General features: G+C 40.6%; 7 protein-coding genes across 11 annotated transcripts in view; 3 read left to right on the forward strand and 4 right to left on the reverse strand.

Annotated features, from left to right (window-relative positions):
- LOC124116633 overlaps positions 1-3,234 on the forward strand; it is a 5,090-nt gene extending 1,856 nt beyond the window's left edge. The window contains exon 2 of the mRNA XM_046478045.2: positions 1,262-3,234. Coding sequence (XP_046334001.2) covers positions 1,262-2,904 — 1,643 coding nt within the window. The 3' untranslated portion in view covers positions 2,905-3,234. The remainder of the gene's footprint in view (positions 1-1,261) is intronic.
- A 5,332-nt stretch (positions 3,235-8,566) lies between these two features.
- On the forward strand, positions 8,567-10,333 carry LOC124116634. Its single transcript, XM_046478046.2, has 2 exons — positions 8,567-8,864; positions 9,408-10,333. Exon 2 carries the CDS (start codon positions 9,429-9,431, stop codon positions 9,816-9,818), a length of 390 nt encoding a protein of 129 aa, XP_046334002.1. The 5' UTR covers positions 8,567-8,864; positions 9,408-9,428; the 3' UTR covers positions 9,819-10,333.
- Positions 10,334-17,922: 7,589 nt separating this feature from the next.
- On the reverse strand, positions 17,923-19,679 carry LOC124116635. The gene is made up of 2 exons (XM_046478047.2): positions 19,389-19,679; positions 17,923-18,843 (listed from the first exon to the last, which is right to left on the reverse strand). The coding sequence occupies exon 2, from the start codon at positions 18,820-18,822 to the stop codon at positions 18,433-18,435; it is 390 nt and encodes a 129-aa protein (XP_046334003.1). The 5' UTR covers positions 18,823-18,843; positions 19,389-19,679; the 3' UTR covers positions 17,923-18,432.
- Positions 19,680-25,052: 5,373 nt separating this feature from the next.
- LOC124116653 (neogenin-like) lies at positions 25,053-49,531 on the reverse strand. The gene is made up of 18 exons (XM_046478086.2): positions 49,455-49,531; positions 46,147-46,269; positions 45,280-45,432; positions 43,860-44,009; positions 42,122-42,301; positions 40,233-40,426; positions 37,387-37,537; positions 36,871-37,068; positions 35,937-36,026; positions 34,355-34,663; positions 32,233-32,334; positions 31,564-31,761; positions 31,123-31,230; positions 30,498-30,695; positions 29,466-29,801; positions 28,501-28,611; positions 27,487-27,693; positions 25,053-26,196 (listed from the first exon to the last, which is right to left on the reverse strand). The coding sequence occupies exons 2-18, from the start codon at positions 46,244-46,246 to the stop codon at positions 26,039-26,041; spliced, it is 2,943 nt and encodes a 980-aa protein (XP_046334042.2). The 5' UTR covers positions 46,247-46,269; positions 49,455-49,531; the 3' UTR covers positions 25,053-26,038.
- Positions 49,532-55,102: 5,571 nt separating this feature from the next.
- Positions 55,103-105,667, reverse strand: LOC125371954. 5 transcript variants are annotated; one of them, XM_048380662.1, is made up of 10 exons: positions 105,530-105,667; positions 90,604-90,670; positions 83,577-83,702; positions 81,943-82,086; positions 72,993-73,142; positions 63,366-63,533; positions 60,957-61,091; positions 60,243-60,386; positions 59,321-59,467; positions 55,103-58,907 (listed from the first exon to the last, which is right to left on the reverse strand). In XM_048380662.1, the coding sequence occupies exons 2-10, from the start codon at positions 90,668-90,670 to the stop codon at positions 58,777-58,779; spliced, it is 1,212 nt and encodes a 403-aa protein (XP_048236619.1). In that variant the 5' UTR covers positions 105,530-105,667; the 3' UTR covers positions 55,103-58,776. The 5 variants fall into 5 exon arrangements, 4 of the variants coding, with proteins under 4 accessions (XP_048236619.1, XP_048236622.1, XP_048236618.1 ...); XM_048380665.1 differs by lacking the exon at positions 63,366-63,533; XR_007217918.1 differs by lacking the exons at positions 55,103-58,907; positions 59,321-59,467; positions 60,243-60,386; positions 60,957-61,091; positions 63,366-63,533 and adding exons at positions 65,934-66,679; positions 67,040-67,910.
- A 27,233-nt stretch (positions 105,668-132,900) lies between these two features.
- LOC124116654 lies at positions 132,901-139,374 on the forward strand. Its single transcript, XM_048380733.1, has 5 exons — positions 132,901-133,240; positions 135,062-135,207; positions 137,001-137,172; positions 137,939-138,061; positions 138,770-139,374. Exons 1-5 carry the CDS (start codon positions 133,021-133,023, stop codon positions 139,201-139,203), a joined length of 1,095 nt encoding a protein of 364 aa, XP_048236690.1. The 5' UTR covers positions 132,901-133,020; the 3' UTR covers positions 139,204-139,374.
- A 2,108-nt stretch (positions 139,375-141,482) lies between these two features.
- Positions 141,483-144,179, reverse strand: part of LOC124116636 (TIP41-like protein) — a 12,435-nt gene continuing 9,738 nt past the window's right edge. The window contains exon 8 of the mRNA XM_046478048.2: positions 141,483-143,871. Coding sequence (XP_046334004.1) covers positions 143,737-143,871 — 135 coding nt within the window. The 3' untranslated portion in view covers positions 141,483-143,736. The remainder of the gene's footprint in view (positions 143,872-144,179) is intronic.

The raw sequence follows: 144,179 nt of genomic DNA on the forward strand, positions 1-144,179 counted from the left end.
AAAATATTAAACAACTGCGGACTCGGTGAAATATTTGACAACCCGTTAATGTGTTCTTCCTGGCTAGCCTTAAAAGTTGAAGAAATATTGAAAGACCACTTCCTGCTGAACTGGCACAGTTCCATTTCTGATAGCTCTAAAGGTATGTACTATAAAGCGTTAAAAGAAAATATCCCCTTTGAGAAATATCTTTATCTGCCTAAAACGTTAATCACCCAATCTTAAAATTTAGAACGACAAACCATAATTTACCAATAAAATGGACGCTAGTCTGATATCCGGCCAAGAGTTCTCCTGCGGTTGGCGACGAGTTTCATTAACTATTTAGATATGAAGCCCATCTTCAGTGGCGGTCTATGTATACAAGCCTATATAAAGATCTCTCCGAATCGCCTAATGTGTATAAATTGAAAAAAAATGTCTATCCATCCTTAGAGTAAAAGATGTGAAAAAATTGTCCAATTCATCAATACCATCTTTAGAAATGTTGAAGCCGGTAAAAAACGTGTATGAGATTCTTGTCAATTTGTACTGACACATTTCATTGTTACCTTTGATCCCTATATGTATTTGCACAATACTCCTGTCATATTATTATTAGTATTAGTATTATTATTAGTAGTATTATTAGTATTATTATTATAATATGATGATGATTAATTTATATTATAATTTATCTCATGTAGCACCGTTGGTGGGTTTCTCTGAGAGATAAACTGAACTTGGCCCCGTTCCTCAAAGCGATCTTAGCACAACGATGATCGTAAACCTATGTTAAAGCTAGTATGGGACTTACGATCACCTTAGTGCTAAGATCGCTTTGAGGAACGGGGCCCCGAACTGATAGAGATGGACGAAACAGTCTATAAATTAGTATGCTGGGTAAACACCACTCACATGTTTGAATAGCTGGATCCATTTACGACAAACACACGAGCATTCGTGACCACTCATGTTATTCCGGGACTGACCGATGGTTACGGAAATGGACGCGGGTAGCTGAAGGCAAACGAGCATCTGTGACCACTCGTATCATTCCGACGCAAGGAGCGAGTGGGGACGAATGGGCACTATTCGTGACCAACTCGTGTTATTCCGAGACAAGCCGAATAGTTACGGTTAGGGGCGAGTGGTGACGAATGGAAGGGGCACGATGTTATGACGTCAGTGGCATTGTTATGTCATTATGACGTCATACCGATGAAAGTGTTTGAAAACGGTGAGCGTCATACAAAAGTCCAAACTTGATGCCTACTTTCAGGTATGGACACCCCTACCGCCAAGGACAAGCATATACAAGCAGTCCTCCGCTCTATCCTCAACCATGAAGACAGCACCAGTCTCAGGAACTCAATAGACAAGTGTTCCCCGGGAGCTCTGCAAACATGGCGGGATAGTAGTGACCTTGACCTTCTCCACCACGCTATACTGACCAACAACGTGGTGGCAGTAGGTACGTTATTCTCCAGGGGGCTGTTCAAGACGCCACACGAACCTAACCGTCACCCCTACCTCCACCTCGCGTGTCACCTTGGATACAGGTCTCTCGTCATCATGCTGCTTCAGGAGAGAGCAGACGACAACAAGCCAGCACTATTTGACTTTCCAGGAGTCAAAGGTCAAAATGTGAAAGGTGTAGACACAGATAGTGATAAGAAAAAAATGACGCCCCTAGACGTGGCGGCAGAGGCATGCCATCTCACGTGTGTGAAAGCCATTTTGGATTTCTGTCCGACAGGAAGTAAGCCAACCAACAAACAAAAATCCGAGAGTTATACAGATCTTGCCTGTAAACTGGACTCTCCCAGTGCCCTTCGCTTACTTCTGTGCGAGAACCCCTCTCAAGCCGATCTGCAAAAAGCAGTCGCCCTTGCCCTGAAGATGGCGCGACCCGAATGCCTGGACGCATTGCTTCGTTATGACATCGATCAAAAGGTTGTGTTTGGCGGGATGAATTTCTTTCATGTACTGTTCACATATAGCTATTCATTTGACAAGTCATGGTACGAATCTCTCGTGACAGTGACGTCAGTATTGTTGCGTCATGGGCACGCGATCCACGCGTTTTATCCCTCCAGGACATTTCCTCTGTACAGCTTGCTGAGTCGCACCCACTTCCATGACCTCGAACGATCAGCACCCTATCGAATCGCTTGTCTGCTGCTACTATTAAATGCTGGAGCGGATCCTAATTTTGATGAAATGAAAGTAGAGGAGCTTGTCAATGAAAATGAGTATGAAACTGCCTTTGGTAGAAAGGCCTACTCATCTGCGCTTCACAGTCTGTTTGACACTATGTCTGCGTACGTTACTGACGACTGTGACTCGGACACCGTCTGCATGTTTATGTATAAAAGTACAGACATCCTCCTGAATCACGGGGCAGACGTGAACTACGTTGGGAAGACTGGGAAGGAGCGTTACGGCTCCAGTCTCCACGCCCTGGCGGACACAAGCAGACATCTTGGCATCCACAAGCAGACGCTGCTTCTGCTCCTACGGCATGGCGCCGATCCGAACATACACGCGGACTGCTTGCCGTTGAGTTACTTCTGTGAAGTTCTTTATGGTGACGTCACGACCTTGACCGAAGACATGACCGTTCAGGAACTAGGCGACTACAGACGACTGGGGCCGTTACTGAAAGGGATGACTCTGACATCTCTACAGGAAACTGAGAAATATATCAGACAGCTAAAAGATGACACAGAGATGAATTCTCGTGGGAGCTCCTGTTTGGGCGTGGTGCTGGAGGAGGTAGAGACTTATACAAGGAATGTATGGAGCCTGAAGAGGCTCTGTATGCAAATAATATGGGCTAACGCTGGCAGGAAGTTCAAAAACGTAGGTTGTCTCCCCTTGCCATTAGTTTTGAAAACTGAAATACTCGCGGAGATGATGTGAATGTAATTAACATGTGTTTTCATGTAATATGACCCATTTTAAGAGTTCTGTTTACACCTGACTTCCTGAAGGTTGGTAGTATCGTGGTCAGTCACGGTCTGTCGGGTTTTAGACTTAACACGACCATGACGAAATTAGCAACCTGCCGGGGTGTATTCCCCTACAAGAGGTGCGGTATTGCCACGTATATACAATATACGTGTTGCAGGGGTAGTTCATGATGAAAAATGAGAAGCTGCGGTTGTGTTTGTTGAGGTGACATTTATTCCATGATTTATCAATCACTTCCTGACCACCCTTCAATAAAATGGACCAACCGCTTGAACTCTTGACCCAAGTTTGTGCTACAACTAATGAAGATATATACAACTACTTGAAATGAAAAAGATAAAACTATATTCCTAAAAACTATATATATACAATATCATGTTACATACGTCAGGATAACAACTGTTACACGGCAACAATGTCACAATTCTCTCACCTTTCATGAGTGAGTTATGGTTTATAGTCACATCGGCAATATTTCAGCCATATCGTGACTCACCTTTCATGGCGATGCATGGGTGACACAATCATGCCAACATGCTTCCGGAAAGCACTTAGTGCGAATACCTTCCGTCGGGGCACCGGGAATAATTCTTTGAGTATCATGAACTGAGTTCATGAGCTGTTCCTAATCATGCACTCATCACGAGATCCCTTTTTTTCATAAGTATATTGTATATACACAATTTAATTACACATATACAATGTGGAAATAAGAAGTTTGAACAAAAGTATATCTTGCAACTTGGTTTGTTTGTTGTTTAACGCTACACTCAGCAATATTCCAGCTGTATGACGGCGGTCTATTATTAATCGAGTCTGGACCAGACAATCCAGTGATTGACACCATAAGCATCGACCTACGCATATGGGATACGATATGACATGCATCAACCAAATCACCTAGCCTGACAACCCATTCCCGTTAGTCGCCTCTTACGACAAGGGGGCACGGGTGGCCCAGTCGTCTAAGGCGCCGCGATTCGCTGTGCAGAGTTGCGTCCCTTGCGCACGCCAGAAACCTATGATTGTGGGTTCGAATCCCGGTTCGCCCCGATTATGTTTCTAGGTTTGTCAGCACCATACCCGTGCTCGTGGGTTTCACCGAAGTGGTTAACGTCTGAGACCTGCATCACTTCGGGCTTTCCTCCCACATTAAGCTGACACGCCGCGATATGACTGGAATACTGTTAAAAGCGGCGTTAATCCAAATTCACTCACTCACTCACTCTTACGACAATCATGGGTTGCTGAAGATCAATTCTAATCCGGGTGTTCACGGGTTTGCTACTTGGTGCCCTCTACATTGCCACATATATTAAAATGAACATTGACTGTACGAACCACTTTCTTTGTTTGTTGTTTAACGCCGCACTCAACATCATGACGGCGATCTTAAAAAAACCGAATCAGGATCGGACAATCTAGTGATTGATACGCAAAATGGAATCTGTTTCGGGGGATTATCTAGACTGGTTATTCTCTTGCACGGAAACAAGCACCTGCTGATGTTCACAGGACGTACAGAAACAAACACCTGCTGATGTTAACAGGACGTACAGAAACAAGCACCTGCTGGTACGTGTTAACAGGACGTACAGAAACAAGCACCTGCTGATGTTAACATGACGTACAGAAACAATCACCTGCTGGTACGTGTTAACAGGACGTACAGAAACAAGCACCTGCTGGTGTTAACAGGACGTACAGAAACAAGCACCTGCTGATGTTAACAGGACGTACAGAAACAAACACCTGCTGATGTTAACAGGACGTACAGAAACAAGCACCTGCTGATGTTAACAGGGCGTACAGAAACAAGCACCTGCTGATGTTAACAGGACGTACAGAAACAAACACCTGCTGATGTTAACAGGACGTACAGAAACAAGCACCTGCTGATGTTAACAGGGCGTACAGAAACAAGCACCTGCTGATGTTAACAGGACGTACAGAAACAAGCACCTGCTGATGTTAACAGGACGTACAGAAACAAACACCTGCCGATGTTAACAGGACGTACAGAAACAAGCACCTGCTGATGTTAACAGGACGTACAGAAACAAGCACCTGCTGATGTTAACAGGACGTACAGAAACAAACACCTGCTGATGTTAACAGGATGTACAGAAACAAGCAACTGCTGATGTTAATAGGACGTACAGACAGAAACAAACACCTGCTGATGTTAACAGGGCGTGCAGAAACAAACACCTGCTGATGTTAACAGGGCGTACAGAAACAAACACCTGCTGATGTTAACAGGACGTACAGAAACAAACACCTGCTGATGTTAACAGGACGTACAGAAACAAACACATGCTGATGTTAACAGGGCAAACAGAAACAAACACCTGCTGATGTTAACAGGACGTACAGGAACAAACACCTGCTGATGTTAACAGGACGTACAGAAACAAACACCTGCTGATGTTTACAAGACGTACAGAAACAAACACCTGCTGATGTTTACAGGACGTAAAGAAACAAACACCTTCTGATATTAACAGGACGTACAGAAACTAACACCTGCTGATGTTTATAGGACGTACAGAAACAAACACCTGCTGATGTTAACAGGGCGTACAGAAACAAACACCTGCTGATGTTAACAAGACATACAGAAACAAATGCCTGCTGATGTTAACAAGACATACAGAAACAAACACCTGCTGATGTTAACAAGACATACAGAAACAAGCACCTGCTGATGTTAACAAGACGTACAGAAACAAACACCTGCTGATGTTAACAAGACGTACAGAAACAAGCACCTGCTGATGTTAACAAGACGTACAGAAACAAGCACCTGCTGATGTTAACAAGACGTACAGAAACAAACACCTGCTGATGTTAACAAGGCGTACAGAAACAAGCACCTGCTGATGTTAACAAGACGTACAGAAACAAATGCCTGCTCGTGTTGGCAAGACATACAGAACAAGCATCTACCAATGTTAACATGACGTATAGAAACAAACGCCTGTTCATGCGTATTACATTACATTGTATATAAACAAGCACCCATAGCTGCTGATGCATACATCACATGGCGTACGGAAACAAATACCAAAATACTAACTGCAAGAAATAGCTTACAGCACATATACAATATCTATATGATAAAAAAAACGATTGGCACTTTGTCTTCAGGCAATCATCTGGCACAGCACGTTATATGACCCAGAATCTGTAGATATAATCTCAATACAGGCGCGGGCAAATATCAAGATGGATTCCCGTATCAGCCTAGATCAAACAGCGGGCGTGTTGTCACGTAGCCTCAGTGTTGACGTTACGCTGACGTAAGCTGTTGTTGATTCTCAGCTAATGACGTCACGCCACAGATTAACGCTGAGCACTAAGTGAGCGGTAATCACCTCCGCCACTAGGCCCTGCAAGGAATCCTGGCCTCCCAGTAACAAACCCCTTGTCCAAGTGTAGCGTCATACGTACCATATGGTAGACCTCGTGTCCGCCGGCGCAGCCACGAGATAAACCCGGAATATCAAAGCGACACAGTCACCTTTCTTGATTACTCCCTGCGCACAATACGTTTTTGTTGCGGTTGCTATTATCAAAATACAATGCAGTTCGTCAGCAATATAGACTGGGAGTTCTATAACACCGGAAACACGATGAACTGTGTTCTTATGGTGTTACCACGCCACATTTCTCAAAGAATATCAAGGACATACTTAGATTAAATTGGTCATATTAAATAGATGTCTCACCATATTTAAAACACTCTATTGTTAAACGATACATTATTTTTCAAAGGACAATTGTAGGTGTTATTCCAATGATTTCAAATTTTGTCGGAAAACATGTAGGCAGCGAGACTCCAATATCCGCATCCTGTAATCTGATGACGTGTAATAGGTGACATTGGCTGTGCGGCCACAAATGACAGATCGTTGTGAAAATAACCTTTTAAATCTTTCCAAATATTTCAAAGCCTGAGAATATAATACATCATGTTACCTATAACGATGTTCATATCAAATATTTAGATAAATCCTTTGAAGAGAAAAACTATTTTAAAAAACCAGAAGCATTAATGTACTTGTTCAGGGCTCTATATTTCCTATTACCCCCGTCAGCATGTACTAAAATCGTAAAAGCGCTTGATAAAATACTCGTTTAGGGGCCCATGAAAAAGCAAAGGGCCTTGTATCATGCATTATATAACGATCAACTCGCGACGGAGCTTCGCGCACGTGTATCATGATCATCAGAGTATTTCTCGTGCAGCCCGCAGAGCAACTCACACAGTATAAATAGAGACTACAAAGCGTTCTGGTCTATTTTTCAATATTTGCATAAAAGAATATTTTGTGTCAAAATCTAAAAGTAGGGAGGTATTTTAAGTTTGAGAAAATAGGGATGTGTTTTATATTAGAGGGCATATGAGCAACTGTCGGCTCGTATGTTCTTATAGCATTGAGATAATGTGATGTCGTCTTTTCCAAATATTTTTGTTAAAAACATAAAATCTACTACTGCTCCGTTATTCTATATATACAATGGATAATATCGACTCTGCAATCTGTCAATAATAAAAAATAATAACTCACAAACGTATTGCGTAAATTATGCAAATTAAATAACCTTAAACCAATTAATTTTGAGTTCCTTGTGTATAACTACAACACTGTGTGTAATTATACCCAGTGTTATTTTTTCAACTTACGTACGAGTATATCTTTACAGATGTTTTCCTTATTGGCAAATCACTGGGAAAACTGTTATCATAAATGTAATACTAGTCAACGATACCGAGAATCTATATACACACATGCTTGTTTGCTTGTTGTTTAACGCCGCAGTCAGCAATATTCCGGCTATATGACGTCTGTCTGTAAATAATCGAGTCTGGCCTAGACAATCCAGTGATTGATATCATGAGCATCGATCCACGCAATTGGGATACGATGACATGCATCAACCAAGTCAGCGGGCCTGACCACCCGACCCCGTTAGTCAAACCTAGGATACCTTATTTTATCTGATGTAGAGACAACAACTGCGTCACACACATTTCCACATTATCTATCCCAACCACGGACCTACTATATTCCCTCGATTAAAAGCCCGGGCTATCATTATTTTCAGTTTGTACTTTATAATCAGACCTAGTCCATGTAAGAGGTCTCCTTCTAGCGGCCCCATCTTCATTCCCATTGTGTATCTGGTCGGAGAGACGTATACAGAAATATGTTCAAACTGACTTATTTGATATTCAAATGTAATTGTGAGAAATCATTAGCTGTACATTTTGGTCTTATAGAGGTAATGCGTGTTTTATTGACACAAGAATAAACATATTTCACAGAACTGACTGCTCTTATTGCATGGTAAATGTATATAATCAAATTACTGTGATCAAGTTAGTGTGGTGGTGCTGGATTTAGATCGTGTGACCTATATAGTCCTTACTGTGTGGATTTTATTATTCTGCCACACGAGTATGTACATCGAAACTATGAACAAGGAATTTGGATAAATTTAAATTGATTTTCTCCAAATACACACAAGAAAAACTCCATTATAGTCAGAAAGACTATTTTAAATGAGCTTTGCATGCTGTTGTGAAGTCGGCAGTGAACTGGAGTTACCTCCCCTGTGTGATTTCACAATCGCAGGCAAGTCGGTGCTTTCTGTGTATGGTTCAATAGTGAGTTGTCAGGTAGGGTGTTGTTGGCGAGTTGTGCAAGGACACCCGTATATATACACCCAGGGGCCTACATCCCCATACAGGACCCGGGGGACAGGATGTGAGACCACACAGTCGGAGATCGGGATAAACAGGAGGACGCTGACAGTCGTCTGGACAAGAAAGCCATCTTACTTTCACTTTCACTTTGAGAGTGACTGGATGATTTAGTCTAAATAGCTTCAATATATCACTGGTGAGTACTTCTGTATTTACGACATGCATCATTCTTGATTGGGGAATATTGTATTTTATGAGCATTTATATGTGTTATATTACAATATCAGGGATACTGAGATAGTTGAAAACACTATTTACCAGTTCACTCATTAACGGGGGTGGTAGTGAACCTCATTTGTTCCTCTCATTAATTCATTAATTCCATTCATCTTATATAAATTTTGGAAGTCGCAAGAACAGTGATCTTGTTTTATGACTGATTGAAAGTAAGTGGTGGTTAATTTATAGAACTGATCTGGTACTCGTGAAATGTGTCTGATTTTGGTGAGAAACTAAATTAGAAAACTTTCTCCCTCCGCGTCAGACTTCTGACGAGACTCCTTCCACCATGGACACAAAGAATATGACTCCATGCTTCGAGCAATGAAGGGAAGATTTCCACTGAATCGTTTTTAATAGGATATAATTGAAACTAGTCCAGACCGTTTAATCCTTGAAAGCATGGGTTTATATCTGTGCAGTCGTAGTCTAAACTAATAATATTTTATTTTCCTTCCAGAAACCGTCCACCAAACTCAACATGTCTGAGGCCATTACGTTGACATCCATATCTGTAGGAGAAGCTCTCCGTATGTGCAAGACAACCACTGACATTGACGTCATCATAGAGTTGTCTAAACATGACAACCCTCAAGTCCGCCAGAGGGCGCTAAAGGAGATGTGTCCTTGCCGCGTTAAGAAGGACCTTGACGACTTCTGGCGCCGGGTGCTGCAGATGATTGACGACGAGGCAGACAATGTGCGCATGCAGGTTCTACACACGCTTTGTGACGGCTCCCCACAGCACATGGAGTTTTCCGTGGCGGAAGCCCTGGAGGTGTTTAACCATGACAGCAACAAGGTGATCAGGAGAAAGGCTCACAAGGCCCTGACGTCATACCGAATGAGAGGCAAGTGGAACATCATGTGATCGGGGAACAGGGAATCAGCATAGGGACAACTATGAAGGTTTCTGTTCCTGGCAGTAGCCATTCTACAGGCTCTGCCTGTCAGCAACACGGACACAGAAGTGATGTTGTGAACAGTCGGGATGAGCAGGGGAGTCAGAACTGCCTAGTTGTATATGTGACACTTGGTGGTTGTGTACTGTATGGCCGTCGTCCTCCTGCTTGTGGACAACTTTAGTCCTTCATCATTGTTATCCTTCCAGGACATTGACTGTATGCCTTGTTGATGAAGTAAACTGCTGAAGCTGACCTAACTTCGACTATGACACAATTTCATCCACAAACATTTGTGAAAAAACGTCATCGAAATGTGAAAACAAATTTGTCATGGATGACGGCCATGCTTCATTTGTCATTATCTCAAATTTACTCAAGCTTGATTTACGACTGACGTTATGTGATATAGAGTCATGACTGTATAAATGTACTGATGATATATTTTGTCATTTGTTTTATATAAACGTTCATTTGTCTGATACAAGGTTATTATTTCTCCATTTGATGCATCCATTACTTGTCATGGCAGACAGGAGAAGGGAAGGATCCTTGTCCCTATTTTTGTGTCAAGTGTCCGCACCACACAAGAAACGTTGATTATCGAAATTACCTTTCCCCAACACACACTGCCAAATCCTTTAATAGATCTAGTGGTGGTTATTGTAAGGCTGTGTGAAGGTCACGGGATTGGCTCTGTGGCTTGAACAGTTGATGGCAATTGTTGATTGAATCGGCCTATTTACGATTTCTATATGTTCCGTGTTTGACATAATTGCTCTATAGGTATATCGTCATTTGTTAATGTCACCGATAACCTATAGATTTTAATGCAAGCTCGGAGGTTCACACGAAAGTTTAACCAGCGCTTTTAAATCGTTCACACTTCAATGAACCCATCCAAACTTAAAATTTCATACTTTGTAGTTTACTGGTCTCGCCGAATAATATCGTAACAATGTTTGGTTGAATTTGAAGTCCTCTGGTTTCGCCGAAGAACATTGCAACAATGTTATTTTGTCGGTATTTGCCGGCTCTCGGTCACATACGTTTCCCCACTTATACTGAGTTACACATAGAAAAATAGTTCTTTGAATATATACAACATAATCTAGACATATGTCAACATAATTTAATTCTCTGAACAAATTTACAAACAATATTTTGGATAAATCAAATCTTAAAAATAGGATACAGGAAAGTGAACAAAAATATAAACATGACCTCGATGCACCGAGGCGAGGTCAACCTTCAAGCGCGGATTTATATATGACGTCACATAAGTTTTTAAAGAGGTGCTTTCCGAGTCGAACGGGAGCATGAGGATGACATTTATACTTACTGCTGTTGAAAATGAAGTTTATGGAGCAGGTATGGAAAACACCCCGACGCGTGAACCCTCTCATGGTACAAGCAAATTGGGAATATCACCGATTTGTGAATGTGTTACTTGTGTTTGGATAGTCGCAAACTAATTCGGACGATGTGGAATGGATTGGTGGGGATTGAACGGACGTTTACAACGTCAGGGTGTGTTATATTTGGAGTTTGGGATTTGTCGTGTGTGCTGTAATACTTTGCTTAGCAGGTGTTTCTTGTCACCTGAGATGGACCTACTGTATAACCTGTTGCCAGCTTCTTTTCTGTGCCCCGTCATTCCTCATGTGCCGCCGCTGCTCGGCCTAGAATGCACGGAGAAAGTCGGCCAACTCAGAATACGGATATTTTCTCGTGTCCGATAAAACAGGTAGGCAAGTGTTTTGGCAAAGATAAAGAAACGCGGGCTCCGTCCGTTACGTTTCGTTTCCGGAGCATAACTCAGAAACCGTTCAATATTTTTTCATGACACTTTTCAGGTCAGGTACATGCTGAACTGGTGCCTTTTGCAATTTAGAAATTTAAGAATTTTTTATTTTTTACGTTTTCATGGCAACAAGATGGACTTAAGTTTTTACAATTTCCATGACAAGTTCCTCCTCGGTTAACAAAGGTTAGGATTTGTTTAGATTTATTTATGTCAAAAATTCTGCATCAGGGGCGGGGGATTATTTAAGTTTCTTTCCTTACCTTTTTATGTTTCGTGGTTTCTCAAAATTCTAGATTTTTTTCCCGAAACGATAATGAATCGGGTTTTAGTTTGGGATTGATCAGGAGCAGTCGCTTTGATCTGTGTCAGCGGCCACATCTGAGCAGGGTACGACATTGTTTTCATCGGTGCTAGATTCCTGTCTTTTTCGAAAACAAGGCATCAAAGTCAATATCGCCCAATAAATCAATTTCGTTCACCACAGTAATTTTACAGAGTTCATTTTCTTCATTTCTCGTTATTAGATCTAGTATTGAAAGATAGCCATTCCATATCCAAATCACCGTCATTTTGTTTCATCTAGCATCTAGACGACATTAAACACCAGAACCAAAGCATTTATTTATTTTTAAGTCAGAAGGTTTTAAGGCAAAAATACTAAATTAATTATATTCCTGATAAATGCAGGGATTAAAAAGAAAATAGAAAAAACGAGTTGATTGTAAACACCGATCGAGAATTCGGGGAAACCCCGGAAAGTAGTTCCGGCAAAAGTTCACACGATCAATTTTACAAAACAATAGTTCACACCGTGTGAACCTTTCTGTCCGTTCACAGGAGTGTGAACTCCAAATATCAGATCACGTAACTACCCATTCAGCCAATCATCTTTAAAGAAACGTCTGTAAACTTGAAAGTATGAAATTATTGATAAAATTATGGAGAAAAAAAGCTCTCAGCGGATGTCACTGATTTACAAATAGCAACGCCACAGAACAAAACATATAGGATGACGTCACAAACATAAAACGTGACGCAAATGACGTCACATAGCAGGAGACGGGCTGCTATCTATTCTACATTCTATAGTTACAGTGGCCCGCAGATTTCTGATCACATGCGGGCATTTTTACGATAACTGTATCCATTTCAGCTATAATACATGTTTTAACGTTCACATTTGGTGCATTCCATTGTTAACATGTGTGTTTACATTAAGCGTTGTATCGGAAACATAGTAGTGGTCCTGTCATTAATACGGTTGTAAGCGTTAAGTTTTCATTTTGACATGACATGTGCGATAAAGATACCCAAAAGTGTCAACTTTTCGGCATAATAAATAATGTATGGTGTCATAAGTGGCCGAGTCTGTCTTACAGACCGTGATACAAATATATCAAATACAGCCCATGCAAGTCTATAATGTTTGGCAAGTCTAGATTTCTGCAGCATTATGAAGATAGTCTCTGGGCTCCTTTTGTATTATATTTTTATTAAGATAATTTACAACTGGTTCTTTTCTGTACGATATGTTCATTTCAGAGACTAGATGTTAGTCTATAAGTGGCCGTATACGGTGTCACATTAGGTTAGCAGAACAATAGCAGATCCACGTCGCCCCAATATCATATTTTTCTGCTTACCTAATATGACACTGTCTGCGGCAACTAAAGACACCCTAACTAATATCATTATGCCTCAAAGTGAGATTGACCAATCAGTGAGCAGAACTTCTGACCCCACGTGGGCCCGTATACCGTCAGTAAAATCCAAGATGGTTGTTACAGACCTATGACAGCGTATACCGTTAGTAACATCCATCTTGGATTTTCCAATACCCGCTTCACATATTTCACAAGAACATAGCAATATACTAGATACTAGTCCGTCGTTAGGAATTAGCGGACTGCTATCAAGTTAAAGTGGCCCGCCGATTTCTGATAACACGAGGGCATTTTTATGATAATTCTATCCATTTCAGCTATAATACTTGTTTAACCATCCACATTAAGTGCATGCCGCTGTTAAGTGAGTGAGTGAGTTTGGTTTAACGCCGCTTTTAACAGTATTCCAGTTATATCACGGCGCGTCAGCTTAATGTGAGAGTAAAGCCCCAAGTGATGCAGGTCTCAGACGTTTACCACTTCGGTGAAACCCACGAGCACGGGTATGGTGCTGACAAACCTAGAAACATAATCGGGGCGAACCAGGATTCGAACCCACAATCATAGGTTTCTGGCGTGCCCAAGGGACGCAACTCTGCACAGCGAATCGTGGCGCCTTAGACGACTGGGCCACCCGTGCCCCAGCCACTGTTAAGGTTTGTGTTTACATTAAAGTGTTGTATCGGAAACATGTACTGGTCCTGTCGGTTCTACAATGAGTGTAAAGTTTTCGGCCTAATAAATTCGTTGTGGTTTCTTAAGTGGCCGTATACGGTGTCATAGGTTAGCAGAAGCATAGCATATAACCTAATATGACACCGTATACGGCCACTAAAGACACCATAACTAATGATATGAAGTTGGTATTTCGTGATAAAGGACATATTTCCGTCTTCCGCAATGTCATAGAGATACGTGAGTGCTCGTGAGTACACATAAGAGGCGCAGTCTTATCAGAGGCGTTATCATTTCCACGTAACGAGCAACAAAGGACATGACGACGCAGACTGTATATCCCTGTGTAGTCATGATATCATGGTCCAATACAACATCACGATTTAAAGTCCCGTTGTACACCATAATAGAGCTCACAGAATATACATTTATTGCATTAAATATGATTTCTGTTATCATAATCGTGCGTGTGGACATTTACGCGACTGTCACCAAAACTACAACTATTTCCAATGATGTAATTAGAGACGTATTCGCTCTATGTAACATATGATTTATAAGTAGATTGACGTTCATAAGTAAGTCTATGATGAACTGTTGAAACATTCGTAAGTCTATGTTGGCCTGTTACGACATTCCTAAGTATATGTTGGCCTTTTACGACATTCGTAAGTCTATGTTGGCCTTTTACGACATTCATAAGTCTATGTTGGCCTGTTACGACATTCGTAAGTATATGTTGGCCTTTTACGACATTCGTAAGTATATGTTGGCCTTTTACGACATTCATAAGTCTATGTTGGCCTGTTACGTCATTCGTAAGTCTATGTTGGCCTGTTACGACATTCGTAAGTATATGTTGGCCTTTTACGACATTCGTAAGTCTATGTCGGCCTGTTACGACATTCGTAAGTCTATGTTGACCTATTACGACATTCATAAGTCTATGTTGGCCTGTTACGACATTCATCAGTCAAAGTTACAAGAAGTTTATTGTACAAAAGGCCTCCGGCCCATATACAGTAACAGAGAGTTACGCATGTAGATACAATCATAAATGTTACACATTGGGATATACACATTGTTTGATTACTTCATTTCTTTTGGCTAATGCATACTTAATATATTGAGAAAGATTTAATATATTAGATTCGTTCTTTGTCGTCAGCATAACTACAAAGGCGTTTATCGGTGACATTGCTATTAATTAATCTTTTATATATTTCTTTCGAAGATCATTGTAAAATGGACAGACAAAAACAAAATGATTTAATTTTCTATCTCTAGATCAAATAATGGACAAATTCTTTTCAGTTTTTCAATGGACAGTTTTCTTCCTTCATTTACAAATAGGTCTAGTAAACCAAGTCGATATTTAATTAAATGTTTTCTTCCCATGTTATCTAAATGTAGAAGCATGTTATAATCTACTTTGGGAGACGTTGTTCATGCATATGAAGGATTTTAAACCAGTATTTTAAACATCTAATCTGAGAGTTAATATATAATGGGTTTCCTACCACATTCACCATAAACCATACAATTTGGTGTTGAAGATCCGACACAAAGAAACTTTTTACACGCTAATCAGTGAACCTAAACTGTCATAACATTGAAATCCCCATACTTCAGAACCATACAATAAAATTGGTTGCATCTGGATATCAAATACTATATTGACTAACTGACCATCGAATGACCATCTCTCTTTCAACGCTATTGGAGCTCCTTTTCTAAAGATCACAATTTTAGGTGTTTTTTTTCCAAATTAACTTATAATTTCCATTCTTTCGTGTATGTACTTAAAATATTTAATTGCCTAGGTAGACCAACAACAGTATCTGACACTAAAATGACATCGTCTGCGAAAAGTAGCATTAATATTTCTATCAAATCTGGAAACATTTTGATACCATGTTTACCATTGGCAACTATTTCGTAATATAATTCAATAATGAAAAATGAAATAAGATCGGGCTCAAAATACAGCCTTGTCTTACAATCACCAGCTTTTCGTAGACATGTCCACAGCTTAAAGCGATTAACAGAATCAAAAGCCTTTTAGAAATCTACAAATGCTGCATACAATTTATGCTTACGTCGTGACAAGGTTTTTGAATAAGTGCATAAAGTGTAAATATATGATCTGAGGTAGAATAACTTTAATAATAACTTTAGAATAAGCCAGCTTTCCCAAAATGCTCATTAATGAAATACCTCTATAGTTATCTGGGTCACTCCTGTCCCCCTTTTTATGCAGTGGGATTATTATAGAATATGACTTATTGCTAGGGAAAACTCCATTTTCAAATAACTTATTGAAACATTTGAAAAGAAAAGGCATAACTTCAAATTTAGAACACTTCAACATTTCGATAACTACATCACCAGGACCAGCTGTTTTCTCCTTTTTAGGTGATTTATCGCATCTATAATTTCGTTTTCAGCAGTGGGTGAATCTAGCATAACTTCATCAACATCCGTGCAGCATTCACTAAAAATAATTTGAAAAAACCTTCTTAAAATGACTAAGCTACTACGATTTTATTATGTTATCTGTAGCAGAAGATCTATTCTTGAGAGATCGTATTTGTTTCCAGAACGCATGAGGGATATTAAAATATTTTTTCAGTTTGTCTTGTCTATGTCTACGCATATCAAATTTGTATTTCCGACAGCAATTTTTATATTTATTCCAATTTTCGCAATATTTCTTTCTGTCAAGACCAGTACGAGTAGTTCTAAATCTTCGTAGCGCTTAACGGGCGTTACGTCTTGCAATTCTACATCTAGTATTAAAAGTTTTATTTTTATCCATGATCAGTTTTAATTCTTTTCTCATACAAGATGTTGAAGTTAACATAATTTCCACAAAGTCATCAATATTATTATCAAGTTTATCGAGAAGTAACTGTTTAAAATATGCTATACTTTCTTGTAGCTTGTTCGAAAATTCGTCATTCCATATTAGTTTCTTCTCCGTGAAACCCTCATTTGTTATACAGCTGTATGTTTGTTTCATATGAGGGAACTCGTAACTTAATTCCAAAAGTAACTGATCAGAATCTAGACGATCGCCAATATTCAACATGTTAATATAATGAAATAAATCGGGGGAACATATAAAAATATCATTATCGCTCGCACCTTGGTTTCCACAATATGTAAATTCTCCAAGGGTATCCCATACACTCTCCCATTGACAATGAACAAGTGAAATGTATACAACATATCTAGAAGTATCTGACCAAATTGATTAGTAACGTGTCATGGGATTTCCGATCTCCAACACATACGTTTTCACCTTCTGGACTTTTACTATGAACAAAAGCGTTTTGTAGATAGTATTGGTTTGTTGACCAGCACGAGCATTTATATCTCCCCAGACTACACTGATAGAATCTTTAAGCTGCGACTGATTATATAACAAAAACTCTATAAGATGATCAATACTACAGTTAGAGACCACATGGTTATAATACGGCGAGCCAGCTGGTGGAATATACATATATAGCAAGTTTACATATTTATCAATTGCAAGTAACACTTTTGATATGTTCAAGAACAGGAGATTATCAACATCTGATTTAATTAACTTACAAAAGTTACTTACGGATTGATGGAAACATACACAAATACCACCTGACAGCCTGCCGTAATTAGATAACTTTATCGCTGGACTATAATAAATATCATAACCAACTAACCAGTTATTATCAAAGCTACAGTAGACAAAAGTTTCCACAAGACATGTTATTTTATTGTTGTAACTTGTAAGTATGATATAAAATTAGCATGATCAATTTTGTTTCGAAGTTTATTAATATTCCATCTTAGAAGGGCTAAGACAAGTTTGGAAACTAATTTATACACTGCCCCGGACTTCAGTATTATATAGCTGCACCAAATAAAGACACAACAACCTAGTATCAGACAAATGCACATTTATATAAAACAAATGACAAAATATATCATCAGTACATCCATACAGTCATGACATAATGTCAGTGGTAAATCAAGCTGAGTAAATTTGGCAGCATAATCTGAATGACAAATGAAGCATGGCTATCACCCATGACACATGTCAAATTAGATTTCACATTTCGGTGACGTTTGTCTGTGGATGAAACTGTGTCATAGTCGAAGTTATGTCAGCTTCAGCAGTTTGCTTCATCAACAAGGCATACAGTCAATGTCCTGGAAGGATAACAATGATGAAGGACTAAAGTTGTCCACAAGCAGGAGGACGACGGCCATACAGTACAAAACCACCAAGTGTCACATATACAACTAGGCAGTTCTGACTTCCCTGCTCATCCCGACTGTTCACAACATCACTTCTGTGTCCGTGTTGCTGACAAGCAGAGCCTGTAGAATGGCTACTGCCAGGAACAGAAACCTTCATAGTTGTCCCTATGCTGATTCCCTGTTCCCCGATCACATGATGTTCCACTTGCCTCTCATTCGGTATGACGTCAGGGCCTTGTGAGCCTTTCTCCTGATCACCTTGTTGCTGTCATGGTTAAACACCTCCAGGGCTTCCGCCACGGAAAACTCCATGTGCTGTGGGGAGCCGTCACAAAGCGTGTGTAGAACCTGCATGCGCACATTGTCTGCCTCGTCGTCAATCATCTGCAGCACCCGACGCCAGAAGTCGTCAAGGTCCTTCTTAACGCGGCAAGGACACATCTCCTTTAGCGCCCTCTGGCGGACTTGAGGGTTGTCATGTTTAGACAACTCTATGATGACGTCAATGTCAGTGGTTGTCTTGCACATACGGAGAGCTTCTCCTACAGATATGGATGTCAACGTAATGGCCTCAGACATGTTGAGTTTGGTGGACGGTTTCTGGAAGGAAAATAAATATTATTAGTTTAGGCTACGACTACATAAACCCATGCTTTCACGGATTAAACGGTCTGGACTAGTTTCCATTATATCCTATTTAAAACGATTCAGTGGAAATCTTCCCTTCATTGCTCGAAGCATGGGGTCATATTCTTTGTGTCCATGGTGGAAGGAGTCTCGTCAGAAGTCTAATGCGGAGGGGGAAAGTTTTCTAATTTAGTTTCTTACCAAAAACTGATTTTCAGTCACATTTCACGAGGACTACATCGATTCTATAAATCAACCAACATTTGCTTTTAATCAGTCAGTCAAGATTACTGACCTTGCGACTTCCAAAAATTATCGAATGGAATTAAGGAATTCCTAGAGAAAAAAACAAATGTGGTGCACAACCACCCCCATGAATGAGTGAACTGGTAAATAGTGTTTTCAACTATCCCTGATATTGTTATTTAACATATATAAATGTTTATAAAATACATGTCATCACGGAACAATATTCCCCAATCAAGAACGATGCATGTCGTAAATACAGAAGTACTCACCAGTGATATATTGAAGCTATTTAGACTAAATCATCCAGTCACTCTCAAAGTGAAAGTGAAAGTAAGATGGCTTTCTTGACCAGACGACTGTCAGCGTCCTCCTGTTTATCCCTATCTCCGACTGTGTGGTCTCACATCCTGTCCCCCAGGTCCTGTATGGTGATGTAGGCCCCTGGGTGTATATATACGGGTGTCCTTGCACAACTCGCCAACAACACACTACCTGACAACTCCCTATATTGAACCATACACAGTAAGCTCCGACTTGCCTGCGATTGTGAAATCACATAGGGGAGGTAACTCCAATTCACTGCCGACTTCACAACAGCAAGCATAGCTCAGTTTGAAAAAAAGCCATTCAGAGTACTCTTGAGTTTTTCTTGCGTGTATTTGAAGAATTTCATTTTCAATTTATCTAAATTACCTTGTCCATAGTTTCGATGTACATACTCGAGTGGCAGAATATTTAAATCCACACAGAAGGGACAATGTTCCCGTTTTTTTGGTCACACGATCTAAATCCAGCACCACCACACTATCTAGATTAGAGACAGGTACTTATTTATTATTGGGGAAAGGAGAGGGGTGTGTTGGGTGAGAAAAGGTGGCATATTTCTTGAAAAAATGACATTGCGAAAGAGGGAAGGTCACGGAAATTCATGACAACAAGATTGGGGAGAGAGGATGAAAAAATGAAACGGTTCCATTTTTTTCAAATAAAAAGGTTATAAATTGGAACATCTTTTAGGGACCGGTCATCAGTTATCGGGAAGAATGGAGTATGGAAGATGGGTCATGAAAATATTGTTACCCCCCCTGTTTTATAGATGACCAGCTACTTCCAGTAATTAGATAATATACATTTAACGTACAATAAGAATAGTCATGCCTGCGAAATATGTTTATTCTTGTGTCAATAAAACACGTATTACCTCTATAAAACACGACCTCTACGGCTAATGATTTCTCACAATTATATCTGAATACCAAATAAGTCAGTTTGAACATATTTCTGTATACGTCTCTCCACCCAGATACACAATGGGAATGAAGATAGCGCCGCTAGGAGACGGCCTCTTACATGGACCAGGTCTGTTGATAAAGTACAAACTGAAAGTAATGACAGCCCGGGCTTTTAATTGAGGGAATATGGTAGGTCCGTGGTTGGGATAGATAATGTGGAAATGTGTGTGACGCAGTTGTTGTGTCTACATCAGACTAATACAAGGCCATACTTGTATCCTAGGTACATATACCAGTCAGTGTATATGACGGCGGTCTGTAAATAATCAAGTCTGGACCAGACAATCCAGTGAATGACATCATGAGCATCGATCAACACAATTGGGATACAATGACATGCATCAGCTAAGTCAGCGAGCCTGACCACCCGATCCCTCTAGTCACCTTTTACAAGCAGAGTCGCCTTTTACAGCAAGCATGGGTTGCTAAAGACCTATTCTAACCCAGATCTTTACGGGTCTTATGTCAGAGAAGATGAAAACACAGCGTTGGGTATTTCAGTGAAACCCAAGAGGTGTCCATACTAAGGGAGGCAACTCTTCACATCATCCTTAAAAGGACGTTATCTCTTTGGCATCGATCCTTTTATCACTAAATTACACATATCTAGAAATAATCGGGGAGAGGAGGTTCTCTTAACCAGACTTCGTCTTGGGCATTGTGGTCTTGGAGCTTATCAAATGTTATTAATAAGGCCGTTTCTACACATTGTACAGTGTGTAATCAGCTTGACAATGTAGCTCATTTTTTATTGCATTGCCAAAAGTATGTTAATCAGCGTAAGGCAATGGTGGAGGCACTAACAGTTCTCAATATTGACTTCTCATTGTCTGGTATTTTCTGTTCTAGGAAAATTGTTCACCATGATGTTCAGAATGTCATTCTCGCTTATATTAAAGCGTGTGGCAGTTTTGATACTTTATAAGATATCCAGGTACTTAGCAAACCTTTATTATGGGCAAGGTGTAAATGGGCCTAGTTGCCCCAACACCTATAAAACATTTTACTAATCAATCAATTGGTGCATCGTGCACCACTGCCACTAAAAAAAAGTAGCTATGAAATTAAAAAAATATATGTCATTACAACAGACAAACGTATGCAGTATTAGTAGATATGTTTATTGATTTATTTAGTACAAAACAATAGAAAATATCAACAAATAACCAAAGTATGTGTAAATCATGTATGAATATCGTGAGATTTTAGCAATTGGTATGTATAAAATTATATCAAACACCAAATTTATTTATTTATCAAATAGTTTCACAACCACTTCTTATAACCAGTGTGCCATCATCGTTTGTTGGGGAATCATTTTGAGGGTAAAGTTTGCATGATTATTGGCAACAAAATTAAGAAAAGGAATGTTCTTTCCTGTCATGCTTTGTGGCCAAGTTGATTTCCTGCTGAAGATAGAGGCTGAGAACATCAAAGTAACTATTGTATCAAGCCTAAGCCCCCATGAACTCTTATCATACCACACTGGTTTCAACAGGAGATATGGCAGGGGTGATATCAAGGGATATCTCCTAGAAGATATATCACTACAGTGAAATTGCATGACAATTCATAGCAGACCCAGTGAAGTCATTGTTAACCTTGATGTCCCAATCAAATGGCATCACTAATCTCTCTGCCACGTAAAAGACTGCTTATTACTGTTTTCACACTGAAAAGGTGGGAAGAATGATTTTGGATGATTAATAGAATCTCACCCTGATGTCTTTTGACATAACATATATCAACACCAGTCAACAAATGTTTAAAACTCCTCTGCAAGTTTTTTTGACTTGTGTTAATATGTTTGATATGAAGAGACATTCGGGTGTAATTATCTATATACATGCTTTATTCTTTCCTAAACAATGGTACAACCACAAACCCTGTCTGAAGCAACCTTTTCTTAGAAAGGAATTCATAAAAGTATAATAAAGCTGATTAACTGTGAAAAATGAAAATTAATTTGTTCACTGCACTTCATTCCATTTTGCTAGATACACCTACATAACAACGCGTTACACACGGCACACGGCACACGGCACTATAGAGAACTGAAAGGTAGAACATGTCTGTATGGATGAAGCATAAATGTAACTTGTCCAGCATGTTTACCCTTATAACTTCACTGTCTTGATAATAAATTAACATTATTATTATTATTATTATTATTATTATCAAATTAACATTATTTCCACTGGCTTCATATTAAATTAACATTATTTCTACTGTCTTCATGAAAGAATAGCATTTGCCTCACATAAACATAACATTATTTCCACTGTCTTCACATTAAATTAACATTATTTCCACTATCTTCATGTAAGATTAGCATTTGCCTCACATAAACATAACATTATTTCCACTGTCTTCACATTAAATTAACATTATTTCCACTGTCTTCATGTAAGAATAGCATGAACCTTACAGTGAACCTTTGTCATATACAGCTGGAAATTGGTTAACAAGATTCCTCACTGGTTTGAAAAAACAACAGTTGATCAATTACTTATCCAATGAATGAAAGCTTCATTCCTCCTGTTTTCTTCATGTAAAAAACAAAACAAGGAATAGCAGAAATTCTGTTTTGATATTGTCCTGTACTCAACACAAACACTAAGAAACATTGCAACAGTAGCAGGCCTAAAAACCTTGTCTGTATATCAGACTGTTTTGGAACAAGTATAAGCTATTCCTTATCCCCAACATGTGCACTAAAATGATAAATAAAAGTTCAGATCTGTTAATTAATATCACATCAACATTCCTGAAATGTAATTGTGAAACATTTCTTTAAGTATTGTGTTTATCGTATTTGTCAGTCTCATTCCAATCAAACCAGTTACTGTCTGATTCCTCTCTGCTCAAGATGTGAAGCCACCTTCATAGACGGTCAGGTCAGGTGAACACGAAGCTTACTTAGACCACCCAATCAAACATAAGGATCCATGGGTGCTTGTGCTGTTCACATGTCAGTGTTTTGTCTTTCGTCATTTCTCTATCACCTTGAACATTTATTCTTGAAGATGCGAGGTAGAATAGGTCTTCAGCAACCCATGCTTGCCGTAAAAGTTGACTGCATGTCGTATGAGACGACTAACCGGATTGGGTGGTCAGGCTCTCTGACTTGGTTGATGCGTGTCGACTGGGTCACCAGAAATGGGCTTCACCCATTGTACCCATGTTGGGAATCGAACCCGGGTCTTCGGCGTGACGAGCGAATGCTTTAACCACTAGGCTACCCGACCGCCCCTCTCACATCATCAAGCTGGGAGCCATCATGTCGGAGTAACGGGTCTGATTTGAATGAGATTGGGTATTTGATTTGTCAGTTCTCATTACCACATACAGATACATGCATTATATAGAATACAAACATAACTAATGCACAACGTCTAACACAGCTGCAAGCAGTTTCAAAATGATAAACTTATTTTGGCAATCTGAGATATTTAGATGTTTCACCTGACAAATGTGTAGTCCACACAGTGTGTGTGTTCACAGTGACAGCCATGCTACAAGTCAGGGACACCGGTTTATCCCCAAGCCAAGAAAACTCCTCTACTTCTATCCTATTCCTCTGTGTAAGGACTCTTTTACGTGTACCCTGACACGACCTTTGCTGAAAACACACAGCGTAACAGCAGTTACCTACACAGAATTATTGATCCGGCAATGTAGTAAGCTTTAACCATATGATAAGATAGAAGTCATTAATGGCAACTGTCTCCATCCCTACTCCCCATGTAGCATTGATTAACTTTCATTCAACTTCTGAAAACTCAAATACTCATGACAAAATAATTGTGCTAAAAATATTTATCAAAACCAAATATTCACAACAGCATTAGCACATTTGATTGGATCAGAATAGATTTTGATTCGGTTGGAATCGACCAAAAATGAATCGATTTCTTATTTTGATTTATCTCATTTTAAAATCAATTAGTCAATTCAATAAAAACCTCTCCAAAAACTTTGATAAATAAAAAAAATAATTCATTTACTACTTCAGTTATTTTTTTGGACAAGTTTCATGGACAAATAACTGAAATATAGTCACATTATGCCAATATTGCTATGTCGAACATTTCACCACCAAGCACATAGAATAGTTACACAAACAACAACAACATCCTTGTATGTGTCTTTTAAAGACACCATGGAATTACACCACACACAACCACATATCATCATGTAGCACATCTTCCTGAGGCAAGGGAGTTACTTGACTTTAAAAGTCCAGTTTCCACCCTTGCCAAACTAGGCTGGAATTATGAAGTAATATTTTGGCAATGCATAGTCCAATCAAAACCGCATAACGAAATCAACTTTCGGTTCGTAAACTGCTGTGCAGATTTCAGTCAATTACAGGACATGCAAAGCATGTGTACAGAATATTATCTTATTCGTTCATGTTTTTGATCAAGGTGATTATGTGATTTGATGCACTTCGCGAAGTAAGACCTGTCTTATTACAATACAGATCTTGATTATTGATCAGATTATCTTCACTTGGCTCCGCCGTTTTGTTTAAAGCAAATGCAAGTGATATGAGAGCTGGAATCTGATTGGTCAATGGGAGGAACATAGAAAGGATAACTCATAATAGCCACTGGTGGCGCTAAGATCGGGTCCAGATATTCCAGCTAGGACAGAAATAGGACTTTTACAGTCAGTTAACTCCCTTGCCTCAGGAAGATGCATATATCATTGTATATAATCAGCATATAAACGCAGTTAAGTAATACATGAACACAGGTAAGTACTCGTAAAATAATGGAATGTAACATAAACCATATAAAAATAACTTTCTATGTCACCACCTTTAAAAGCTATATATCCTGATAAGTAGAGATATACAGATTATTATTATGATGTTAATACCCATATATATACCCTTGACAATGAGTCAACAATAATAGGTTTAACTCAGGTGGATACCACCCTGCTCTGTGCACCCACTGGAGTCCATACATTAATTATAGACAACGTGTTCCCCCGCTCTTGGCGGTAACACAAACAGTTGATGAATGACAGTTTTGTGTAGTGGCAGATATATAAATATATTGGCAGAAATGTCATTACAATTGTTTTGAATCACTGTATATTTTATACTGAAGATGTTTATCTTGTTTGGTTGTCATTTCAGAAGTATGCTATGCATATTTTTTCTTTAATTGATGTCACCTAACTTTTTTACAAACTGATTTATTCAACACACAGCTACCTGGTTGCTTTGTGCTGACATTACATGTTTGAAAATTACCTACCTTCGTTATTCAGTCATGCTAATACTTACAGGGGATGTTTGCACAACTTAAATTAACCAATACCATCTTTTTATCATACACAATGTTAACAGGACATTTTGGCATTATTCAACAATATGACTAAAATACATAACAAATATAATTGACCAATAAACCTAACAGTACAATTTAAGCATACAAGAGTTATGTCCCCTGATACATATGATTTGATGCAAAAACATTTAGTTGGAATGTCAACATAAAACTTTTATCCTAACAAAAGTGACAGCAAATCTTTACAGATTGACACAGTCTTGCCATCCTGAGATGTTTCGGTTGGTTAAGGATTAAGACGCATGATGCAGATGGTGGTAACTAGAGCAGGCCGTCCCCCATGGTGCAGTCCGTGCGCATCTTCCCATCGCTGCACACGCACACATACCTGGCGTCATCAGTCTCCATGGTGACACAGGTAGTACCCCGGGGACAGGGGCTATTCCTGCAAGGGTTTGTGGGACGCGAACATCCTGGTTCTGAATAGACAAAGAGATACAGTCACAATGGATAAGCATTACAACACATAACTTTTTGTTTTTAACAAACATGAAATACTAATATCCCCCGCCAATACAACATATCCAGTTGTGTGCAAGCCAAGAAATATTGTAAGGTTTTTAAGATCTGCTCCGGAAACGAGCACTACCTCCATTTTCAGTCTAAGTCAAAGTTGTTGCTATGGAAACTCGAAAAAAAATAAAATAATTAAATCCCAAACTATCAAAAGGCACTAGTCTACCAATAGACCTATCTATGTGCCAAATTTGATTCATAAATATTGAATGGTTTTCAAGATCAGCTCCGATCTGATCTGATGTGACATAAATTTACAGCAGGAAGACTACTATGAATCCAAAGTTCTTATTTGATTGGCAATGATAGAAACATCATCCAATAAAATGATAAAACAGAAAGGACTGTTTTGGGTTATCCAAGCAATTCAGTTATACTAGACGTTAAATGTCTAAATATATCACACATTATTGAACCCAGATAACTTATAATTAGTCACTTGGTTGCAAACACAGGTCAGCACTTGTATGTTAGCTGGTTAAACATGGCATATTGTTTTCCTTTTTGCCTCATCCAAGCCAAAATGAACCCACACATTCAACCTTTTATCCTTTCCTGCAATAACGATGAATGTTAGCATTCCATTTACACATGACTACAATATAGCGAAGAAAATTAGAGTGATCTCCCCTTAACAAGTCCTCAAGTCCTCAATAAAGGACTCAATTTTCAATTTGTTTTATTCAATATGTATAAGCCACAGGCCTTTGTGTACAGAACATAATAATACAGACAAGCTGTTAAACATTGGATAATATGTTTCTTTCAACATGAGCTTTAAAAATGTATTTAGCTGAATTAACTTCAAGTCTTGCTGAAGCCCCATACCAGGTCAAAGCCTGACCATTACTGACAAGATCAGGGGTAGAATAGGTCTTCAGCAACCCATGTTTGCCGTAAAAGGCGACTATGCTTGTCGTAACAGGCGACTAACAGGATCAGGTGGTCAGGCTCGCTGACTTGGTTGATGCATGTCATCATATCCAAATGGTGTGGATCGATGCTCATGATATCAATCACTGGATTGTCTGGTCCAGACTTACAGACCGCCGTCATCTAGCTGGAATATTGCTGAGTGCAGCTTTAAACAACAAACCAAACCATTTCTGGTAATACAGTTCCACTATTGTCGACATGTCACATAATGTCAACTTCTATCTGTACATATTCTTGACAGGATGTTACCGTCTCACCTGTGCATGCCGCATCAGAGACAGTGTAGACGACGACCTTTGACATCTGACCGAAGCCCTTCCTGTTCTGTGCCTGCACCTTCACGTAGTATCGCGTGTCGGGGGTCAGGTCCTTGATGACAACAGAGAGTCGGTCTCCCCCTACCTCCTCCATCACCCAGTCCCCCGTCTCTGCATCCTCTGTTGCTGTGTAGAACACCAGGTACCCTGCAGCAGCACAGTTACCATGGAAACACAATATTTAAACAACAGGGTATCATGTAGAACACCAGGTACTCCGCAGCAGCATAGTTGCCATGGTTACATAACATGAAACCTATGGGGCATTAAGTAGAACATCAGGTACCCTGCAGCAGAACAGTTGCTATGGTTACATAACATATAAACTATGGGGTATCATGTAGAACACCAGGTACCCTGCAGCAGCACAGTTACCATGGTAACAACATATAAACTATAGGGCATCATGTAGAACACAAGGTACCTTGCAGCTGCACATTGCCATGGTTACACAATATTTAAACAAAGTGGTGCAAAGTTATATTCTAATGACCTGTACGTTACGCCATGACCGAGTTATCTCCCTTTGTATTCCATACAATATCACTTCCGGTTTCTTTTGACGCCGAGGTATGTTGGTATCTTTGCATCCGTTACATTGTATGCTGAGTATGTATGCAGATCTTATGAGAGTTTTATGTAATTGTGTGACACTGTGGGGAAGTAAGGTTTGGGTAACTGTTGAGAGAGGGTGGCGGATTACAGAGGATTGAACCGATTGTGTGTCTGTGTGTAAGTTCTCATCAGCTGGGTCCATTGACTACAGTGCAGACTTACATAAGTCAAATAAATGTACAGATTGTTTCATCCTGTGTTCCCAGGTGTAATTTCTACAATGGCATCAAGTAGAAAGACCAGGTACCCTGCAGTATTACAGTTACCATGGAAACACATCATTTAACTTTAATGATAGAACACCAGGCAGCATCAATACTTGCGGTACAGCTGACCTACCTGTGATTAAACCATTCGTCTTGGCTGGAGGCTGCCAGGTGACGATTACAGTGCCGTGGTTGTTGTCGGAGACCGCTGTCATGGTAACGTCCTCCGGTGGACCACCAGGTACTACAACAGGATGTAAACATTGTCATGCGACGGTACAGACTGAGATTCCATATATATACCCACCGCCAAAAGAAACATGAACCATAGTAACATATAGAAAAATATGTACTTTAATGACAAAACTAACAATCAGTCATGTGTTACCACATGTGTTTATTCTTATTACCAAAATATTTATCTGCTAACCTAATATGACATCCTAATTTTTTATGCCGAAAAGTTTACGCTCCCTGGTATCCATGTCAAGTCAAAATGAAAACTTGACACTTTTAACCCTACATTGATAAGGGTCAAAGGGAGACTACTCTTCAAACCTTAGAGGCCAAACCTTGTTTAAAGTTTTAACTTTAATCTTTATCAAAGTCACGAACATGATCTAAAAACACATGAATGTCTTTGCACATCACAATTAATGATAGTAAAACACAAAACAATGCCAAATAACAAATTTCAGTACCAGAATTTCCATGTGAAATATGTGAGGTGGGTGTTGGAAAATCCAAGATGGCTATTACTGACGGTATACGGTCTCATATTAGGTCAGTATCCACCATCTTGGATTTTCACTGACGGTATACGGGCTCATGTTGGGTCTGTAATTCTGCTCTCTGATTGGTCAATCTCACTTTGAGGCATAATAAAAAGCTGTATTCTTTCAGTACTTTTCAGTAATTTAGCTTTAAATTGCTCCATCTTATGACCATGGAAAGTGTTATATTGTTATTGTCTGTGATCGACATTCCAATCTGGCGTAGTAGAGGAGTTGGCTCCCTCAACAAAGCACTACAGAATAAGCACACTTGAACTGACACACAATAGCTAACAGATCCTAGGGCAATATATGACGCAACTACCTGCTTCTTTTGTCTTGACTGCCAGCGTCATGCTCCAGGGGCTGCTGACGCCATATCGTATTGACATGACCGACATCTCATACTCCGTGTTGGCCTCCAGACCCATGATCACCACGAACGGGTCGTGAACAGTCAGGTTCTTAAAGTGGGCGTCCAGTGATGGCTTCACACTCTTATACCGAGCTATGTACACGACGTCCTTGTCTTTCGTTCCCTTCTTGTGTGTGTCTTTCCAGGTGAGAAGTGCTGATTCAGCAGTAATCTTCCGCGCCTTCAGACCTACTGGAGGCAATTTATTGTCTACGTCTCTTGTCTCTGGCGAGCAGATCACATCCCCTATAACAGACATAATTGGACATAAAACCTGCAAAGATCCTGGTAAGAACTGGGGCGGTATTCATAAACATTCTTAGAGTGCTAAAGAGGTCTTAAGTCTGAGAAAGTTCTTAGTAATACCAAAAGTTACTCTTAAATCTAAGAATTTTCTTAAGTCATATTCATAAAAACTTTTAGCACAAAGAGTACTCCTAAAGTTAAGAGTACTCAAGAGGGCTTTTAATAACCTAAGAATTTTCTTAGCGAGTTAAGAGTATTCTTAAGAAAATTCTAAGAATGTTTATGAATACCGCGCCCTGGTCTTCAGCAACCCATGCTTGTCATAAAAGGCGACTAACATAGATCAGAGGGTCACTCTTACTGACTTGGTTGAAGCATGTCATCATATCCCAATTGCGTAGATCGATGCTAATGGTGTCAATCACTAGATTGTCTGGACCAGACTTGATTATTTACAGACTGACGTCACATAGTTTGAATATTGCAGAGTGTGACATTAAACAACAAACAACAAACTAAAACTTACATTTCATCAGTCTACTCAATCACCGTGTACTATTATCATAAGACATCTATTCACCCCTAGACACCCACCATGTGATGCACTTATGACACTGTATGAGGAAGCATATGGTTAGTATCTAGCAATAATCCCAGCACTGTTGGGACATAATAATATGGTATGGTCTGAATTACCGGTGCCTGATGTCCTGATCATGGTCGAGCGTGACAGGGGTCCATACCCTTCCTTGTTGCGAGCCTGCATCTTGAAGAAATACTTGGTGCAGGGTGTGAGGTCAGCGATGGTGGTGGACAGTGTGTGACCCACCATGCCCTCCAACACCCACTCCCGCTCCGGCTTCGTATCGTCCGTGGAGTAGTAGATGAGGTAGCCTGCAATGGTGCAACATTACGTGAGACAACATCTACAATATCCTTTGCAGAGTTGTTTCCCTTAGTATCACCAGGATCCGCTGCTCAAGTGTTTGAATCCCAGATTTGCCGTTCCAATGAATGCTTTTTGCTTTCACCACAGTACAATACATCAATGACACATCACTTTGTTTTCCTCCGTTAAGTGACATAACATCTAGCGGACTTCATGACAACTGAAAACTCTTGAAAGCAGCATCTAAGGAATCATTATTTAAAATGTTGCAGCTGGATGTTTATACTGCAACTTTCCATTGAAATTAATGGTGTGTTTCCAAATACATGATTTTACTATTACAGTAAGCTGATAATACTTATATCAAACAGTTTGTATCAGTAAGAATATTACGCTGCAAGGTCTTGCACAACCCCTTGTAACCAAGTTTACCTGTGATGATGCCGTTAGGTATGATTGGAGGCTGCCAGCTGATCAGAGCGGTGTCCCCTTTGTCATCTCCTGCTGTCACGGTGACGTCTGCTGGCGCCGTACCCGGAGCTGGAGACAAAACAGACAACTGGAGTACAATCTATGGAATGGATGCGGATAATATTTGAACATTCATCAGTGAAAACATCCACCCTTTGACAATGAACAGTAAATGATATTAACGCGACTTCTCGGAAAAACAAAAAAGGCTCTCTTAGCCTTGCAACCTGTAAGTCAGGTCATGCTTATGCCTTTTTAACACCTGATCTCATCACTGAGTTTAGTTATCCATTGATTTAATTTTCAGTGCTAATTTGCCTTTTAAGCCCAAAGGGAATCAGTTTCGTCAGTTAATCAAGACTTGATAGATATTTTCATGAACCAAAATTTGTCACTTTTTACCTGCTGCTGAGGTGGTGAAAGCAACAATGTTTGAGAATGGTCCATAACCCTTCCTGTTTCGAGCCTGCACCTTGAAGTAATACGTCTGCTCCGGCTTGACGCTGTTCAAGCGGGTGGACAGATCCTCGCCACCCACCTGCATGGCCGTCCATTCGTCATTGTCCCGTGTTTTATTCGTGGTGTACAGAACGGCATACCCTGGGATGATCATATGAAGCATGTGTTAACAGTTTGGATCTAATATTACATGGTGACGTATTTTCTGACTCAGGGGGGTGTTAGTATCCCCAGTAATGTTAAATGTAGATTTTTACTGATCATCTCACTTTATGCATTTGTAATAAGAATTGTTATCATGGTGACATGCAACGGAAGTGTCATAAACGGTTGTGATTTCGTTTGTCTGCCATTCCGTTCTGGTTCATACTTTTTTTTTATGTAACCAGTGCTGTCCGTGTGCGTGTGTTGACAAACTGCCATGCCTTGCCTATGACTATGAGGATGAACAAACTGCCATTAAATGGTCTGAATAACTGCCGAGGACTTTTTCGTCTTCTTTTCAGGAAGTAACTGTGTGGTTTCCTTTCATAACAAAGGCAAAAATAACATCCTACTACATTCTGGTAATGCTTTACAAACTAGACAGTAGTCCGAGGTAGATGGACAAACCTGTGATGACGCCATTAGCCCTTGTCGGGGGTTGCCAGTTGATAGCGATGGAGTCCGGTCTGTCGCTAAGAACAGTCAGGTCCGTGGGTGGCGTGGTGGGTGCTGCAACAGAATTTAGCCTCCACAGGAAATATATATTGCTTGGGTGAAACTGATCAATATCTCCTAAGGGAAATTGCTACAAAGGAATTGCAGACCATTGTGATGTCATCAGTTACCATGATGTCATAGTCACATGACAGCACTAATCTCTCTGCTACTGAAGCTGTACTATGTAAACTGGTTGTTATGGTTTACAAACAGAAAATGTTGGGAGAGTCATTTTGGATGATGAACAAGATCTTCCTGAGCCTTGTGATATCAAATATATTAACACTCATCGATGAGAGTTTATGGGGCAAGCCTCAGAGTTGACATTAAAGACACTCGGGTGAGATTCTCAATGCAGCCGGGGTCACAGGTGGCCCAGTCATCCTTTGGGCATGCCAGAAACCTATGATTGTGGGTTCAAATCCTGGTTCGCCACGATTATGTTTCTAGGTTTGTCAGCACCATACCCGTGCTCGTGGGTTTCACTGAAGTGGTAAACGTCTAAGACCTGCATCACTTTGGGCTTTCCTCCCACATTAAGCTGACACGCAGCGATATAACTGGAATACTGTTAAAAGCGGCGTTAAACCGAACTCACTCACTCACTCAATACAGCCAACAACTGACAACGGTGTACCGAGCAGACAGAGACAAGCATGGCAAGGACTCTAGCACAAGATACAATCTCATTAAAAATCAGATCTTATAGTTCTCGCTACCGCTACACAAAGAAAGGGAAAGTCACAATCGAAATTGGTTTTCTTATCCTGCAACCTTGAAAACATTAACACGGGGTATTCCAAACAACACTTACCGGCTGTACGTCTATCTCTCACTTCAATGGGATACAGATTTGAAACGGAGGAGACCTTCCATCTCCCCATGGGAAGTACGGCCATACAACATCATCCATCTATTTGACATTCCAGAATCAGGTCAGTTTTCAAATTTTGAGTCAATATTTTTCAAAGCGTTTCCGGGATTGTCACCAGTTTGTAACAAGTGTCGTAAAGTTCGAGAAAGTTGCTTTCTGATTGGCTAACGTTGACTTCTTGTTAGTCATTTCATTGGTCAGTCAATGATTGCGAAAGGTCGTTCTGACCCATAATGGGATGTCCTCAGATCTTTGTTTAGCGGCAGCGAGAACTTAGATCTGTTTTTTTATGAGATTGCTGCTTTGCAGGCTATTCTTGTTTTCTCTGTTATCAGGTCCAGTTATGAAGGGACTTTAATGTTTAGTTTTTAGCGAGAACTAAGATCTGATTTTAATGAGACTGGATCAAGAAAGTTACTTCATGTCAGGGATCTATCTACATCTGTTCAGAGGCAGATATTCAGCCTCATGTCTGAAGCAAATGTCAGCAACAATTCCCGAATTGGAATAGCAAATGTCCCCCCTATTGTGAATCATTACCTTGTAGAGTTGACTTTCGATTAGAACAGGACCAATATAGAGGGAGTGACATTTATGCTCAGTTTAACATTACTGCATTGAATGCCATGTTAACATGGGTAAACTAACTCTGAATTTTTAAAAAATGAGGCCAATGACAGATTGGAATCCAAGATTCCCTGCATGAATCCTCACGTGTGCGTGCCATGTCCTGGTATTTAGTGTTGGTAAACTACAGTCCTGGAAGCTTAATACAAGCTACATGTATTTACTTCGTACAGAAATCGTTCTCTTTTTTAGCATGTTTGCAGTGGCTGGAGATCATACCTATTGCATTTAATCAATTATTATCTAAAAGTTGTCCTTTGATATTTGTAGTTGTATATTCTTATTTGTCTATGCCATCAAAGAGTAAACAAAAATAGCTTGGCAATGTTTATATTTCATTTTCTGATAATGACTCCATAAATAATGAAATATTTAAAATATTTTGCCTATGAGCTACACCTACAGTGAGTGAGTATTGTTTTATGCCACTTAGCAATATTCCAGCAATATCACGGTGAGGAACACCTACACCTACACCTACACCTACACCTACAGCTACAGCTACACCTACACCTACACCTACAGCCATACCTGATGCGTGAGTCCTGACCAGAGACGACATGCTCCATGTGGAGTATTCTCTTCCGTCCATGACCCGAACTGACACCTCGTAGTCCGTGAAGGGCTGGAGGCCATGTATCTGTACGCTGGTGTGCGAGGTGTTCATGTACTGGTACTCATCCTGCTTGTGACTGTAGCGCACCTTATACAAGTAGTTGTCGGGAAGCTGTACCCCGGCCTTCTGGTTGACGTCGCTCCACGCCACAACGATGGAGGACTCGGACTGGGCACTGCCCTGCAGCCCCACTGGTGGAGTGAGTACGCTGTTACGGCTCCATGCTAGAGTGAACACAGTGACAGTGAGATATGCATTGTGAGTGAGTGAGTGAGTGAGTGAGTGAGTGAGTGAGTGAGTGAGTGAGGCAATTAGTATAAGATGGGTGAGTCAATAGTATGGCTGCATCATCAACTTAGTTTGTACATATTTTATTCACACAAAAAAGGTTTCACTTCATCAACTGAAGACATTTGTACATATCTATGGAAAATATAATTTATTATTCATTTTCATGACAAACCAGGATGCTTAGCAAAGGACAACGAGATCATATTTAAACATAATTAAAATTTGGTTCTAAAACATCAGTATGTGTTTTCGTGAGACCAACCTTTCCATGATTAAATGTAACAAATTTTCAATCTACTTTTCACTGGTTCATATTAATTGTAATTATTTCACTATTGTGCCATTATTAACATCCAACACAATGAAAGGCTGCAATTTATGAGATACAGTTTTCCCAGGTCTATGACACAATTCTGCCTTATTTACATATATGTGTGTAACGTGTAAATGTTCATAAATGTCTGGCGCTCCTAGGGAGAAAAGGGTCCAGCATTTTGAGAGCTCATATTTCATTAGCTTTCATCTCAGATTGGTTGTAGTCCCGAAAAAACATACCGGCGTTTAGAAATCCAATGGATCATTATGGCGAGGGATATGAATCTTAGATTTATCCAGCATTGAAACATAACTTGAAGATTTAAAACTGAGTATGATAAACACAGATACTTCAGTAAGTGTTACCATGGTTACAGCACTGTTAGAAGGCAGTCTAGAAAAAATCAGATCTTAGTTCTCGCTACTGCTAAACAAAGATCTGAGGACATCCCATTACAGGTCACGTCAGACCGACCTTGCGTGAACTTTGACCGACCAATGGAATGACCAATCAGAAGGCAGCTTTCTCGTGCTTTACGGCACTAATTTCAAATTGGCGACTACGCTTCAAAACATTTTGACAAATTCTCAATTACAAATTTGAAACCTGAACAAAAGGACATTCTGGAATGGCTTATAGATGGTCTAGATTGTATGGATTCAGTCGTTAAACCCGTAACTATCTTTCGGAATACCCCGTGTAAAAGTTTTCGAGGTTGCATGATTAGAAATCACATTCCGACTGTCACTTTCATGATCTGGTAAGCGACGCTCTGATTGGTCGGATGAAAGGTTTGTTCTGATGTGACGACTAATGGGATGTTTTCAGATTTTTGTTTAGGGGTAGCGAGAACTAAGGTCTGATTTTAATGAGACTGTAATGAGACCCACTTTTGAGTGTCTTGACTGCATCATAGAGAGGCTGTCCCACTCCAATCTTGTTGAAGCCCACCAGTTTCACCACATACTCCGTGTTTGGTTCTGAGGAGGACAAAGATGGCTGACATTAGAATATTTTATTATATTATATATTTATATACCGCATCTATCCAGGTACTAGTATCTGCTCAAATGTTATATTTGTACCCCGACCAGTGGATCCATTTGCATTCAAATTATCATTAACTCCCTGGGGAGTATACAACCCAGGCTGCCTAGTGCAGAGTTTACAGTTTCACATACTTGTATTTTTACATTTAAAAATGTTCTCTTTACAAGGTTTTTGCAGTGCCAAGAAACTACATACATCGAGCACAAGGTTGATCACGGATGAAGGTAGGGATGGGACGAGTCCAAATTTACTACCGGGTACCCAACCCCTATTAACCAACCCTACCCGGGTACCTACTGAAGGTCTCAAGAGTTCGGAACAAAGTGTCTGATTGGGAAATGTTTTACCACAGCCCTGGCCAAAACTATTTAAACGATCTGATCATCACTGAAGATATACAGTGAAGTTGACTGAAGTTGAAGCTTCATCTTTACTCAAACATATACAAGTCAAAGGAGTCTGTGCATCGACAGAAAGAATTGCGAACATTAGCGACTTGTAGTGTAACCACTGAGCTATTGTGAGTTTTTGTCATTAAACAATATATCACATGACTAACCTCGGATCCGTTTAGTAAAGTGGGTACCCGGGTCCTACTCAGAACCCTGTGACCCGAGTACTCGAGTTACCCGTCCCAACCCTAGTTAAAGGGCTACCAGTTTCAATTTGTTCTATGTTCTGAATATTGCTTTTGGTTTTGATCGAATCCATAAACCTGAAAGATTACAAAAATGTCATCAAAATGGCTGCATGAGCCCAGAAGGTGCTGTTCACCTAGTTGATGCATGGTGTACGACATCTGGTGCTTGTCCACCACTGTGCTGTGTGTGTCCGGGATGCCCTTCCCGTAGCTGAGGATGTAGCCGTCGACGAGGTCACTGGCCGGAGGCGGAGCCCAGTCCACCACCACGCTGTTGCTGCTCGGCCTCAGACGCAGATGAGTAGGCCGGGACGGAGCACTGTAGACTTTGTCTGAAATGGATACAAAAACTCAAACTAACTGGAAATAAATAAAACTTCAAATTTTCTAATAATACTACCAGGTACCCATGAATTGCTGGGTGATCAGAGACTCATCTTAAACAAAGACACGTGCCTAAGGAGACAACACATGTGCTACATGTGCTTCAGTGTGGGCCCTAGAAACTCTCAGGAGTCAAGCTGCCGAACGCGGTGACTCATCCAACAATTCTCCGAGACCGACGCTGCTTAACTTATGCACAGGATCACGTGTCACCAGACTTTCGCCTACATCCCCCTGCACTGACATGACATGCAGTGTAAACATACTGTGTGTCCTGATGGTGTCCGAGGGAGGGCTGGCCTGGCTGATGCCGATCTCGTTCTCGGCCCGAACCTGGAACATGTACGATGTCCCTGGCTGCAGATTCTGTACAGTGTACGAGTTCTGTGTGATTTCCTTTGATGCCGTCACCCAGACCTGAACAGTCAACAATATGGCTAAAAAAATAAACAAAGCTTCAACCATGACAACACAAACAAAAATCAAATAATAAACAAATCTACAACCATGACAACACAAACAAACACCAATAAGATACACTGTACACTGATAAATGAAATCTTAACTGAAAATGTACATAATATTTCATAAGAGTATATATAAGACAGCTAAGCGACCAATTGCTAAGAACAATGAAGAACAAAGTGTGGTTAATTTCACGATAATACATTGTTCTATCATGACGTCATGCGCTTGCAAATTGGACAATGTTATTTTTGAGAGGGAAGTGTCCAGTGAGTTGTTCCCCATTGATGTTGTTGGTCCCTGTAAGTGTACATGAGATGTGAAAGTTGTATTGTATCACCTGTAGCATGTGAACAAAAGCTGTAAGTCTCAAGACTTAGGACTTCATCGTAACCCACAGGACAGATATCTATAATTCCTTGTTATTTTCTATTGGGCTAAAAAACAATAATAGTCTTGGTTCTCAGGCACTGCCCGCATCATCATAAAGTTGGCCGCACGTTTCCTTTTTATTTCCATTTTTTTTTAAAACAAAAAATCCTTTAATATTCCAAGTCCAACAGAGAAGTCAAATGCTGTATTCCAGTATTTTACTCATCAAGGACTACATTTTATATGTAGGGAGGCCCTTTCCCAGGTTGATTGTACACAACAGTTTATTTGGTTACATGCTAGTTTGAACAAACAAAAGCAACAAAAAACACACCAACCGCCTGCACTACATATTCAAAGCCATTGCCTGAGAACCAATTCTTTTATTTGTATAAGCCCTAGCAGGCAGAGCCTGAAGTACCATCACAGAGAGGCTCTAGGCACACAATCAGTGACTTCCAGTGTTACAAGGGGCACCGTAATTCACACACCAGAAACCTATGATCGTTGGTTCAAATCCTAGTTCACAAAGATCATGTTTCTAGGTTTGTCAGCACCATACCCGTGCTCGTTGGTTTTCACCAAAGTGGAAAACATCTAAGACCTGTATCACTTCAGGCTTTCCTCCCACATTAAGGACCCCTGAAGATCCGGGGTAGAATAGGTCTTCAGCAACCTATGCTTGCCTTAATAGGCGACTTTTCTTGTCGTAAAAGGCGACTAAAGGGATCAGGTGGTCTGGCTCGTTGACTTTGTTGATGCGTGTCATGGTATCCCAATTGCGTGGATCGATGCTCATGATGTCAATCCCTGGGTTGTCTGGTCCAGACTCGATTATTTACAGACCGCCGTCATATAGCTGGAATATTGCTAAGTGCTGCGTAAAACAACAAACAATCAACAATCCCTCATTAAGCTGACACGCCGTGACATAACTGGAATACTGTTCAAAGCAGCATTTAACCCAACTCACTCCAGTGTCACAACATTTCTATAATGCATTGAGACACACTGATAACCGATATGCAACCATAGATGTTATGAATGATCAAGTTATTAAAAAGTATTTCAAAATGACCCAAATATTCTGCCCAACAGATGACATATAAGTTTGTCAGCTTCTAAACTTTAACATTTGTTGGGCACAGGTAGCCATGTCATCTAAGGTGACACAGTTCGCTGTGCAGACATCTAACATAATTGTCATACTTTGACTCACACAAAGTCATATTTGGTGTTGCTTGACTATTATATTTCTAAATATTGTTTGGCGACCAAAATGGCAGGACTGTAGGGAAGGTACAAACTGATTCATCCATTGGTTCCCCAGTACAAAATATCTGGCAGCATGCCAAATAGCTACAAGATATTAGAACATATTATTCCTGATACAATAATAGTTTCAGAAACAAATTCTCACGATAGTTGCATCAAAATTTGTTTTAGTCATATTGATATTTTTAACTGAATCACAAATAGATCTGGGAGAAAAATGTGTGTTATGCTGAATTCCGGCGTGTTTTAGGACACAAATACACACAATATTGTCACAGTGATGTTTTGGCATAGAATTAATTGTTAACTCCTGTTTGTTCATCTGAAGATACAATGTAGTTCTTCACTATGCACAGTATACAAATTAACAAGTTGTCCCTAAACTAGTACCCAAGAATGGGGTGAGGTGAAATTGGGTTTACGTCGCGTCCAAGATTATTGCACTCATATAGCGACGTGCATGTATGTGTATGTGTTTGTGTAGCTGCTTGTACTAGTCCGGACTGATGCCGATTTATAGTGCTAGCTCACTCAGATACTATGCCGCAGTTTAACATGAATACCCCACTCAGACACAGTATACTGACTCCGAGCCGACTCAGTCCTTGTTTTAGCCCCTTAATGCCGAGCGCCAGACAGGGTAACAACAAGTACCATCTTTTAACGTCTTTTGGTATGACGCGGCCGGGGATCGAACCCCGGACCTTCCACTCTCCGGGCGGACGCTCTACCATTAGACCACGGAGGCGGTCCCCAAGAATGGGGGCTCCATGTGATACTTAGGTGTGCACTCTGTACAAGAAAACAAGAGTATGTTTCAAGGGTTGTCAGCACCATACCCGTCATCTTGGGTTCCACTGTAAACATCACTTCACTTCGCTGGCTTTTCTCACCCAATAAACTGGACTGTACATGTACACCGTGAAATAACTGAAATACTGTTCAAAGCTCAAACTCAACTCACTCACTCACTCACCTGCAGGATGAGGTCTGTACTTACATGCTTCTGGCCAGTGATGCTGAAGTACTCGATGATGTAGCCGAGGAGTTTGTCCTGCTGGGCCCGGGGTCCGGGCTGCCACGTCATCTTCACACTGGTGTCTGTGACGTCAGACTCCATCACCTGCGGCTGTGACGGCGGCTCCGGCAGCCTCAGACTGAACACAGACTCCGTGGAGTCATTCAGTGTTGCCTCTAAACAACAGAAACATGTGTCAATGAACTGCTACTTAAAAAGTTGGGGTGTTTTTAGTAGGAACTCGTATTAATGAACACTTTTAATGGCTTGAAATGTTCCATATCGAAAAAATCTAATGTCATATTTAAAGTCAAATTATCACCGATCTTCAGAGGTGTTGCCCCGAATCAGGCTAAGAGTTCCACGGCAAATGATTTGTCATTATCATTATCATTATGATCATATATCCAACAAATAAATCCTACAAATGATGGTCAAGTATCAATCTGGCCCAAATGAAACCCTTTTACACAGCAGTCATGTTCAGTAATATCACATTTATGTATATTTGTGCTTAAGGAGTAAAGTACAGTTTATAAGGGCGACATGCAATCATGTAGTGCATTGGAACATGATCTCCGTGATGTTCCCCCTTCTACCTAAGTTCCAACTGATCATTTGGCACTTATCCACGTTACATCATGTGGAATATATCACCCCCATAAGTTCGTCACTAAATTTCGGTCATTCCAACCATATTGTAAGTTCCCATCAGCTTTCCTGTCGACCAGGACCTGGGTCATCAACAGGCTACCCGGTCACAGGTGGTTGCCTGTCATATTAAAAGCACCATCTACCCGGTTGCCGGCATGTGCTCTAGTCATGCTGTCCATCCGTCCAGCCAGGCTACCCTGGCAACCAGAGACAAGTAGTCGGGGTCTGAGATCCCTGCTTATGCAGTCTGGCGGGAAACAACGCAATGAGAATCCCCCTGCCAAACGTTTTAGATTTTTTAATAATAAATTGTTTCTGAACCTTATTATATTTTTTTGTTACCCTGCACTCAGCAATATTCCAGCTATATGACGGTTGTCTGTAAATAATCGAGTCTGGAACAGACAATCCAGTGTTTGACATCATGAGCATCGATTCACGCAATTGGGATACCATGACACGCATCAACAAAGTCAGCAAGCATGACCACCCGATCCTGTTAGTCGCCTGCTATGACAAGCATGGGTTGCTGATAACCTATAAAATAAGTGAATCTTTAGAGTACTCCATTAGGATAAATACCCCGGATCCATTTACCACTATAGTGTGATTTTAAGCCAGAATCAAATGACACAAAGATAAAAAATAATATGAAATATGACAATAAGTTAGATGACAATGGTGACGTCACTTCCGAAACACAGCTATGGTGGATAACAGCTCCAGGGTTTTGATCAAAGTAGAATGTTATTTATCATCCAAAACTGGCTCCCACAGGAGATATGGCTTGGGTAAGATCAAGCGATATCTATACTGTAGATATCGCTGCAATGAAATTGCATCACAATGCTTTGCAGACCATTGTGACGTCATTGGTTACCATGACGTCACAATCAAATGACATCGCTAATGGCTCTGCTACTGAAGCTGTTAGCAGTATAGTTTTTACACTTAAGACACTGCTTATTACTTTCTACAAACTGAAAAAGTTGGAAGAATGATGTTGGATGATAAATAAAATCTCACCCTCGTGTCTTTTAATATCAAATATATCAACACTCGTTGATAAAAGTGGAAAAAAATCTTCGGCAAGCCTCAGAGTTTTCCCACTTTTATGAACTCATGTTGATATATTTGATATCAAAAGACACGAGGGTGAGATTCTCTATATAGTGCACAGGACAATGGAGGTTGACCGGATGCAGGACATCACCTACCTGATATGGGCAAGCCATTAGATTTGGAGCCAAACTTGTTTGTTGGTAAGCATTTCTTCATCACCATTTTCACATTCTGACACTCCGATCTGTCCCCTTTCTTCAAGGTCAAGGACCTTGTCTTGACCTGTGTCAAGGAGTCACACTCGGACCATGGACCTTTCTTGTACCTACAGTCCACTGGACGTAATGAAAACATGGGGACAGTTGTTAACATTGCCACTAAGAACAAGTAAATGTTCGTCCAGTTACAGAGATAAACAAAATTTCAAAACAGAGAGAACATTAATGCATTGATATTAGTGAGATTTTAACAATCACAGTTTTACAAGACAAGTAAGATCAGAATCAACCATCCTCAACAATCAAGGGTATGATATCTTTGTTCCATTATCAGAATATGATGAATACCCTTGACACCTAACTTACTTTTGAGTTTGGTTCAGATGAAAAACTGCTAAATATAGCCAACAAAACAAATTACACTGTACTTTCACATTTGTGACAAGTGGTGATATCACCAGAACAACAATTTCCGACATGGGTACCATGTGTGAGGCCATTTCTGGCTCTCTCCGCTGTGATATTGTTGGAATATTGCCAAAAACGGCAAGGAACCAAACTCACTCACTCACTTACACTGAGGGCTTGACGCTGCCATTTTGAACTCACAAGAGTCATATTGATTGGTTAAGGATTTAAAGCTCATAAGTCTAAGCAGTTCTGTTGGTGATAAGAGTTGGACATGGTGACCTCTAGGGCTGGGACGGGTAACTGGGGTACTCGGGTCGGGTGGGTACTGAGTAGGACCCGGGTAGTCCTGTGGGACTGTCACGTGATATATTGTTTAATGACAAAAAATATCTAAAACTCTATGGTTACAATACAAGTCACTAATGTTCCCATTTCTTTCTGACAATGCACCCATTCCTTCTGACTTTTATATGTTTGAATAATGATTAAACTCCATGCAGTAAACTTGCATGACCAGATCATTTTACACATGTATCTAAATACATTTTGCCAGGGCTACGGTCAAACTTTTCCAAATCGGACAGTTTGTACCTATCTCTAAATATCTACAACGGGTACACGGGCAGGGTCGAGTAATAGGGTGGAGGGTACCCGGGTAGTAAATTTGGACTCGTCCCAGCCCTAGTGACCTCACTTCCGAAATAAAGTTCTCATGGCAAATAGACCAAGGGTGTTTATCATAAAACAGATATAATACAGTGGGAATTCCAGGAAGGAATAGGTGTCATGCCAATAAACCACTTTTTAGTGCTTCAGTAAAATCAGTGGGATTATGCAACATTGTTTTCATTTTTTTATTCCCATGTCAACATGTTCAGGGTGGTATACTGAATGAAATGAGACAAAACACATCTTACAATGGTGCTGATGTAGCCGCCATAAAATTTCCGAGTCCCGTGATGGGATTCGAACCACAGACCTTCTGATCCGAGGTCAGACACCTTGTCCACATGACCAAAGAGATTAACCCCGTCAGCAAGCTGATAAGGTAAGGATGTCATCTGTGGGATGACTCCACGTCCTGCTACACTGACATTAGAGTTACCCCCCTTGTCACTGAACAAATTTGAGGAAATCAACAAATCAGACATGACACACTGAATGGAAAATGCCACGAGAAAGAAAAAAGCAACTCAGTTTCTTAGTAATGAATACCTGGAGCTAATTCTGCCCTGAAAGCAGAGAGCCAACAGGAAACACTAACCATTCTTTTTGGAGGGTGTTTTACATTGACGAAACTTCCTTTTCTCTGTTGGGCAAGTTTCTGGCTGTCCAGCCCGGAGTTTGAACAACTTCACTCTGGTGTTGTCTGCCTTGTTGCAGGACCCCCAGCCCGCAAACCGGTACTTGCACTCTACACACAAACATACACGCACAGTTACACAGTGAAACCTCAGGAACTCTAACATACAATACAAATGCTGTGTTAGCCAAGGCAAGGGAGTTAACTGACCAAAAAGGTCCAGTTTCCACCCTTGCAGAATTATGAAATCGACATCTGGTTCAAAATCTGTCGTGCAAATTCAGTCGATTGCATAATTTCCAAAGAATGGGAACAGACAACATAGCATCAGCAGGTATTTTCCAAATCTTTTCATGTTTTTTTTAATCAAGGTGTGCTTACATGATTTGATGCTCTTCTCAAAGTAAGAACCGTTGCTTATACAATATAAATCTTGACTATCGATCAGATCATTTTCAATGGGCAACGTCATTTTATTTGAAGCAAACGTAAGTGATATGAGAGGTGGAATCTGATTGGTCAATAGGAGGGACACAACTAGTAATAGCCACTGGTCGGCACTACCATCGAGCCCAGAAATTCCAGCCTAGTTCGGCAAGGGTGGAAACTGCACTTATACAGGAAGGGCATGCAGTGTGTTTGCATCACACCATAGTGTCAGTATCGTGCTGACGATGAACTTCCTGTCTGGACATCAAGCAACTTATCCTTCTACAATACATTGAGAAAATGGAGTTCAAAGTAACATCGTGAACATGATAAGTAACTGTAGTTGAAAACAGTTGATGCTAGTACCTAGCAAGTGATCAAAAACTGGGTAGGACATGATTAGTTAGCTATTATCATATATTCAGGAGCTATTATTATATATACACCGGTTATCATTATATGTACACAAGCTATTATTATACCCCGCCATGAAGTGGAAGGGCGAAATAGGAATAGGTGCTGTCCATCAATCCTTCTGTCACGTTTCGTTTCCAGAGCAGAACTCAAAAACCATGAGAGATATCTGAACCAAACTTGGCATATAGATAGGTGTAGTGGAGAACTGGTGCCTATTGATAGTTTGGGATTTTTGAAAAAAGACTTTTCAAGTTTCCATAGCAATGACTTGGACGTATTATATATACACAGAGATTAACAAAAACATAAAACATTGGTACCAAAACATTGCATTGACAGAATAAAGGGGCTGAACTCCATGTCTACTCTGTCTTATTGTTACCATGGTTACTACACTTTCAAAACTGCCACTATAATGTACTAACTGTAGTCATACAACAGTATCATTGTATCAGAAAAACAGATAAAAATTCCTGTTACCATGGATACTCGCAATCAGTTCATCCCCAGAAACAAATGCATACGTATTACTCACTCATGGAATTACAGGATTCTGTTATGTTCTTGGTCTGGGGACAGCTATCTCCACCTTTCTTGAGAGCCAGCGTCTTGACCTGAGTGTTGGTGGCAAGGTCACACACTCCAACATGGCCCTTCTTGTAATACTTGCAGTTCGGATACTTCTCAACTAGCAACAGTAGAATTAGATGTCATACAATATTATACTGTGGTTCATTTCCCAAATGCAATTAGTCAAACAAAACATCCCTCAATAACATCTCATCATCAAAGTGACTTTCTGCTGAAACATTTCACACATGTATTTGATATGTTGCAAACTGAATCACACATGTAACCAATATGTTGCAAACTGAGTCACACATGTAACTAATATGTTGCAAACTGTATCACACATGTAACTAATATGTTGCAAACTGTATCACCAGTGATCACACATGTAACTAACATTAATTAATCAGTGACTAAATGGTTTGTTTTTTACACTGCATGACGATAGTAACTCTTACCTGTGACAGCATGAATCTAGGAACTGAATCTAAAATGCACCCTCGTATTAAATGCTTTATATATTCTAAGAACGACAACTCTGCATTTGCAGCAATGGTTACTTTCAACTGCAAATATTGTCTCTTAACATGATTAATCTGCATGTTTTCTTTAGGTAAACAATTCTTATTATGTACTAATAAAGAAAGTAAACAGTTATGCTGCCAAACAAGCAGCTTCGGGGCTAAACATACCAAACTGCCATTTAACAGATGTTTGAGGTCTTTGGAGGACAATAAATATCAGATGGAGGATTGTTGCAGTGTCTGTTTGAAGATACAAGTAGCTCCAACTTCTTATTCTCAGAAGGATGTGTACATACTACAAGAATTACCTGTGAGTGGCAAGTTTCTGTTCTTCTTTCTCCCGACGACCTGGTCACTGTTGCCTAGCAGCACCATCAGTACAGCTATCAGGCTGACAGCCTGCATCATGGACGCTTGGTACGGCAATGTTTCTGAAACAATCACTCTGTATGTAGCTTGTGAAACACAATGTTTCTGAAACAATCACTCTGTATGTAGCTTGTGAAACACAATGTTTCTGAAACAATCACTCTGTATGTAGCTTGTGAAACACAATGTTTCTGAAACAATCACTCTGTATGTAGCTTGTGAAACACAAAGTTTCTGAAACAATCACACAGTATATAGCTTGTGAAACAATGTTTCTGAAACAATCACTCTGTATATAGCTTTTGAAACAATCACTCTGTATATAGCTTGTGAAACAATCACTCTGTTTATAGCTTGTGAAACACTTCGTTCTGAAACAATTACTTTGTGTATAGCTTGTGAAACACAATGTTTCTGAAACAATCACTCTGTATGTAGCTTGTGAAACACAAAGTTTCTGAAACAATCACACAGTATATAGCTTGTGAAACAATGTTTCTGAAACAATCACTCTGTATATAGCTTGTGAAACAATCACTCTGTATATAGCTTGTGAAACAATCACTCTGTTTATAGCTTGTGAAACACATCGTTCTGAAACAATTATTTGTGTATAGCTTGTGAAACACAATGTTTCTGAAACAATCACTCTGTATGTAGCTTGTGAAACACAAAGTTTCTGAAACAATCACACAGTATATAGCTTGTGAAACAATGTTTCTGAAACAATCACTCTGTATATAGCTTGTGAAACAATCACTCTGTATATAGCTTGTGAAACAATCACTCTGTTTATAGCTTGTGAAACACATCGTTCTGAAACAATTACTTTGTGTATAGCTTGTGAAACACAATGTTTCTGAAACAATCACTCTGTATATAGCTTGTGAAACAATCACTCTGTTTATAGCTTGTGAAACACATCATTCTGAAACAATCACTCTGTATATAGCTTGTGAAACAATCACTCTGTATATAGCTTGTGAAACAATCACTCTGTTTATAGCTTGTGAAACACATCGTTCTGAAACAATTACTTTGTGTATAGCTTGTGAAACACAATGTTTCTGAAACAATCACTCTGTATGTAGCTTGTGAAACAATCACTCTGTTTATAGCTTGTGAAACACATCGTTCTGAAACAATTACTTTGTGTATAGCTTGTGAAACACAATGTTTCTGAAACAATCACTCTGTATATAGCTTGTGAAACAATCACTCTGTTTATAGCTTGTAAAACGCGACGTTTCTGAAACAATCACACAGTATAGAGCTTGTAAAATGCAATGTTTCTGAAACAATCATTCTACATATAGCTCGTAAAACAAGGAAACTAGTCATGTTAATCAGTGGTCAGGTACAGGCAATCCAAACATTCAATCAAACTATTCAAGTTCAGTATTCTGGCAAATGTTTCATCACAATGTAAGAGTAAGACTAAAAACAGTGTGTTCTTTATTTTCAATACAGTGATCCCTCGCTACAACGCTACTGCTGGAGTCCAAATAATTGATGAGCATTATAGACAATGAGCGGTTTCTGTCGAGCCAGAATGGAACAACAAATAGATATGTATACAAATTACAAGTTAAAAAGATAGGATCTTATTTTGTAACTGACTTCATCTAAACAGACTTGTCACTAATAAACGACATCATTAAAATAAATCAACATCCAGGAAAACCTATTACCTGCTGTCTGGTGATTTAAACTTTATGTACAACACAGGACAGTTCTAACAAAAAACACTTGCCTTCCATGGACTCCCTTCTCAAAGATTACCATCAACCAAAATCACAAAAAAATCCTCATCTTATTCTTTTAGTAAAATTTTATGATTAATCCAAGGACTTGCTGGTTAGCCCTGGGTCTTAAATTGGGGTTCACACGTTTTGATGCCCTCATCTGTTTCATTTCTTTAACTTGGTTACATTTACCCACTACCCTGCTAGCAGTTGAAATGAAAGCTTTCAGGTATATCTATTGGTTTTTTGTTTGCTAAGGTTCACAAGACCATGACCATGACCATGTTTCCCCTTTCGCTACCCCCATCGTGATCTCCCATCTCACAGTAACTGTCCTAATCTAAGGCTTTCTCCTCATTGTCCAAGGCCCTCACATTGCTGCAACACTGACTTACAGGTAGTTGTTGGTTCCTTATGTATTGAATGGTATTCTTTTATCTAGTGATCAGCACCAATTATTTGCCGTTACACACTGTACACTGTTATGGATTTCCTCAAATTTCCTTGTATTAAGCATGTTAAGACATGAGTGAATGAGTGAGTTGTGTTTGACACCGCTTTTAACAGTATTCAAGTTATATCAAGCATGTAAGCTAAATGTGGGAGGAAAGCCCGAAGTAATGCAGGTCTTGGACGTTTACCACTGGTGGAACCCACGAGCACGGGTATGGTGCTGACAAACCTAGAAACATAATCAGGGCGAACCGGGATTCAAATCCACAATCACAGCGAATTGCAATGCCTTAGACGACTGGGTTACCCATGCCCCCGGTATTTATACATGAAATGAGTTGAAATAGCTAACAACCCTTACTCCAAACTAACACCAAAGATCAGTAAAGTGGTAGTGTACTCTAACAATCATGAAGGAGTGTTTGATCAGGGGTACCTAACCCAAATGATCGCAATGGGGTACTTGATGGGAAAGGGGATCCATGGGCTAAGGATAGAGTTGGGGTAACAACCCTAATCCTAATATAACTAACAACTAATGATCAAAGAGCCCCTGAAATTAGCTATGCAAGAAGGGGTCGTTAAAACTAAGAACCTGACTGTCATGCAAGATCAGTGAAGCCACGGCCACAGCTGGCAAACACACAAATAAATGCTACATAGCTGCGCCCGGTATATAGCAGTCATGCCATGTGTTTTCTGAAGTTATCTTTAAACATCTTTCCACGTGGGGAACAGAAAAGACAGATTCATTAAATGCATCTATATTTTAGCTTATGATTATGAAATAGTTAATAAGTCTTTTGTTTGCACTTTATAAAACTTAATATTTTTTATCAATAACACATGACACTGCCACTTTTTGTTTGGTTTAGAAAATTGAGATATTGTCACGTTTGCCATTTTTTTCATCATTATCCAATTTAACACAAACACAGAAAACGTTCTTTTAATCTTGGCGATAGGATAAATGGTGGATCATTCAATTGCGAAAGCTTCAATCCATATTGTGCAAATGTTGGACTAGATCACTGCTAATTTCTACGCACCTGGGTTATCTGACCATCTCAAGAGTTTGTTTACACTTCCGACTTCCGCATTACACAAGGGAAACAACTTTGTTCTTCACACATCAATACTTACCGCTAAAAAAGGGTTTGGACCATTCGCGCGATGCCATTACGTGTAAACATCCCGAAGCATCATACAACCGGGCTATAAAACACGATTACAAACGATTCGGGCGTCTAAGATTCTTTTGAAGATGAATGTAATGTTTAGAAAACGTGTTTGAGGAGAGAAACACTTTCAGGGGGAATATACAAATATATTCTCTTTCTGTTCCCCCTTGCCAGCAGCAACGACGTTTCAATGTTGATGTTATAGAGAATAACCTTCAAGGAACTACAAAGTAACTGTACCGAAAGAAATAATATTCAACATTATTTCACAGCTTTATATTTAAAAACTGTACCAAAAGTCACCGATTTTTGGGAAAACATCTAGTTAGTACTTGTACATAAAAAGTAATTCCTCTGTTGATAAATTATTAACGTTCATCTGCGTCTTGCTTCTATTGCTGTGAAATATTTTGAGTGTATTAAGATGTAATTATTTTTAAAAGGGGCGTGGCATTAACCAGACCCACTGCAATTCGTTAATATGCACTGAGAGTAGTCTAGTGGTTAAAGCGTTCGCTCGTCACGCCGAATACCCGGGCTCGATTCTCTATATGTGAAGCCCATTTTTGGTGTAACCCGCCGTCATAGTGCTGGAATATTGCTAAAAGCGGCGTAAAACCATACTCATTCACTGAGAGGAGAGGCAGAATGCCATGTATGTTCACATATAGAACTGGCTGACGCGTTGGGTTTTATATAACATTTAGAGGTATTTAATCAATAAATAGGGGGCACGGGTGGCACGGGTGGCCCGCGATTCGCTGTACAGAGTTGTGTCCCTTGGGCACACCAGAAACCTATGATTGTGGGTTCGAATCCCGGTTCGCCCCGATTATGTTTCGAGGTTTGCCAGCACCATACCCGTGCTCGTGGGTTTCACCGAGGTTGTAAACGTCTGATGCCTGCATCACTCCGGGCATCTTCCCGAGGCAAGAGAGTTAACTGACTTTAAAAGTCCAGTTTCCACCCTTGCCGAACTAGGCTGGAAATACTGGGTTCGATCGTAGCGCCACCAGTGGCTATTACCAGTTATGTCCCGTCTAAGCCTCGCCTATGGACCAATCAGATTCCACCTCTCGTATTACTTGCGTTTGCTTCACACAAAATGGTGGCGCCCGGTCAGGACGATCTGATCGATAATCAAGATATATATTGTGATAAAACGTGTCTTACATCGCGAAATGCATTAAATCACCTGAGCACCTTGATAAAAAAACTTGAAAAGATTTGGAAAATATCTGCTGATAACGAGTTGGCGGTGCACATGCTTTGCAAATCCTGCAATCGACCGAAATCTGCACGACAGTTAACGAACCGGATTTCTATTTCGGTGCGCGATTTTGATTGGACTATGCATAGACTCGTTAGTCCAGCCAAAATATAACTCCATAATACCAGCCTAGTTCGGCAAGAGTGGAAACTGGACTTTATAGTCAGTTAACTCTCTTGCCCCGGGAAGATGCACTCCGGGCTTTCCTCCCACATTAAGCTGACACGCCGTGATGTAACTGGAATACTGTTAAAAGCGGCGTAAAACCACACTCACTCACTCACTAATCAATAAATATATGAACAACCTCAAATTTAAATTTAAATTTGATTTGGTTTAATTATTATGCTCATCCTCTCACAGTTATAATAACTGGACAATACTTGAAATCTTGTCGGTGATTTCGTTCATATGATTTGAAATTTTTTAAAAAACCATTGTCACTGGAAACATTAACTCGTCTCCCGAAACGACGCCTGACAGAATAGGTCTGAAGAAGCAAACACGCTCGTCGGAAAATCACACGGGTCTTTGGAATGTGTAACCGTCGTTGTTGCATGTGTGTCATTGTATCCCGACATTGTTGCCTGAGCTATCAACCACTCGTTGACCCGGTGTGCACTGCTATATTTGCATGCCAGTGTATATTTCTCCATTCTTATCGTCTGGTGGGTAAACAACCTCCACTCATTTTCAATTGTCTTTTTCTTGTGGGCCTTGGATTTGTTTTGAAAGAGATAATTTGTTCCGAAATGCAGTTTTATTTAACAGTATGAAAAAATAAATAAAAACGCCTTAAACAAAAATGTCAACAACAAATGCTAGGTTTTCATTCTTTCATATATCTGTAGCATCTTTTTCAGAATTTTCAGGCAGGTTTTCGTGCACGGTACTCTACTATTGATCATGTTAACTTTAGAGGCATTAAGTACAAAATATCTCTACAAGCCTAAAGGAAGTGTTTGTTGTGCTTTCATTGATTTTAGAACGGCTTTTGACTATGACAGAATCCAATACGTAAAGGAAGGGTGTTACGGCAAAATGTATACTTTGTTCAAAACTATATATTCATCGGCTCAAGATGACGTAAAAGTTAATTTCTGTAAAACGTCTTTTTCGATGCATCATGTGGGTTAAGGCGAAGGCTGTGGTTTTAGTCCTGTTTCTTATTTTTGTGATCAATAAGCTTGTGTAAGAGATGTGCGCTGCTTGTGACCATGGTATATTTGTCACACGCAATATGAAAGATTTCATTACTTTTATTTGCCGATAATATTATTCTTTTCTCGTACACTGCACGTGGCTTACACGAAACAATTATATTTTTTAAGCACACGCGTATAGTTCGGAAAGTCATTACAAAAATATTTTATTTATTAAGATTTACAAGTATTAAGAAATAGAGGGAAATTATCCCAGTCTGAATCATGGACTGTCATCGACAATGTAAAGACAGTTACTTGTTTTCATCAATTGACGGGGTCATGGGTGGCCTAGTCGTCTAAGCGATTCGCTGTGCAGAGTTGCGTCCCTTGGGCATGCCAGAAACCTATGATCGTGGGTTCGAATCCCAGTTCGCCCCGATTATGTTTCTAGGTTTGTCAGCACCATACCCGTGCTCGTGGGTTTCACCGAAGTGGTGAACGTCCGAGACCTGTATCACTTCGGGCTTTCTTCCCACATTAAGCTGACATATAACTGGATGTAACTGGAATCCTTTTAAAAGCGGCGTTAAACCCAACTCACTCACTCATCATTTTACTTGGAGCTATGTTTTCCATGACCCGAAGCATGGGATTCTTCCTATGCAGGCAGGCAAGGCAGTGGGCCCCGTTTTCCAGTTGTCGATATAAACAGATACATTGATTTCCCTAATGCTTGTAAAACCTTTCACAGTAAAATCTTTCTAATATTGATGTATCCACTTAAAGTGTGGAAGTTCAATATTAGGATTAAATTGAAAAAGTACAAGCATTCTATTTTGAACCTTTTCTAGGAGTGGGTAAGTTGCAACTAACAAAGTTATTCTTGCTGAAACTGGCCTTCATTTTGTATGTTGCAAGTACGAGTCACTAAATACTGGATTAAGATTTTGAGAATGAATGTTTGTTGTTAATCCTGCCAGGGTTATGTTTTGCTTAAATTTTCACCGCTTTTAGCAATATTCTAGCAATATCACGTCGGGGGACACCAGAAATGGGCTTCACACATTGTACCCATGTGGGGAATCGAACACGGCCTTCGGCATGACGAGCGAACGCCTTAACCACTAGGCTACCCCACTGCCGAGTCTTCAGATGGAAATGTAAAGTTAAATGATTGTGCATGTAAGTGTTATTCTGCGTGTTTCACACTCATTCAAATCAGATCTAGCGAAAAATAAGATCTAATTTTAAAGAGATTGTGTATCTGGTTATACCCAGATGTCTGAGATAAGAACATGTCCTGATTTAGAAGTGGTAGAAGGGATATCTATTTCCCCAAAACGTACTAAAATTTGTAATCTTCGACTTTTGTAGTACACTGCAAGTATAAACTCTATTTTACAACCTGAACCTATACATTACTGAACCAGAGACAAAAAGCAATGCGTAAATTTCGAATATCTCTCTTCGCAACTTTGAAGTAAACATAATTCGTAAGAAGCCTTATGTGGATACGGGGACCTTCACACAGTAAAGAGGGGCGGTGGGGTGGCCTAGACTAACATTTAGTCTCTGAAATCTTATATTACACAATATCCTTCTTGACTCTAAAAATAATAAAAATTCCCTATGCTGATTTCAGAATAGAATGAGCTAGCTTGAGCTGGCTAGACTTGCTTTTGTATGCATTTCTAGATTATTATTTTTTCATAAAATAAATATATTCCACGGTCATGGTGCAGGACTAGGGTGGCCTAGTGGTTAAGGCTGTGACACGCTGGGCATGGGGCACAGACATAATGTATCTTCCAAATGTCTCACGTGTCGTGTGGCATGAATAACGAAATAAACTTTACTGATTGATGATTTGTCCTCTTCTCGTGCAATCTTTCCAGGTCTACACCGTTTTCATCTTATATCTCTTCAGCTAACATTGGGGGTAAGTAACATGGTAATCAAACCGTCCATCTACTGTGAAGATCCCGGGTAGAATAAGTCTTCAGCAACCCATGTTTGCCGTAACAGACGACTATGCTTGTCGTAAGGGGCGACTAAGGGGATCGGGTGGTCAAGCTCGCTGACTTGGTTGATGCATGTCATCGTATCCCAATTGCGTAGATCGATGCTCATGATATCAATCACTGAATTGTCTGATCCGATTACTTACAGACCGCCGTCATATAGCTGGAACATTGAGGAGTGCAGCCTTAAACAACAGACAAACATGGCCCATCAGTTTGAACGACTTGCCCCTTTTTCGCGAAAAAATATACAAACATGTACTTGTATTCCTGAAGAGAATGTAAATCATAAATGTATTCCCAATCTACTGTTTGTCATTTTCCATACGGATTTATATTTCCTGCCTATCCCGTGAACGACCTGACCTCAAGTTGTGGGAAAATATGTACAGCTGTAGTATGCAAGCTAATGCCAAGGGAGTCCTTCCCGGGACCTTCCTCTCAACCCTCTGCCCTCATCTTCATGAGGACATCATGCACTCACACAGTTTCTTGTTACTCTGGTCGGCTTCTGCTTTCAGGATGGTGTCTATTAAAAACATGTGTAGTGCATCCTGGTGCATCACAGTTCCAGAACACAGACATATTCTTCTCATATCATTCACGCCAGTGTGTATGTCTGTACCACTCAGCCCTCAGTGCCTAAGACCCACCACCAGTGTTCCAGACAGCTGGCCATAAACATGATATTACTAATGTAAAATGGTTATCTGCTGGGCAAAATGGCTATTATCACCACAAAATGATTGAAATAACAGAAAAGCAGGTAAAATATAAACTCACATATAATGACTGGCATGTAAAATGGTTATTATCACCATGATGAAACGGAGAAGCAGGTAAAATATCATGTAAAATGGTTATTATCACCATGATGAAACGGAGAAGCAGGTAAAATATCAACTCATTAAGTTTTATCATTAGTGGCATGTAAAATGGTTATCTGCTGGTCAAAATGGCTATTATCACCACAAAATGATTGAAATAACAGAAAAGCAGGTAAAATACCAACTCATTATTACTGGCACTTCATTCTTTGACAAAAGAACTGTAAATTCTCCAAAAAAACACCAGACACACTTTAACTATAACACTTTATTTTAAATGTAAACATTATTTTCCAATTAAAACTAATAATTAAAAACCCTAGGGTACACTCTAAAAGGAACAATCTATTATGAAATTTATCACTGTACAAAGTACTCTGACGACATATCTATAAATATAGATAATGCTATATGTGTCTGTAAAACAGAAAATTGAGCTACAAAATAAGAACCAATGGAAGAAAAGTTGTATAATATTCTAAATTTTTATATATTGTATAAATATATACTTTAAAACCTTTGACTGATTTATGATTGTCTTTTTGTGGTTACATGTTGAAATTGCATGTTATTGACTGACACAAAATCTGAAAGGATGTCCTTGAACAGTTGTTACAGTTGGTGTATAATACTCCATAATGCTTGTGGTAAATTGGTGAACATGGAGATATACATTTATAACATGGTGTACAGTGAAGACTTCACTTTTCTGACCTCTGGTAACAACAGATGTTCTTCTCACTGCCACATGCAATGTGCTACACTGGAAGTGGCAATGGCAAAGAACAGGGGCTAAAATATCCGTTTACACTTCACACCCACTCATGACAACTTTCAGTGACAAGACATTATACCTTATTTGGAAGTCACAACCAACATTTGGTGGTAAATGTTACTTAATTTAACAGGTCCTAACTGTTTCAAAGTTAAATTATAGAGTTGAATTAATTATAACCTCTGACATACTTTAACCCCTGAATGATCTTGAAAGGAGTCTCTGCAGATTGAACAAAGGCCAATACGCTACTGTCATGTTTGAGAACATAATAAACACACATATATACCGTGTATGTCTTTGCAGAAATTCATCTTAAAGTAGATAAAACATATTCAGTAAAACAAATCTGATCAGTACTAAAAGGAAATTATTCAACAAGAATTAAAACAAGATCCCTTTTATGCCTAGTATATGTTTGTATTTACTAGAGGTGTGACATAGTTTGATCAACTAGACCAATTCACCCATGAAAAGGCATTTACCTACAACAAATAAGCACCATAAATTTACACAAACAAGAAATATTCCAAATAATTTCCAACTTAAATTCATGATCAGAATCGTTGTATTTCATGATGAACATTAAACATTTCAAACAGTATCGGCAGCTCGAATAAAGTAACATGTCACGTAAGTATAAAACTGAGCGAAGCTAATCAACAAGCACAGTCCTGCTTCATAATGAGAGTCTAAAGACACTTGACAATCCTCAAAACGTGGCACCTACACAAACAGACAAATCAAAATACTGATATAAACAGTATAAATACAGTGACAGAGGTACAAATCCCTCACTACAAGATCATCTAACAAAGGTATTTATGGAAATTGTCTTGTCCAAAAGAAATTCAACTTTATCAATAAGCACATAAAATACAAGGATAAAACCATGCTGGTGCAAATGTTTCATAACTAATACAATATGGCAACTGGGTTAAGACATATTACACTCTTGGGGGAAGTTAAAAGTACGCAAAATACACAAAAGGTGTGCCACAAACTTCTCCATAATTCCCTAGTTTCTTTCTTTATCATACATGTTGAGGTGAAAATTATCCTTGCTGTAAAAGTAAACAACTTGATTCCTCGCGAAGATGATGATTGGTTTGTTTTTATTTTGTTTATTTGTTGTTCAACGCCGCACTCAGCAATATTCGGCGATGAGTGAAGAAGAGTGCTATCTGGTTTTCAATGTTCGCTGTTGGTTGAAAAACAAAAAGAAAACTACCCAGTCAGATTACAAAGGCAAAATCTGGCTCAGGAAGATAGCAATCATTGACATAATATATCACATATGCCATAAAAAACTGTATAGGGTACTTTTAACAGAAAGCCTTTCAAGAGAAGACTGATACTTGGAGGAGCATAATTGCCATGTATATTTGGAAAACAACCTGGAAGAGATCATCATTCAAATAGATCACACTATGTATATATACTCTAAACATGCAATCTTGATTTATTCCATAGGTCAACATTGTCATTTATTATTAAGGTGCATGTTAATGTACACATATTATTATGACAGTGGCTAAATGGATGAAATGTTTAACAAGAGAATAGAAACATTTCGATAAATGTTCAACAATGAAACAGCTGAAAGAAAAGCAGAATATCTCAATACAAACAGGTTGTATAACAACAGAACATCCATATCTAAACTAGAAATGAATACACTTGATCTAAAAGTACAACTAATATTGTATAAAGTACAACTAATCATGTATAAGTGACATCGGAAGCAGCAGCTGACAGATATAATGCTGTTATGGGCAAAGCACCAGGCTGAAACCATTATGGATGACTAGAATACATTCATTTAATAAAAAAAAAAATCTTGAACGAAGCAATGAGGACAAGGCCCTAGTCAAAACAATTCAATTAACATTTCAACCATGATGGGCAGGAGACATTTAATGTTTCTGCAAAGTATGCCATCATGTAGACTACCATAACACAGGAAATGGTTGCCAGTTGCCAGTGGTTTTGATTGAGGGTCGGTGGGGACAAAAAACCCTCATAATTGACTTTTTATGGCCTAATAATACCAAGTCATTATAAGGTGAAACAATGATTGGTTTGTCATCCAATGATGAAAATGAACCCTTTAATGTGGAAGAAGAAACCACTTCACAAATTGAAATATTATAGTGAGTGAGTTGGGTTTAACGCCGTTTTTAACAGTATTCCAGTTATATCACAGCGTGTCAGCTTAATGTGGGAGGAAAGCCAGAAGTGATGCAGGTCTAGAACGTTTACCACCTTGGTGAATACCACGAGCACAGGTATGGTGCTGACAAACCTCGAAACATGATCGGGGCGAACCGGGATTCGAACCCACAATCATAGGTTTCTGGCGTGCCCAAGGGACGCAACTCTGCACAGCGAATCATGGTGCCTTAGACGACTGGGCCACCCGTGCCCCCTGAAATATTATTAGCAACTCCTGTACAAAGTAACGGCTGGCCTAAAATGTTATATGAGATGATAACATATACTCACAAGTTAGACAGTGACAGCAACTATATTGAATAAAACTATTTTGAATACAAACATTGGCTTCTAACATCTCTATTAAGCAAAAATAGCACATTTCAATGACTGAAAGCTATTGCCAATTGTGACCTTAATTGTTATTGCTTATTTAGTGCTAATTATATGCTGTTCCCAAAGTAGATACAGAATGAGGTAAATTCTTTGGCTAACAAGTTTTCTTGTACGTTTGTTCTGACTGTATTTCAGTAAGCTCCTATAGTTTCAGAGTTCATTGGTTGAAACTCTTTCTGTTTACATGTCATCCATGAAGTACAGTATAAACTCCTAGACTGGAAAGCATATTTGCATGTAGAAGTACATGCATAATGATATTGATAAGGGAAATAAAAGATATTATCTTTTTAACACATATTAAGTGAAAGATTTTCTACTAACAAGATGAGTCTTGACAATAAACAAAGATTCTTTTATCACATAACTAGGTAAATATTTGTTTTTTTTAAGCCCTTGCACTAAGATTATGCAGATGAAGAGGAATGCAAAGGTGAAAGCCTATTGGTTGAGCAGCTATAGCAAAGCTGAGCATTCAAAGGGAGATAATACAGTCAAGTCTTTGGCAAATGTCCAGGCCACTGGGGCTTGTACAAAGTGGCTCAACTGCAAGCCTTAGTTTTCACAGCCTTCCTTTCACATTCAGTTCCACCCTGGATTAGCTCCCTTGCTTTCGTCATCACACCATTCATACAGGGAAGGTATTCTCCCCATTTTCCAAAGAAGCATCGCTCTGGAACAAAAATCAATATTCGATATATTTTCAAGAGGTTAGGAAAGTACAGAGGGATATTTATAACTATGTTACTGACTTGGAGAGAAAAGTTCTGTCAGTTAATTTTTAAGTATTCCTCATTTATTAAAATATTTTCATAAGCTGATCTCTTAGGTGTACAAATGTAGCGAGCGAGTGAGTGAGTGAGTGTTGGCTTTAGCGCTGCTTTGAACAGTATTTCAGTACATCATAACGTGTACAAACGTAAAAGAAAATGCAGAATGGAAAATACAGGGCCCTGTTCCACGAGCACAGGTATCAATCTTAGCACTAAGATGATCGAAACTCACACATTTCAACATATACTTCCAACAGTTGTAGCTCTGAGATTGCTTTGTGGGACAGGGCCTAACCCTGATCTCAAGACCTACCTTTCCCATTAGGCCGGCTACAGGATTTAGTCATCGCGATCTCAGGTTTACACACGTTCAAGTCGCCTTTTTTCAGTTTTTTCACACGGGTCCTCTTGTTGGTGGAAGTATCGCACTCACTCCATTCTCCTATATCATACTGGCATTCTACAACAGGAAAACCAATATTGACCACTCACAGAAAAATATTATTCAAACATGGTCCGATATCAAGTGAATCTCACTTACAATAATTACACTGAATAATAACTTCATTGTAGAATTAAGAAATCCTGTAGAAATCCTATTTTTATGAGCAAAGTCAAAGAAACCATAATTTTCCCTCCAAAATCAAAGAGTCCCAACATTTTTAAAAATAGCACAGGATTTACCTTAGATATGGGGGAAATTCCCTTAGTGTTTCTGTTCAAGTTACTCTTAGGACTAACTAAAAGTTGCTCTTAATATGTTTTTTAACCTTTAAACCCCCAACGATTGCTTATGTTTTTGTGTCAGGGATGAAACCATGAATGTTTTCCCTATTTGATCCACTAGTTAGTCACCTATGGTCGTCGCCGTCTTTGTAAAGCTATTCGAGATAAGCTAGAACATCCGACTGGATATCGTGTTTTCACAACAAGGCATGTTTTTTTTCTCCCTGCAGTGTTTTATAGTAAAATAAACAACTCCCACTCGTTGTTTATTTCTTAAATCAGTGTTTTAAGTGTTTATTTCTTAAATAAACATCTGTACCGACATATATAGGTACACAAGAGTTGTTTCACTATCATATTAGTTAAACGTTTCTTGCATAATTGCATGCAAGCACATAACATGAATTGGGTTATGGTGTTTTATTTATTTTACATATATCTGCAACTTATCAGGAGCTCTGCAAACACATATCAATATGGCTTTAATCATCTCTGTCGTTTGCACTTACTTCGCTTGCCTTTTTTACATTTCTTAGTGATCTGTCGCTTTTTTGAACAGAACATATTATCTCCCTTGATTAAAGTATCCATTCTTGTCATAAGATGTGTTGTTGGATCACAGGCAGACCAACCTCCTTTGCGGAACTTGCATGCTGAAAAAGTGAGGTGAGGTGAGCTGAAATGGGGTCTAATATCGCGTTCAAGATTATTTCACCAAAATTGCATGCATGTGTGTGTACATGTCTCTCTTCTTGTACTAGCCCAGACTAATGCCGGATTTATAGTGCTAGCCCACTGAGATAACATGCCACAGTTTAACATGAATATCCTACTCTGACACAGTATATTGACTTCAATCCGACCAGTCCTTATAGTATTCCTTTAATGTCAAGCGCCAGGCAGGGTAACAACAAGTACCATCTTTTAATGTCTTTTGCTATGACGCGGACAGGGATTGAACCACCGACCTTCTGCTCTCCAGACAGACACTCTATCCACTTCGCCAAGAAGATCGTCACCGAGTGAGTGAGTGAGTACACAGCAGTATCAAAATAGGAAACACCAACCAGATGCGTTTATTTTGTATCATTTCAGGACTTGAACATGGGTATTTGGCCTAAGTTTGCACTTAAGCTACACCCTTTCATTTTTCCAAACTTCCATACCTTCAAGAATTGCAAAAAGACCACATAAAATCACCTAAGTTGCTGAAGTTTACTTACGTTTCCTACACTTGCGTTTCAATTCTTTTGTCGGAGCACATTTGTCTGGGTCCCCCTGGACTAGATTCATTGTGCGGGTCATCGTGTTGGTTCGTAGGTCACACTGCTGCCAATCAGCAAACTCATACTTACATTCTGAAAAGAAAAAACAACAAAAAACACTGATTGCTAAACTCGCGTGGAGGCAAGAGATTATGTATAGATTAGTTTGTATGTATACTTGTTTGGGTTTGTTTGTAGTTAACGCCAGTTAGTAATATACCAGCTAAATGACGAGTCTGTAAATAATAGAGTCTGGACCAGACAATCCAGTGACTGATATGAGGATTGATCTACACAATTAGGATATTATGTCATGCATCAACCAAGTCAGCGAGCCAGACCACCCGATCCTGTAAGTCGCTTCTTCAACAAGCACAGTCGCCTATTACGGCAAGCATGGGTTGCTGAAGACTTACTCTGCCCCGGATCTACACTGTTGAAGTCACCTTGAAAGACGTGTGTAGTCGTAGCATCTTACTCCACTTTCCACAGCAGTTGTTTTGGAAGTTTGAATTTTACAGCATACCTGTTTGTGCTATTGTACTATTCACATTAAACAGTTTCCATTTAGTTTTCAAGTGGAAACTATGTAAGGGAAACTTGTAAAAAACATAATGGTGCCTGATAAACTAGGGGAGACAACTCTATTTTATCATGGCATTCTAAATTTTGCGCACTCAGAACCAGTATATTGGAAAACTGAGAGCAGCGCCACATAACTTTACAATGACATGCAAATTAACCCAACAAGTCATCATGCTCACAGCTGGAATATAGCATTATCTCCGGTCAATACGATTTGTTGTTTGTTTGTTTGTTGTTTAACGCCACACTCAGCAATATTCCAGCTATATGACGACTGTAAATAATCAAATCTAGACCAGACAATCCAGTGATTGATATCATGAGCATCGATCCATGCATTTTGGACATAATAACATGCATCATCCATGTCAGCGAGCCTGACCACCCGATCCCGTTAGTTGCCTCTTATGACAAGCATAGTCGCCATTACAACTAGTATGGGTTGCTGAAGACCTATTGTAGCCTAGATCTTAGTCAATATGAAAATCAACTGCTTACATCATAGCTTAACATTCATTCTATCATATGTTTATCAACTTACATCAAGGGCACGGCTCACTGAGGAGACCATGGACACAATATTCATGAATTCCAGTTATCTACCGGTGATGGGTGTGAGTGTGTTGTATAGGACATTCCAACCAAACGTGGAGAAGACTCAATCTGATTGGCTGACAGACAGATGCCTGTCATGGCACTCCCTCATAGTGTTTGGAAGAAACTTTCTCCCAATCTTTTAGAATATTGGTCTACTTCAACTCTGTAGGCTGAGGACATATTCCATCATTATTCAAACTGAGGACCTTTCTAATATTGGTTGTATAATGTCGTAACATGTAAGACAAAGGTGCTCATATGAGTGAGTGAGTGAGTGAGTGAGTGAGTGAGTGAGTGAGTATGTGAGTGAGTGAGTGAGTGAGTATGTGAGTGAGTGAGTGAGTGAGTGAGTGAGTATGTGAGTGAGTGAGTGAGTGAGTGAGTGAGTATGTGAGTGAGTGAGTGAGTGAGTGAGTGAGTGAGTGAGTATGTGAGTGAGTGAGTGAGCGAGTGAGTGAGTGAGTGAGTGAGTATGTGAGTGAGTGAGTGAGTGAGTGAGTGAGTGAGTTGGGATAATGCCACTTTCAACAGCATTTCAGTTATATCACACAATGTTAGCTTAATGTGGGAGGAAAGCCCAAAGTGATGCAATTCTCACTTTGGTGAGCACAGGAATGGTGCCGACAAACCTAGAAACATAATCGGAGTGAACTGGAATTTAAACCCACAATTGTAGGTTTCAGGAGTGTGAATTGCGGTGGCCCTAGACTAACATCTAGTCTCTGAAATGAACATATTTCACAGAAAAATAACAGTTGTTAAATTATCTTAATAAAAATATAATAAAAAGAAGCCCAGAGACTTTCTTCATTTTCAGATACTGAGTGAGTGAGTGAGTATGGTTTAACGCCGCTTTTAGCAATATTCCAGCAATATCTCAGCGGGGGACACCAGAAATGGGCTTCACACACTGTACCCATGTCGGGAATCGAACCCCGGTCTTCGGCGTGACGATCAAACGCTCTAACCACTAACGCTCTAACCGCTACCCGACCGCCCCTTCAGATACTGCAGTAATCTAGACTCACAATGTGTGTAATTCAGGCTCCGCCTGTTTAATATTCACAAACAGACCACTGATCCCTATTTTGTCTTTGACTGGGGTTCAGGGGATCTAGTCTTTGACTGGGGTTCAGGGGATCTAGTCTCCCCCGGGAAGGTGTGTAGTATTCCCATATTACTTACTCGTGTGTATTCTAGCAGCAGACAAAGCCGCTCTACGACGACACTGTCTGGTCACCTTTTTGATTGGATCACATGCATCTCGGTCGCCTCGTTTAAGGGTCATCGTGCGCTGCATCTTGTTAGTAACTGGATCACACTGGCTCCATGGGCCCCGGTTATACTTACAGGCTGCAATCAAGCAATAGTACACACAAAGGGATAAGCACACGCATGTGTAAGTGCCGGGAGGGAAGCATTAGTTCACCCGTAAATCCTGAAGAGAGTGGGGAATCAGTGGGGTTTAATATTATTAAGTCTTGTTATCCATCATTGATTATCAACCGTTTCTTCCAACCAATCAATCAATTATACTCGAAATGGTTCATTTTGTTCTAAATTGTATGCGCGCTCGCACGCACATCTCTTTAATACAAACACTTTCTTATTAGTGAGTGAGTTGGGTTTAACGCCGCTTTTAACAGTATTCCAGTTATATCACGGCGTGTCAGCTTAATGTGGGAGGAAAGCCCGAAGTGATGTAGGTCTCACACGTTTACCACTTCGGTGAAAGCCACGAGCACGGGTATGGTGCTGACAAACCTCGAAACATAATTCTTATTAGCTGTAGTGAAAACATAGCATCTTGTTTTTTGTAACATATACTACTCAAAAGAAGTTAAGAATCGGTTTTCAAGTTATGGCTAAGAATAAAATGGGAATGCCATCGGAACAGATACAAAAACAAAATGTCTCCCCCACTTTGGGAGGGACAGAGGGAGGGAGGAGGAGACATAATTAAGGATAACATTGAGGACAAAGGAGATTCAGTCATTCCCTGCCGCAATCACTGAGTGATAAGTTCCTTTTTCTCAAGTGTGGATAAGTGGTGGGAGGTGAAATGGGGTTTAATGTCGCGTCCAAGATTATTGCACTCATATAGCAACATGCATGCACATGTGTGTGTGCTTGTACTAGTCTGGACTGATGCCGATTTATAGTGCTAGCTCACCGAGATACTATGCCGCAGTTTAACATGAATACCCTACTCAGACATAGTATACCGATTCCGAGCTGACGAGTCCTTGTTTAGCCCCTTAATGCTGAGCACCAGACAGGGTAACAAGTACCATCTTTTTACCGTATTTTGGTAGGATGCGGCCAGGGATCAAACCCTAGACCTTCCGCTCTCCCACTAGACCACAGAGTCGGTCTCGTGTGGATAGTCTAACATATATGTGACCTGTGACCTGTGACCTGTGAATAGGACCACTTGCCACCACAACATAAAGTTATGTATTAGGAAAAATACAAATAATTCTATACAGGAAACCTCTTAATTTCATGAGTTGAAAAGGGGATGAGTACAGGTGTCTACAGCTGAGGGTGGTGAGAATGGGCTGTTTTACTGAATAATAACATGCTCTGAGGTCAGTAAAAACTGAAATTGTTCTGATGGTGATGATAGATATAACAGTAGCATTCATCACTGTTCCTGTGTGGACTGAGTCACCTGCATGTGTGACACTAAGGCTGACAGGTGCCCCTTACCCTTTGCCCCTGGGGGACAGGATGAGTGGGCCAAGGCTGATGGGAGGGTGAAGGAAAACTTTCATGAGGCCATCTGTCAAAGTTTGTAGAGGACTGTGCCATGCCCTACTTCATTTATTGTGGAATATTTATGTGGTCAGATAGTTAAGTATGTCAGTTTATCCCCAGAAGAAGAGGAATACACCTTTTTATGTCCTAGTCAGCAATACTACAGTCATATCACAGCTGCAATATGTAGAGTATACAAAACCTTCCTCAAGCATGGTGATATGGGACTTATTCCACTCCAGAGTCTCCACAAAGACCCTATTTGGAACATTCAATATAGAAACAAAAGAATTTGTACTTCTAAGTAAAATTACATCTGACTTTTTTGGGGTGAAACACTTGGATATGTGTAACAGGCCTATGAAAACTGGGACTCCTCATGCAGATTTTTTTTATGAGTCAAGAGGACAATTCCATGAATCTTCAAGAGAAAATACTTTGATTGCAAAATATTTAATGAAAGTGTATGTTTTGCCTCTATACACCATCTCATTTAACAATAAAGAATTTCATTCAACATTTTTATTCACAGAAGATAAGACAAATACATTAGAACACCATACAGTTACAATATAATATCATTCAGTTTTTGTAAAATCAATTAGCTGTGCAGTGTTACCCAATACTGTCATAACAACCACTAGGATGGTCCCATTGCAGCTGTTTATGATTGTAATGTCAATCAGTCAGTCACTGAAGGGAGAGACACAGAGTTCATATCTGCCATTGTCTATGATGACTGGCAGCGGACTCACAACCTGGTCATGTGTCAACAGTCATGCACCAGAAAGGAGTCTGACAGTAAATACAGAACCTGACCCTTCACTGCCAGTTCAAACAGACCCCAGAAATCATTAGTGAGTGAGTGAGTTGTGTTTAACGCCGCCTTTAACAGTATTCCAGTCATATCACGGCGTGTCAGCTTAATGTGGGAGGAAAGCCCGAAGTGATGCAGGTCTCAGACGTTTACCACTTCGGTGAAACCCACGAGCACGGGTATGGTGCTGACAAACCTAGAAACATGATAGGGGCGAACCCACAATCATAGGTTTCTGGCGCGTCCAAGGGACACAACTCTGCACAGCGAATTGCGGCGCCTTAGACGACTGGGCCACCCGTTATCCCCCAGAAATCATTAAAACCACCATATATTTCCAGTCTGATATCATTACCTTCGGATTTAGGAAATAGATACCAAACCAGATTAAAGAACCTAGCCATGACATACGCCAAACATAGAATTTATATTGAGATAACTGGATAATCATAGCACTGGTCTTCACATTCTGATGTGCTTTAGCGGAGATACAGACAGACCAGTGGCAATGCTAGCTGACAATGACTGAGATATATTTGTACATTCTTCCTCCATGTAATTTATGACATTACTGGCCAATATTGAGGCTGAGAATGCATGATTTGGCCATGCTTACATAGCTTTGACATGTTTATTTGTTTGTTAACTTCTATCAAACCACTTTTACAGAATTCTGGTATCAACTTGTCACAGTGACCTTTTAAAGCTCTCAATGCTACTGTCGAACCCATTTGACAGAGAGTGTCACTAGCCAGCCGCTACCCATTCGACAGGTTTTGACTCCCCAAATAAAACTTGCAATAACTATTTACTAAGTGGGCTTTACATATCATCTAAACTATGTATGGTATACATAAATGCTCATCTTTCTAAATATCAAAACTGAGTATTTTATGTACCTCCAAAAGAAAATTCCGCAAGTCAAAAAAGTATGAGTCATATTTCTCGGAACACAACAACCTATAACGGCCATTGTTGACTTGGGGCACTTCATTTCCACTTTGGGAAAACGGGTTGCATTTAGTGCCACTTAAAACACACAAAGTCCCCAAGCCTCTAGTATTATTATTAGACGTTATATGCACTTCTTGCTTAATACCGCAAGTGAGCCGACCCCCTTAATCCCAAGCGCCACGTAGGATAACAACAAGAACCCTCTTTTAACATATTTTGCTATGATGCCGCCATCGATTGAAGCGACATTTGGCTCTCTGTGCAGATGCTGTGTCCACTAGGCCAAGAGGTGTTCTGTTAAAAGCAGAGGCTGACCCCCCCAAAAAATGTTGTGAAAAGTTGTAGGATAAATGGTACAAATACAGGTACGTTTCATCAGGTTCAGGTGTATGAACTTAAGATGGTGTCCCACTTTAGCCTTTACCGCCAGTGCCACCAGGAACTACTCCCACTGGTGGAAGTGGCAACAGGGGCTTCTGTTGACACTTTATTGGCCCTTTTGAAGAGAGAGGTAAGATAATTCATGATTCCATTACTTTGTCCCATAGTGGTATCATAGAAAGTTTCAGAAGACACAGTACTGACTGCAGGCTGTTTTGAAGGGATCTTTCTTTGTTTATTGATACCGCGTCTATCAGGCAAAGTGTGAGTTGGGGTCTTTGAAAACCGTCCACTTATCACCTGCTTGGGTGATATGGTTGTAGACATGGCATTTATGAAGGGTGAATCTTTGGCATGAGTATATTGCCGAGTATGCTGAGTTCGGGAGTGTTTTGGCTTGGGATGTATTGAGGATGCTGACAGAATGGTTTTGTCAGTTGTATGAGTGGATGGTCTGTGAGAGGGCAGCAAAACAGGTTCAACCGACACTGTTGACTGGAAAGAAGGATCCAGAAATTGAGCAGGTTGGTCTATAGACTGATCCGTCAAATGTTTTCGTTTTCGCAATTTTTTATCTCTTTTTTTATTTTGTTTATCTTTTGGGAGTTTATGTTTCCGAACAGTTTTATCCCTCGGCATTGTTCTCAGGTTATGTTCTGATGAATCGGCAGCATTTGAAGGGCTAAGAGACGAACTGAAGAGGCTGGATTGAAGCTTCGGGTGAATAGTGGGCCCTCTGAGAGTTGCCATTGTACTTGGTCCCCTAGCTTTATGATTTACATGTCTTGAACGCCTGCGCTTAGTTCTCCGTGTGGATCCTGTGGTAAGCAGGAAAGTTGTCCGTCACCATTTATCTTAATCCATGATGCATAGCAACAATTGACATAAATATTATAATTATTTAATCAAATTTTACTCAAAACAATTTCTTTGTATTTTTGCAGATGTGTGGCAAGTGATGAGCAAGCATGATTGCAGTGCAATGGTAAACATCGTAGAATAAATCAAACTGCTTAATGTAATTTGGGACAGTCTGCTATTTGAGTATGTGCAGCATGCATACCTTAACATGCTTGTGAGCTCACATAGTGGCTAATATGTCCTCTTCCAGTTGGACTGGCCTCACTTTCCATGTGTATACATAAAACATCAACACCTGAGAAAACCGGTCTCCATTATCCGTCAAAACAGATTCCATTGGGCATAAAAGGCAAAATAGAGGTGAGCATTATATGAATGGATCATTGAAAATAGGCAATGACAGCAGGAGTTTGGGAAAAATGGTAAGCAGGTGTTGCCCTACCAGTAGCACCAACCACTCACACAATTTGCATAAACATGTGAGTGTTTGTTGCCTGACGCCACACAGCAGTATTTCTGCCATGTAACGGCGGCCTGTAAAGAATTTCCAGAAATTCCAGTGACACGATAGCGTATTTACTGATTTTGTTGAAACTAACAACAATGTATTACTTTTGAATTTTGTCTGCTGTGTACAAGTGTAGCCCTTCTGGGCATAAGGAAGATGTAGTTAAAACCAAACAATGTCGGATTCCAAGACTATGAACATTACAGTGAGTGAGTGAGCTGGGTTTAACGCTGCTTTTAACAGTATTCCAGTTATATCGCAGCGTGTCAGCTTTTAAGGTGGGAGGAAAGCCCAAAGCACTGCAGGTCTCAGACATTTACCATTTTGGTGAAACCCAAATTTTGCTAGAAACATAATCGGCCCGAACAGGGATCTGAACCCACAATCATAGGTTTCTGGTGTGCCCAAGGGACGCAACTCTGCATAGTGAATAGTGGCATCTTAGACGACTGGGCCATCAGTGCCCCCAGGAACATCACAAATCAAGTCGCTGAAAGAACGGATCTAACCACCTTTACAGATAGTGTCAAGTAGAACCCTATCATAGCCAGTAGGAACAGGTGCCCTATACCCAATGCTTGTCACGAGCTCCATCTTCTGAGGTTTAAATGGTAATAATTCAGACCTAGCTGACTGTGTGTCATCACATTGTTTTATGTTGACCTGATCAAATCTGCAGCAAATATTCATAAAACATCCCAAATGGAATAATAAAATTACCGTAAGTTAAATTCTCAATTGTGACTCGGTCAAGGTGACTTGTATTTCACTGAGAACAGGACCAATAAAAAGCAAGTGGTTTAAGTAAACATTATTGCACTGAATACACAATGTTAAGACATCTCTTAAATCAACTTTTTCTAAAATACCTTAAAACAAACAATATTCCCCAGTTTTCCTGCTGAGGGCACTATGTTTTGAGTAAATAAAACCCTGCATCAGCCACTGGCAATGTGGCAATGTGGCAATGCTGATGTATGATAAATGGGTGGCATGGGTTCTTGCATCAATGGTCTTGTGTGACAGAGGTGGAATGGGGTCCTGGATCTGTGGTCTTGTGTGACAGAGAGGTGGAATGGGGTCTTGGATCTGTGGTCTTGTGTGACAGAGAGGTGGAATGGGGTCTTGGATCTGTGGTCTTGTGTGACAGAGAGGTGGAATGGGGTCTTGGATCTGTGGTCTTGTGTGACAGAGGAGGAATGGGGTCTTGGATCTGTGGTCTTGTGTGAGAGGTGGAATGGGGTCTTGTGTGACAGAGGAGGAATGGGGTCTTGGATCTGTGGTCTTGTGTGACAGAGGTGGAATGGGGTCTTGGATCTGTGTTCTTGTGTGACAGAGGTGGAATGGGGTCTTGTGTGACAAAGCTGGAATGGGGTCTTGGATCTGTGGTCTTGTGTGACAGAGAGATGGAATTGGGTCTTGGATCTGTGGTCTTGTATGGCAGAGATATGGAATGGGGTCTTGCATCTGTGGTCTTGTATGACAGAGGAGGAATGGGCTCTTGTATGACAGAGGAGGAATGGGGTCTTGGATCTGTGGTCTTGAATGACAGAGGAAGAATTGGCTCTTGTATGACAGAGGAGGAATGGGGTCTTGGATCTGTGGTCTTGTATGACAGAGAGGAATGGGGTCTTGGGTCTGTGGTCTTGTGTGACAGAGGTGTGGAATGGGGTCTTGGATCTGTGGTCTTGTATGTCAGAGAGCAAGAATGGGGTCTTGGATCTGTGGTCTTGTATGACAGAGGTGGAATGGGGTCATGGATCTGTGGTCTTGTATGACAGAGAGGTGGAATGGGGTCTTGGATCTGTGGTCTTGTATGACAGAGAGGTGGAATGGGGTCATGGATCTGTAGTCTTGTGTGACAGAGGTGGAACGGGGTCTGTCTTGGATCTGTAGTCTTGTGTGACAGAGGTGGAACGGGGTCTGTCTTGGATCTGTGGTCTTGTGTGACAGAGATGTGGAATGGGGTCTTGGATATGTGGTCTTGTATGACAGAGAGCAAGAATGGGGTCTTGGATCTGTGGTCTTGTATGACAGAGGTGGAATGGGGTCATGGATCTGTGGTCTTGTATGACAGAGAGGTGGAATGGGGTCTTGGATCTGTGTTCTTGTATGACAGAGAGGTGAAATGGGTTCTTGGATCTGTGGTCTTGTGTGACAGAGAGGTGGAATTGGGTCTAGGATCTGTGGTCTTGTGTGACAGAGAGGTGGAATGGGGTCATGGGTCTCTGGTCCTGTATGACAGAGGTAGAATGGGGTCTTGGATCTGTGGTCTTGTATGACAGGGGAGGAATTGGGTCCTGGATCTGTGGTCTTGTATGACAGAGAGGAGGAATGGGGTCTTGGATCTGTGGTTTTGTATTACAGAGAGGTGGAATGGGGTCTAGGATCTGTGGTCTTGTGTGACAAAGGTTGAATGAGGTCCTGGATCTGTGGTCCTGTATGACAGTGAGGAGGAATGGGGTCTAGGATCTGTGGTTTTGTATGACAAAGAGGAGGAATGGGGTCTTGGATCTGTGGTCTTGTATGACAGAGAGGAGGAATGGGGTCTTGGATCTGTGGTCTTGTATGACAGGGGAGGTATGGGATCCTGGATCTGTGGTCTTGTATGACAAAGAGGTGGAATGGGGTCTTGGATCTGTGATCTTGTATGACAGGGGTGGAATGGGGTTTTGGATCTGTGGTCTTGTATGACAGGGGAGGAATGGGGTCCTGGATCTGTGGTCTTGTATGACAGAGAGGTGGAATGGGGTCTTGGATCTGTGGTCTTGTGTGACAGAGGTGGAATGGGGTCATGGATCTGTGGTCTTGTATGACAGAGAGGTGGAATGGGGCCTTGGATCTGTGGTCTTGTGTGACAGAGAGATGGAATGGGATGTTGGATCTGTGGTCTTGTATGACAGAGAGGTGGAATGGGGTCTTGGATCTGTGGTCATGTACGACAGAGAGGTGGAATGGGGTCTTGGATCTGTGGTCTTGTATGATAGAGAGGTGGAATGGGGCCTTGGATCTGTGGTCTTGTGTGACAGAGAGATGGAATGGGATGTTGGATATGTGGTCTTGTATGACAGAGAGGTGGAATGGGGTCTTGGATCTGTGGTCATGTATGACAGAGAGGTGGAATGGGGTCTTGGATCTGTGGTCTTGTATGACAGAGGGGTGGAGTGGGGTCTTGGATCTGTGGTTTTGTATTACAGAGAGGTGGATTTGGGTCTAGGATCTGTGGTCTTGTGTGACAAAGGTGGAATGAGGTCCTGGATCTGTGGTCTTACATGACAGTGAGGAGGAATGGGGTCTAGGATCTGTGGTTTTGTATGACAAAGAGGAGGAATGGGGTCTTGGATCTGTGGCCTTGTATGACAGAGAGGTGGAATGGGGTCTTGGATCTGTGGTCTTGTATGACAGGGGAGGTATGGGATCCTGGATCTGTGGTCTTGTATGACAAGGAGGTGCAATGGGGTCTTGGATCTGTGGTCTTGTATGACAGGGGAGGAATGGGGTCCTGGATCTGTGGTCTTGTATGACAGAGAGGAGGAATGGGGTCTTGGATCTGTGGTCTTGTATGACAGAGAGGAGGAAAGGGGTCTTGGATCTGTGGTCTTGTATGACAGGGGAGGTATGGGATCCTGGATCTGTGGTCTTGTATGACAAGGAGGTTCAATGGGGTCTTGGATCTGTGATCTTGTATGACAGGGGTGGAATGGGGTTTTGGATCTGTGGTCTTGTATGACAGGGGAGGAATGGGGTCCTGGATCTGTGGTCTTGTATGACAGAGAGGTGGAATGGGGTCTTGGATCTGTGGTCTTGTGTGACAGAGGTGGAATGGGGTCATGGATCTGTGGTCTTGTATGACAGAGAGGTGGAATGGGGCCTTGGATCTGTGGTCTTGTGTGACAGAGAGATGGAATGGGATGTTGGATCTGTGGTCTTGTATGACAGAGAGGTGGAATGGGGTCTTGGATCTGTGGTCATGTATGACAGAGAGGTGGAATGGGGTCTTGGATCTGTGGTCTTGTTTGAGAGGAGGAATGGGATGTTGGATCTGTGGTCTTGTTTGAGAGGAGGAATGGGATGTTGGATCTGTGGTCTTGTTTGAGAGGAGGAATGGGGTCTTGGATCTGTGGTCTTGTTTGAGAGGAGTAATGGGATGTTGGATGTGATGGTGACATAAGAGGGACCTTGGGTTCATGGGTTATGAAGATCAAACAATGTTCTAAGAGTTCGGGATTAGGGTACTGAAGATATGAAATAGGGTCTAATGGATTTCATTAAATCAGAAATTTTATGCAATTTTTGAACATACGAATCATCTATCATGTAATGTCTGTCCAAAAAATCAAAGCATCCCTATTTTTAGAAAACGATTGACAATTGTTGAACTTCACAACAAAAAGTGACATCAGACACTATGATCATTGGCCTTCGTACAATGTCATCAATTTGCAAATTCCATAGCACTCATGCATATATGCATTGGCAGCAGCACAAGCAGCATTTGTTAGTAGCAAATTAACTGATCAAAGTGACATACCTTTTTTCCTCGACTTCCCTTTCCTGCATCGCCTCAACCGGGTTTTGTTCGGTGGACACTGGTCGCTGCCCTGGGTGAGGGTTAGCGTGCGAGTCATCTTCTTCGTCGCGGGATCACACTCACTCCAGTTTCCTTTCTGGTACTTGCAAGCTAACAAAGAAAAGAGTGAGTGTGTCAATTAAAGTTGCTTAACATCGCTTGAAATACAGCCATGATGTCACTCTGTTGTTTTAACTGTAGAGTATTTGTGACAAAATAAATTTTTACACATCTATTTCTGCAATCAAATTTTAAGCTTATGCATTAATGTACGGTCAACAATGATCAAATTGCACAAAATGCATTGCAGAACGAATATGCAGGCTAGCTGACATGCAGCACGGATATCGAAGCACAACGATTCTCATGTATTACGAATGTACTGCATTAAATGTCAATGCAGCATATTTGTGCTGTATTGATTTTCAGTTATTTTTACTTTCAGGCTGTATTTAAGATCTGCTATGCATTATGTGTTATTTTGATGCTGCGTTTTAAATCAGATAACACACTTGTAAGTGGACATTCGTTACAAATAATGCACGCGCCAGTGTCATCCGTAACAGTCATTACAGCTTTCAAAGAAGGCTGCCTTTAAATATTTAAATCTTAGCCAGACAAACCAGTTGTTAAAGTCTTTTGTTTTACCACCTGTCCTCATCAATGAATTTGATATTATATTTGAACATCACACTGACAACAGATATCAGATATCAGTTTGTTTGTTTGCTGTTTAACTCCTCACTCAGCAGTATGCCAGCTATATGACTGCGGTCTGTAAATAAGCGAGTCTGGACTAGACAATACAGTGATTGATATCATGAGCATCGATCCACGCAATTGGAATACGATGACATACATCAACCAAGTCAGCAGGCCTGACCACCTTGACATCCCGTTAGTCGCCTTTTACAGCAAGAATGGGTTGCTGAAGACCTATTCTACCCAGATATCCGTGGCAGGGATTGAAACTGAAATTGAATCCAGATAGCTTCACATGAATAATTTAATTTAATTTAATAAGAAAATGGAAATGTATTCTAGGTAGGCAGACATTTTTAACACTGTAGCTGTTTGGCCTGATGAGTTTGGTTTAAGTGGGGTCTATGTGTCAAACTCAATCTTTATTGTCTGTTATTTTGATATACTGAAAACCTTTGAAAACGCACAGTGGAATGTGAGTTAGTGACTCTTGATATAACAAGTGATTGGAAGCTTATGTCCAGGTATGACAACGAGAATGAGGATTCAAACCCAGACAACACAACTGCAATGTTCCATCCCTTCAGGCCTTATTACCACGTACTAACGTCACAGTATATATTTAAAATTGAAGTTTGTGGATGAGCATAAAGGGTTGTGAACTACTAGAATCCCACTTTCCGGGACTTGAACCTGGTTCTCTTCACACCACGTGACACAAACTAAACCCTCTCCCTCTGCCCCACTATTTGAGAAACAACAAATCACCAGATGGCTCCCACTATCCCACTATTTCAGCAACAACAAATCACCATCTGACTCCCACTATCCCACTATTTTAGAAACAACAAATCACCATCTGACTCCCACTATCCCACTATTTCAGAAACAATCACCATCTGACTCCCACTATCCCACTATTTTAGAAACAACAAATCACCAGATGACTCCCACTATTTCAGAAACAACAAATAACCATCTGACTCCCACTATCCCACTATTTTAGAAACAACAAATCACCAGATGGCTCCCACTATCCCACTATTTGAGAAACAACAAATAACCATCTGACTCCCACTATCCCACTATTTGAGAAACATCAAATCACCGGATGACTCGCACTATCCCACTATTTCAGAAACAACAAATAACCATCTGACTCCCACTATCCCACTATTTTAGAAACAACAAATCACCAGATGACTCGCACTATCCCAATATTTTAGAAACAACAAATAACCATCTGACTCCCACTATCCCACTATTTGAGAAACAACAAATGACCAGATGACTGGCAGTATCCCACTATTTGAGAAACAACAAATAACCATCTGACTCCCACTATCCCACTATTTGAGAAACAACAAATCACCAGATGACTGGCAGTATCCCACTAGTTCAGAAACAACAAATAACCATCTGACTCCCACTATCGCACTATTTGAGAAACAACAAATAACCATCTGACTCCCACTATCCCAATATTTTAGAAACAACAAATCACCAGATGACTCCCACTATCCCACTATTTGAGAAACAACAAACCACCGGATGACTCCCACTATCCCACTATTTGAGAAACAACAAATAACCATCTGACTCCCACTATCCCAATATTTTAGAAACAACAAATAACCAGATGACTCCCACTATCCCACTATTTGAGAAACAACAAACCACCAGATGACTCCCACTATCCCACTATTTGAGAAACAACAAACCACCGGATGACTACCACTATTTGAGAAACAACAAACCACCGGATGACTACCACTATCCCACTATTTGAGAAACAACAAATCACCATCTGACTCCCACTATCCCACTATTTGAGAAACAACAAATCACCAGATGACTCCCACTTTACCACTATTTGAGAAACAACAAACCACCGGATGACTACCACTATCCCACTATTTGAGAAACAACAAACCACCGGATGACTACCACTATCCCACTATTTGAGAAACAACAAACCACCGGATGACTACCACTATTTGAGAAACAACAAATCACCAGATGACTCCCACTTTACCACTATTTGAGAAACAACAAACCACCGGATGACTACCACTATCCCACTATTTGAGAAACAACAAACCACCGGATGACTTCCACTATCCCACTATTTGAGAAACAACAAACCACCGGATGACTCCCACTGCCCCACTATTTGTTGATAGCCTGTTGATAGATGATTTTGTTTGGGTTTTTTTGTTTAACGCCACACTGAGGAATATTACAGTTATATGACAGCGGTCTGTAAATATGTGAGTCTGGAACAGACAATCCAGTGATTGACATCATGAGCATCGATCCAAGCAATTGGGATGAGATGACATGCATCAACCAAGTCAGCGAGCCTGACCACCTGATCCCGTTAGTCAGCTCTTTCGACAAGCACAGTCCCCTTTTATGGCAAGCATGGGTTGCTGAAGATCTATTCTACCCCGGATCTTCACGGGTCGTTGGAAGACACAACTCTAATTGTCTGATGCTTTTTATTTGGCTCATACAAAACAGGTAGAGCTTTTCAACAACTGTCATGATGTGATTTGGTTACCATGAAACCCTGTACGTACAGGCTGTTTGGATTATCAGGAAAGACTCATTCTAGGCTGTTAGTTACAACATGAATGGCAAGAGTGCATCCCACAAAACCAAAGAAATGCATGCCGGTATGCTTTCTGTTAAAATAGAGAGCTACTGTTTAGTTTTAAATATTGAGATAGCTACGAGATAAATTGCAAAAAACAATAAAGAATAAAGTGTGGTTTATTTCACGAAAAAACATTCGTCCCTCATTGTTTATTCTCCCAGTGGTTAATTTCTTAAATAATAGTATCCCATGAGACAACAAAAGCATCATCACACAAACATTGCAGGTAGTTAACCTCAACACGCGTTGTTACGAGATCTCCACAATCTCATTAAAATCAGATTTTAGTTCTTGCTATCGCTAATCAAAGATCTGAGGACATCCCATTAGGGCCTTTCATCCGACCAATCAAAGTGTCGCTTACCAGATCATGGAAGTGACAGTCGGAATGTGTTTTCTAGTCATGCAACCTCCAAAACATTAATACGGGGTATTCCAAACGACAGTTACGGCCCGTACAACTGATTCCATCAAAATCTCTCGCTTCCATGGGAGAAACATTTGATAGGAAGAGGTGTCCCACAGTACATGGGAAGCACTGCCATACGATCTCAACCCTATATTAGACATTCAGGAATGTTTGTTTGTTTGTTCAGTTTTCAAAATTTTAATCGAGAACAGTGTCAACATATTTTTCAAGCATAGTCTGAAATGGATGTCGCCAGGTTGAAACGAGTGCCATAAAGCTGGAGAAAGCTGCTTTCTAATTGGCTGGTACCCACTTCTTGTTAGTCATTTCAGTGGTCAGTCAACGTTCGTGAAAGGTTGTTCTGACGTGAACCATAATGGGATGTTCTCAGATCTTTGTTTAGCGACAGCGAGAACTTAGATCTGATTTTAATGAGATTGATATGTCCAAGGCTTGCACTTCAATAAATCAACACTAAACCCTGTATCTGCTACCATGGATCTTGCTATTTCAAATTACACACCATTTCTTTTAAAAAAAATGGTTTTCATTGATTTATTACCCACCCTTGTTTTTCATTAGCCAATATGATTTGCTGCTCTACTAAGTGTAACGAACTAATCAGAATGCAAGTAACACACCAGCCTCCATGTTATTTTGGCGATATCAACAACATGGCAGCCAGTGCCACTGATTATAATATTTTGCGATAGATATAAGATATTATAGCTAAAATGGATAGAATTATCATTAAAACGCCCGTATGTTATCAGAAATGAGCGGGCCACTGTAACTTGATAATGCCCTCATATTGCTTGACGACAGGCCATTATCACGCCCGTCGTTAGGTGATGTCATGGGATAGGGAAAGGAGACGTTACGTTCAATAGTGACGTCATCTGGTTTGTTCTATGATGTTTCCATATTTATAAAAGTGGGTCAGTGAAATTCGTGTTGATTGCAGTAAATGTTTCAAAACCCATATTTTTGTTTATTTCTATTTTATAACAAATGCTATCCATTTTAGCTATAATAATGGTAACGCTATTTTTCAGGGCATTCGAGAAGCCCTCGATCTTTTCAACTGCCCTCCTTTGTCGGGCAGTTAACGGAAGACCTCAGGCTTCTGAAAATGATAATGCCCTGAAAAATAGTGTTACCCTTACAGTAAAACTGTTTGACAAACAAAAGAAATCCCCCAAAAGTCTGTTTGATGGAACAGATGTCTTCCTGTCCACCTCGCTTACCTATTTCCTTATCGCAGCGTTTGATTGACCGGTTTTATGTTAATGAAAATTAAGGGCGTGTAATCTCTGATCGCAACAACCACGGGAAAGGATCCAGGCGTTAGTGTAGGTATTTACTGAAATCGTGCCCGAGGATATAGAGAATGGTGTTGTCAAAGCGGACTAGCACAATGGGATGTACCAATATATAGATTCATCGTTTACTGGTGTAGGTATACTTAATTGTGTTTAGGTGTGTGTTGATCATGTTGATGTGTGTAGGTGTGTTTATATATGTGTAGGTATGTTTAGAGGTGAGGTGAGGCGAAATGGGGTTTAACGTCGCGTCCAAGATAGCGACGTGTGTGTGTGTGTGTGTGTGTGTGTGTGTGTGTGTGTGTGTGTGTGTGTGTGTGTGTGTGTGTGTGTGTGTGTGTGTGTGTGTGTGTGTGTGTGTGTGTGTGTGTGTGTGTGTGTGCTTGTACTAGTCCGGACTGATGCCGATTTATAGTGCTAGCTCACTCAGATACCATGCCGCAGTTTAACATGAATACCCCACTCAGACACAGTATACTGACTCCGAGCTGACCAGTCCTTGTTTTAGCCCCTTAATGCCGAGCGCCAGACAGGGTAACAACAAGTACCATCTTTTAACGTCTTTTGGTATGACGCGGTCGGGGATCGAACCCTGGACCTCCCGCTCTCCGGGCGGACGCTCTACCACTAGACCACAGAGGTCCAGGTATATTTAGATGGGCATGGGTGCGTTTATGTGATTAGTTATGTTTAGATGTGTGTAGGTGTGTTAATATGTGTGTAGGTGTTATTAGATGTGTGTTTATATATGTGTAGGTGTGCTTAGATGTGTGTAGGTGTGTTTAGGTGTGTGTAGGTGTGTTTATATATGTGTAGGTATGTTCAGATGTGTGTGGGTGCATTTATGTGATTAGTTATGTTTAGATGTGTGTAGGTGTGTTTAGATGTGTGTAGGTGTGTTTATATATGTGTAGGTATGTTTAGATGTGTGTAGGTGTGTTTAGATGTGTGTAGGTGTTTATATATGTGTAGGTATGTTTAGATGTGTGTGGGTGCGTTTATGTGATTAGTTATGTTTAGATGTGTGGAGGTGTGTTTAGATGTGTGTAGGTGTGTTAATATGTGTGTAGGTGTTTATATATGTGTAGGTATGTTTAGATGTGTGTGGGTGCGTTTATGTGATTTGTTATGTTTAGATGTGTGTAGGTGTGTTAATATGTGTGTAGGTGTGTTAATATGTGTGTAGGTGTTTATATGTGCGTAAATCTATTTGATTGTGTTTAGGTATGTGATACCAGTACATCACAAATTATAACAAACAGTAAGTGCAGAATATTTTTTATTGCAGCAGAGAAGAAAAAGTACTGGCAGACAATTACCTAATCATAAAATACTGATTACCAGGGATATTCAATGCAGGAACATACTGTATTCTATGCTGATGGTTCTATTCCAATTTTTCCATATATTGAAAAAAACAAAAATATAATTTTTTTTACCCAAACACGTTGAAAAATCTTGCTTCAGAAATATTCAGAGCATATTTTTACACTGATTAACAAATTACAAATAATTTCAAAATACATTCAATCAATAAACTAGCAGGTCACAGTTGCAGCCCATGTCTGTTATGTGTCACCGCCCTAAACAGTGTCTTCGAGACACATGTACAGAAACAAATAACTGTCCAAAATAACATTCCTTAACTGAAATACCTAAACCTAACTAATGACCAAAACAAGGGGTTCCCTTTTTTTCTAAATGACAGAATGACGACTATAAAAAGCCAAAAGAAGAGCATGAAAGTAAAGGCACCATGGTTTTATCATTTTCACATGCCTATCCCCACCTCGCGCAACGAATCCTGACTGTCAGCTTTGTTGTCACCCTGTCCGCCATGTTTGCTGTGGCCGCCCTGTCCGCCATGTTTGCTGTGGCCGCCCTGTCCGCCATGTTTTCTGTGGCCACCCTGTCCGCCCTGTTTTCTGTGGCCGCCCTGTCCGCCCTGTTTTCTGTGGCCGCCCTGTCCGCCCTGTTTTCTGTGCCCGCCCTGTCTGCCATGTTTGCTTTTGCCCCCGTGTCCGCCATGCTTGCTGTGGCCCCCATGTCCGCCATGCTTGCTGTGGCCCCCTTGTCCGCCATGCTTGCTGTGTCCATGTTTCCCATGTTTCTTGCATTTCTTTATTTGTGATTTTTCAGGCTCACAGATGTCTTTGTTCCCCGAGGTCAAGTGCTTAACCTTGGTTTTTGTTCCAGTTGTAGGGTCACATTCGCCAAATTCTCCCTTTGAGTATCTGCATTTCCCTATAATAATGATAATCATATCACAATTTGGAAATCAAACATTGATGATTCAACTTCATGGATACAATCTAAAACGTATAATGATCACAAGGTGAGCAACAAATTCACTGAAGTATTTCAGAAACATGAGTAGCAACCCATTAATACTTAAAAAGATTGCAATTTTGCTGTTCAGTTTTTTTGCTCAAAATACCCCCCCCCCCAAAAAAAAAAACAACCCAAAAAAACAAACCAATCATATAATAGATGTTACAAAAACAGGACATGATTCTGATGCATACATAACTCATTTTCCGCAGGCAAGGGTATTAACTGACTGTGAAAGTCCAGTTTCCACCCTTGCCGAACAAGGCTAGAATTTCCAGGCTCAATCGTAGCGCCACCAGTGGCTATTATGAGTTATGTCCCTCCTTTTGACCAATCAGATTCCAAACTCTCATATCACTTGCATTTTCTTCAAACAAAATGGCGGCACCCAGTCAAATCACTTTGATTAAACAAGAGCACCTTGATTAAAAACAGGAAAAGATTTGCAAAATATCTGTCAACGACCCAGTTGGTGGTACACATGCTTTGCAAATCCTGCAGTTGACCGGAATCTGCACCTTGAAATCCTTGTTGCCTAATAACCGGATGTCTAGTTTTTTATGAGATTTTGATTGGACCATACATATACTCGTTAGTCAAAATGTAACTCCGGAATTCCAGCCTACATCGGCAAGGGTAGAAACTGGACTTTTATAGTCAGTTAACGCAATTGCTTGGGAAATTGCTTCGTAAAAATTTACCACAGATTCTCAGACAACATGCCCCGACTTTGTCATGGAACTAAAAATAGATCAAATGACCCTCACCTTTGCATGGATAAGTGTCGACCAGTTTCTCTTCACACTTGACACCTTTGTGAGCCTTTTTGAGAGAAATGACTCGACTGCGAGTGTATGTTGTTTCATCACAAGGCCCATAGGCAGTTTTATAATCATAACGACATCCTGGAACTAAAGGTTTGGGTTTTTGTGCAGCAATGCTATCTTTTAACTTGCAAAAGTGAAATGTCAACCAACCCAAACAGAAACTGTGAAAATAATGCATATTGAATGTGTACTTTCTGTACACTGTACAGACAGGTTGCAATAAACATTCCAAAACAAAAGTTGGTAACTTATAGTATTCATTTCATCACATAGATCGATAATAATTGGTAACAACCCATCAACAAATATATTTTGGTATGTCGGTAAAGAAATATTTCAAAATAAATTTCGAACATAAATTTTGATGAATTGTCTTGCAGCCATTTGACTTCACCTTTAGAATTGGCTATCATCTGACACATTCTAGTTGGGTTGGTGTCATGTTCCACATATATGATGATGAACAACAAAGGCTTAGCAACTTTTTCTTGGTTTCCAGATTCATCCAATCAAATGACAGAATAATGCAAAAGTGCGAGCAATGATATTAACAAAAAGCGTAACTTTAAGGGACACATCAACAGACCAAGAAAAAATCGGGCTTTGTAACGCAAAAGCAGCAAACAGCTTAGCGACAAGATTGCATGCAATGCAGTCTGACCTTTTTTGCATTTGCGCGTTATAGTCTTTACGGGTGCGCATCGCGCACTGCCAGTCTTGAGGTTCATGGTGCGGGTTTGCAGACTGGTCGCTTCATTACATTCACTCCAGTCATTTTTCTCGTACTTGCATTTCTCTCCTGCAACTGCAATGTGCAACATTTGCCTATTGTAGCAATCCAGGACAATGAAGGGGTGGAGGGGGACTCCAGGTGAGGTGAGGTGAAATTGGGTTTATCGTCCCGTCCAAGCCAAGATTATTGCACTTATATAGCGACGTGCATGCATGTGTGTGTGTGTGTGTGTGTGGCTGCTTGTACTAGACCAGACTGATGCGGATTTATAGTGCTAGCTCAATCAGATACCATGCCGCAATTTAACATGAATACCCCACTCGGACACAGTATACTGACTCCGAGCCGACCAGTACTTGTTTTAGCCCCTTAATGCCGAGCGCCAGACAGGGTAACAACAAGTACCATCTTTTAACGTCTTTTGGTATGACGCGGCTGGGAATCAAACTCGGGACCTTCCGCTCTCCAGGCGGACGCTCTACCACTAGACCACGGGGGGACTCCAGGATTAGATCTTGTCGATGATGCCTTACTGGTGGATAGTTTTGAGATAAAAATTCCATTTTAGTTCAATGGATCGGCGTTTAGCCATGCTCTGATCTGACTCAGGGTCCGTTTTCAGCTGTTGTATGAACTGATAGTGTAGGTCTCTAGTTGAGTGTCCCACAGAGTTGAAATGTTTGGCGCCGGGTTTGTCCCTTTGGTGGTTGATGTCGGCCAAGTGTTCTTGGAGTCTGATGCAGAAGTGTTGTTTTGTTTCTCCTACGTATTGTTTCACTCTGATGAGAGCCGTCCAGCCCGAAACTAGTCACCAATACCAGAGATTACACTTGGGTTCTTATTCTAGCAATCCCTTTGACACTAACAATGTGAGTGAAAGGGTTGAGTTCAAAGCCTCATTGAACAGTAATCAAGCATGTCATGGCGCCGTGTCACTTTAACGTGAGAGGAAAACCCACAGTGACTAAGGCTGTAAACTTTCACTTGGTGAAACTAATGAGAACAAGCATGGCGCCGACTTGCAAGGATAATAAATTGGTAAAATGATTGACCAGCACATCTTGGCTTTTATGGAGATGGCATGTTCCTCACCACATTTAACTTCAGCGCCCTGAATCATTGGCCCACCCATGCGCTGGGATGGCAGAGACACATAGCTTGAACACAATGGTGAAAATGGCAGTAAATTATGCATTCGGACACAACGAGTTGATTGTCTTTTGTCAGGAATGATGAAACATAAAAAAGTAGTATTTTCAGAGACTATAAACTTTCAAATATTTTCACAAGGCATGTTGTTAAGTCTTCGCATATACCAGTGCAGTGGGTTTTATTCCTTCTTTCTGAACTTTTGGAAAGAGTTTATTACACATTTCATAAAGTAGTTTTCACAAGGCTCTTGTTAGGCTACAACTCTCGCAACTTGCATGTTAAAGCAAGTCTTCTTGCACGACTCCATTACTCCTACAAAACTTCATTGCTCATAAAAAAAAACACACCTGGAAAACCAAAGTTATGCTGCTTATAGTTATTGAAAATCACAGCCAGATTGAAATACCTACCACAGATTCTGGTCTTGACCTTTTTCTGAGGACACGTCTTGTCTGATCCTTCCTTTATGATCTTGGTCGCGGTCTGTTTGCCGTTTTCACATTCGGACCATTTATCCTGCCTGTTATACTTGCATTCTACAACAGAACAACGCATCATTCTACAACAACAGAACAACGCATCATTCTCCAACAACAGAACAACGCATCATTCTACAACAACAGAGCAACGCATCATATTCAACAACAGAGCAACGCATCATTCTACTTCAACAGAGCAACGCATCATATTCAACAACAGAGCAACGCATCATTCAGATTCAGGATAAGGTTTGGACACAAAAGCTACAAAATCAGATGGCCCATATACAGTAAAAGGCAGCACATGAGTGAGTGAGTTGGGTGTAACGCTACTTTGTAACTTTGTAACTTTGTAACAGTGTAACCATATGGTTCTAGATCATTCTTGTCATTAAACAATATATCACGTGACTAACCACGGGTCCAGGTCGTCCTGTGGGTACTCGGGTCCGTCTCAGTACCCAACCAACACGAGTACCCAAGTTACCCGTCCCAGCCCAAGCATAAGCTTTAGCAATTTTGAAATTACTCCCATGAAAGCAAGCATCTTATGTTAATTTCATAAAAAGGAATAATGCTAAGGCACTGTTGCTTACCAAGGTCCGCCCTAAGACGGTGAGCTGAATGTTACACCTGGTAAAATCTTTAGCCATTAAGTAAGAAAAGTGTGGGTGTTGCGGCTGTTTCCTATATATGTCACTGTTATCTTTCAGGTGTTTCCTATATATCACCGTCATATTTCCAGGGTTTGGTATGTGTCTTTGTCATATTTCAACTGTTTCGTATATATCATCGTCATATTCCACCTCTTCCTATATTTCATTGTCATATTTCCACTGTTTCCTATATATCATTATTATGTTTCCACTGTTCCCTCTATATCATCATCATATTCCACCTCTTCCTATATTTCATTGTCATATTTCAACTGTTTCGTATATATCATTGTCATATTTCAACTGTTTCGTATATATCATTGTCATATTTCAACCGTTTCGTATATTATCATATTTCAACTGTTTCGTATATATCATTGTCATTTATCATCCAAAACTGGCTCCCACAGGAGATATCACTTGGGTGAGATCAAGTGATATCTACATTGTCGATATCGCTGCAATGAAATAGCATCACAATTCTTTGCAGACCATTGTGACATCATTGGTTACCATGATGTCACAATCAAAGGGCATCCATCACTAATGGCTCTGCTACAGAAGCTGTTAGCAGTACTTTTTACACTTAAGACACTGCTTATTACTATCTACAAAATGAAAAAGTTGGAAGAATGATGTTGGATGATATATACGCAAAACAACAATCATTTTTACTTGCCTTTCGCGGCAATCCATCGGTCTGTCCACTAGAGTAAATGCCCTTTGTCAAAGGGAAGCTATTCTAACCCCAGTCTCCATGCGAAAAAAAATATCCGACACTACCCAAAAGTGCTACTGCACAACCCTGGTTATGGTTATCATTATTTTGAAGATGTATAGTAAAACCTGCAATTAAAATAACACGATATCAGAATATATTATTCGTAGTAAAACTGCAGTTTAAGATACTGGGTTTTTTTCCCGTCATATTATTGGTTATATTTTAACGTAATCACCGGTAGATTGGGAGAAAATATGTATACAGCTGATTGCAATTTCCGCCTTAGTATACGAGACAGTACACATATAATTTTTATCCCTGCATATGAAACAATGCCTAGCATAACAATAAATACAATCAAAATGGTAAATAATCATGTCTAGTGGAATGATATAGTACTAAACACAATTTTGTTCAGTGTATGTGTGACTTCATGTTTACACTGACAGCCAAACATCAGACATCTGTCATGAAGTAGTTCCAAAAAAGGAGAGGTGACAAGAGCGTATGTATACTTACATTGTTCTACAGTGACATCTTTTGTAGTTTGTTTACAACAAATATATTCAAATAATATATCATTATTATATGAGAACGGTCTGTTAAGATCTACCACGGAAAGTCAGTCACAATGACAATGCATTGCAATACATTTACATTAAAAACTCAAAATGGCCGACACGATCAATGGGAGAGAAATTCTGTCACTAGGATGAGTCGAAGCGAGGATATTTCAATGAACAGTTCTTCGTTTTGTTCACTAGGATGGGTCGTAGCAAAGATATTTGTATCTGTCTGCCTGCAGTCGAAACCCTGACAGTTTCAATGAGCATTTCTTCATTTCGTGTACTAGGATGAGTTGAAGTGAGGATATTTCAATGAGCAGTTCTTCATTACGTGTACTAGGATGGGTCGTAGTGAGGATATTTCGATAAGCAGTTCTTCATTTATAATAGGATGAGTCGAAGCGAGGATATTTCAACGAGCAGTTCTTCATTTCGTGTACTAGGATGGGTCGTAGCGAGGATATTTCGATGAGTGTGCAGACAGATCAACTCGACACCACGATAGTTTCGATGTGACATTTCATGCAGTCGAACTCTGCAGACTTTTCTTAATCTAAGCTAAAAAGCTGGGTTTAAGATTAAAGGGTCAGAAACAACGCTTCTGTATGTAGGGTTTTCCAGGGGTTTTCCAGGGGTTTTCCCAGGAGTATGGAAATAGTCCATCAGTGTGTACATCACTTCAAGAATACAGTCTCGTGAAAAACGTATGAACGTCAAATTGTGTCGTACATCTGTTTAGGAATGTTAGTTTTACGATCATGTGACTGGCCTCTGGTCCTATGGAAAACTGTATTTAGCGTAAACTTCACATTAAAAAATTATTAATATATAAACCTCTATAGTTAATCTGTCATGGCACGACAGATTAGCTATACTAATATGAGAGAATTGGGTGTTCTTTAACTTCTTTTGAGTAATAAATATATCAGTCAAGGCAAACAGCTGTGAAATGAAGGGAGTAATTGTTCATATTTTGGGGGAAGAAGGAGAACTGGCCCATCCTAGTATCTCCCTTTTTCATCTACAATGTGTTCTATGGGCGGTCTCGCCAATTTAACTTCACTAGACCATATCGGCCCAGTTTTATTAAAACCATGACCCAACTTCACTTAGAAGCAAATACAAGGCTGACAGATTTGTAGAACAGCAGGTTTCCATGCTGGGATAGGCAACATGCAGAGAACATAACTAGTCTCTGATTCATGCTGTAGTGGATGTTTATGTAAGAGAGGAAGAATTGGTTAGAAAATGTGTAGTCCAAGATTTTCACCTAGAATTGGTCTTCAGCAACCCACGCTTGTTGAAGTGAGTGAGTTAAATTTTAAGTCACATCAGCAATATTTCAGCGATATCGTGACTATCAATTGTTAAACATAATACATATATTGAAACTTATATAAAAACCTGTCAACAAAGGACAGTAAAATAACTAGATTTATCACAGAAAAAGATATAAAACTAGTACGGAATTATAAAAGAGAATAGCACTATACATAACGATACAAGATAAAAACGGGCTATAGATTGCCAGCAACTGAAGGTAGACCACCATACTGGGGACATGCATGTTGTGAAAAGCATGTTGTAATAGGCCACTAACGGGATCTTATAACATACTAACGGACATAGCTAACTCACTTTGTGGTCCTGGGTGTACTCTTTTAACGACAATGTTTATGTTTAATCTGTTAATCTCTGAGCTGCTACCGTGTCTTCAATCAGCCTATGAAAATATCCGCAGCCACACGTGGCTGTTCAAAGCGGCAATTGACAAACAATTGACAGCAAGTGATAAACTGGGTTGAGAACTGACACCTTGTCCCAAATTAGCATTAGAAGTTGGCACTAAGCCAAACTGCCCAATGGTAAAGGTATCATAAGGACTAGTAGAAATTTTCCATTTTTAAGGGTTTTGCTATATGTTATCATTCTAAGGACTAGTGGATGAAAACTGTTAGTTTCTAACCCTGCAAATATACACCCACAATTAACTACCGGTATAGCAAAACAGGTATCAGGCATTGATATATAGCTGAGCGACCCACAGAAGAGAGCACATATACAAGGCACACTGCTGTTATTTATCGAGTAACTGAATGTGGATACGTGAGTTGATCTAAGATGTCTGACAGTTGAAATGCTTATAAAAAATTATGGTTAAATTGACATAAAGTAATTGGTCCCTTTGAGTTTGTTATAACTGTAGTTTACTATATAAAGATCATCTTCCCGAGGCAAGTGAGTTAACTGACTATAAAAGTCCAGTTTCCACCCTTGCCGAACTAGGCTGGTATTATGGAGTTACATTTTGGCTGGACTAACGGGTCTATGCATAGTCCAATCAAAATCGCGCACCGAAATCGAAATCTGGTTCATAAACTGTCGTGCAGAGTTCGATCGGATTTGCAAAGCATATGCATCACCAATTCGTTGTCAGCAGATATTTTCCATATCCTTTCATGTTTTTAATCAAAGTGCTCACGTGATTTGATGCATTTCGCGATGTAAGACACGTTTTCTCACAATATAGATCTTGATTATTGGTAAGATCGTCCTGACTGGGTGCCACCTTTTTGTGTGAAGCAAACGCAAGTGATACGAGAGGTGGAATCTGATTGGTCCATAGGTGAGGCTTAGAAGGGACATAATTGGTAATAGCCACTGGTGGCGCAACGATCGAGCCCAGTAATTGCAGCCTAGTTCGACAAGGGTGGAAACTGGACTTTTAAAGTCAGTTAACTCCCTTGCCTCGGGAAGATGTATCAAGATAGTACCCAGCTCTCACAATTACTATAGTCTGCAATGTCAGACACTAATCCAAAGCCTGAGTCGAGGAAACTTCAGTTCGGTTTAGTAATCTTTGCAAATAATAGACTGTACTATAACATTAAAATGAACACAAAATTACGAAAAAAGAAACATGTTCAGGCCAGTGGACTCAGACTGTTACTACAATGACAATGCTGATCATAATGTGATATGTTCACGAAAGTCATGTGATGTCATGGCCCAGTTGTCTTAGGCACCACATTTTGCTGTGCAGCATTGCATCCCTGAGGCATAACGGGAACCTATGATCATGATGATAGTGGGTTAAAATCCCATATTTGACGTAAGTATGTCCCTCCCACATCAAGGTGACACACATGATGCGTGGCTCACTAGTACCCCTGACCCGCCTAGTGTCAGTAGTTTCAAATTAAACAAGCATGAAATATTCACATCCCCCCCCAATATGACATGTCTGGTGTGTGCAATGCATTAGCTCCTGTGAACTATGTTCACTGGGGCTTTTTGTAAAGAAATATAGTACGTTTTTCAAGATCTGCTCCGGAAACGAGGACTACCTCCATTTTCAGTCTAAATCAAAGTCGGTGCCAAGGAAACTAAAAAAATATTGTTTTTAAACATGCCAAACTATCAAAAGGCACCAGTTCACCACTAGACCTATCTATGTGCCCAGTATGACGAAGAAATATGGTACGGTTTTCAAGTTCTGCTCCGGAAACGAGGACTACTGCCATTTTCAGTCTTAATCAAAGTCGTTGCCAAGGAAACTCGAAAAATAACTTTTTTTTAAATCCCAAACTATCAAAAGGCACCAGTTCACCACTAGATCTATCTATGTGCCAAGTTTGGTGAAGAAATACGGCACGTTTTTCAAGATCTGCTCCGGAAACGAGGACTACCTCCATTTTCAGTCTAAATCAAAGTCGGTGCCATGGAAACTAAAAAAATATTGTTTTTAAACATGCCAAACTATCAAAAGGCACCAGTTCACCACTAGACCTATCTATGTGCCCAGTATGACGAAGAAATATGGTACGGTTTTCAAGTTCTGCTCCGGAAACGAGGACTACTGCCATTTTCAGTCTTAATCAAAGTCGTTGCCATGGAAACTCGAAAAATAACTTTTTTTTAAATCCCAAACTATCAAAAGGCACCAGTTCATCACTAGATCTATCTATGTGCCAAGTTTGGTGAAGAAATATGGTACGGTTTTCAAGATCTGCTCCGGAAACGAGGACTACCTCCATTTTCAGTCTAAATCAAAGTCGGTGCCAAGGAAACTAAAAAAATATTGTTTTTAAACATGCCAAACTATCAAAAGGCACCAGTTCACCACTAGACCTATCTATGTGCCCAGTATGACGAAGAAATATGGTACGGTTTTCAAGTTCTGCTCCGGAAACGAGGACTACTGCCATTTTCAGTCTTAAACAAAGTCGTTGCCAAGGAAACTCGAAAAAATAACTTTTTTTTAAATCCCAAACTATCAAAAGGCACCAGTTCACCACTAGATCTATCTATGTGCCAAGTTTGGTGAAGAAATACGGCACGTTTTTCAAGATCTGCTCCGGAAACGAGGACTACCTCCATTTTCAGTCTAAATCAAAGTCGGTGCCATGGAAACTAAAAAAATAACTTTTTTTAAAATCCCAAACTATCAAAAGGCACCAGTTCACCACTAGATCTATCTATGTGCCAAGTTTGGAGAAGAAATATGGTACGGTTTTCAAGATCTGCTCCGGAAACGAGGACTACTGCCATTTTCAGTCTAAATCAAAGTCGTTGCCATGGAAACTCGAAAAATAACTTTTTTTTAAATCCCAAACTATCAAAAGGCACCAGTTCATCACTAGATCTATCTATGTGCCAAGTTTGGTGAAGAAATATGGTACGGTTTTCAAGATCTGCTCCGGAAACGAGGACTACCGCCATTTTCAGTCTAAATCAAAGTCACTGCCATGGAAACTAAAAAAATAACTTTTTTTTAAATCCCAAACTATCAAAAGGCACCAGTTCACCACTAGATCTATCTATGTGCCAAGTTTGGTGAAGAAATATGGTACGGTTTTCAAGATCTGCTACGGAAACGAAATGTGACGGAAGGACGAACAGACGGACGGACGGAACCTTGGTATAACTATATACCCCCGACCTATAATAACGTCAAAAGCAGCACCCACCCACTCACTCACTCACTCACAAAACTCATGAGGTAAACTACATACTGCGCGAAGCAGACGTTGCAGCCGCAAGGACGACCACCAGCACCACCAGCGTCGACAAGGTCTTCATCTGTAACAAAAATAACATTACCGGTCAGTGTCTACCAGGCTTGGAAACTTAGGCAGGTCCTGGGTTTCATGAGGTTTCTAAGCAAAAGCTAAAGAATCTTTATCTACAGACCCCCATAATGTGATTGAGTCTTTAACATTCATCATGTTCAGTGGGTCACAATGTTCATCCTGTTTAGTGGGGATTTATTTGCTTATGCTGAAGAATATTCATCCACGAACCCCCTAATCTTGAGGCCCTAGCATTCAAAGGGTCATAATCTCCACAACGTGTGGCCCTGTGAAGATCTGGGATAGAACAGGTCTTCAGCAAACCATGCTTGTCGTAAAAGGCGACTAACAGGATCGGGTGGTCAGGCTCGCTGACTTGGTTGATGCATGTCATCGATCCCAATTGCGTGGATCGATGGTCATGATAATCACTGGATTGTCCGGTCCAGACTCGATTATTTATAGACCGCCGTCATATAGCTGGAATATTGCTGAGTGCACAGTTAAACAACAAATAAACCAACCATCCACAACGTGTGATCTGGATGCATGTTTCTCACTGTACCCCGATGATAGGGATTGTTGCTCATGCTACCAACCAGAATTAATTCCCATTGGCTGCTGTGATATGGCTGAAATATTACTAACAGCAACATAAAACCTAATTTACTTGCAATAACACGAGCATAAACGTGTTTAACATAAGCATGATGACTTCAGCCACTCTGTAAATAACAAACAATCCTTTCTTCATGTTTCCCACACAATCAAAGGCCATCTGAACCATGAAAATAAAAATTGTAATTATTTGGTTAAGTGCCAAACATTTGGAACGAAAGCACAAAGGCGCTCAACCAAACTAGCTGCATGTGTAGCTATGTCCGTAATCATGGTAATTAAAGTGATGTTTGAAGTAACATTCTGGTTCAAAATGTCTAATCACTGTTAATAAGTTCCAACTGTAGAAACTAATTAATGAATTTCATAAACATAATCTTGCTCTATTTATTGGTAGTATGTTTAAAAAACGGAAGTTAATATGCCGACAACCTTATTTGTTTGTCTTTGTAAGATTTTCTTTAAGCTCAACACCAATACAGCATACTGTAGGGAAATAATCTGGAGGTTAAGATTCAAAACTTGCATATTTTTTTTTCAATTTTGCATTTGTATAATGTTGATCATCTACCAAAAGTATTTTTTAAAATTATTTATATTATTTTTCTGTCTGCCCGCTTACTCCCACTCTGAGCATGAAGAGGAGAGACATACCTAATGATAAGGATTGCCCCACAATAATCATGATAATATTGCTCATTAATCTGAGAAGTCACATTTACATCTTTTTTTGCAAACTCTGTTCAAAACAGCCTATATCGTCAAAAATAAACATGATAATGAACAAAAATTATTGTTGTTGCGTGAGACAACAGAAATGGGCTTCATACACATGGGGAATCGAACCCAGGCCTTCAAGCATGACGAGCGAACACTTCAACCACTTGCCTATGCCATGGCCCACTTGTCAGACAGAAGGCAATCAGTTGTAGAGGAGTGTGTGTGTGAGAATGGTTTTACGCCGCTTTTAGCAATATTCCAGCAATATCAGGGCGGGGGACACCAGAAATGGGCTTCACACATTGTACCCATGTTGGGAATCGAACCTGGGTCTTCAGCGTGACGAGCGAACACCTTAACCACTAGGCTACCCGACCGCCCAAGCTGAAGAGGAAGGAAGAAAGAAGCCCTATCATGCTATAGGAGAAATATGGTTTTGGGTACCCAGAATTTCAGACCTTTTTATCTGTAATATAATGTAAAATAAATTACTGTGATTTATATACTCAAAGGTAAACTTAATGGTGATCTGTTTTATGGTATACAATAAGCAGGGTAAAATATAATGTGGCAGCTCACACTGCACTCCTACAAACAGGGTGATGAAAAGGTGCAGAGTGCCTCTGGGTTATTTGTCTGGTGTGCTGATGTTTTGGCTAGATCTGCCTTGACACATAAATTGTTTGAAATGCTAAATGTCAACACAGTGTCGAGTGTGCCATGCAGGCCGTGTTAACTGTCTGGTCATGTGAATGATGACAATCCATTTGATGTTGACGATAGCCCTATTATCGTCCCAAAATTCCCCATAATTCCATAATACACGAGTTGTTTTCGTAATGCTAGGTCATGTCATCATAAGCATACTAAATAATGTTTCAGGCATAAGGAGCAAACTCCACTGAGTGTGTCAATTGCCCTGTTAGTCTGAAGTTTCTAATACAGAGCACCAGATAACTTTTTGAGTTTTTACTCTTGGGTTTCTATTTGTATTGGGTTGTTACATTTTTCATTGGGTAACCAATATTTTTTCGCTCATCCATTCATCACTCTATTGGTTTTTTCCCCGAAATAAGTGAACATTTAAAGATTTACAAAAGAAAGAAATAATGCTTTAGATGAATATAACAGTTCTAAATATATAGCCTTGACTCAGAAAGTGAAATTAGCTCATAATTGTGTTTCGGAAATTAGCTCTGTTGCACACATGCTGAAAAAACTTCACTGAGTATTTATGCCTGCTGTTTTTATACATTTGATTTTTTCATCTAATGCATGAGTTTCTGTACGCAAGATAACTGAAAGTAATTGGGTTTTGAATAATTTTTGGGAGTATTTTACGCAAATAGGCAACTTATCTGTAGCTCTGCTAACATTCAGGATTTAAGGCAATTCATTATTTTATATAAATGAAATAATCTACAGATTTTGACATATCCTAGCCCACAAGACAAATGCCAGCAAACTAGGAGTAGGATGAGTATATTAACTCATTGAAGTTGGATTAGCTACTGAAAATAACAAACTGTATCCTTTCAAGAGACTCCCCCTTGACAAATAGACACGTAGACACCACTGGTTCATGCCCGGTGTTCGACAATAAAACTGGTCTGTTGGTCAGACACTAACATAGTTTTTAAAGTTTTAGTAAACTTAAATATATTGTTGTCCAGTGGTCTGGTGTTATTTTTGGTGTGAAACAAAGTAATACATTTGCACTAGGGCTGGGACAAGTCCAAGTTTACTACCCAGGTACCCGACACCCTATTACTCGATCCTACCCGGGTACCCGCTGTTGTTCTCAAGAGATGGGAACAAAATGGCAAAAATTATTCAGATACATGTATGAAACAATCAGATGATGCGTACTGAAGCCTTATCATTACTTAAACATAAAAAGAGTGAAAAGGAATGAGTGCATCGCCAGAAAGAAAGGAAATCATTAGCGACTTGAACTGTAACCACAGAGCTATAGTAGTTGGTTTGTTGTTTAACGCCTCACTCAGCAATATTCCAGCTATATGACGGCAGTCTGTAAATAATCAAGTCTGGACCAGACAATCCAGTGATTGACATTATGAGCATCGATCCACGTAATTGGGATCGATGACATGCATCAACCAAGTCAGCGAGCCTGACCACCCGATCCCGTTAGTCGCCTTTAACGACAAGCAAAGTCACCTTTTACGGCAAGCATGGGTTGCTGAAGACCTATTCTACCCCGGAATCTTCACGGGTCCAGAGCTATAGTGAGTTTTTGTCATTGAACAATATATCACATGACTAACCAAGGCTCCGGGTAGTACAGCGGGTACCCGTGTTCACTCAGTACCCACCCGACCCGAGTACCCAAGTTACCCGTCCCAGCCCTAATTTGTACGACTTTGGAAAACCAGAAGCTTCAACAACCCTGCGTGGTACTGTGTTTACCTCCTTGACTGGTGTCTCTTGCTTATTATGCAAACTCACTTGAATGTGTCATCTAATTTCAGCGTGAGGTACTGGTTCTATGACTAATGGATGTGCTACGTCACTACCTGGGAAGGGGCGGTCGGGTAGCCTAGTGGTTAAAGCGTTCGCTCTTCACGCCGAAGACCCGGGTTTCGATTCCCGACATGGGTACAATGTGTGAAGCCCATTTCTGGTGTCCCCCGCCGTGATATTGCTGGAATATTGCTAAAAGCGGCGTAAAACCATACTCACTCACTCACTACCCGGGAAAAGATGTAAAGTTGACCTATTGGAAGCAAATATACCTCTGAAGTTAACCAGCTTATTATTTATAACTGTAATTTGCTACACATTGAGCTTAAGAATTAGAGTGAACGAGTGAGTGAGTTGGGTTTAAGGCCGCTTTTAACAGTATTCCAGTCATATCACTGAAGTGATGCAGGTCTCAGATGTTTACCACTTTGGTGAAACCCACGAGCACGGGTAGGGTGCTGACAAACCTAGAAACATAATAGGGGCGAACCGGATTTCGAACCCACAACCATAGGTTTCTGGCATGCCAAAGGGACACAACTCTGCACAGCGAATCACGGATCTCCAACTAGTAGACAGCTCCTTTCAGATTAGTAGCTTATGTAACATAACCAGATAGTGGGAGAAAACAACTAGTCTCAGACCAAGGGACTAGTGGTTGTCTATTCCATGATAGATGTCATGTGTGCAATAAAGAAATGGGAAATATTACTCAAATTGTTTAAAAGTGATACTTTGTAGTTGAATTTATGAGTGTCCAATGATCATTATTCAGTTTTAAACAAAGTCAAAGCGATAGAAACTAACTGTTTTTGTGTACTAGTCCTTTAATGATAATAACATATAGCAGAAACCCTTAAAAAAGTGCCAATTTCTACTAGTCCTTATGATACTTTAACTATTGGGCAATTTGGCAAGGACTATAGGACTAGTGCCAATTTTCTAACTCAGTGAAATTATATGAAAGTGTTTAGTTTAAGGACTACCAGTATCATGTCATACTCAACCACATGCTCCAAGTTGAGGTCTGTGAGGAACTTGCAACACTGTCTGAGTAATTAGGGTGGGTAATAAATAACTGCTAAGGTGTTCTACATAGGAAAATCCTTGTAAACTGACAATTACCGTATCCGACGTAATAGGCGCCCACAGCGATATTTGCTAATATATTGGCTAGTGAACAATCCCAATTAGCACCCCTTCCGATTGATCAATGTACACAAGACTTATTTATTCGCGTATAATATGCACTCTTGTGTTATATGCACCCTTAATTATGGGCAATTAAATTCTGGAAAAAATATATCTGTCGTATATAAACATTTCAGGCTGTCAGCATAAACCACGAAATCTATTCTTTAACTATGTTTTTTTTTCACGAAAACAATATTCTAATAAGAGCCCCCTATTTCTAATTTTGAGAGTGCCCTTGGCGCTTATTACGTCGAATACGGTAAGTGTTCTCTAAGTCATGTGTGATAAAGATGCATAGACTGTAGGTCACATGGTTCAATAGTTGGAGAATGCAGCTTAAGATTTCTTACATCACAGACAACTAACTACATGAAACAACAACAAGTTGCCAGTTCAGTACAGTATGGCAGCAGTGGTGCCCCAGGGCACCTGCTCCAGGGCACCTGCCCCAGGGCAAGGCCTGACCTATCCATCTCTCTGTGTCGAGACAAGGCTAAAATGACATGGATTACATAATTAATAGAATCTACCCTACAAATATGAAGACACAGTTGTTTCCAGTGACTTACCATAAAGCCCACATCTAGAAGGATTATCACAGCATCCCTCTGAATGATTGATGGCCATGAAGTGACAGTAAAGTAACTGCTGGACACAAAGAGGACACATAGTCTGGTCAGAGTCCCTCAACCACATTGCTTTCCCTTCAATCCATCCCCTACTGCAATAGCATAACCCTAAATGAAGCAAGTCTAGATTTTCCACAGGTTCTGAATCTTCCATCTCACTGGGGATCCTTTTCAATTAAAATGTAGTTGCTTGTTTCTATCCAAATTGTATATTTTCACAGTCCCTCAACCACATTGCTTTCCCTTCAACCCATCCCCTACTGCAATAGCATAACCCTAAATGAAGCAAATCCAGATTTTCCACAGGTTCTGAATCTTCCATCTCACTGGGGCTCCTTTTCAATAAAAATGTAGTTGCTTGTTTCTATCCAAATTATATATTGTCAGAGACTAAGCCTTAGTCTAAAAACAAGGCTACAGGGTAATTTAACCTTATGAAACTTGCACTACATTTGAGTTCAATGATTAGACAATGGTTGTGATGAACTGGTTACCATTGCAGTTTTTTAACAACCTGATTCGAAATTCCTAAGACAGCCAAATTGAACAGATCTTTGAGTATCCATGCCAATGGTAACAAGCAAATATGTACAAACTCTGAACAAGGTGAAGGTTGATCAATCTGTGACAAAATTGATAAGTTAAGTATCATAAGGTATTAATAATGATCCAAATTACTGATGTGGTAGCCCACATGCTTTTTCACTGAAAGTCCATTTTGTAAATTAGCTAGAAAGAAACTGATACACTCACTACTGTTAATTGTGTAAGATACTTATGCTAATAGATATGTGAAGATACAGGGTGGAATAGGTCTTCAGCAATCCATGATTGCCGTAAAAGGGGACTATGCTTGTTGAAGGAGGCGACGAACAGGATCGGGTGGTCAGGTTCACTGACTTGGTTGATGCGTGTCACCGTATCCCAATTGCAAGGATAGAAGCTCATGATGTCCTATTTGAAATTGGACCTTTTTTTTCACCTAGCATGTTTAACTTGTGGCCCAAAAATATGTAAACCAAAAACATTCAATCATTTCTGGCCTTACTTTTAACAGGTGTGCTTGTGCTCCTCCCTAGGTCTTGATTCTTGACCAAGCCCTGATTTATTGGATTTGAAAACAAATGCTGATGCAAACTTCAAAGATCAACTTCTGAACGATCACCAGTCAAGCATTAAGAAAACTCCATTATACCTCCCATTCTAGATAAAAATATTGAAAGATGTATGTAAAGTAGAAAAATGTATTGCAATGAAAAATAGTAAAGTGATCCCTCGATATACCGCTGTCATCGGGGTCCAAGAAACCGACCCCGCGTTCTAGGAAAGAGCATTGTGCAGATATTCATTGCTGAGGTTCACATTACGTAATGATGGTAGTGAATGGAACAGTGGTGCAATTATTTAACAGTGGCATGGGACATGTAGATCTTTGTACCACTGATCATGGACTATGATTCAAAATGCATGCGTAAAAAAATAAAAATACTTTTTAAGCTTAAATCAATCAAAGCAGTGTATTATTTTACGACTGGATGTTATACATGTAGAATCTAAATAAGGAAACAAACTGTTGTTATATTCTAGTTTTTTGGAAGAAAAAAAGATGAGATGAGTATTAAATCGAACAATGCAGCCTAAGTTTGTTGTTGCTGTGATTTAATTTTATGTGAATATAATGCAAGATCTGTGTACGATGTGTTTTTTCACAACCAGGACAAAAGGCAGAATGGTTTCGATCACATGCAGCCGGATACAATAAACGTAATTGTTTTACAATGACACACATGTGTACTTCGACTTGGAATTAAATCTCATCAGTTTATTCATAACTTTATTTGCTTTAACACGCTTTTAGGGGGAAATTCTTCATGCATTTTGGGGAGCCAAGGTTTACCCTGCGGTGCATCCGGAGTAGCCGTACATGGAGAAGCATTAAGTCGAGGGATCACTGTAGCAAAAATAAATTTGACAGAAAGGCCTATTTAATATACTATATCAGTTAATCATGTTAATACAATTTATGTATAGTGAGTGTATCTTGATCATGTTTTAAGATCCTATGAATTGCTACACATATACCTCATGTACCTGTGTTACAGATACATGTCTACTGAATTAAAATAAAAATATTCAAAACAAAAACAAAAAAACATAATTTGCAATATATTATACTACATGTACTCCAAAAAGGTAAAGAACAATGAATTCTTTGACATTACTATAGTTGATCTGTCATGAGATGGCAAGAATTGGGTGGTCCTTAACTTGTTTTAGTAGTATATGTTACCTACACTTCTTCAGTACTGGACCCGTGAAGATTCTGGGGTAGAATAGGTCTTCAGCAACCCATGCTTGCAGTAAAAGGTGACTATGCTTGTCGTAAGAGGCGACTAATGGGATCGGGTGGTAAAATTGCGTGGATCGATGCTCATGATTTTAATCACTGGATTGTCTGGCCCAGACTCGATTATTTACAGACCGCCGTCATATAGCTGGAATATTGCTGAGTGCGGCGTTAAACAACAAACCAACCAACCAACCGAATCTTCAGTACTGAGTCCTTTAATAGTATGAACTTATTATTCTACAGTCCAACCTACAGACAAGCTACTTATTTGCGTAAAATATCCCCCCAAAATAGTCAAAACCCACTTAGTTTCAATTAACAGAAACGCATGCATTAAATGAAAAACTCCAATGTATAATAAAAGCATGCGTAAATACGCTATGAAGCTTTTTCAGCATGCATACAATGGAGCTTATTTCCTAAACACAATTACGAGCTAATTTACTTTCCGAGTCAAGCCTATAGTTAGAACCCTTATATACATCAAAAACATTATTATTATTTTTTTTAATCTCAGAATGTTTACTCATTTTGGGAAAAACCCAATAGAGTAATGAATAGATGAGTGAAAAAATAAATAGAAACCTTCGAGTAAAAACTCAGTTGCTCAAAAAGTTATCTGGAGCTCTCTACATTGGTAAGCTATCACGCAGCACATTACTTGATTAACTATTACTCACTTCAGGGGATTTTGTCATTTGTCTTACATAATCAGAAAATTGTGAGACATGCATTTTTTATGAACATAAATTCAATCAACCAATAACATCTGTGCACACCTGGAAATATGTCTTATTCACTTATGGTAGAGTTACTATACTAGCATATCTTCCTGTAATACTAAATCAATATCTACATGTTTCATACGAAACTAATTTTGATCTTGTGCATAAGTACTGGTGCTTTTGAAGAAAGGGTTCATATAAATAATACATATCAATAATCAATGTTGAAGCTTAAGCCATGTCAGCAAGACAAATTAGACACTCTTACATCTTTTTGTTCATTTAGAGGCAGTATTTCAGTAATATCTTGTCAATCTGTGCAAGTAGATGTCAGAATATGACCTTTCACTCCAGGAAAAAATGGCAAGCACTCCCAGTTATATGCCCTAAAACCTCCCTGGTGAAGCTAGAGGAATTAGGTACAGTGGACAGACATCAATATCGAACTCAAAGACAAATTGGTTTCACCTTATTACGAAAGTAAAACAGATACAAAGAATATTATGTGTTTATAGGATTACTACAGCCAAATATTATTAGTTCAAGAGAAAGTCTTAAGTTGAAAACATGATCACAATTTATGAAATATCAGCTATCCAAGATAAAAAAATCATTCCAAAAACATTCCACAATTCTACATTACCATGACAGATGGTCCAGATTCTTTCCATTTTCTTTTTACAAAACTTTTCAAAAAGGATTTGAACGAAAGATATTACATTGAAAGAACAGTCCATGTAAGTAATAATTCTCTTTCCAAATTTCATACCAAGTGGGCAATGTGTCAGTTTGTTTGCGGAGTGACTTTACATCTGATTTTTGTAGTCATATATGAGGTGAGGTGAAATGGGGGTTTAATGTCGTGTCCAAGATTATTGCACTTATATAGCGACGTGCATGTGGCTGCTTGTACTAGTCCAGACTGATTACGATTTATAGTGTTAGCTAACTGAGATACCATGACGGAGTTTAACCTGATTACCCCACTCAAACTCAGTACACTGACTCCGAGCCGACCAGTCTTTGTTTCAGCCCCTAAATGACAGTGTCTTCGCGACTCGAACTGAAGTGTCCCTTAAAGACAGTTTAAGTCAATTCAGACACCAATACCAAATGTCACAACGTGAATCAAACACTAAGGCCACACTTTTTTCATTTTATGTTTCACAGATTTATTCCAGCTTTTCAAAACAAGGTCGGCCGAAATAAAAATAAAAATAAAAATAAATAGCTACGTCAATCATTTATTTATTTATATGAAAGTCATTCTGACATGGAGTGAAAACTGCAGTGGCTTCTTGAATCACTCATAGTGATGTAGTCATGGAATATATATAAATAACAATTTATATTGTATAAGAGGGCCCATATTATTAGCAGGAGACATAATAAAAATAAATATGTATGTTCGATTTTATTTCTTACTAGCTGCTTTTCAGTAGGTGCAGCGGGCCCGTGAAACATTAAAAAACATAAACATGTGTGGCCTGAGAGTCAAATTGTTAAAGCATTTTGAAACAAAATGTGGATTAATTTCCATTAATGGCTCTCCGTTTGGAAATTGGCCTCAAATAAACCCAAATGATATTCTTATTTTAGGTCTGTACTTTCCCTGGTCTTTTGACTTAATGATCACACAAATCTGTAAAATGAATACCCTGGACAAAAACAAAAATTGATCTTCTATGTTGAACAGAAATGATCATGGGGATTATGGAAGCATTAATTACGAAGTCAATAAATACTACATATAATAAGGTGCCATGGAGTACAGGTTATGTCACTGGCTTCAAATAAGAACAGGCCCTCTAAGGTTCAGTTGACCTCAGAATAAATACTTCTTTTTTAACAAAATAATGATTGATTAGGAATTCAAAACCAATATCAAACAATATCACCTAAAGTAAACAAGCTGTACAGTATTTAACTTACCATGTTTAATTTCTTAGTTTTACAAGGATAGATATTAAAATCTTGGGGGGAATAAATAACAGATGGAAAAATCAATCTGATGTCAGCGACAAATACACAGTTATATATGTTTCGTTTATGTAGCTCGAGACTTGTTTCTGTAGAATGTTAAATAAGATCAAACAACACTGTACTTGGTGGGCTGAGGGCATGCAAGTCAAGAATGTTCATTGTTTGGGTTGAACTTCAACATAAGTAGCAAATTAAATCAATTGTCTCTTGACTGAGCATATTTTTAGATTTAATGTTAATCTAATGTCCATTTAACATGCTCAAAAACTTTAGCTGCAAATTCTTCAACAGTTATCACACAGCATTGTTTCCACCCATGATTACGAATGACAATGCTAGGGTGTTATTATGTGTATATCCCAGATATGTATTATTAACGAATGGCAACCATAAAACCTGTAAGCTGGACTTGAATATGTTCAATAATGCTTTCAACATGTCCAGTTTTTCCCCCACATAAAATGAAACATTTTGACTGAAAGTGAAGAACATGAACTATTACTCATGTTCTAAGCTCACAAGCCTCCCATGTTTTCCTGTTGGCAAGATGTCACAATGACCCTCCAGTTTTAGAGGAAAGGGAAACCCTGGAAGATTTGTCTACATGTCGGTCTGGTGACTCTGATGTTAAACCTGAGATTACTACATCTCTGGCATGTCATTAACTGATAACAATTAAAAGACTATCAAGCTCTCCCACCATGCTCTACAATTCTAGAATAAAAAGGTCTACATAACATAAAACAAGTAGAAGCAGAAACATCTCCAACTGCCATAATGGAAACCCTGTAGGACTGCAAACCTTGTCGGTATGGAAACCCTGTCAGTATGGTAAGCCTGTTATTATGGAAACCCTGTCAATATGGTAAGCCTGTTATTATGGAAACCCTGTCAGTATGGAAACCCCATCAGCATGGAAACCCTGTCAGTCTGGACACCCTGTTTATTATGGAAACCCTGTCAGTCTGGAAGCCCAGGTAGTCTGGAAACCCTGTTATTACGGAAACCCTATCAGTCTGGAAACCCTGTTAGTATGGTAAGCCTGTTAGTATTGAAACCCTATCAGTCTGGAAACCCTGTTAGTATGTCAACCCTGTTAGTATGGTAAGCCTGTAAGTATGGAACCCTGTTATCATGGAAACCCCTCGGTCTGGAAACCCTGTCAGTATGGAAAGCCTGTCAGTATGGAAACCCTGAAAGTCTGGATACCCTGAAAGTCTGGATACACTGTTATTATGGAAACCCTGTTAGTCTGGAAACTCTATCAGTATGTAAACCCTGTCAGTATGGACACCCTGTTATCATGGAAACCCTGTCAGTATGGAAACCCTGTTATTATGGAAACCCTGTCAGTATGGTAAGCCTGTTATTATGGAAACCCTGTCAGTCTGGATACCCTGTTATCATGGAAACCCTGTCAGTATGTCAACCCTGTTATTATGGAAACCCAATCAGTATTGAAACCCTGTCAGTATAAAACCCTGTCAGTATGGAAACCCTGTCAGTATGGAAACCCTATCAGTCTGGAAACCCTATCAGTCTGGAAACCCTATCAGTCTGGAAACCCTATAAGTATGGATACCCTGTCAGTATGGTAAGCCTGTTCTTATGGAAACCCTGTCAGTCTGGAAACTCTATTATTAAAGACATTTTGTCAGTATGGACACCCTGTTATAATGGAAACCATGTTATAATGGAAACCCTGATGGTCTGGAAACCCTAACAGAATGGAAACCCTGTCAGTCTGGATACCCTGCTATTATGGAAACCCTGTCAGTATTGAAACCCTGCCAGTCTGGATACCCTGTTATTATGAAAACCCTGTTAGTATGGAAGCCCTGTGAGTCTGGCCCTCCTGTTATTATGGAAACCCTGTATTCAAAACAAATACAATTAGGAATATCTACACACAATATACAAAGTACATTTCTCCAAAAGAACTTGCTAATCTTGATGATCTTAGTGGGAACCATATAACTTACAAACTCTTTCTAGTCTTCTTGAAACATTTCTGATTCATAATGAACCTTTTTCAAATATTCTATTTTGTTTATTAAATCATAAACTGGTTGACATTAAGTCAGCAATTACATTTCTGCTTCCACATTCATGAAAAGGATAGGTGTATGCTCATGGTCTGTGAGTGAGTGAGTATTGTTTTATGCCATTCATCGCAATATTCTAGCCAGGGTTTTTTTAAAAACTAACACACTGCACTCACTTAGGGGAATCAAACCCAGGGTTCGGCGAGACAAGCAAACATTAACCACTGGGCTACTCAACCAAACTGCGCTGAAAAATGACTATCAAATACAAATTTTCTTCATTGACCATGTGGACTCTTTGACTTAAAACTTGTCTGGGAGGGCAGAACCCTTTATAGAAGCACTGGTCTTGAAAGCTATCTCTACACATATTAAAACTAATTCTCTGAAAACATTTGAACATTAAACTCTTTTACTTGTTGGTTCATTGAAGGGTTGAACTGGTCCTTTCACTGAAGGCAGGGATGGGAATTAACTGAGAAAGTCTACTAGCCCCAAAGTGATAACATTCATCAATACTCCCCCAATATGTTTGAAATTCTATGAGCCCTTAGTATCCTTTCAACAAAACTGGCCCGAGCTAGCAGGTAGAGCTATCCCTGTTGAGGCTTTTGGTTTCAGATGTACATACACAGATCATGACATGTAAGAATTATACTGAGGTCTCATTTAAGGCAAAAACTGTTATACCTATCCTTTCCAATCTTTTTCTAAACTCATGTGTTTGGAATTATGTTTCAAAACAAGCAGTGTATGTTGTCAGCATTTGATCAGACCTCGGACAATGACTTCTCCCTGGGCAGACCATAGCGACAAAAAAAAGCAGCTCTTGTGAGCCAATCATTGCTCTGACAGAACACATAAAAAAAACCATCTATCACCCCCGCTATCAATGTTATCATCTCTTTCAAACAGCCATGCTTCACCATGCATGGTATTTCTCTAAATGGGTTAACAATCCTTAGATTATTACTGTTATTAGAGCAAACATTAGGCTAACGTTTCCTTCACAAACACATACAGTCATGTTTGCATCCCTGCTTTTTCTCAGTCATGTGGTACTGAAGTGTAAGACTGCACCTTTCTCAACATTCTTCAGTCCCCAGGGTTTTGAATGCTTGGTATCAACACTCATGTGCGTGTCTGCGTGTTCATGGGACAATAATTAACTTAATACCAACATTGACCACCTGGCATTACGGCGAGTCAATAATCACCACCTTTACGGTAGTAAATCGCAGACAATAATTATGATCTTAAATAAAATGTAAAACTGATTTTTTAATTTTATCAAAAGGTTTCATTCAAACAATCAGTAGATAAGGGCGACCATTACGGTAGTAAATCGCAGACAATAATTATGATCTTAAATAAAATGTATAACTGATTTTTTAATTTTATCAAAAGGTTTCATTCAAACAATCAGTAGATAAGGGTGATCCATCATTAAAAAAATATAAATATATCTATTTCTAAATTGTCTCACTTATTAAAAATTAGTTTATAGTAAATGAGACAAATGTTTCAATAGACAATTAAATCAAACTGTAAAAACCCATATAAATTGAAGATAACCAACCAATGTCTATTTTCCTCCTTTACTCCGAGTGCAAGTTTTCATGCTTGCAATACACATCATAAAACATCAAATGGTTATAAACCAACCAAAATTAAAAGAGTGTTTACCTTTATCTTTGAAAGCGAAAAAATGTCCAAAAATATTGAGATGCATGGGTACATAATTTAATACTAACCTTGACAACATGGCACTACGGCGAGTCAATAATCACCACCTTTACGGTAGTAAATCTCAAAATGTGTTTCCGAACATTAATTTATTTTCAAACAGAACTTATTATATTTATTTAAAAACCCATTTACAAACTGTTAACATGGATGTCATATTCACCTTGAAGAAAATAAAAATATTATTATTTTAGAGTATTATCAAATCTAGAAATGAGGAGGCATGTTGAGTCAGTGTGAAGAGGGGGGAATTACTGCTGCACCAGGTAAATAAAGAGAGACTGTCGCTCTGGCAGGTTCGCAGCGCCAGGTTGCGTTTCTCCACACATGGAAACTGAAACAAAGGATGTGAACTCTATCAATAACGACTTATACCTTGTATAAAGCGGGTTTCCTCTTCAACTTGCTTACTCGCCGTGGCAAACTCGATGAATCCGGCGTCGCTCAGTGGAAGCAGACGAGAACTGCAGAATATAAATAGCCTCCACAAGCTGGGCGAACGGGCGCGCGCACCTCGTGACGTCACGGCTCTGGTGGTGATAGCCCATGGCAATAGGGATCTTTATTTTAACATGAAATTTAATACTTGAGAATTTATTTCATCTTTGTCTTCAATCATATCCAAATGCTGGAAAACAGTGGAAGAAAAATAAAATTTTGACAAATCCAACAACTCTGAAAATGACATATTTTTTACTTTCATGATGACTTCATTTTGTTCTGAAGAACACTTGTAATAACTCAATTCCCTACAATATTTAAACAGTGTTCACCAGCTGTTATATCGTGCTTGTCGTGTCGTGTGTGATATTATTTATTCATCTCGCAAAAAATCGACCATCTTGATCAATGTTGAACACTGTCTTACATATAGGTATAGCAGTTTTGTTAACATGGAACATTGCGCATAATACTCTGAATGTTGTCTTCACAAATTTAAAAAATAGGTATTTGTTACAACGTGTGCATTATCAATACTATGTATATTCCCCATACATTCCTTTATATCCTTGCCCCGAACATTAACTGCGCTGAACTAGTGGTTGATATTGTATAAAATTAGTCATTCAAATTTTAAAGTAAATGTTGAATTTAACTGCTAACACCAGTATTTATAGATGCTCATAAGTTACAATAGACTACATGTACGTCTTTCCAGGATATACGGTGTGTGTTTGTATATACATTCTAGTCTATATTCTAATATGTGCCACTTATCATTACGTTAATACATATTGAAGGTAGCCTGCAGTCGGGGCTATAAGCAGGTCACAGAGAATATAACTAACAATGGTTTTGACACACATATAATGAAGTTGTTTGTTAGTCATTTTCCCTGATGGAAAAACACGCATTTCATGAGTCACATTACGAAGGATGTGAGTGAATTTTCGAAAAGTATATGAGAGATTGACTTTTTTACAATCTTATCGCTAGAGAAAACTAAGATATGATTTTAATAAGATTGACATTTTATACATGAAAAAAGTAATCGGCAGTGTTATTATCTATTAATGTTCGCTGTATATATATATCTATTCGTCTCATGCTTTGTCGAGATGTATTAGAAAAAAAACAAAGGACAAAATGTTGCGTGGTGTCTGCATTTTATTTTATTTTGGTCGGACGAGTTAAAAAAATTTCCTTCGCAGAATTGATAAAATACGTCATTTTTACTGAAAAATAAGTTCATAACTGGTTGAAATAGCGACCCGGTGCACACTCTAAAACGCTCAATGAATATATATCTTGTAAGAACTCCGGACTTTGAACTCCGGAAATATTTGAAAAGCCGTGACTTTACTGTTTTGTTCAAACATCGTCACATACCCCAGTCTGCAATTCGTGTTGTCTATAACATAGACGTTGACGACTCCCCGGGACCACGAGCTCAACAGTGTAGTTGTATAACTGATTGCTGTGTATGTCAGGATTAAGCTGAACGCTTGAGTGTACACCTATCTCTTCTGCTGGTATTTTCTCCTACCACCACGGACAGCTTTATCAGCGGACAATCTCAAAATGATTGTGTTTTAAAATTACAAATCACTACCATAAACGCACGCACTTAAGTGCATGTACGTGCGCCCAATACTGTGGCTGCGCTCCTAAACTGAATTCAATTAAGTGAAAGGAGCGATGCCATCAGCGTCCGGGTTCAGACTGCTGTGAGGGTTTATTTGGGTTTGTAGAGCAAACAAATTTTCTGTGTCTGTTATTTGTTACAGCAGCTTAGATATGTTTTCAGGAACTAGAGAAGATTTACGCTCGAGTTTTTTATGCCGTATCACCTCCAAATGGGGAGTGATCTTGAAAGAATGATTTACTGGTTGCATCAACCTCGATTATCCAGTGTATTATATCTCCACTCTTTTATGGGGAAAATGGAATGGAAACTTAATGTAATGGATAATCGAGGGCGTGGTGCATATGGATTTTATGCGACTTTGGGTGTGTGTGTATGGTTTTACGCCGCTTTTAGCAATATTCCAGCAATATCACGGCGGGGGACACCAGAAATGGGCTTCACACTTTGTACCCATGTCGGGAATCGAACCCGGATCTTCGGCGTGACGAGAGAACGATTTAACCACTAGGCTACCCGACCACCCCTTACGCGACTTTGAACAGTACTGATTAATAACACTCACCGTAAGGCAAGAGGAAGCCTATAGTGAAGCAGCTTATAATATATATAGTAGAATCTGCGAGTATAATCAGTCACCTGCAATCCTGACACGGTCAAGGGACGCAACTCTGCAAACCGAATAGTGTGTGTCCTTAGACCCCCTGTATCCATGTCACTCATGGATACGTGGCGTACACATATAGCAAATGTGTTTAACGCTCTTTTAGAAATATTGACGCCATTTTAAATTGAAGGTCATCGGTAACGAGTTACCATGCGGAGAACCAAACCAGATCACGAAGGGCTAACGCACTTCACAAGGGGCTACCCACGGGCCCAATGCTTTGCTGTCAAGCATTTGTTGTGAAGCGGAACTATTGTAATAGGCGCTTTTGGGTGAGTTCAAGTGCAGAACAGTAGACAACGGAAGCTGTCAGATCTGTTTAGATAACCAATGCAGTTAACAAGACTGCTGTAGCCTGACATGCTGTCTCTCGGTACAGACCAGACGTCAAAGATAGGAGTGAAATATCTGCCAAACAAACAGTTTATGAATGACGTAGATTTTCCTTTCTGTTCCAATGGAATACTATCTTCGAGTGAAGAAGTCTACAGTATTAGCTTTCGTTTGGTAGGAATGCGTTCTATGGTAATGACAAACATTCCGTTCTCGTCGACATCCTCGGCAAGGCAGGCATTTTTGTTCTCCTATAGGTTTATATACTGAGTGAGTGAGTTTGGTTTTACGCTTCTTTTAGCAATATTCCAGCAATATCACGGCGGGGGACACCAGAAATGGGCTTCACACATTGTACCCCTGTCGGGAATCGAACCCGGGTCCTCGGGCTAACGCTTTAACCACTAGGCTACCCGATCGCTCTTTTAGTATACTGAAACTTCATACAGACAACAGTTGAACATAGCGAATACGCTGTGCAGAGTTGCGTCCCTTAAACGTGCCAGGATTGCTGATGACTGATTCTATACTGGCAGATTCACTCGAGTATTGATCTTCGGAAGCTGGGGGCACGGACGGCCCAGTTGTCTAAGGCGCCGCGATTCGCTGTGCAGAGTTGCGTCCCTTGGGCACGCCAGAAACCTGTGATTGTTGGTTCAAATCCCGGTTCGCCCTGATTATGTTTCTAGGTTTGTCAGCACCATACGCTTGCTCGTGGGTTTCACCGAAGTGGTAAACGTCTGAGACCTGCATCATTTCGGGCTTTCCTCCCACATTAAGCTGACACGCCGTGATATAACTGGAATACTGTTAAAAGCGGCGTTAAACCCAACTCACTCACTCACTCACCCTTTGGATGCTTGTTGATTTCAATAAAACCTATGACCTACTCAACGAGTAATTAGACCCGTGAACATCCGGGGTAGAATAGGACTTCAGCAACCCATGCTTGCCGTAAAAGGCGACTATGCTTGTGGTAAGAGGCGACTAACGGGATCGGGTGGTAAGGCTCGCTGACTTTGTTGATGCCTGTCATCGTATCCCAATTGCGTGGATCGATGCTCATGATATCAATCACTGGATTGTCCGGTCCAGATTCGATTATTCACAGACGGTCGCCATATAGCTGGAATATTGCTGAGTGCAGCGTTAAACAACAAACCAGCCAATCGTTCGCTGAAAGACCAAACTGAAACTGGTTGCAAAATCTGGTTGGGCATGAATATTGATATATGCCCAAATATGGGCATTGTTGACATTTCTATGCATACGCATTAACAACATGTACCTGCTGTTGTGTTTGCGAAAAAAACAGCACCGACGCTCAAGATCCTTTTTGAAGAATTTCTTCAACATATGGTAATTCAAGCGCCATGTTGTTAGAACGCAGGATACCTGTAAGAAAATTTGAAAAGTCTCATTACGCCGAACTTTGAATATATCGGTTTAACAGTCGATCACTCGCATTGACGGGGTCCCGGCTGTGCAATCAAAATGGTTCGGTTTCCTTGACCTATCAGCTGAATTTATATCATGCTCGTACCATTTTGGAAGATGGAAATTAGAGAGTTCGCCAAAGGCGTTCATGGTAACTGTACGAACCTATACCTAGACTAACATTTATAGTCTCTGAAATCTTATATTACACAATATCCTTCTTGACTCTAAAAATAAATTCAAATCCCCATGCTGATTATCGAACCAAAATGGAATAAAACGAGGTCATCCTTGTACGACACACATGTGACATACATGTGATCCACCTGTATCTTCACCACGTAGGTAATAATACGAGTTTTGTCCCTTCTATGTCCCTCCTACTGACCAATCAGATTCCATTTCTCATATCACTTGCAATTTCTTCAAACAAAATGGCGACGCCCAGTCAAGACGATATGATCAATAATCAAGATCTATAGTGTAATAAAACGGATCTTACCTCGCGAAATGCATCAAATCACTTGAGCACCTTGATTAAAACATGAAACGATTTGCAAAATATCTGTCGACACCCAGGTACACATGCTTTGCAAATCCTGCAGTTGACCGAAATCTGCAGGTTGATATCCATGTTGTTAACGAACCGGATGTCTAGTTCGTTACGCGATTTTGATTGGACTGTGCATAGACTCGTTAGTCCAGCTAAAATGTAATTCCAGAATTCCAGCCTAGTTTGGTAAGCGTAAAAACTGGACTTTTATAGTCAGTTAACGCCCTTGCCTCGGGAAGATGGGACAATGGGAACATCTCAAGGATGCGGGACAAATAATACTGACGGGCAAAAGAAAGTATCGACTTGAAACTTGGATTTGACCAAAAACTTACAGAGGTTATCAAAACGTTACTAGGCTGAAAACAGTCGCCGAAACACTTCAAATGTATAGAAGGTCCAAAACACATCAATGATACACGTTTCAAATAACATCACTACCGAATAACCATTTTTTGTTTGTTTAATTTTAGCCACCATCAAACATGGGTGTGTACTTTCTTTTGCTCGGTAGTTTTTATTTCCGTCGCTTGTTTTAAACAGCTAAAATCGCATCCTAGAAGAGGTTTTACGGTACGCGGAGTCAGCAAGAAGATTGATGAGATATTTAAACTAGTTTCAAAACTAAAACAAACGGTAGTTAACCTCTTTAAACCTAAATATTAATGCTGTTTAGGAAATGTGCACAGCAACTACGGATGGACTTAAACCGAGTGACGCTCTCCTGGATAGATCAAATTTATTGTTGCTAGTGTCCACATAAACACCAATTCATTTGTTACAGTGTTTACCCACGAACGTATATTTATGCAGCATCAAAACCATTGGGTTAGGAATAGTTTCTAGGTAAACAGTATCCTGCTCGTGTTCCCCTGCTTAAGTATGGATGATATCAGTATTAGAGGTTTGAGGAAGCCCTGGCAGTACTAATAATTTTCAAAAAGATTTGGGTTTGGTTTGTTTTTTTGTTTTACGCCGCACTCAGCAATATTCTAGCTATATGACGGCGGTCTGTAAATAATCGAGTCTGGACCAGACAATCCAGTGATTGATGTCATGAGCATCGATCTACGCAATTGGGATCGATGACATGCTTCAACCAAGTCAGCGAGTCTGACCACCCGATCCCGTTAGTCGCCTCTTACGCGAACATAGTCGCTTTTTACGGAAAGCAGGGGTTGCTGAAGACCTATTCTACCCCAGGTCTTCACGGGTCCTTCAAAAAGAAACTTTCATCGCTATCAAACTCAAATTTTATTATATAGATCCAGTTATAGATCAATTAATGATTTACCCTGATCACACACATAGACAAGGTGCCTTAGCTGGTTGCCAGTAATAATTTTGCACAGGAGGACCCCGTGAGCAGAGGGTCGAAGGTCAGGGCAGCTTCTGGGGAGACGAAGGGTTTGAGTGTGTATATAGGTAGTAAAAATATATGTATTTTATTTTAAACATTTGATCGCATGTAAAGCAATTTCGTGCAGTTTGGACAACATTCACACCAAGAAATGTAATAAGTCAATTGCAAAAGTAAATAAGTCAAATAAACAAAGATGGCGGATGCAGTAAAATTGTCAAGTTAAATCAGTACTTTTAAAAAATCGGGCATAGCTTCCGTGCACCCGGATACCCGCCAGGTCTGGGGGCAATACTGCGATAAACTTCACCCCCCTCCATCCCCCAGACACAAGGACAACTGTCACAAGCGTGCAATGTCTGACCCTTTCCCCATGTTGAAGCATATTGAAACAAACTTACCTTGTACTTACTTACCTTTTGTTGAAGAAAACAAAACACCATTCAAAAAGCATGTCTGGACAGCTCTATTCCAATCAACACCAGGAAAAAACAATTAGAGGAGAGAATTGTATTGTGCAATACAAGATTGTGCAGACTATATGTTAGTACAGCCGTATCCCAAATCACCCCGTCGCCATAGAATTAGACCCAGTCATCTTTTAAGATATTTAAACAGATCTAACTTAAATACACAGTAACATAATTATATCTCCCATAAACTATGGGTGAGTCGTAAGGTGTAGGTGGGGAAATTGGAGCCAAATCATTTCGGTAGACGTTTGCCGTGACTGTCTAAAGTTCTAGGTGCTGTCGTGCTAAGGTGATCTAAATTCTATACCTGAACATAGACTAACAACAGTTGTATCGCTAAGGTGATCGCTACGCCCATACTTAACATAGACTGACGACAGTCGTATCGCTAGGGTGATCGCAAGGCCCATACCTTAGCATAGACTGACGACAGTCGTATCGCTAAGGTGATCGCAACGCCCATACCTTTGCATAGATTGACGACAGTCGTATCGCTAAGGTGATCGCAACGCCCATACCTTTGCATAGACTGACGACAGTCGTATCGCTAAGGTGATCGCAACGCCCATACCTTAGCATAGACTGACGACAGTCGTATCGCTAAGGTGATCGCAACGCCCATACTTAACATAGACTGACGACAGTCGTATCGCTAAGGTGATCGTAACTTCCATACCTTAACATAGACTGACGACAGTCGTATCGCTAAGATTGTTTTGTACAAGGGCACCCTGATCTCCAAGATGAACATTACCGCATACCCAGATTGTATTTTATTTCATATACCTAATTACCAAGTCTACGAAAAGCATTATATAGTATAGGCTATTTAGCTTTTCTTGTCAAATAACATTGTTATCTCATCGACTGGTCTGACAAAGTAGAACTTTTTATGAGTGGCACCAGATGAGGTAAACATGCTATTTGACAAGATACCTTTTTAAAGTGTTACGGATCTTCATGACCTTACTCTGGTTGGTTGTTTGTTGGTTTGTTGTTTAACGCCGCACTCAGCAATATTCCAGCTATATGACGGCGGTCTGTAAATAATCGAGTCTGGACCAGAAAATCCGGTGTTTGATATCATGAACATCGATCCACGCAATTGGGATCGATGACATGTATCAACCAAGTCAGTAAGCCTGACCACCCGATCCCGTTAGTCGCCTTTTACGACAAGCATAGTCGCCTTTTACGGCAAGTATGGGTTGCTGAAGACCTATTCTAATCCGGGTCTTTATGGGTCGACCTTACTCTGAAAAACATAAGGTCATTGCATTGCACAGGGGCTTGTCACGCAAACTATAGCAGCAATAGTATAGTCAATACGGGGCTCATTATATACTATATAAAAGGATAGTACTGTATGACCCTGGTAGGCACCATATATATCCTGCTGCTACTGTTTGCGTAACACACTGTGGACAGACTGAAAAAACTTCCAGCATATAAAGTGTTGTTTCCCTCGAGTGAAAACTGTTGACTGAAATATCGCTTTTTTACTTGCAGATAAATATAGTTTGTTATCACTAAATCGCCACATACACTCCCAGATTAAATACACAAGAACATCCAGTTTCATTAATTCAGGACTAAATTCCAGGAGTTCCCTGCATAACTACCCCATATTCAAGCTCAAGAAGCCGTCTTCGGCTGACATTACACCTTCCTGTATATCATGAAGTTTAAACATTTCAGGTGAGTATGGGCGTTCTTTAATATGACGGCAAGACATGTGCATCCTTCCACATTTTCTAATCAGCACGGGTTAGCCGTGTACACAGTTTCATAACGGTATTTGCAGGCTTGCATGCATACAGCGTACAAGCGAATTCCGCTTGCTTCCTTCACACCGGCAGATAACATTTAGACTGTAAGAGAGACGCTGCCAAACCCTTTGTATTTTTCGGCTGTCTTCATTGTAACCGAGCGTAAATAAATACCTAGGTCAAAAAGCGTATCTTTATGCACCTAATCTGTATTGTTCTTCGTGAACTCGTAATACTTGCTGGGGTAGTGCCCTCTTTATATACGGGGAGTTATCTGCCCTGAGTATCTATGTCAGTTATCTTTCTGCTTTGACGGACAGGGGTCATTCCGTTCCCCTCAATCATACAAGTCATAGTTGGTACGTTACGAAATATGCCGAATGTGTCCGAGTGGGGCATTAGCGAGCAGAGTCTTCAGCCTTAGTATCAATGATCTCACTAAAATGGCGACGGGAAGTAATCAGCCCTTGGTTGATCATCCTTTAGCTGACTTCAGCATGATCCATCACAGCGTTCTCTGTCTGTATGACTCGGGTGATGACCATCTTCTCGAGGCAAGAGAGTTAACTGACTTCAAAAGTCCAGTTTCCACCCTTGCCGAACTAGGCTGGAATTCCTGGGCTCGATCGTAGCGCCACCAGTGGCTGTTACGAGTTATGTCCCTTCTATGCCTCTCCTATGGACCAATCAAATTCCACCTCTCGTATCACTTGCGTTTGCTTCAAACAAAATGGTGGCGCCCAGACAAGACGATCTGATCGACAATCAAGATCTATATTGTGATAAAACGGGTCTTACATCGCGAAGTGCATCAAATCATGTGAGCACCTTGATTAAAAACTTGAAAAGATTTGAAAATATCTGTTGACAATGAGTTGGCGGTGCACATGGTTTGCAAATCCTGCAATCGACCGAATTCTGCATGACAGTTAACGAACCGGATTTTGATTGGACTATGCATAGACTCGTTAGTCCAGCCAAAATCTAACTCCATAATACCAGCCTAGTACGGCAAGGGTGGAAACTGGACTTTTATAGTCAGTTAACTCTCTTGCCTCGGGAAGATGGGTGATGACTTACATACTGCATACCTATATAACACAAGATGAAGAAATGATTGCCAACATTTAAACCGATACATTAACGTTTTAGAACATAATCGTCAGGCAAATGTTTTGTGCTTTTCAGGATCAGGCGGCATAGATCGGAGACCTCGAGGGTTTCGCGTCTTATGTCTTCCATCTGAGCAATAAAGATGGCGTAAAAAAAGTGAAAAACTTATTCGCTTTCATGTGAAAAGAATGAAGTCTACCCATGCATGGGACCAATTTAGAAGATACATTACACAAGCTGAATATCTGTCTCCACGAACTGATTTTTCAATCGATTTTATTATGTTACATAGTAAAGTACGCCAAAAATACGCTTAATAGTTGAAGTAAAGATTAAACACCATATGTTTTACACCACAACATTTATACTGCTGTATATACGAGTTTGACAACAGCTATGATCGAGAAAAGCGACTCTCGTCATTCGTCACCACTCGCCTCTTTCCGTAACCTGCATTCGGCTTGTCTCGGACTAACACGAGTTGGTCATGAATGGACTCTCGTAGGACACCACTAAACTAACATCGGACATGATATAGTGTGTTAATTTATTCTTTTGTAAACAATACATTTAAATATCAGTATTCATAACAAATCATCGTTCTATTTCAATGTTGAATCTATGCATTAGCATATTTCAGTGGGGAATATTTCGTCTACATCCTACCGCAACTAAAGTTTATTTCGGGATTGTGGGGCAGCTGGTAGTGTGTTCGCTCGTTACGCCGAAGGCCCGGGTTTCAGTCTCCCCAGTGGTTCTCTGGGTCAGCCTATTTCTGGTGTCCACCTCCGTGATATTGCGGGAATATTGCTAAAAGCCTCGTAAATTCAAACTTGTTTGGGGACGAAACAACAAGGCGCCGCCATTTTGTTTTAAGCAAATCAAGTGATATGAGGTGGAATCTCATTTGGTCAAAAGGAAGGTCATGAATGGACATAAGTCGTAATAGCAACTAGTGGCAATACGATCGAGCCCCAAAATTCCAGCCTCGTTCGGCAAGGGTGGAAACTGGACTGTAAGTCAGTTTACTACTAATATTGCGATCATAAACCCTTAAATCCAAATGGCATTATTCAGAATCCTGTAAAAAGATTTGTCACTGAACGCATGAAATGTAAAATTATTATCAATCTGTATGTAAAGGCGTGAAACTTTTATGAAGTACAGCTTCTGTATTGTTGGAAACGACGTTTAAGGGTTACTTCTTGCCCTTGACTTCAGCAAACTCTGTCTACAAACGTTTCACGATTTTAATCCAGCAAAGTATTTTTGGACATTTTTCAGAAGTGTAACGCACCATAAACTGCAAAAGCAACATGAATTATGCGTGTCTGCATAAACGGTGATATGTGCTCAATGTTACTCGTAGCTCTGTACCTGCGTGCGTCCGTCCGTCTGTCGTGCGTGCGTGCGTGCGTGCGTGCGTGCGTGTGTTTCTGCGTGCCTTCGTGCCTGCGTGCCTGGGAAAAATAAAGTATACACCCATGAAAATGAAACAAACAAGAACTGGTCATTCGATGGTTATGTATTCGATACGGATATCATAATTATATTTTGCTTTTTAAGTTTGCAGTGGTTCGGCAATCTTCGTTGTGGTATTTGTGTCAAAATCCAAGTATATATATATATATGTGTGTGTGTGTGTGTGTGTGTGTGTGTGTGTGTGTGTGTGTGTGTGTGTGTGTGTGTGTGTGTATTAACGTTGACAGTTGTTTATGCATTTTAGTACTACGGGTAGACGTAAATACATAACATGATTTTTTATAAATTAAGAAATTCCGATGTTTTTCCATGTTGGTGGTCCCCGAGGTTTGAACGATAAAGGCTTGACATTACTGATATGATCTAGAAATAGAGTGACTGCTTCACCTCCAATTGAAATGATGACATACATGTTGCCACACTACCAACGCTGCAATACGTCTCAAACATGTGTAACCTACAAACTGCATGGGATTTACGCCTATAGAGGAGGTTGGGTGTTTTGAATGTTTTACGACAAGCGTTTGTCGGGGGGGCCAGCTCGCAACTCATAAATGACAGACAGCTTCACCATGCATTAACGAATATTCCCAGACAAGCTTTGAAGTCTCTCGCATGCAGAAACATTCTTCCCCACCTCGAGACAGACTTAGAGTTTTGTTTCTCATAAACTTTCAATTTACAATATCTTAGTGAGTGTAATTTCGGGAGCGTTATCAGTCAGAGCTCTGAGGGCGCGGGACCCTGTGCGGAAGGGACCGGAGTGACAGCGGCAGGGTCGGGGGCTTCACTGCGGGCAGGTGCGTGAGGATTAGCGATGGAGATATGAGAGTGTATTTCGAGTCACAGAGGTTTGTTGGGGTCGTGACCAGATGCAGGGAGATTCACGGGGTTTCAGCATTGATGTCGAACTCACGTCACAAGGGAGACGTAAGTAGCGGAGATAGCGGAAGGCCTGCGTTAAGTGAGTGAGTGAATAAGGTTGCCGATTTTCGAAGCATTTCTGCAATATCATGGCGTGCTCACACCCAAATAGGGTTTCAAGTATGTTTTAATGGAGGGAATTTAACACTGGCGTCACGAGACAACGTATAACGCGTGTCAAGACACCAGATTATACCCTACCGCTTGAGGACCTCGTTGAAATAAGAAACAAACTGGAATCAGTCAGACAAGGAATAGTTGAGTTACGCTAAATGAATTGTCATTTGGGTGGGGCAAAGGGCGTTTATGTTAACATCAACGTCATTTGTGGGGATTAGGAATCTAGTCAGCTCTGTCTTCAACTACAACCTTGTGGTAATCAGTTGAGGTGACTACAGGGTGTGATCTGAAAAGGAAGTCTAGGGTGGGATCAGTAGGGTGGGATCAGTAGGGTGGGATCAGTAGGGGAGACTAGGTTGGGATCAGTAGGGGAGATTGGGGTGACATCAGTAGAGGAGACTGGGGTGGGATCAGTAGGGGGAAACTGGGGAGGGATCAATAGGGGAGACTGGGGTGGGATGAGTAGGGGAGACTGGGGTGGGATCAGTAAGGGAGACTGGGGTGGGATCAGTAGGGGAGACTGGGGTGGGATCAGTAGGGAGACTTGGATGGGATCAGTAGGGAGACTTGGGTGGGATCAGTAGGGGAGACTGGGGTGGGATCAGTAAGGGAGACTGGGGTGGGATCAGTAAGGGAGACTGGGGTGGGATCAGTAGGGGAGACTGGGGAGGGATCAATAGGGGAGACTGGGGTGGGATCAGTAGGGGAGACTGGGGTGGGATCAGTAAGGGAGACTGGGGTGGGATCAGTAGGGGAGACTGGGGTGGGATCAGTAGGGAGACTTGGATAGGATCAGTAGGGGAGACTGGGGTGGGATCAGTAGGGGAGACTGGGGTGGGATCAGTAGGGGAGACTGGGGTGGGATCAGTAAGGGAGACTGGGGTGGGATCAGTAAGGGAGACTGGGATGGGATCAGTAGGGGAGACTGGGGAGGGATCAATAGGGGAGACTGGGGTGGGATCAGTAGGGGAGACTGGGGTGGGATCAGTAAGGGAGACTGGGGTGGGATCAGTAGGGGAGACTGGGGTGGGATCAGTAGGGAGACTTGGATAGGATCAGTAGGGGAGACTGGGGTGGGATCAGTATGGGAGACTTGGGTGGGATCAGTAGGGGAGACTGGGGTGGGATCAGTAAGGGAGACTTGGGTGGGATCAGTAGGGGAGACGGATGGGATCAGTAGGGGAGATTTGGGTGGGATCCGTAGGGGAGATTGGGGTGACATCAGTAGAGGAGACTGAGGTGGGATCAGTAGGGGGAGACTAGGGTGGAATCAGTAGGGTGGGATCAGTAGGGGAGACTGGGGTGGGATCAGTAGGGTGGGATCAGTAGGGGAGACAGGTGGGATCAGTAGGGTGGGATCAGTAGGGGAGACTGGGGTGGGATCAGTAGGGTGGGATCAGTAGGGGCGACTGGGGTGGGATCAGTATGGTGGGATCAGTAGGGGAGACTGAGGTGGGATCAGTAGGGTGGGATCAGTAGGGGAGACTGGGGTGGGATCAGTAGGGTGGGATCAGTAGGGGAGACTGGGGTGGGATCAGTAGGGGAGACTGAGGTGGGATTAGTAGAGGAGACTGGGGTGGGATGAGTAGGGGAGACTGAGGTGGGATCAGTAGGGTGGGATCAGTAAGGGAGACTGGGGTGGGATCAGTTGGGGAGACTAGGGTGGGATCAGTAGGGGAGTCTTGGGTGGGATCAGTAGAGGAGACTTGGATGGGATCAGTAGGGGAGATTGGGGTGACATCAGTAGGGGAGACTGGGGTGGGATCGGTAGAGGAGACTGGGGTGGGATGAGTAGGGGAGACTGGGGTGGGATGAGTAGGGGAGACTGGGGTGGGATCAGTAGGTGAGACTGGGTTTGGATCAGTAGGGGAGACAAGAGTGGGATGAGTAGGGGAGACTAGGGTGGGATCAGTAGAGGAGACAAGAGTGGGATGAGTAGGGGAGACTGAGGTGGGATGATTAGGGGAGACTGGGGTGGGATGAGTAGGGGAGACTTGGATGGGATCAGTAGGGAGACTTGGATGGGATCAGTAGGGGAGACTGGGGTGGGATCAGTAGGGGAGACTGGGGTGGGATCAGTAGGGAGACTTGGATGGGATCAGTAGGGGAGACTGGGGTGGGATCAGTAGGGGAGACTGGGGTGGGATCAGTAGGGGAGACTGAGGTGGGATCGGTAGGGGAGACTGGGGTGGGATCGGTAGGGGAGACTGAGGTGGGATCAGTAGGGGAGACTGGGGTGGGATCAGTAGGGGAGACTGGGGTGGGATCAGTTGGGGAGACTGGGGTGGGATCAGTAGGGGAGACTGGGGTGGGATCAGTAGGGGAGACTGGGGAGGGATCAGTAGAGGAGACTGGGGTGGGATCAGTAGGGGAGACTGGGGTGGGATGAGTAGGGGAGACTAGGGTGGGATCAGTAGAGGAGACAATAGTGGGATCAGTAGGGGAAACTGGGGTTGGATGTGTAGGGGAGAATGATGATTTAGTATCTGAAACAAAGTTGAATACCGCTGAATGGCCAGACCTCACGAAGGGACCCCCGGGCCAACCATGTACAGTACAATCATTCAAGATTACAGAAGCAGAAACACTCCGAGATTAAATAATTTTGTCTGGGGCTGTGAAGGACGACAGAAACAACCCCTCAAGTTTAGAGCGATACTGCCATTGAAATTCTGGCACTTGAAACTCAAGCCAATTGAAACAAGTAAACTATAAGCACATGTCAAGGATATGACCGAAGCTTTGTGAAAAAAAGTGCTATTTAATAGCTCGTAACATAGATAGGCATATGTGAAAGCTATCAACTTTCAATCTTCAACGCAATAGGAAAAAGCTTAGCATATAATTGATGTATCTTTTTCCCTGCTATAACCGTAGCGGCGCATGGGCACTGATGCCATACCAAAATACGGTTAATTCTTCTCTGCCGAGTTTGTGTAGAAATAAGCGCATTCCTAGCGTATGTTTGAACACAGGTTGTTCACAAGGAACAGGGGTGTTTTATTACAAGACGTTTAAACCCAACCCCATTTAGAATTCCTCGAGTCGGAGGAATCTGTTTTTGCAACATTTTGGCACCTCAGCAGATTGAAATTTTTCAAAAAGTGAATAGTTTGGATATAGTTACACAACTTAAGCTACGTTTCATTGACAAGTGAAGGAATATAACTTGGCGCACTCGTTACAGTTACCTAAAACCTGTCGTAAAATCGATAGATTACTGTCCCCGTATTGCCGTTAATCCCATATATTGACTCTTTCAGCTCGATTGCCAACATTATACATATCGACCGATTAGATATTGTTTAAATCCATTGATTTGTCTATGTAATGATCAGGAATCCGTCCCCGAGAAAGTCCTTTCGATATCCCGTAAAAATATGCCCACACAAATTGATCAAGTTAGCTTTTGTCGAATTGGACCTTGCGTCCCACGCTAACATGACCATCCTGTCACCCTTGACTTGGGCGTGATTCACCCACGTGACTAACTGGAAATTTGAATCTGTTTCCATGACCTGTTTAGTTTCAATAAATTGCCGGGCAAACGAAATTTCAAGGTATACACTTGAAAATTGGATTTGACAAAAATGTACAAACGTTACAAGGCTGAAAACATTCGCCAAAACGATGCAAACTTAAGGTCCAAAACACAACTATGATACCTAAATCAGATACAATACTATCGAATAACCATTTCTTGTTTGTTTCATTTTTAGCCACCATCAAATATAGGTGTATACTTTCGAAATGTAATTATCAAATAGGATAACATTATTGGAAAAACTATTTTAAAAATAAATAAGTTGAATTTAACTAAATTTAGGTTACCATATGATAAAATAGTGAACACCTAATGTCATCAAAGTTTATGACAAAATTCTAAAAGGCATTTCACATAGAACATACTTGTTATATTCTCCGCACCAAATATTTCAATCTTATTCAGGTCTGTTCTTGGTTCTCTCTCCCGCTACACCTAGCGGAAACTCAGATCTGATTTGAATCAGAATGCGACTATTTTAATTTTCCCTGGACCAAGGACATTTACTCGCCACACTACATCATGGAGTGCCAATGAATGCTACTTCTATGTCCTGTCCGTTATGATACGTTATATCCTATTTTGATTATTTCTCTTAAGACGTTCCCCTAAAACCGTTCCTAAAAAACCCTCCTGATTGATGGGCAGCAGCCTCAGAAGCAACCCTGCTTGCAACATCAGCCAATCTTAATTATATTTTTTTCAGTTGGACATCCTCCTGGTGTGAGCTCTCAATTACGCCGTGTCTTCCGTCACTGTTGAGAGCTGACTTGCTTTTCGTGCATCTGAAAGGTCATAAATGCTGACTTCTTTCCGGAAAGATATATTTACGTCATCACATATGGGGCTTACATCTAGCAGAATCAGTAATATCAAAGGATTGTGCGAATTTCACTCTTACATTGAAGTATGTTTATCTGATGTGCTGATAGGTAGAGAAAAGCCTACCTCTGCGCGCATTGTAGATAACGTTAAATATGACATTGACGGGTCAATGTATACAACTCAAAAGAAGTTAAAGAACAGATAACTATAGTAATATGATAGTATTGCTAATTTTGAGTAATATAACAAGCACAGTGAAACATATAGCATGTTGGCTAACAACAAACAAATCATATTTCATGAGACTGCATACAAACCAAACGGTAACCTTCAACCTAGTTTCCTTGTCATAGCAAGACACCCTAAATATCCTGTATCACCATTTAGCCATTTTTTATTGATTTATAGAACATTTTTGCATTTAATCATAAAACCGCAGCGGTTATCGACACCACAAAAATTATCATTAATAACACAAAACAAACCAAACAACCATCTTGTCAAAGATGCATAAGAATAAAAACATTAATTTCATGTGACCTATGATATTATAAATATTATCCTCCCGAGCTTGTTTCCAACAATGCATCTACTCGACAATCATCTTAACCTCACCATTGCATTCTTTTTTTAAGAACCATAAACAATATATTATTTAGTAAAATAACAAACAAAAAACAAAGGCTCATTAAGCGACATGTGTTTCTTAATCAGAATAGTCTGTGAGAACAGAACTGCCAAGCATTACTACGTTGATGTATTATTGCTTCACATTCTGGGCCATCCAGCTCGCCTACAGCAGGTAACGTTCTGTGACAGCTCCACACATGCACCGTCTCGTGCAGTCTATGCGACTCTGTGTAATCACCCCGTTCCCTGCTGCGTGATATATATGTGTTATTCAATACGGTTGTTCACAATAAATGCTTCCGTCAACTGACCCTGTTATATGATAAAATCACAGACTGAGATATTGTGAACACTTTCACATACTGATTCTCCACGCTGTCCCAGTGCTTCCATATATATGCATGCGGACGTACCGGAACTAACAAATGGGTTAATTCAGACTAATGGCTAGATGATTATTATGTACAAGTCACGCACGAACCACATTTGTTTTATTACTCTTTAAATCCGGGTTCACAGCTAACGGTAAACGGACAGAGAATATAGTTTTGAAACTATCTATATACTTGTTGAGTCTCGTGCAGATATATGTAGACCTAAGACAAATGTGTCGGACTATTTTGTGTGATAGGTGCACGACAAGGCTAATTGTCTGTGTATATTTACACGCTAAAACAATATGTGACATTCCCCTGCTTTCGGTAAGCGGCGCTCCCCGCGCATCCATCAATCATCCAGAGACCCAGTTGATGGGGATGTCACACTACCGTATTCTCTCTAATAGGGTCAATAATGTTTAAGTTGGTTTGTTGTTTACGCCGCGCTCAGAAATATTACAGCTATATGACGGCGGCGTGTAAATAATCTAAACGGGAGTAGCCAATCCAATGATTGATATTGTGAGCAACGCCCCACGTTGTCGTGGTGCGATGACACGCATTCAACCAAGTCTCCGATTCTCTCCCCCCACTCCGATCCATTATAATAAGTCGCCTAAGGTTTATGTTTGTTTGTTGTTCAACGCCGCACTCAGCAATATGCCAGCTATATGACGGCGACCTGTGTAAATAATCGAGTCTGGACCAAACAATCCAGCGAGTAACATCATGAGCATCGATCTACGCAATTGGGATAGAATGACATGCATCAACCAAGTCGACGAGCATGACCACCCGATCCCGCTAGTCACCTCTTAATACAAGCATAGTCGCTTTTTACGGTAAGCATGGGTTGCTGAAGACCTACTCTATCTACCCTGGATCTTCACGGGGTCCTGCGGTGTATGACACAGATCACAAATTCGATATTATCATATGATCTGTTTCTTAATGTTTCTGGCACAGATAATATGATAATATCGAATTTGAAAATTTAAAATTACAAGGTGTAATTATTTTATAAAATCGCGATGACTTTAAATTGAGAACACGTTTAAATATGAAAATGCCCTCAAGCTGGGTTAGCGTGGAACTATATTGCACGCAGAAAAGCAGACTGTAAATAATGGCTGTCTGGGTTAAACAAGCCAGTAGCCGGTGACATGAGCAACGATCAATGTGAACGCCTGATCCTCGTCTAAGTCAGCTGATAAACAACAAATATAAGTTGTACACCGGGGCCCTATATTCTACCCCGGGCGCAGAGCCAAACCCAATACTAGCGATTCCTATCCCGGCCAAGGGACGTTACTCCGCACAACGAATTGCGTCGTACATCGTACATCTCATAATAAGAGAAAACAAGAAGAACAGCGCCAGTCTGTTTTGTGGAATTGCAGTTTTCAGCCGTGTCCAGTTTGTTTTGAAATGATTGTTGGGCATAAAAACACAACCATGCCATATAATTCATGTATGTAGAACCTGCCATAAATAAGGCGATATAAGTATGCGTGGAACGTGACAGAAACAAAAAAGACATGCCGAAGCCTACAAGCTGAGGTCCAAAGGTCAAGTATTTAAAGGGCACTGCGCTCCACGATCTGGAGACTCAGTATTGGCCTGAGTGAGTGAGTGAGTTAAGATTTATAGTCACATCGGCAATATTTCAGCCATATCGTGACTAAATCAAGTTGTACATGAATAATACATAAATATAGACATTGAAATCTGTCGACAAAGGACAGTAAAAACACTAGAATATCACAGATGTAGATTTAAAACTAGCATATCATAATAAAATTCATAACAATTCATAACAGTACACAATAAAAATGGGCTATAGATCACCAATAACCAGAGGTAGGTCACCATACTAGGTACCATGGGGACTTACGATACTTCTGCTACCTACATGGTAACCAGCAGGATTTACACCATCGCTCTGGCTACTGGTCAGTATTGGCCTGAACTATGTGGACATTGTGAGGCGTGTGACACTTGGACGGCATCTCTGGGTATAGTTGAGATGTGGATGTTGTCACGTGTGTCTCTTAGGCGTCATCTCTGGGTATAGTTGAGGTGTTGATGTGGATGTTGTCACGTGTGTCTCTTAGGCGTCATCTCTGGGTATAGTTGAGATGTTGATGTGGATGTTGTCACGTGTGTCTCTTAGGCGTCATCTCTGGGTATAGTTGAGGTGTGGATGTTGTCACGTGTGTCTCTTAGACGGCATCTCTGGGTACAGTTGAAGTGAGGTTGTGAATGTTGTCACGTGTGTCTCTTAGGCGTCATCTCTGGGTATAGTTGAGATGTGGATGTGGATGTTGTCACGTGTGTCTCTTAGGCGTCATCTCTGGGTATAGTTGAGGTGTTGATGTGGATGTTGTCACGTGTGTCTATTAGGCGCCATCTCTGGGTATAGTTGAGGTGTTGATGTGGATGTTGTCACGTGTGTCTCTTAGGCGTCATCTCTGGGTATAGTTGAGATGTGGATGTGGATGTTGTCACGTGTGCCTCTTAGACGTCATCTCTGGGTATAGATGAGGTGTGGATGTTGTCACGTGTGTCTCTTAGACGTCATCTCTGGGTATAGTTGAGATGTGGATGTTGTCACGTGTGCCTCTTAGTCGTCATCTCTGGGTATAGATGAGGTGTGGATGTTGTCACGTGTGTCTCTTAGGCGTCATCTCTGGGTATAGTTGAGATGTGGATGTTGTCACGTGTGCCTCTTAGACGTCATCTCTGGGTATAGATGAGGTGTGGATGTTGTCACGTGTGTCTCTTAGACGTCTTCTCTGGGTATAGTTGAGGTGTGGATGTTGTCACGTGTGTCTCTTAGACGTCATCTCTGGGTACAGTTGAGGTGTGGATGTTGTCACGTGTGCCTCTTAGGCGTCATCTCTGGGTACAGTTGAGGTGCGGTTGTGGATGTTGTCACGTGTGTCTCTTAGGCGTCATCTCTGGGTATAGATGAGGTGTGGATGTTGTCACGTGTGCCTCTTAGACGTCTTCTCTGGGTACAGTTGAGGTGTGGTTGTGGATGTTGTCACGTGTGTCTCTTAGGCGTCATCTCTGGGTATAGATGAGGTGTGGATGTTGTCACGTGTGTCTCTTAGGCGTCATCTCTGGGTACAGTTGAAGTGTGGATGTGGATGTTGTCACGTGTTCCTCTTAGACGTCTTCTCTGGGTATAGTTGAGGTGTGGATGCTGTCACGTGTGTCTCTTAGGCGTCATCTCTGGGTATAGTTGAGATGTGGATGTTGTCACGTGTGCCTCTTAGACGTCATCTCTGGGTATAGATGAGGTGTGGATGCTGTCACGTGTGTCTCTTAGGCGTCATCTCTGGGTATAGTTGAGATGTGGATGTTGTCACGTGTGCCTCTTAGACGTCTTCTCTGGGTACAGTTGAGGTGTGGATGTGGATGTTGTCACGTGTGTCTCTTAGGCGTCATCTCTGGGTATAGTTGAGATGTGGATGTTGTCACGTGTGCCTCTTAGACGTCTTCTCTGGGTACAGTTGAGGTGTGGATGTGGATGTTGTCACGTGTGTCTCTTAGGCGTCATCTCTGGGTATAGTTGAGATGTTGATGTGGATGTTGTCACGTGTGTCTCTTAGGCGTCATCTCTGGGTATAGTTGAGGTGTGGATGTTGTCACGTGTGTCTCTTAGACGGCATCTCTGGGTACAGTTGAAGTGAGGTTGTGAATGTTGTCACGTGTGTCACTTAGGCGTCATCTCTGGGTATAGTTGAGATGTGGATGTGGATGTTGTCACGTGTGTCTCTTAGGCGTCATCTCTGGGTATAGTTGAGGTGTTGATGTGGATGTTGTCACGTGTGTCTATTAGGCGCCATCTCTGGGTATAGTTGAGATGTGGATGTGGATGTTGTCACGTGTGTCTATTAGGCGTCATCTCTGGGTATAGATGAGGTGTGGATGTTGTCACGTGTGTCTCTTAGGCGTCATCTCTGGGTATAGTTGAGATGTGGATGTTGTCACGTGTGCCTCTTAGACGTCATCTCTGGGTATAGATGAGGTGTGGATGTTGTCACGTGTGTCTCTTAGACGTCTTCTCTGGGTATAGTTGAGGTGTGGATGTTGTCACGTGTGCCTCTTAGGCGTCATCTCTGGGTACAGTTGAGGTGCGGTTGTGGATGTTGTCACGTGTGTCTCTTAGGCGTCATCTCTGGGTATAGATGAGGTGTGGATGTTGTCACGTGTGCCTCTTAGACGTCTTCTCTGGGTACAGTTGAGGTGTGGTTGTGGATGTTGTCACGTGTGTCTCTTAGGCGTCATCTCTGGGTATAGATGAGGTGTGGATGTTGTCACGTGTGTCTCTTAGGCGTCATCTCTGGGTACAGTTGAGGTGTGGATGTGGATGTTGTCACGTGTTCCTCTTAGACGTCTTCTCTGGGTATAGTTGAGGTGTGGATGCTGTCACGTGTGTCTCTTAGGCGTCATCTCTGGGTATAGTTGAGATGTGGATGTTGTCACGTGTGCCTCTTAGACGTCATCTCTGGGTATAGATGAGGTGTGGATGCTGTCACGTGTGTCTCTTAGGCGTCATCTCTGGGTATAGTTGAGATGTGGATGTTGTCACGTGTGCCTCTTAGACGTCTTCTCTGGGTACAGTTGAGGTGTGGATGTGGATGTTGTCACGTGTGTCTCTTAGGCGTCATCTCTGGGTATAGTTGAGATGTGGATGTTGTCACGTGTGCCTCTTAGACGTCTTCTCTGGGTACAGTTGAGGTGTGGATGTGGATGTTGTCACGTGTGTCTCTTAGTCGTCATCTCTGGGTATAGTTGAGGTGTGGATGTTGTCACGTGTGTCTCTTAGTCGTCATCTCTGGGTATAGATGAGGTGTGGACGTTGTGACGTGTGTCTATTAGGCGTCATCTCTGGGTATAGATGTGGATGTGGATGCTGTCACGTGTGTCTCTTAGGCGTCATCTCTGGGTATAGTTGAGGTGTGGATGTTGTCACGTGTGTCTCTTAGGCGTCATCTCTGGGTATAGATGAGGTGTGGATGTTGTCACGTGTGTCTCTTAGGCGTCATCTCTGGGTATAGTTGAGGTGTGGATGTTGTCACGTGTGTCTCTTAGTCGTCATCTCTGGGTATAGATGAGGTGTGGATGTTGTCACGTGTGTCTCTTAGGCGTCATCTCTGGGTATAGTTGAGGTGTGGTTGTGGATGCTGTCACGTGTGTCTCTCAGGCGTCATCTCTGGGTATAGTTGAGGTGTGGATGTTGTCACGTGTGTCTCTTAGTCGTCATCTCTGGGTATAGATGAGGTGTGGATGTTGTCACGTGTGTCTCTTAGGCGTCATCTCTGGGTATAGTTGAGGTGTGGATGTTGTCACGTGTGTCTCTTAGTCGTCATCTCTGGGTATAGTTGAGGTGTGGATGTTGTGACGTATGTCTCTTAGGCGTCATCTCTGGGTATAGATGAGGTGTGGATGTTGTCACGTGTGTCTCTTAGGCGTCTTCTCTGGGTACAGTTGAGATGTGGATGTGGATGTTGTCACGTGTGTCTCTTAGGCGTCATCTCTGGGTATAGATGAGGTGTGGATGTTGTGACGTGTGTCTCTTAGGCGTCATCTCTGGGTATAGATGAGGTGTGGATGTGGATGTTGTGACGTGTGTCTCTTAGGCGTCATCTCTGGGTATAGATGAGGTGTGGATGTTGTCACGTGTGTCTCTTAGGCGTCATCTCTGGGTATAGATGAGGTGTGGATGTGGATGTTGTGACGTGTGTCTCTTAGGCGTCATCTCTGGGTATAGATGAGGTGTGGATGTGGATGTTGTGACGTGTGTCTCTTAGGCGTCATCTCTGGGTATAGATGAGGTGTGGATGTTGTGACGTGTGTCTCTTAGGCGTCATCTCTGGGTATAGATGAGGTGTGGATGTGGATGTTGTGACGTGTGTCTCTTAGGCGTCATCTCTGGGTATAGATGAGGTGTGGATGTTGTGACGTGTGTCTCTTAGGCGTCATCTCTGGGTATAGATGAGGTGTGGATGTGGATGTTGTGACGCGTGTCTCTTAGGCGTCATCTCTGGGTACAGTTGAGGTGTGGATGTGGATGTTGTGACGTGTGTCTCTTAGGCGTCATCTCTGGGTATAGATGAGGTGTGGATGTTGTCACGTGTGTCTCTTAGTCGTCATCTCTGGGTATAGATGAGGTGTGGATGTTGTGACGTGTGTCTCTTAGGCGTCATCTCTGGGTATAGTTGAGATGTGGATGTTGTCACGTGTGCCTCTTAGACGTCTTCTCTGGGTACAGTTGAGGTGTCGATGTGGATGTTGTCACGTGTCTCTTAGTCGTCATCTCTGGGTATAGATGAGGTGTGGATGTTGTCACGTGTGTCTCTTAGGCGTCATCTCTGGGTATAGTTGAGGTGTGGATGTTGTCACGTGTGTCTCTTAGTCGTCATCTCTGGGTATAGTTGAGGTGTGGATGTTGTGACGTATGTCTCTTAGGCGTCATCTCTGGGTATAGATGAGGTGTGGATGTTGTCACGTGTGTCTCTTAGGCGTCTTCTCTGGGTACAGTTGAGATGTGGATGTGGATGTTGTCACGTGTGTCTCTTAGGCGTCATCTCTGGGTATAGATGAGGTGTGGATGCTGTCACGTGTGTCTCTTAGGCGTCATCTCTGGGTATAGATGAGGTGTGGATGTTGTGACGTGTGTCTCTTAGGCGTCATCTCTGGGTATAGATGAGGTGTGGATGTGGATGTTGTGACGTGTGTCTCTTAGGCGTCATCTCTGGGTATAGATGAGGTGTGGATGCTGTCACGTGTGTCTCTTAGGCGTCATCTCTGGGTATAGATGAGGTGTGGATGTGGATGTTGTGACGCGTGTCTCTTAGGCGTCATCTCTGGGTACAGTTGAGGTGTGGATGTGGATGTTGTGACGTGTGTCTCTTAGGCGTCATCTCTGGGTATAGTTGAGGTGTGGATGTTGTCACGTGTGTCTCTTAGGCGTCATCTCTGGGTATAGATGAGGTGTGGATGTTGTCACATGTGCCTCTTAGACGTCTTCTCTGGGTATAGTTGAGGTGTGGATGTTGTGACGTATGACCCCAAAGCGTTTCTTCTGGGTATAGTTGGGATAATAGTAAACAGTTCGATTGAACAATATCATATAGCAGAGAAAGTGGTGTTGACTTACTGGAACCAAATTTGATAGGCGTGCCAATTTGCCCGAGCGTAGTCCCCCTTTAATTAGACGTGTTCTTATCCTTTGTTTTTAATCATACACGATCCGTTCGTGTCTTGGTCTGGTGATGAATTTAGAAGACTAGTTTTCGGAAGGATTAAGGTTATTTTTTACACATCAAACACCACGAACATGTTAGAGCTGTCAAGTCTTTGAGCAAAATATCCAGGGTTCACGAAGAGGCTCAAAGAGACAGCTTAGGTCTCGGGAATGTTCTACCGGCAAAAAATCTTACAACAAACAAGTGAACGTCAAAGTACAAGTCAATGGGGTATTGTAGACACTCAGAAGCTGAAATAATGACTCGCTTAGCCAGAACGAGGTTGACAAAACACGTTCCCGATATAGAACCCACTTAGAAAGTCAATTCGCTATCAACGCAGAGATGATAATGACTTGCAAATACATGTCACTTTTTGTGACTCTTCTATAGCACTTTCTGTGATAGCGTCGCGCTGAGCACTATGTCGGTCTATACGTTATAGGAGGGTACGTTTTATCACTAAGGTACGTCGCAAGGCGCCAATAATTGTCATATTATCGTGGTTGCTGTATATTACGATGAGGCGTCAATCGGTCCGTTCTGTCTATCATGTCGCACACGGTTTCTCCGAAATTAATATAATCAATAAAATTGTAAAAAAAATTAATTAATGAAATGAAGACTTTATGATACAAAATAGTGCAAATTGGGACTAACTTCTGTACTTTAGCACAGATTTTATGCTGTGTCCGATGCCATCTGCTGGCGCTAATGTTTCCACCGAGGGAATACAAAACACCTCGTCGCTTTTGAGTGAGTGAGTTAATTTGGTTAACGCCGCTTTGAACAGTATTCGGTAATATCACGGCATGTCAGTCTGAGGTAGTGTTAGACGTTTACCACTTTGGTATAAAACACGAGCTCGGTTATGGTGTTTAGAGCCCCAAGAACGCAAGACTAACACTTCGTCCCAGAAATAAAATCATATATATATACTATATATACTAAATCCAAAATAAAATCCAAATGGAGCCCAGGACATTACTTAATATCAGAGCTGAAGCAATCTAGACTTGCCAAATCATTCCAGACTTGATTTGCATTCCTTTTTAATTTATTCTCTTGGGTGAGAGAGACGTACCAAACGAACCCTTGATCATGGGTTTCTTGTCCGTGGAGATCCGGGTTTGCGGTAAAAGCAACTATGCTTGTCGTAAGACATCTTCTCGAGGCAAGCGTGTCCACTAGCCTGTATCAAAGCCTAGTTTCTACAACTGAAACAAGACTTTGATAAAAAGGCTAGTGGACGCTCTTGCCTCGAGAAGATGGTTATAAGAGGCGACTAACGGGATCGGGTGGTCAGGCTCGCTGACTTGGTTGATGCATGTCATCGTATCCCAATTGCGTGAATCGATGCTCATGATGTCAATCATTGGATTGTCTGGTCCAGACTCGATTATTTACAGACCGCCGTCACATAGCTTGAATATTGCTGATTGTGGTGTTAAACAACAGACAAACACACAAACAAATCATAGGTTTCTGCTAGCCTAAGGAAAGAAACTCTGCACAGCCTTAGATGACTGGGACACCCGTGGCCCCGCTAGCCTAAGGAAAGAAACTCTGCACAGAGAATTGCTGCGCCTGAGACGACAGAGACACCAGTGTCTTCTGCGTTTTGAATTCGTGCAGTAAGAGGTGGAAGGTAGTACTCCGTCTTGGGTTGTATGAATTAACATTTCATTATTCATAATCTTGCCTGATATATGACCATTTTAACTAAACAAAGCCAGGTGAATGTTTTGTTTGGACAAAAAATGTGTTCAAGTACTATTGGAAACGCCAGGTTTTCATAAATTAAACATGTTCGATGTTTGTTTGAATTAACCTTTTAGTATTAATCAGCTTGCCTAATATGACAACTGAGCTAAGCAAAGGTACAAATTTTGTTTAGAAAGTAATCTAATCCAGAAGAACTGAATAAAATAAGGTGGCGTCAGGTCTTCAAATAAAAAACTGTTTGATGGACGCCCTGAAAACAGTTTGGTTGTGAAATAAAAACATGCTCAGCTCCTCCCTGAGAAAACATGTTTGTCTAGAAGCAGTGTTCGAAAAGAGATGTCTCTCACAAAACTTCTAGCTTCTAAATGTGTCATTAAACTATTTAATAAACTTCACAGGGGACTGAATACGATTTAGCAGGAGTCGTTGACTTTTAATTTATTTAATTTGAATTATTTGATCAATATATTTAATTTCTTATATTAATTCAAAAGTGATCACTGTAAGAATTACTGTAGTTCTAAAGGGGGTAGGCCAGTTGTGGTTACATAGTCCCTGTATCTATTTTGGGCTCAGACAGTACGCAGTTATAATAAACTGAGCTCTTTTCTGGCGGTTTGTGAATAAAATTTTAAGTTTAGGTAATAAAATGTTTAATGACAGTTTAATACTGGAGAAATGAATTAATTATTGTTTTAATTAAAAACTAGCAACACGGTGTAATTCCATTTGAAGGTTTACATAACTGATTCAAGTGAACATAAAATAATATATCTAAAATAAAAGTTTTTTTTACAATTTCAAGAACAAACGGCAAGGTATAATTAAACAAAAACGTACCCCACTTGTGTACTTCAATCATTGCGACAGATCGAACATATACGGGTCAGCTATAAATGTTATGTACGGCTATTCAAAATAATCAGAGCTTAGAGCGACCGTTATGGTCAATCGGATCACCCCAATCCCTTACATGCCAGTGTGGGTATTGATCTGTTAGCGGAATAACATAGCCCGATTAGACCCGAGTGCCGTTATGTTTATATTCAGAGTGAACTCCCTTTGGAAACTCTTGCGCGCACCTGCTTGTTGACAATTCCCGTTGCTAGCGACGAAACGTGTATGTCGCTAGGGAAGCAACTTGAGAAAGTTTGGCAGGGTTCTCAGACTGAAATCACTGTAGACGAAGATGTATGCGAGTGGAGGTCTCTCTAGCGCCATTCAGACGGCAAAGAAAGACATCGGTGAAATTTTACAGAGCGGAAAGTATTACTGCAATGAGGAGATCGCACGGGAACTGACAGCTGTCACGAATGGCCTCAATCACATGAAGTTAGATGACAGGCTCCTCTCAACCTCCCCAGAGTGGCGGGGCAGCAAGGGCGCCATGGCCACAACTACGGTTCCTGGTAAGTCCTTGCTTCTCCGGTGCTCTTATTACAGTTTTCAGAATATTTTATATGTCATAAATTATTTTCCTACATTTTTCACAAATATTGTTAAATGACAGTTGTTTTTGTTGGGGTGACGTGCACTTACATGGCGACGTGAGTGTGTGTGTGTGTGTGTGTGTGTGTGTGTGTGTCTACGCTCGTGCTTGTACTAGTCCTGACAACCGCCGTCATATAGCTGGACTATTGCTGAGTGCGGCATTATAGAATAACACACAAACTAGCTAGTCCTTGAGTTTATACTAGTGCTAGGCCACTGACATACCACATCGCATTTTTAACATGAATACCAAACTCAAACACAGTATACTGATTCTGAGCTGGCCAGTCCTTACATATTTTACCCCTTTTAATGCCAAACACCAGGCAGGGTAACAACAAGTATCATCTTCTGACGCATTTTGGTTTAGGGCCCCGTTCCACAAAGCGATCTTAGTGCTAAGAGTCTATGTTAAAGTATGGGAGTTACGATCGTCTTAGCGCTACGATCGCTTTGTGGAACAGAGCCCAGGGATTGAAACCCCGACCTTCTGTTGTCCAGGCAGATGCTCTATCCACTAGACCGTGGAGACAGTCAGTTGTATTTCAACTCTTGATATCATTGACATTCATTTATTACAACTCTTTAGCTCTAGGTATAAGTATTGTTTTAATAGAGAAACAGACACATGGTGGTGTCAAATATTATTTGATGTATCTATAACATGCTGCATGTCAGTGGTATGAAGTGATGTATTTCCTAGATGTGTTGTCAGTGGTATAACTTATTGTATTTCCTAGATGTGATGTCAGTGGTATAACTTATTGTATTTCCTAGATGTGATGTCAGTGGTATAACTTACTGTATTTCCTAGATGTGATGTCAGTGGTATAACTTACTGTATTTCCTAGATGTGATGTCAGTGGTATAACTTACTGTATTTCCTAGATGTGATGTCAGTGGTATAACTTACTGTATTTCCTAGATGTGATGTCAGTGGTATAACACACTGTATTTCCTAGATGTGATGTCAGTGGTATAACATACTGTATGTCCTAGATGTGATGTCAGTGGTATAACTTACTGTATTTCCTAGATGTGATGTCAGTGGTATAACTTACTGTATTTCCTAGATGTGATGTCAGTGGTATAACTTACTGTATTTCCTAGATGTGATGTCAGTGGTATAACACACTGTATTTCCTAGATGTGATGTCAGTGGTATAACTTACTGTATTTCCTAGATGTGATGTCAGTGGTATAACATACTATATGTTCTAGATGTGATGTTGGTGGTATAACTTACTGTATTTCCTAGATGTGATGTCAGTGGTATAACTTACTGTATTTCCTAGATGTGATGTCAGTGGTATAACATACTATATGTTCTAGATGTGATGTTGGTGGTATAACTTACTGTATTTCCTAGATGTGATGTCAGTGGTATAACTTACTGTATTTCCTAGATGTGATGTCAGTGGTATAACTTACTGTATTTCCTAAATGTGATGTCAGTGGTATAACATACTATATGTTCTAGATGTGATGTCAGTGGTATAACTTACTGTATTTCCTAGATGTGATGTCAGTGGTATAACTTACTGTATTTCCTAGATGTGATGTCAGTGGTATAACTTACTGTATTTCCTAGATGTGATGTCAGTGGTATAACTTACTGTATTTCCTAGATGTGATGTCAGTGGTATAACTTACTGTATTTCCTAAATGTGATGTCAGTGGTATAACACACTGTATTTCCTAGATGTGATGTCAGTGGTATAACATACTGTATATTCTAGATGCGACATCAGTGGTGGGCCGAGTGTCCGGCATCCTCTACAACTACAAGAACCAGATGGAGGGCAGCAGGATGGCCGAGAAGCAGGAGAACGAGATCCGAGAGATGCATCAGTGGGCTGTCACAAACCTCAGGAATTCACAAAAGGTTCGTCATACTTTTATTTCTTGTTTCGGGATATTGTTTTAAAGGAGGTTAGTAAGTTGAAAATAAGATTAAGCTAATACTAATTTTATTGACGAATCAAATTATAATTATATTAAATGAAAGAACATACTTTCATGTCAATAAACACAACGTAAAACCGTAACATACTACTTGAAGTTAACACAAAGGTATATGAATGAGGAGTATGGTAGTGCAATAAATCAAAGGTTACTGATGGAATTTGCAGGTCATAATACTTAATAGGTACCTAGAACCTCATGCTTACATGACCGCCTCTGTGGTCTAGTGGTAGAGTGCCCGCCTGGAGAGCGGAAGGTCTGGGGTTCGATCCCCGGGCGAGTCATATCTAAAGACGTTTAAAGATGGTACTTGTTGTTACCCTGTCTGGCGCTCGGCATTAAGGGGCAAGAACAAGGACTGGTTGGCTCGGAGTCAGTATACTGTGTCTGAGTTGGGTATTCATGTTAAACTGCTAAATTTCAGTGAACTAGCGCAATAAATCGGCATCAATCCGGATTATTACAAGCAGACACACACACGTGCATGCACGTCGCTATAAAAGTGCAATAATCTTGGACTCGATGTTAAACCTAATTTCACCTCACCTCATGCTTACATAATCAAAGGGAGATAACTATACATTATAACACAAACACGAGCAGGGCCATGTTCCACATTGGGTAACTCAGGACCTTGACATTGACTTGTGGCCATTGTAGCAAAGTGTAACATAGCTTTGAGTACTTCAAACTGCTGGCCTAGTACAACTGACAGAACTATTTACCAGGGCTGGGACGGGTAACTCGGGTACCAGGGTTGGGTGGGTACTGAATAGGACCCGGGTACCCACAGGACTACCCGGACCCGTGGTTAATCACGTGATATATTGTTTATTGACAAAAATTATCAAGAACTCTATGGTTACACTACAAGTCACTAATGTTTGCATTTCTTTCTGACTATGCACCCATTCCTTTCGATTTTTCATATGGTTGAATAAAGATATAACTTAATTCAACTTCAGTGTATGAATGACCAGGTTGTTTAATACATGTATCTAAATACGTTTTGCCAGGGCTATTCTAAAAATGTTCCCCATCGGACATCTTGAGACATCTCCTGAGTCTTACAGTGGGTACCCGGGTAGGGTCGGGTAATAGGGGGGTGGGTACCCGGGTAATAGATTTGGACTCGTCCCAGCCCTACTATGTACCAGGGTTTACACAATGCAGAACTGTGCGTACACTACACACAAATGTCGAGAGCGAGTGAGTATGGTTTTACTGGGCTTTTAGCAACATTCCAGTAATATACCGGCAGGGGGACACCAGAAATGGGCTTCACCCATGTACCCATAAGGGGAATCGAACCCGGGCCTTCGGCGTGACGAGCAACTCTTTAATCACTAGGCTACCCGACCACCCCCTACAAATGCAATGAATGGATGCAGGAAAACATTGTAGTGCATTCCGAGGGACACATGGTAACAATACCAAATTCTTGACAAGAAATATAATGGTCCTGTACAGCCCCATCTAAGACGCCCAAATTGCATCCCATGGGTGTGCCATTGTGGGTTCGAATCCCGGTTCGCCCCAATTATGTGTCCAGGTTTGTCAGCACCATACCTGTGCTCGTGGGTTCACCAAAGTGGTAAACGTCTGAGACCTGCATCGCTTCCTCCCACACCAAGCTGACATGCCGTGATAAAACTGTAACAGAAATACTGTTCAAAGTGGCGTTAAACCAAACACCCTATTCTATATCTGTAGGACATGATGCCATACACACTGACCGCTGCTGACAGGATCCGGCAGTTTGGTGACCACATTGGCGTCACTGACCGCTTCACCGGATACCGCAACAACCTCACCCGCACAGCCAGAGAACCCGACCCCACCATGTGGGCAGGAAGGCCTGGAGGTCTCACACGATCACACACAAGTAAGTTGTCACGCATTCAGGAACAGAATCAAACCTTGGTTTTCGGCATGAGCCAAAGCTTATACCGCTGCACTATCTCTCCTGCTTAAAACACACAAACCCCATAAGCAATAGTTAACAAATGGCAGTCCGATTTTAGTTAACAAATCTCGATCTAAGCTAGTAAACTGGACCAAGTACCAAAACGTCCAAAAATTTAATTGAATAAATTTCACCTTTTAGAAGCCTTAACAATTGTCATTATTACCTCTCATCTGACCCTGAAACGTTTAAGTTTAAACTGTTGTGTTGGCTCCAAGAAAACCATGTTGGCCCCTGTTTTTTTCAAGCAGGAGCCAGATGGCTCCTAAGGAATAAAATAACCAAGAGGGCTGCATCCAGAATACCGCTTAATTTGTTTTGACATCCAATTTAAGAACTCTTGGGTCACATCAGTGAACACAGCAGGTACAAGTAAATTAGACTGGGATGTTTACATAGAATGACCATGTGCCTTCATAAAATATTTTACTGATTTTACCCTCTTTGCAAGACAAAGAGACGAAAAATAAATTACAACACTGAAATATTGGCATTCTGTGTACAGAACAACATCCATGGCATCCAGCGCACTGCACCGAGACATCCGGGTTACCACACAAAAGGGCTTGGCATCCAGCATACCAAAATGGGGTTGGCATCCTCTGATAAGCACACAGCAGAGAGTAATCCACATAATAAAGGCCATCACAGTTCACAGACTTCAGTGTCCTATTTTCCTTTCCAGCTATCGGTGCCCCAAGCATGGAGCAGAAGTTGAGATATGGGGAGCAGACGGCCCAGTCGTACGGCGCCATGGGGAAGAAAGTCTCGTTTGGTTCTGATTGGCCGGCTTCCTCCACTCTCAGGGGTGAGTACAAATGTCGGAGATAGTGAATGGCGTGTATGCTTATACCAAGACCTGACAAGGAAAGGCTTTTGTTCTAACCATAAGGAATCACATTTTCCCTTGGCTTTGTTGTGTCAACATCCATATTAATTGAATAATTAAATCCCCTAATAATTAGGAGTGAGTGAGTGAGTATGGTTTTACGCCGCTTTTAGCCATATTCCAGCAATATCACGGCAGGGGACACCAGATATTGGCTTCACACATTGTACCCATGTCGGGAATCGAACCTGGGTCTTCGGCGTGACGAGCAAACGCTTTAACCACTAGGCTACCTGACCACCCCTAATAATTAGGAGATGGACCTATTCTGTTTTAAATGTTTTTGGGGTTCATGGTTGATTAAACTCTGCTGTATATTATATAAACCAAACCTGTTGGCAACCTCAGAATGTAAAAACAGAAGAGGTTTATCTCCATTCTACTATGACTAAAATGCATTTTTTATGAAAAAATGTCGGTGCAGTGATCCAGTCAGAAGTGGTTATCGCTCAATAACCATTTAAAATTTAGTAAGCTTAACCAATCAAACTAAATCATCCTTCAATGTCATGGTAGAATCAGTACCCTCTTCACCACAAAGCTGATGTCCAATTCATATTGGTCTGCAATTTGAATGATTAACATAGTTGGAACATAGTACAGTAATGTCAATCTCCATTCTTCAAGGTTACCGCACGATCGATAGCCTCTATCCACGAGGCACCACTAATACCATCAAGGGAAACCTCAGACCCAGCACCGTGATGGCTGACGTGAAGTCAATGAACGCCCTCAATGCTCGGCTAGCCGAGGCTGGAATGCCCAGCCCGAGGGCCCAGTCAGCCACCCTCGTGTCAAAGCCCCCCAGCACCATGTCCGTACAGGAACAGGCGGGTATCAACACTCACTTCCCCGGGGACACGGAATACATGTGCCAGTACACCAGGCCCCCCATGGATCTGCCGACCAGTCACTTCACCATCAACCCCAAGCCGGACTTGTCCATCTACGGTCGACCCCTGGGCATCAAGCAGTTCTACCCCAGCTCCACCGAGTACCAGACTAGGTACATGTGGCCGGACGGGTCCAGGATTGTCAAGTTCCCCTGGCTCAGGAAGTGAAGATCAACAGCCAATCAAAGGAAGTCTCCCAGTGCTACTACTCCTTTTGGACCACAGTCAATCTCATTAAAATCAGATCTTAGTTCTCGCTGTTGCTAAACAAAGATCTGAGGACATCCAATTAAGGGTCACGTCAGAACGACCTTTCATCCAACTAATCAGAGCGTCGCTTACCAGATCATGAAAGTTACAGTCGGAATGTGTTTTCTAATCATGCAACCGCGAAATATTTAACACGGAGTATTCCTAACGACAGTTACAGGTTTTATGATTATATCCATACAATCTAGGCCATCTATAAGCCATTCCAGAATATTCTTCTTATCAGTTTTAATTTATTTTAATCGAGAATACGTCAAAATATGTTTCGAAGCATAGTCACCAGTTTGAAACTAGTGTCGTAAAGCTCAAGACAGCTGCCTTCTGATTGGCTAATGTTGATTTCTTGTCGGTCATTTCATTGGTTGGTCAAAATTCGCGAAAGGTCGTTCTGACGTGACCCGTAATGGGATGTCCTCAGATTTATGTTAAGCGGTAGCGAAAACTAAGATCTGATTTTAATGAGATTGGACCACAGTTGAACATCGAAATGCTGTGAAAATACTTGAATGTTCTCAATATGCTAAAAACAAAATCATACCGTAATTGACATCAGGTTCCCAATTGTTCAGTGTGGAGATAAAACAATTAAGAAAAGTTTTAAAATGTTGGTGAGCATTGTTTATGGTTTTTGTTGCTATGGTTACCAGTGTCATATGACCAATACCTGACACTCTGGTATCATTTTGCAAATTATTTATTTCTATCAATTTGCCACAGGAAAAAAAAAAAGATAATCAGATGATAAAATTAGTTCTCAACTTTTGATAGAGATAATCGGTTACCGTATTGGACGTAATAAGCACCCTGCTCTAATAAGCGCCCTGGGCGATATTTGCTAATACATTGGCTAGTGAACAATCCCAATTAGCACCCCTTCCGTTTGATCAATGTACACAAGACTTATTTATTCGCGTATAATACGCACTCGTGTGTTATATGCACCCTTAATTTTGGGCAATTAAATTCTGGAAAAATATATTTGTCGTACATAAACATTTCAGGCTGTCATCATAAACCACAAAATTTCTTTCAACTCTGTTTTTTTCACCAAAATGATATTTTTATAAGAGCCCCCTATTTCTAATTTTGAGAGCGCCCTGGGCGCTTATTATGTCGAATACGGTATGTCAGATAGATTTAAATATACACTGGACATATTGTGAGAATCTGTTTTGTGTATCACGGAAAGACACTAACATCCCTATCAAAAGTGGAGTAGTGTGTCTCGTGAATCAACAAAAGTTCCCATTGTGTTTCAGTATACATAGGATCCATTAAAAGAGGGAATTTATTCCCACTGCCAGAAACTGCGATGAAATCCTTTGACATACATATTCCCGATATACTATACTATACTTCAACTAAACAAAGATCACAGTTCTGGGAAATGGCGTATCTGTCACAACTGGAGCATTAAAGTACGCAATACTGCAGCACTCGAAGACTGCCTGGAATGTATAACCAAAACGAGTTCTCAAAGATGATTTGTGATGGGTTCTTTGGGGTGAAATGTCTCATTTATTGAACTGTCATATATGATGATGATGTTAAGTTTCAGAAACTTTATTTCTAAAAGTTGACATATCATAAGTTTTTTATTTCATTTACAAATGATGTGATTGCTACGACCTTTGAGATTTTCTTCTTCTGATGAAGACACTATGCCTTGTTTCTTAGCTTTAAACCCCCCAATGCATTTGAATGTACAAACCAAAGTTGGAGTGAAATTTATTTTGTTCAGCATTATTATTATAATACAGATTACATATACAATTTATTTTAGGAATATCTGTCTATTCAGAATGCAATAATTGTATGATGAGATTAAAAATGTGTGAAAGAGTTCGTTAGCGAACTGTGGATAGTTTGGATATTTTGGGAAAACACTTATTGATGTATTGATTAGCCTCAAATTTGCTTAGTAGCCTAATGTAATGTGCAGTGAGAAACTATTCTGACACATTCAGTGGAAGTTCAAGAGGGCCAAATCTGTGTACCTCCAACAGTATTATTATAATTATTATTATTTCTTGTATTATTTAGCAATATGTACAGATATATCTACACAGAAACTCTACCTGTCCTCGTATACCTTCATGTGAGTGTGCTGTCTCAAAACTTTAGTGTGCGATAACAATTTTACAACTTTTTGTAAATAAACAACATATAACTGCCTGTATGATTGTGTGATTTATTCCAAAAAAGCTCCAGACCCTTTCAGAGTACATTACCAGCAAGCAGCATGTGGCTAAAGTCAGTTTGGTTTAGCGCCACTTTGAACAGTATTTCAGTTATATCGGGGCATGTCAGCTTGATGTGGGAGAAAAGCTAAAGACACAGCACAGATATGGTGCTGACAAAACTATATAATAATCAGGTCAAGTCTTCGATTCAAACCCATGAGTGTAGCTTCCTGGCACGCCCAAGGGATGTAACTCTGCACAGTGAATTCCGTTGCCACCTGTGTCCCATGTGGTTGAAAGAAATAGGTCAGGTAATGAACAATACTTTAGGCTTTAAAAAATAAAAGAATTGGTTCTCAGGCAATGACTTTTGAAAATATAGTGCAAGTGGGCACTTGTTTGTTTTTTTGCTTGTTCAAACTAGTATGTAACCAAATAAACAGTGTACCATCAACCTAGGAAAGGCCCTCCCTACATAAACAAGCATTCAAACTCCTATTGCCGCCATTACCACAACACAGGATGCAGAGTAAAGCATAGGGCATCTAAAGGGAGTTAACTGTGTGTTTGGTTTTAAGTATTAGGATTTTTTTTTAAATGGAAATAAAAACAAAACGTGCGGCAGGCTCACTGATGACGCGGGCAGTGCCTGAGAACTAAGACTATTATTTTTTTCAGCCTTGATTCATTGTCTGATTCCATGTACTCTGTCAGTCAACCAATCAGAGTGGGTGAGTGAGTTTAAATGGATAAATGTAAACAAGAAGACAAAGTCATTGATATCCCTCACCCTTTTAGCTATGTGCGTAACATCACAAAAAGCATATCATTAATAACACAATGTTAATACAAAGTTTTGCGAGTACAACTGACATCATAAAATGTTGACTTGGCCAAATGAATCCTTCTATTCTTTAATGCTTTCAATCCCTTCCAAGGGTCTGAAATATTTATTAATTTTGACCTTTTAATTATCATAGCATATGTTGCATATAATATTTTCAAAACTCCATAACAAAATAGTAAGTGAGTGAGTTTGATTTATGCCGCTTTTAGCAATATTCCAGCAATATCATAGCTGGGGGCACCAGAAATGGGCTTCACACATTGTACCCATGTCGGGAATCGAACAAGGGCCTTGGTGTGACAAGCGAACAATTTAACCACTAGGCTACCCGACCGCTCCCCCACAACTAGATTGCTAAAAAGAAAAGATGATGCTTTGTTTGCTTGTTTTTGAATATACCCTGCATGAGGAACATCCCATTCTGGCAGGGTGTGACGGCACACACTCAACCAGCTCACCAGGCCAGCTCACCAAGCCAGCTCACCAAGCCAGCTCGCCTGTCTCTCAAAACAACACTGGTTGCTGTGGTCCTAATTTAACCTGGGTGGAATGATGTATGATATTTGATATACAAAATTCATAAATATACTGAATGGTTGATGAGTTATGCTCTGCGAAATGAATCCCTCATTCCAACTTGTTATTGCCTTAGAAATGTAAACTATAAAAACTTGAAAAACACATGCATAGCAAAAGGCACCAATTTAGCATGTGCCTAATATGTGTATACAAAGTCTCACAAAGACATATTAACAGTGTATGAGCTATTTTCCTTAGATTTATATGAACCTATTTCAACTTATAGCCCTGGAAATGCAAAAAATATAATGAAAAAAATTCCTGAATAGCAAAAGGTACCAGTTCTATGCATGTCTGTGCATACCAAGTTTCATGAAGAAACATGGAATGCTTTATGATTTATGCTCTAGAAAGACGGAGCCTGTTTCTATATCCCCCTGCAAAACTTTGTTTGGGCGGGGGGCAGTTGGATAAAAAGTAGGTAGAAGTTTGGAAAGAGATGCAAAACCCATAGCAATAGTTGTCAATAAACTTACTTTGCATACAAAAACACAGCTGTATGGATGACATCTTTGCATCATATGTGAAGATGAAGGGATACCATACACACAGATGTATTATCTGAAGTAAGCCTAACACTTTGAAATATCTAATCACCTGTGACAGATTCATCCATGGAATACATCATCAAGTTTACTTTCCATTTTATGGAAAAAGTATGTAGGTTATAAAAATGAAACATTCAGCATGTTCAAGAAAGAAACACTAACGCGGCAAAACAAAGATTTGAAGATTTCTATTCCATATACATACACATATATATATATATATATATACATGTGACACACACACACACACAACAATGGCGCAGACAGTTCATCGTCATGTAGTATCAACTGTGGAGTCTGGCTCGCATGCCGTCACTTCCTCTGGGAATTCCAACCTCTCGAATGTTTCTGCCCTCAATGACAGGTGCTTGTTGATTTCATTGGGATCTGTGAACAGGTGCTTGCTGACCTGCGGAAACACAAGAGTGAGTGAGTGAGTGAGTGAGTGAGTGAGTGAGTGAGTGAGTGAGTGAGTTGGGATTAAAGCCGCTTTTAACAGTATTACAGTTATATGGCGGCGTGTCAGCTTAAAGTGGGAGGAAAGCCCGAAGTGATGCAGGTCTCAGACGATTACCACTTCGGTGAAACCCACGAGCACGGGTATGGTGTGGAAACACAAGATGTGATGGCAGTGAGTGAGTGGTAGGGCTTGGGTGGGTTGTTTACCACTTTGGTCAAAATCAAGAGCGCAGGTATGGTGCTGACAAACCTAGAAAC

This window comes from Haliotis rufescens, unplaced genomic scaffold (assembly GCF_023055435.1).
Source record: "Haliotis rufescens isolate VD_foot unplaced genomic scaffold, xgHalRufe1.0.p SCAF_32, whole genome shotgun sequence".
NCBI classification, from domain to species: domain Eukaryota; kingdom Metazoa; phylum Mollusca; class Gastropoda; order Lepetellida; family Haliotidae; genus Haliotis; species Haliotis rufescens.

Bases quoted from the DNA above. Each gene is read 5' to 3' on its own strand.
- LOC124116634 (XM_046478046.2), top strand. From the start codon at position 9,429: ATGTCTGAGGCCATTACGTTGACATCCATATCTGTAGGAGAAGCTCTC.
- LOC124116635 (XM_046478047.2), bottom strand. From the start codon at position 18,822: ATGTCTGAGGCCATTACGTTGACATCCATATCTGTAGGAGAAGCTCTC.
- LOC124116653 (XM_046478086.2), bottom strand. From the start codon at position 46,246: ATGATGCAGGCTGTCAGCCTGATAGCTGTACTGATGGTGCTGCTAGGC. The intron at 31,231-31,563 runs GTAAAAAGTGAC...TTTTGTCTCCAG, and splicing joins TTTCACCACCTCAGCAGCAG to CTCCGGGTACGGCGCCAGCA. The intron at 29,802-30,497 runs GTAATTCAGACC...TGTCTGTTATAG, and splicing joins GATCAGGACATCAGGCACCG to GGGATGTGATCTGCTCGCCA.
- LOC125371954 (XM_048380661.1), bottom strand. From the start codon at position 90,670: ATGAAGACCTTGTCGACGCTGGTGGTGCTGGTGGTCGTCCTTGCGGCT. The intron at 73,143-81,942 runs GTCAGACTGCAT...TTTCTTTGTTAG, and splicing joins AACGCGCAAATGCAAAAAAG to CTTGCAAGTACCAGAAAGGA. The intron at 67,911-72,992 runs GTATGTCACTTT...TGCTTACCACAG, and splicing joins AGGGAAGTCGAGGAAAAAAG to GATCCACACGGAGAACTAAG.
- LOC124116654 (XM_048380733.1), top strand. From the start codon at position 133,021: ATGTATGCGAGTGGAGGTCTCTCTAGCGCCATTCAGACGGCAAAGAAA. The intron at 133,241-135,061 runs GTAAGTCCTTGC...TGTATATTCTAG, and splicing joins GGCCACAACTACGGTTCCTG to ATGCGACATCAGTGGTGGGC. The intron at 138,062-138,769 runs GTGAGTACAAAT...CCATTCTTCAAG, and splicing joins GGCTTCCTCCACTCTCAGGG to GTTACCGCACGATCGATAGC.